Below are 128,321 nucleotides of genomic sequence, written 5' to 3' on the forward strand. Positions count from 1 at the left end.
TTGAAAATTACAGACCAATCTCCTTATGCTGCGTCACTTGTAAAGTCATGGAATCAATTATTAACCAATCCATCATCCTCCACTTAGAGACAAACAACCTACTCTCCAATAAACAATTTGGTTTCAGAAAAAAACTATCCTGTAATCTGCAACTCTTACACTGCAAAAACATATGGACGACACAACTCGACCAGGGCAAAGCAATAGATGCAATCTACACAGACTTCTGTAAAGCCTTTGATTCAGTGGTACACGACAAACTACTCCTAAAAATAAAATCCTATGGTATCTCTGGACAACTGCATAACTGGATAGTAGCATTCCTGGCAAACAGACAACAAATGGTCAAAATTGGGAGCGTCCTATCAAATTCTGTACCTGTCAATAGTGGTGTCCCCCAAGGCAGTGTTCTAGGACCAACTCTCTTCATACTCTACATAAATGACCTCTGTGATCATATTAAGAGCAATTCCGTTCTTTTCGCTGATGATGTAAAGCTGTTCAATACCACAGACAATACTGCTACCCTACAAAAAGATCTTGACTATGTATCAGAATGGTCAAACAAATGGCAACTTCAAATCTCAACAAATAAATGCTCTGTCTTACATATTGGCAAAAAAAATCAGAAAATAAAATACAAGCTGAATAGTCAAGATCTTGTTGATGACCCAAGCTCTGTAAAGGACCTTGGAATACTCACCTCTAATGATCTAAGTGCTAGAGCCCACTGCAACTACATAGCCAAAAAGGCATTAAGAGTTGTTAACCTAATCCTACGTAGCTTTTTCTCTGGTAATATCACACTACTAACCAGAGCATACAAAACATTTGCTAGACCAATACTCGAATACAGTTCATCAGTCTGGAACCCACATTACGTATCTGATATTAGCACAATTGAGAAAGTCCAGAAATATTTCACAAGAAGAGTTCTCCACTCCTCTACTCGTTGTAGAACACCTTATGCCACCAGACTTGAAATTCTAGAACTAGAAAACCTTGAATTACGCCGTCTTCGGTCTGATTTAAGCATGGTATATAAAATCATACATTGCAATGTCCTACCTGTCAATGAATACTTCAGCTTCAACCATAACAACACAAGAGCACACAATAGATACAAACTCAAAGTTAACCGCACCAAACTTGATTGCAGGAAATACGACTTCAGCAATAGAGTGGTCAATGTCTGGAATACTCTACCCGACTCTGTAGTTTCTTCCCCAAACCCCAAAAACTTTAACCTTAGACTGTCTACTATTGACCTCACCCCTTTCCTAAGAGGTCTGTAGGGGGCGTGCATAAGCGCACCAACGTGCCTACCGTCCCTGTCCTATTGTTTCTCTTATTCTTCTTTTATTTTTCTTATATGTACCCATTTCATGTATTCACAACTACGTATACACTTATACTTATTATCTTGTAAACAATTGGCAAATCAAATAAATAAATAAAATAAATAAATAAATAAATCTATACATGCTTCAGAAGGGTTGCTTTGAGCTCTGAATTAGTATGTAGCTCTAACTGGAAAGAAGCTTTTCAAAGTAACAGTCCTCAAGTTTGACTCTGGATAAAACACACACAGTAGAGAGACTAATCACTTTGCTAAATCATTTATTCCTGAGGTTTTGAAACATTTAAGTCAGTCCATTCCATCACATGTATGAAAAAAGACCACAGATTCCACAGGATGGGTTTGGATGTGTTATACAGCATTGTATAGCATGGTTAGGCTGTGCGCTATTAAAGCAATTCTCTTGTAACATTACAGATGACTAAAATGTTATATCTTCCATCGTACTGTCTATGATCCAGTTATTTAATTCTCAGTTTCTCAGTTGTAATTAAAATGAGACCAGACTTACAACTTGCCATGTTGTACTGTCATGCTTGAAGTAACTGATTTTGCTTCTCACTGCTTTTCTAAGAATCCGTTATCAGGCCCAATACTTGGAATTTGTGAACAGTGAAACTAAAAGAACCAAGAATTTTAGTCTGGACTATAGAAGTTCGGCAAAAAATATGTGCTGTTTGTTTGGATCAAGTGAAGCTAGATAATCAAAAGCATTATGGGAAACTGAAGCAAGATCTTAATTCCAGGATGAGGCATGTGAATCTCACACAGTGATCAAGTGGCCTATCATGTGTCATCCAGAGAAAAGGTGCTTCCACAACCTTGCAAAAAACATATACTACCCTTTTTTTCCTCAGGGAATGTAACCTGTTATCTAGACCAATAGTACATTTATATTATCTGATTTCAAGTTGAACTTCCTGACCATATCAGTTCTTCCCGACATTGATGTATTACTTCCACTGTTTCTCTAAAATTAATAAACAAATAAAAGGAACAGCTGCATATGCAAAGTGTTGGTACTTCATTTAGAAGCCTTACAAGATGATGTATTAATGTTATGATGCATGCTCACCCTTACCACTAATATTACTGCAAGACTATGGTTCCTAATGCTGAAAGTCATCAGAAATTTCAAGATAATATTGTTCACCTACCTTCTTGGCTCAGATTATCCACTAGGGTGAACAGGACAGTTTTGAAACTCATCTACAAATCAAATTAGAGTACGTCCAAACAGTTATCTTGTGGTCATAATATACCAAGATGGCTCTTTTTTATTTTAAAAAAGGAATACATTTTCAATGCATTTTTATATAGTCTACTTTTTTAAAAGTCTTTGTTTTTTTTCTTTGTTCTTTATTCTTGTAGAGATTTAAGTTCTGGCTGACTATTCCGGAAGTGGTTAATACAGATGCAGGAAATTAATCTTTGCTACTTTTCCAACCATCCTGGTTATTTGGGACAGGTTGCCGTATTACCATTTGAAGAATAACTATATTTGTGCTCCACAGACCACCTAGATAAACTCCAAATGTTTGTTAGTGAGAAGGCAAAATTGAAATATGCCAGAAAGCAAATGTCTCTCCTGCTAAGTGTCATTTGCTTCCCTTCCCTTCCCCCCACATTCTTGAATGATATTTTTGTTTTTATGCTTGTGCTATAATTCATTCCAAACATTCTACATTTGGCCAACATACTATTTCAGTTCTATTATGTTGCCACCTTCTTATGGAAGAGGTGATATAAAAATTGTGTTGAACGAGAATAGCGCAGTATCATAACACAGTCCATTGTTTTGATATGCTTTGTTTCTCGAAAAGAAAGTTCAGTTATACATTTGATTGTGAATGCAAGTCTTATACCACAGTCAAATGATATTGCTTATAGTATTAGGCTATTTTCTGGAACAAAGTATGGGTGGGTCACATCAATTATAATTCACATAATCTCTGAATATTGTATAAATGATTCTTTTTCCATGCTACTGATAATTTTGGAACATTTTTAATTTCCATAACCACTTTTAATTAATAATGTTAATTGTATTAGTCTATAAGGATGCAGAAGCACAGAAATTCACAAGAAGCATTTTAGCCTGACAAAACATTTGCCATAGTAGTATATTAATTTGGTAACTGAAAAATATTCAGGGGGAAATAAAGACAAATATTTGCCTGCGAAGGATGTACATGAACAAAAAAATTATTTTAAACTCTTATGCTCTGTTTATTCTGATGAATAATTTCAAATCAGCAATGATTCAAGCAGCAACAAAACCTGAAACATTCTGCATTGTTGTACATTCTGCCTAAAAAATCCCAAGGGACTCTAGAGTGACTTTATGCAAAAAGCACAAAGCTGATGCAACACAAAATGTGTTTTACTTTTTCTAGATTCCTCTATCAATTTATTTGACTCCAAATAGCCACATGGAGTTCTATGGGCTACCCATCTGTATGCCACCTCCAGGGAAACAACCAGGATCTGCTTATCTCTATTGCCATGGCAACTGAATTCCAACTCACAATCCTCTCTTCTGTATAACTCTTCTGCCAGCCTTCCCATTGCTATGCAACAAGAATGGATCAGCAGCCCATTTGGGCAATCAAGGGCTGGGATTGAGGCTAACAATGCAGGTTCAAATTAAAAATTGAGTCCATTAGAAAACAGCCGTGCCTGTGAAATTTTAGAAATGAAGGTAGAGGAGATGATCAATAGTTTTTATGCTGACAGACTTCGACTTTCATGTGGGCTTAAGGCTATTAGGCAGTGGTTTCTATTCTGTTCGTACTCCGTCTAGTTTCTCCATCTATGGATGTGGCAAAATAAATATTGCAAAAAATAAGGAGTGAATTTCACACTAAGTCATAAGGACATAGTGACTGAAGGTTAAAGAAAGCCAGTCACTGTAAATAATATATTTCATCCTTTTCCATCTGTATTTCAAAACTATAGTTTTTAAGACATTATTGTGCCCTGCCACTATTAGCACACTGTAAAGTTTTATGGAGTGCATAAAGATAAAAGCTAATTTTAGGCATTATGGAAAAGCAGCCAAAATATTAACTGGAAAGCTTTCGGAAGCCATCTACCTGTTTTTCAAAGTTCATAGCAGAACTGTTACGTGCCATGGACTTTTGAACCCATGTTGCATTTTAAAAAAAATAGTGGAAAGGCATTTAGAAAAGTAAGATGCTGTATAGATAAGCATAAAGATCAGTATATAGATATTGTATATCTATATACTGTCATATCTCCAGTTTCAAGATATAAAAATATGTAGCATTTCAGTAATTTGGATGATTAAACATGTCATTTTCAGTATTAATACATTCAGCAGAAGGCTCATCTTTCTCTACTTTAATTTTGCAGAAATGTGTTTTTCTCTATTATTTAACCTGGAAATAAGGAGAAACTTTCTGACAGAACAATCAACCAATGGAACAGCTTGCCCTCAGAAGTTGTGGGAGCGTCATCACTTGAGACTTTCAAGAAGAGATTGGGCTGCCATTTGTCAGAAATGGTGTAGGGTCTCCTGCTTGGGCAATGGGTTGGACTAGATGACCTACCAGGTCCCTTCCAACTCTGATTATCTGTTACTTGCCTTACGGGGCCACCATGTTAGGAATAACCTACAGATTATGCTCAATCAGTCTCCTGCTCAAAAAAAGGCACCTATAAATTTTACATGAAAGTTTTAATAGCTTATTAAGATATATGAAATATTAAATATAAAACAAGTATAACAACAGTACAGTTAAGCTCCAAATGACCATTGCTTCACAACAGTGTTCTAATGCAATGGAAGTGCATTTAGGAAAGTGCATGATATTCAATTGGACAAATGTTTAACTGCCACTCTAGTGCACAGATTTGACAGGTATGTAAAGGAAGGAAAGGAATACCTTGTTTGTTTATGCTTTCAGTTCTTTTTGACAAGCTCATACGCATTTTCATTTGGCATAATAAATACTTTCTGCTGACCTGAGAAACAAGATCAAAGAATATCTTCCCATTATAGAAAAGGTAACATAGCAAAGAGATAAGGAAGTATTTACAGGTCTCTACAGAAAAGGCACAAAAATCAATGCATGCTTGAGTTGTTGGCTGAAAGAGATGTTGGAATATTTGGGCAATACAAAAAATACTGTAAAGTGATTTAAGGACACTGATTTCATGCAAAATTGTAGAAGGGGAAAGTTAGATTAAATAAGCAGCACAAAGCAGCTGAGAAAATAAGTTGCTTTCCTATCTTCAGGGCCAATTTTCCACTTCTCAAAGGAGGCAAAGTGATTCTTAATCTACTTTCTGAGGTATAAATAGAGGTGATAAAATGGGATTGTATAGAGAATTTTATGAAGAGAGAAATTATCTAGTGGACTCGTTGGGATTTATATCTGCAACTAATTGCTCATGTAAAGAAGCCCAGATCCTTGGCAAATATTTGCATGGGCATAGTTTTTGACTTTTAAGATACAAGAGAAAGGCAGACTGATGATGGCTACCCTTCATATTAAACTCTCTTAAATAGGTAACTTACTCCTCAGATTTCTATAACCAACCTATCTTCATCATCACTGCTGCTTATGTCATCGTATTCCAAATTAATTGGCTTATTCATTGCTTCCAAGCTCTGCTTTTGTTTAGATGGAGTTCCAGATAAGGATTTAGTTGAAACCGACATCTCGGTGTATAGTCTGGATGTGAGCGAAACAGGACATAGACTTTGGCATGTGGGAGCCTGTTGCTCTTTTAAAGAAGGATACAAATCTCTCTCCATGAATTGTTCTGTTCTTTCTGCAATAGGAATGGGGGGCTCTAGAAGGATAACATTTTTATCCTTTGATTCTAAGTTATTACAGCCTCTTTTTGAACAAACAAAAACAGGTCTAGTACTCTGAGATCTAGCAAAGTGACACAGCTGGTTCTTTGTATCTTTGAATTCCAAATGATAAGGTTCAGTGGAAGGTTTGTTGTACTCCAAATCCACATCTGGGCGTTGTTCTTTTGGGAAGATTCTCAAGGAGCAACTACCTAGATTGCTAGGTTTTTCTGCTGATACATTATTAGACAGTGGACAGGAGTATGTAGGTACTTCTTGAATTGTAGAAATTCTTTGAAGAAATAAGCTGTCACTTGAGCATTTGTTAAATCCAGGTGTATCCTACCAGACATAAAGAAGAAATTATCAATTCATCAGTTGCTATAAACTACTATTAATAGGTATGGTCACTGAACTCCACTCTCTTGGGGAAGAACAATGAGAAGCATTAATACATTCTTGACCTGCTAGAGGACTTCAGAGCAACTGATTGGCTATTTTGGGAAGAGAATGTTGGACTAGATCAGTGATTATGGCTGTCCTCTACTAATAGCATCATTGGTAAGAATGTCTCCCTATGACATGCTTTATGTTAAGAATTTCATGCAACTTATCGTGAAATACATATTTTCACATAAAATTGGATTCCATAAGAATGGCCACAATACAATAAATCTTTTTAAGAATTAATTTACTTAATATTAATTTAATATATTTAGTCATTGACCGTCATTAATGCTACAACAGTACAATATCATACTGTTCTTTCTTGGTACTAAATTAGTACCAAGCAAAATGTATTCCACTCATTATCCAATACTGCACAACTCTATATAAAGTTTTTAGTTTTGATAGAATCTTTAATCTCATCTTTTCAAGTTCTTCCTAACAATCCTCTGCATTCTAAAGATCCTCTTCTTAATATGGCCTATTAATGAAAACATTTTATTTGATGGATTTTAAGTAGATGTTACTATTCATTTGGAGAACGATCAAGTTAATAACTCACTTGTCAGATTAGCATGAAGTTATCTGATTTAGCATGAGAAAAATGTCATGCATAAGCCACTCCTTACTTGTTTCATTTTATCCTCTTCCAAATGGAAAGCTGCTTTATCCGTTGTGTTGTAATGTGGCTGTTGCAGATTTTTGTCATTTCCTATTTGGAAAAAAATACTTTTATCAACTCGATGCTGATACTCTGACCCATTTCTCAGAGAAAGTTAAATGCATGTGGATTTTGCTTAAATCTGATTTCACTGTTAATACATTTGAGAAATTGAATAATTTATAGGCATCACTTTAATTTTAATTAGATAACTTTACCAATTTATTCCCAAGGGATAAAAATGGTTAAGATATAATTCTAATTGTGACCTCAATTATGGTCTTAAGTCAAGGACTACCTCTATGTACAAATGATACAAAAATTTTATAGATCGACATTTAACTGAAACCAGAACTTTTGCTAGAATGAATGGACCATCAATTAGAAAAAAAGCCATGGAAAATTATGTACAAAAATTGGAAGATTCTGCTCTGTCCTACACATTGGTAAAAAAAAATCATTACACCAAATATAAACTAGGCAGATATGACCTCGTTGATGATCCTCACTCTGTCAAGGACCTTTGAGTTCTCATATCAAATGACCTAAGCGCCAGAGCTCACTGTAACAGCATTGCCAAAAAGGCATTAAGAGTTGTAAATCTAAATCTTACGAAGCTTCTCCTCCGGAAATATCGAATTGCTAACTAGAGCATACAAAACTTTTGCCAGACCAATACTCAAATACAGCTCATCAGTCTGGAATCCGCACTGCATATCAGACATTAATACAATCGAGCGAGTCCAGAAGTATTTCACAAGAAGAGTACTACACTCCTCTGCTTGCAACAGAATATCCTATATCAGGGGTAGGGAAACTTGGGTCTTCTATCACTTATGGACTTCAACTCCCAGAATTCCTGAGTGAGCCATAAAAGGTTCCCCATCTTTGGCCTACTGTTTTTTCAGTTGTGGGGGAAATCAATTTTTGACTTGAATGGGACTGTTTAATATACAAATGTAGGACATTTAAGACATTCAAATCAAAAATTGATTTCCCCACAACTGAAAAACCAGTAGGCCAGGGATGGGGAACCTTTTATGGCTCACTCAGGAATTCTGGGAGTTGAAGTCCATAAGTGATAGAAGACCCAAGTTTCCCTACTCCTGCCCTATATCACCAGGCTTGAGATTTTGGACTTGGACTAACTACACCGCCTACGGTTAGACTTAAGCGTAGCACACAAAATTATCTGCTACAATGTCCTACCAGTCAATGACTACTTCAGCTTCAACCACAACAATACAAGAGCACACAACAGATACACACTCAATGTAAACCACTTCAAACTTGATTGCAAAGTACGACTTCAGCAACAGAGTGGTCAATGCCGGGAATGCACTACCTAACTCTGTTGTTACATCCTCTAACCCCCACTCCTTTAACCTCAAACTAACCACTATTGACCTCACCCCATTCCTAAGAGTAAGGGGCGTGCATAAGTGCACCATTGTGCCTACCGTCCCTGTCCTATTGTCCCCATTTATTCGTACTTATTTCCTGTATTCTTACTCATGTTTATACTTATATCTATTACCTTGTAAGCAATTGCCAATAAATATAAATAAATAAACAAACAAACTAACAAACAAACAAACTACAATAGAGGAATGGTTGGTGAAGATGACCGAACTAGCAGAGATGGCAAAACTAACTTGTTTGATTAGAGAAAAATCAATATATCAGTGACTAGAAACTGCTTATGGACTTTTTGTCAGAAAAAAGTGTGATTTATAGGTTGAAGATTATAAACAGTTTATTGAAAGAAGACAATTATGAGGTAACCTTCAGAATGTAAAATATAAATGCATTTATAACCACTGTTAAAAAGATCTGAAGTTGCTTCTTTATAATCTTTTTATTTATTTCTACTTTTTTTCTTATTTTCTCTTATTCACTATTCTACTTTATTTTGTTTCTTTTCTAATATTGCTTTGTTAAAATTTTCTTCATTAAAATTATATTTTAAAATATAAGTATATTAAAGAGGTTTGGTCCTAGAGAATGAATGAGAATCAAATTGTACAATGAATATACAAGGAAAAAATGGATTAAGAAAAAGAGGGTAAAAAAAATGGGAGGAGTTGACGGAATCAAGAAGAGACAGATGAAAAGTTATGAAGAATAAAAAGCAGAGTGTGAAGTTGTCCAGAGATGTGATGGATGGTTTATGGAACGGCACAGTGAACGGAGATGCTGAAATTATTCCACATTGCCTCTAACGCTGGGAAAGGTGGAAGGAAAGCGAAAAAAGGACAACTAGGAGCAAGGTGGATAGATTATCCATGTGGTTACTAAAATTGACAACTTGATGCCACATAATTGAGAAATGGTAAATGATTTCTATCTCATGCCTATCATATCTTTTGCTATTATTTCTTACTTTTTTTCTGTTTTTCTACAACACTGTTTTTACCAAAAGAAAATAATGCATATATCTTATGGAAAATTTGTACGGCAACAAATTAATAAAGCTTATTAAATTTGGCAATAAGGTGGCAACAAGTCCAATTCTTACATATCTCTCAGAATTATAATTATTTTTATAACTATGGAAGATAAAAATAGATTAATTCATGTTCATAATTTGTCATACTATTTGAATTCTAAGATCTGAAGAACACAGGATAGAATTCAGAAACCCAGTATACAAGCTATGTTTTGTTTTTTTATCTTACTGCAGTAGAAAAGCTGGGTCTGGTAAAATTGTATGCTTACAAATTCAAGTTAAATTCTTTACCATAGCCTATTTTAAGTTTCCAAGGAAACTGACATTAAGGAGCTAATCCAGGATGACTAAAAAGAATTTGAAGCTGGAAAAAAGTGTGCCAAGCAAGAAACTAGCCAAAACCTAAAACCAAGCTCCAAGTATAATTCAACGAAAAGCTGCAAAGGAATCCTGGAGCAGATGTAAACAACATAGAAATTGAAATTTCAAAATTAATATCTTCTTATAACAGCAGTCATATCATTATACTGACTATCTACTACCAGTCAATATAACACTTCAACATTTCAATTTGCTTTAACCTGCCTTCAAGTCAGTTTTTACTCCTGGCAACTGCCTGGGTTAATTTCCTGAAGTTTGCTTGCCAAGGTTTTAGAATTGGTTTGCCATTATCTTCTCCTTAAGAGTTGAGAGAGAATGACTGGCCCAAAATCAGTCTGCTGGGTTTATAATTAAAAGTAAAATTAGAATTTGGGGTCTCCCGGTTTCTAGTTTGTTGTTTTCATTACTATACCAAATTCTGTAGTTACAAATATCTTAACAATAAAGAATGTAGTAAAATATATTTAGGATGAACTATCAGGTTTTGCAGGATGACTGTTAAGTCCGAGAAGTCTGGGCAATGGCCTAAGGGTATCCTACAATCTGTTGGGAACTTCGAATGAGGGATTTTTCAGGACAGATGTTGGAGGAAATCCTTAAACTCCTAATAGCTTCCCTTATACTTCATTCTCTTTTACTTATAATCCTGCCTTTCATTTAATAGATTATGGCAACATAAGATTCTCTCCCATATTTTTCCCATCAACAGTAACCTTGTGAGCCAAGATGTCTGCAAGATACGCTCAAAAAAGTCAAGAGGCCACAAGGATACAACTGAAGCCGCTCATTTTTTTTTAATCTGTGCTGCATTAAAAACAGACAGAACTTTGACCATACCATTATGCCAATCAACTTGACACTTTCAACCATGCAATTCTGCCTGTGTGGTATGCTGGATCGATGGAGTATGACTACTGAAATGAAACCATTGAGTCTTCTATGCCTGCAATTTTTTTTTTTTTCAGGAATATTGATAAGCTTTGTTCCCAGGTTAAAAGTCCATCAAAAAAGATTATTAGATTGAAGAAAAAATGTGAAGATGACAAACATAAATATAGTTTCTATTTTCTGTTACCCCACAAAGACCCCACAAATGTTAAGGGGCAGCTGCCCTTGACTTCAGAATTTTTTCATTTCCCCTCCTATCTGGCTTACCTAGTGAAGTCATTGGAAAACAATGGCATTTTTCACAATGCTCCCAAATGCCAGAAGCGTTGATGCGTGAATGCCTCCTGGAAGTCCTCAAGGCCCAGCATTGCTTGCTTGACTGGTGGCGTCTGAGAAGACGATGTCTTTGTGCATGATGATCTTCATGTCTATATTAAAAAATCTAGAAATTAATATGTCTTTAGAACATCCTTCAAGCTCATATTTCATTACAAATATTTAGGACTGTTTCACTTGCCAAACTTCAGTAATCCAGAAAAAATGAAACATTTTACCTCAAGGGAAAAAAAAATTATGTTCAATGTAACCAACCGTAATGTTCAACAATCAGCTTATTAAATTTAACTGTTCTGAATTTTTGAAGTGCCAGAAAATATCCTACTTGAAACAAATGAAATTATATCTCATTAAAATGTTCCATTTTTATAGCTACTTTCAAATCTCCTGGATGATATAAAAATTGGTTGTGCTGAAAAGCAAGTTCTCATCCAAAACCAAATAGCTGTTCTGTCTTTGGAGATTTCTATATAATTTTAACCATGTCTAATATGACTTTTTTTTCCTGCTACAGACAAATTTTCAGCTACCAGTAAGTACACAAGCCTCATGATTTTATCCAACCTAAGCAAAGCTTTTTTGTAATGGTTTTTGTATCAACTTTAAACTTTGGGATGAATAAAATCATTTTCTTCAGCATTTCAATGCCACATTGATCAAATGTAAAAACAAAAGATGTCCTATTTGATGCTTTCAGTATTAAATATTGGCTCTTCCTACCCTGTCTGCATTACCATTTCTTACTAATGTGTCCATTTTGATTTTTTGCAATCAAAGAAAGAAAAAGATGTAGAGAGATCAAATAAGAATACGGGTAGTCCTCAACTTACAACAGTTCATTTAGTGACCATTCAAAGTTACAACGGCATTGAAAAAAGTGACTTATGATCATTTTTCATACTTAAAACCTTTGTAGAATCCCCATGATCACGTGATCAAAATTCAGATGCTTGGCAACTGGTTCATACTTATGACTGTTGCTGTTTCCCAAGGTCATGTGATCACCTGTTGTGACCTTCTGATGAGCAAAATCAATGGAGAAGCCAGATTCACTTAACAACCACTTAACAACAACTGTGGCAACAATGATAATAGAATGGACCAAAACTCACTTTAATCTCACTTAACAACAGAAATTTTGAGCTCAATTGTGTTTGTAAGTCGGGGACTACCTATAATACGTTGGAGGGAGCATTTTATTTTCCTGGAGAGTGAGGTCCAATCTGTAAAAAATACTGAACAGTTTTTGTAATTTTTAACAGAAGGAAAGCTTAATTACAGAAAATGCAATATATAACTAGCTGGCTATATTCTACCAAGAAAGGTTCAAGAAAAGTATGTTTAGGGAACAAAAACTCTTGACATTAGGGACTTTATAAACAAAGAGGAGACCAAGCAACAAAAGTGAAGTCAGAGGAATTTCCTAATTCTTCCATCACGGGTTGCACGTGATAAAATGTATGCCATGATGCAAAAGCTAAAACTTAATTACTTATAGCACAGGTAGGATAAGGATTTCTGTCTTGATATTACTGTGTGCAGGTGTATTGAAGACGTCTGTCCCATTGCCCCTTGACATCAATAGGTCATGAAGACTGAGATACATGACATCTGAAGTCAAAACATAATAGTTAATCCAGGAACTTAATTTAAATATTTTAAACATTAGTAGATTTACTTTTGTTAGTGTTAGTACTACTGTAGCACGATCCATTTAAGTGTCCTACTTCTTTCTAAAATAAAATTTTGAGAAATTATCCTCACAAAGTCTTTCCACCACATCATTCAGTTATGAATGTTATTCATAGTCAAATAAAAATTGTTTTTCTAAGGCTAAGGCTAGACCCCATTTCTTACCGCTTGGGGTTGATCTTCACTTTTATCCTTTTTAAGTTTCTCTTTTCTCTCCTTTTGTAAAGTTTTTCTTTTCTCTTTTCTAGTTCTGAGATGCTTTTGGAGACCTCCCGAGTACCAGTGTTTAAAACGTACTTCTGTGAATGCAAAAAATGAGTAAAATTGCATGACAAAAATCAAAATGTAAATAACAGCACACAACATACAAAAAGTGGAACAATTTGTCTCCTCTCAAAAGAATGTTGAATATAGTTGTGATTGTTTTGTTATGTGCTTGGTTACCATTTTGCATTTGGTATTTATATATTGTATTGTTTATTGTAAAAACTTTTTCCCCCTTCTTTGATTTCTGCTTTGTTCTTATGCTGTATACCACCCAGGGTCACAGTGGTTGACTTGGGCAGCCTTATACATCTTATAAATAAAGAAAACATCTCCATCTTATGAGAGCCACCGTGGTATTACAATGCTGTCCCTATAATTCCAGAAAAGACACATTTATTCTTCCAATTTTTAAATGTGTTTTCTGTTATTTTAATTACAGCACATATTATTTATAAATATCTCATTTTTGAAAAGGAATGAGAATGGTTCTCTTCTTTCCAGAAGAGCACCCAGAGGATCAAAACAATGGGAATCTGTCTTCCCGGTGCTACACAACTTCTTCTGAGGTGGCTGCAAACTGATTATGGAAGAAATGGGGTATTCAAGGGCATTTCCAATGTGGCAGGAAACTAATTTCTCTAACCATAGACAGTTCACAGAGTATTTCTGAGTTAGATAAATTCAGAGACAGCCTCACTAATCTTCCTTCTGGAAAATTGGACTTGGGTGGCTAATTAATTTAAGATGATCAGCATCCTGATGATAAATATGTAACCTTTGTGGCAACATATTCTCAAAATTCCAAGAAAGATTACCTACATTTTTCTAACCTAATGGTGCAACCTATAATCATCACACTGAATCCACAATCTTTAAATCTAATAAGGTGGTATACCAGCTTCCTCTTAACCACCATTCCCATTTTATTCTAAAGCTAAATCAACAGTATTCCTCTATCTAAGAATAGGAAAAGCATAAAGCCATTACCTTCTCTGTTTCCTGTCTTTGTGGTGAAGAGATCAGTGTTTGGGGTTTTTCAATTTTCCAGCTTTCCCTAGCAGCCTTTCCATAGCTTTTCATTTTGCAGAGGGACTGTCCACATTTTGAAATGAAGTTTTCATTCATATACAAAGAAGAATATACAGAATCTTTCATTTCCTTTTGTTCAATAGGAAGAGGGAGGCTTCTTGACAAGCAACACCAAGTCAGCTGAGGCTCCGCATTTAGAGTTGGGAAGGATAGATTCAGACTTGGGATTTGTACGTTTGCTGCATGAGATTCTATGCTTAATTGGGGCTGAGAGCAAATCTCCTTTGGTTGAGTACACAGCAAATGGCAATAAAGCATACTGGAAGAATGGCATAGACATTTCGGACTGCTACCTGAATAGGTGGGCAAATCTTCAAATCCTGGCAAAGGGTTAGTCTCCAATTGCCATTCCTTGACTTCCTTCTCACTACTTTCACACAAAACTGCCCTTTCCACCAATGAAGAGAGTGAAATTACTGAACCCTTCGCTGATTGTATTAACTTTAAGGCTGAATTTTGCCCAGTCATGTCTGATGATAAGAAAAGCCCTCCCGTATAAATTGTGGTGAAGCATACTTTCCTCCCAGGAATGTGTGATGTGCAAGCAACTATACATTCATTCTCTTTTGTTATCAAACTTTGATCATCTAAATTGTCTTTATTGTCTCCTTTACATGTATCTTTAACTTTCCTACTTGCACTTTGAAGATGACATTTTTGATCTACCATGGTTGTAATTGTTGTTGCTTCAAGAAGAGTTGGTGCAGGAGCTACCAAAGGTGTCCATGTTGTGTGCATGTCCCATTTTAGCTCTTTTCTTCTGGCTGGATGACTCAGGTCCAATTGCAAAGGGCACAAAGATACATCAATGGAATTAGTATCAAGTAGTTTATTGTTACAGGCAGGATAGGCGGAAATGGTTGAGCTGCTTGGCAATGAAACATATGGTATATTTTCTGGCTCTCTTGTAAGAAACAATGGCACACTGATATTGTTTCTGTCTTGTGAATATTTTAAAATGTACTTTGGAAGAAACTTGTTTTTCTTTAGATGAGAAATCACTTGATTTTGTACCACATGCTGAGTGTGGGTTGGTGCTGAGTCTTTACAGTTTGATAATTCTTCTGTTGCTGTTGTTATGGGTGATGCGAGTTTTTTTATTGCAAACAAATTACTGGTGTGTTCCTCTGTTACATCGGTCTTGAATTGTTCAGGAAATGATGTCGTAGATATACTTGTTGCATCTCTTAGACTTGCAATACAATCCCTATCATTAGATACTGTTACAGAATGTTGGATTCCTTCCTCACATTCCATACTGCTACCTGTTCCTACCATTACTGTCCATTTTTCCCCCTTACCTGAGTACTTTGATGATTCCGCAGTAACTATGTTAAGATTATAACAGTCTATCAGTTTCACAACCAACTCGGTTGAACTACTATTTTTAAATGTTATATTTTCCATGTTTTTCAGTTTATCCACCTTAGGCTTTTTTCTTTCTGAGGGTAAATTCTGAGATTCATATGCCAGCTCCCTGGTGTTGCACTGTGGTGCTGATAAAGCTGTGTGTCCAAGGTGGGCAGTTTCTTTCCCCCTGCATCCTCTTCTATTAACCGCAGTATCCTCATATGTTTGTACACATTCAGTAATGTGTCCATGTGAATCTTCTAAGTCATGATCAGGACGAGTAGCAAGGTTCAGCAGTGTTTGCTTAAGTTGGACTTTTAATTCACATCCTTTACTTAAAGGCAAAGCTTTATTGCTACTCTGGTTGTGCTTTGAAACATGCAAGTCTCTGCATCGATGTTCAACAGATGATGTTTCACTTGCCATGCTGCATTGTTCACAATCACCAATTGAACACAATGTTTCTCTTGATTCTGCCAATCGTCCTGAATTCTCCTGAGAAAAAGTAGGGTAGCCAACAGAGCTAGCTTTGGAGGGGCTTTCCAATGTGTCAGGATTTGCTTTTGCACTAACATCTACCAGTGATGAAATTACATTTTCAGTTATAGAGCTTCTGCCTTCTCTCGACAATGTAATTTCCTCCCCACAGGCAGTTTCCTTGGTATCTGAATAAAAGTTTGAAACATTTGTTAAATTACTTTTTTGTTTTTTGGTTGGTTGGCTGCTTTTTACTTTCTGATAAATTTTCTTAAATGTCTCATCCCCATAAACCTGCCATTTTTCCTGAGAAAACATTTTTAATTTTCTCTGACTGGATTTCTTATTCTTGCTGTTCACTCCTTCCACCCCAGCTTCAGATTTCTGTTTACCTTTTTTCTCCTCTAAAGAGGACGAAGATTCAGTCATATAATTTAATGGCACATCATCTACTGCCACCTGTCTAACAAGTGCCCGGGGGTGGCTGTTAAGAACATTTGTCATATTTGTGTCTAAATTGCTGCTATGCAACAAGCCAGAAAAATCCACATCTGGGGACACTCTAGTGAACAAAGGCAATTTTGAACTATCTGTCTGATCCTGCGTCTTCCTTGTACTCTCAATAAAAGGCAGAGAGTTACTTCTTGTAACAGGCACAGAGTCAATTGTTGTTGAGAATTGAGTGGGAACAGAGTGAAAAAACAGTGGCTTAGTTTTTTCCGCAGGACTGAAGATAGACTTGGCTGAGCGCAGAGAAATATTCTTTTTCTTGCTGATGTCCAGAGGCCGTATATCAAAATGGAATGAGTCTTTGTACATGTAAGGCATTGGCAAGTCAATGCTTCCTTGTTTGGATAGAACCGTTTTCCTGGGCCTGACACTGTCCAACTGGGTGTCATCCACAACTGCTTTATTGTGAGATATTAGTCTTGAGATATGCTCTTCCAACTTTTTTTTCTCCAGGGTTAAGGTTGCTGTTGCTTTCTCAGTTGAATCTACTTTTGAGAAACTGTAAGTCATGCATTTATTGGTGACAGCTGCATCATCTTCTGACTCTGTGCTGTGTTCAAAAAGACTGTGCAGGAAGCCAGGTGAGGGTGTCTGATGTTCCACACTATCGGAGCGTGACAGATAACCCGAGTCGGTGCTCTCACACTTTTTTAGCTTGGTGTCCTTAGATCTGCTGTTCCACAGCTTCTCTGAATACAAAGCTTGTTGTCTCTGTAGCTGACTATGTTTGCTTCCTGCTGGAGACCTTTGATCCTGGATTTTCTTTCTCTGAGGTAGATCTGTGGCATCTCTGGCGGTCTCTTTTTCAAAAGCATTCTGATTTATTTCTCCCTGACAGGAGTTACTTGTTTTTATCCTCTGACTTTCCGAAACTAGGAGCGTTTCCGATAATGAAGTAGCAAGAATATGTTTGTCACTGGACTCTGAAGCAGCAGATCTTATCCTTACACTTGGCTGGACATCATTTTTATTATAAGATTCTATGGTCTGGGAGGATGCAACTACCTCAGTCAGCTTCTCATTTTCTTCTAATAGACTACTGCTATCAGATTCTGAAGGCACCCTGGCATTATTGACATGAGTCTGAGTTCTCCTGTGTTTATACAGATTGCTCTGAGTTTTAAACGCAATGCCACATGTGGTACATGGAAAGGGCCTCTCACCTGTATGTGATCGCATATGTTTCTGAAGGACACTTGGCTTCAGACAGTCACGCCCACAATGTTTACAGAGGTACTTCCCAGAACTTTTGGCCTTCCCCGGGCTTCCAGCTGGTGCACTTGTAGAAGAACTTTGTGGCAAAAGTGAAAAATGACTAACTATGTTTATTGTACTGGGTTGCTTCTGAATGATTGCATGAAGTTGATCTGTCCCTTTTGAATGTAAAAGTGGATTGAGGATCAAAGGTAAATTACTATTGTCTATGTTGATATTTGTCTGGACTCTGGAAAGTTTATGGTTTGATTGAACAGGCTGGTAAAAAGGAATAGTTAGCGCTTTTAAATATACAGTTTGAGCAAGTGCTTGTTCTGGCTGGAGAATCATGGGACTCAGCAAGAGATCTGATGCTGTTGGAATGGCCTGAAGGCAGGAGAGCTGAACTGGTGGATCTTCTAAGGAAGCAGGTGGACAAGGAACTCTCTGACCCTCCATTTCCTTTAGAGGTTCTAACGCTGTATTTGGGCCTATCTGTGGGAAACAAAGAACACCAACATTTGACATCTGAACACATTTTTCCTCACTTTCAGAAATATGTCAGGACTACTCTGATGCCAAGTCACTATATGGGCACATGTTAACCAATATATACATTAATCCATGATGAGATTTTTTTTTAAGTATTTTATTTCAAAAGTCCTCACAGGAACACAAATTATTTTTTAATACACATTTCTACATAGCAACAGAAATTTTGGGCTCCACTGTGATCATAAGTTATATACTGTATAAGATTTTATTATTTTTATTCAAATCAAAATGGTATTGTGATATACTTTTTAGTTGCTTATAACAAAAAATGAAGATAATATCCTACATTCATTAATTTCTAAGAAATAAATAAAATGAAGAAAAATGAAAAATCCTGTGAAATTTTGGCAGTCAAATGCACGAATACTTAAATGTATGTTTTCACAAGTCTTATGTAGCATCTTGCAACATTCTAGCAACTTGTTTATTCTTTATTTTTGTAGCTGAGCCATTGCGAAACTGCACTTGAAGAATTATAAATTGACGGTGTCGGCATCATATAGAGAAAAGTTGTACAAAATGTTCTACAGATGGCACCTACCCCCTGCTAGATTAGCAAAAATGTTCCCAAACAGATCATCTGATTGTTGGAAATGCAAACAAAAGCAGGAAACATATTAGCATGTGTAGTGGACATGCCCTGTAGCAAGAAAATATTGGATAAGGACAAAAAAATGGAGAGAAGAAATAATTAAACAGCTAATTGAATTATGACCGGAAACTTTTCTATTAGGTATAATAATGGGAAAATATGATAAGAAAACAGAGTATCTAATGCTAAATCTATTAACGGCAGCAAGAATAACTTACGCACAGAATTGGAGAAATGGTAGTATGCCACCAGAGGAAAATGTGATAAAACAGATGCTAGAGTTTGCCGAGATGGATAAGTTGACCATGGAGATAAAGAAAAGAGAGGAAATGGATTATTATTTGACGTGGAATGTACTGTATGATTGGCTAAATAATCGATATAGAGATGAATAGATTAGACAACAATAGGATAATAAGGTAAAAGTTATAGTGGACAAAGATAGATTAAGGAATATAGAGAAATGTATAGATAGTTAAGATGTATGTAAAAGTATGTATACTATCACAGAAGCATTGTAACGAATGGAAATGATGTTGTATATAAAAAAATTGCTTAATGAATTTTTTTTTAAATGTATGTTTTTACAAGTCTTATGCAGCAGCTTGCAATATTCTAGCAACTGTTTATTCTTTATTTTTGTACCTGAGCCATTGTGAAACTGCGCTTTAACACTTCCCCTCCCCCCAAAAAAATGCCCTTCTATTTTGTGACATACTTATGACAAGCAACTGTGTACTGTATTTGAGGCACACTGAGAAAGAACGCCAAATGTTCAGACAGGTACCATTGGAGGGAAATGAAATTGAAGGATGGGAGCAATTAAAATTGAATCAATACATCCTCTTCTGGACTACAACTAGACATTGGCAGGATTCAGTTATGACACAAATAAAAGATCAAGATACAAATAAAATAAAAGATCATGACACAAATAAAAGATCAAGAGATGATCAGGTTTAATGAACCAATGCTCAAAGCACCTTTTGAAATAAAATGAAAAATAATAAAGGCACAACAAAATTATAATATGGTCGATATTTAAAAGTCATGAATATTACATTACAATACTTAATAACTAAGTCATTCTAAAAGCTTAATATGCAATACAATAAAGAATCCAGGCAAACTGTATTGGCTTTTAAATAGAGTGCAATGGTAGTGATTTAAATTGTGCCAGATTCCCATTCAAATCCATACGGATGAAAATTATTTACATTGCATATATTTTGGCCAGCATTTTGAATATGAATTGCAGCAAATATTTTCCTGATAATTAAGCAAGAAACAATTCTTTAAAAAAAAACCAATAAAATGAAATGTGCTTGCAATGGAATCGAGAGTTTCCCATATACTCTGAAATTATTATTGGAATGTATATTAACATCCCTTCAGATTTAAGTTTTTCTATTGACATATTGGCTCTCTCTATTTGCTCATAAGGCAGGTAGGCTATGGAGGCCTATCACTGATTGTGGAGAATACTAGGAAAAGGTGCATCCCCTGTAAAGAGAGGTGGTAGCCATAGTAACTAACCAGGAGCTATATCAGGGCAGGAAGGCCAGACAAGGCTTCCAGGAAAAGAGATATAAAGCCTCCAGGCCAGCCTGTTGCTGTGATTTGTGGACAATATCTCTATGTCTTGGACTTCCAGTAGAAAATTTGATTTTATGCACTTTTGTTTGTCACGGTCGTGAGACCCAAAGGGGCAGTACAGCTGCATCTGGTCACGGACACTCATTTAGCATTGTCCAGGGAGCACATGTAGCTTAAGAAATGCTACAGATATGAGTGTATTTATTGAATTACTGAACAGACTGGCTGGTAACATCCTGGAGTATTGATGCCAACTCTCTTAAGAGCAACAGCCTTGGTTTTGGTTTATTCCCCAGCTGAATATTGTGCCAGTGCGTGGGTTAACAGCACCCACACTCAAATAGTTGATGTCCAACTCTGCCAAATAATACCTGTTATCTCTGGCACTCAGGTGCACTGGTTACCAGTATTTAGCAATATCATACTGCCCCATATTAGAAGTTAACAAACTTTCATTAAGCTATGGTCAAGGCCTGCCCTGTTCACCAGGTCAATGCATAGTCCATTACAAGATTGAAATCCCATGGACCGGCATGGAAAATGGGCGATGGTAGAATTACCTGAGAACGCCCTTTCTATATACGCTGCAAAAGTATCCAGGAAATGGGTATGACTCCTCCTACTAACATCATAGAGCTGGGTCTGCCACTATAAAACCAATCAAGCCTTAGCTGCTCACTATCTTTTAGGCGAAGATTCTTGACAGACATAATGTGTCTCTGGAAGATAAACAAATTAGAACCACCACCACCACCCCTGACGAACTAGGGTGGGACTGGACACTCTTGCAGCATATATAGAAAGGATGTTCTCAGGTAATTCTACCAATGCCCATTCTCATACACGTTGATAAGAGTGTCCAGGAAATGGGACATACCAAAGCTTGCATGTGCCTTGGATGGTCAATGTCTGGGCAGGTCACTCCGACTGTGGAACCACCTGCTGAAGCACCCTCAGTCTGAAGGAGGCGTCTGCTGAAGCAAAGGAATCCAACCTGTAATGACGTATGAATGACGACGGCAACGCCCAGGTAGCTGCCCTGCAAATCTCCTCCAGCAAAGCCTGCGTTGATCAGGCAGCCGAAGTAGCCGCACTTCTAGTGGAGTGGGCCGTGATGTTCGTAGACACTGGCAGGGACAAAGCTTGATAGGCCTTGGTGATGCAAGATCGAATCCACCTCCCAATCGTTGAGGGAGCCACCTTGGTACCCGAGGAGGTGGGATGAAAGGACACAAACATGGCCTCTGATCATCAGAATTCTGCTGTCCTCTTGATATAAATCTTGAGGGCCCACCTTACATCCAACCTGTGCCACCTACACTCCAACTCATGTTGTGAGTTGGGGCAAAAATTAGGCAACACCACCTCCTGTGCCCGGTGAAACCAGGAATTCACCTTAGGAACAAACGTGGGATCTAATCTCAATACCACCCTGTTCTTGTGGAACACGCAAAGATCTTGCCTAATGGAAAAAGCCGCCAACTCCGACACCCTCCTGGCCGAAGTGATGGCCACCAAAAATGCCACCTTAAAAGTCATCATTTGAAGAGAAACTGACAAGGGGTTCAAAGGGAGGCCCCGTAAGGGCCTGTAGAACTGAAGGGAGATCCCACATGGGAAATCTGTGAACCGCAGGAGGGTTAGTCACCCCCCTTAGAAACCTGCATACGGAGGGATGATGAGATAAGGAATCAAAACCCTCCCAAGCCAAAACAGAGGACAGAGGTGGCAAAGAGTATTGGGGGTGAGACCCTTATCAAGGCCATCCTGGAGGAAACTTAACACCTCTGCAACGGACGCCAAGGAAGGCACAACAGCAGACTTGACCGCCCATGAGCAGAAGACCTTTCAGGTAGCATCGTAGATGCGCGAGATGGAAGGCTTCCAGGAGGCCTGAATGGTGTCAATCACCCAATCAGAAAATTTGGCCTCCTTCAAGGTCTGCCACTCAAGCGCCAAGAGGTTAGCCAGAACTACTGAGGTTCCAAGTGGATCAAGGCCCCCTGATGAAGGGAGATCCTGTCATCCAGGATCCTCCATGGCCAGGCCACAGACAGATTCACCAGATCCGCAAACCAGGGTCTCCTGGGCAAATGGGGGACCAGGAGAATCAGTTCCGCCTGTTCCTCCAACAACTTCAGGATTACAGACTGGAAGAAGGGGAAAGGCATAAAGGAGACCTGGAGGCCAATGACTCCAAAGCGCGTTGGTCCCCTCCGCTCCCTGGGTTGGAAACCTGGTGAAGAATCTGCATACCTGAGCGTTGAGGGGAGTAGCGAATAGGTCCACTGCCGGGGAGCCGAACCTGTGGGACAATGTCAGAAACAGTGAAGGGTGGAGGCTCCATTCCGAATGGTCGACCTGGAACCGACTCAGCCAGTCGGCCTGGACATTGTCGACCCCCGATATGTGATCTGCCTTTAGGGAAAGCAGATGCTTCTCTGCCCATCTCCCCAGGCATTCCACCTCCCTCATGAGAGCCCTGGACCTGGTGCCCCCGTTTGTTGACATGAGCCTTTACGGCCACATTGTCTGTTATGACTAGGAAGTGGCAACCCATCACTCTGTGTCAGAAATGCTTCAGGGCCAAAGAAATGGCCCTGAGTTCGAGCCAAATAATGGGACAAGTCCTGTCTCCCTGGGACCAGCTGCCTTGAGCTATTTCGCCCTCTAGATGGGCTCCCCAGCCCTGGAGGCTGGCATCCGTGGTGAGCAGGACCCTGTTTGGTTCCCTGAAGGGAAGGCCCCGCCCTACTGCCTGGGACTGCCACCACCTGAAGGAACGAAGAGCCTGAGGTGGAACCTGCATTCTGATTGATGAATGGCTGATGCCTGCCTTTTGGAATGGCAGCAGGAACCACTGAAGCACTCATGCATGAAGGTGGGCCCACGGGACAATGTCAATGCAGGAGATCATCTTCCCCAGGAGCTGAGACAGGAGAGACAGTAGAACAGTGCATTGTCCTCTGATCTAGATAGTAAGGGCATTGAGGCTCTCCCCACGTTCTGGGGAGAGGAAAACTTGGCAGCGGGAAGTATCTATGATCGCCCTGAGATGTTGCAGCCTGGTCGTAGGGGAGAGGTGGCTTTTCTTGAGGTTGATTGAGAAGCCATAGTCTCGCAGATACTGTACTGTGATGCGAAGATCTCGATGGGCTGAACCGATAGACTGCAACTGAATCAGGATATTGTCCATATAGCACTGGACCCTCACCGGAATAGCCCTCAGCGACACTGCCAGAGCTGCCAGCACCTTTGTGAAGACCCTGGGCGCCAATGAAAGATCAAATGGAAGGGCCCAGTACTGGAAGTGGACATTCTGGTAACAGAAACAGAGAAACTGGCGGTGATGAGGCCAAATAGGAATATGGAGGTAAGCCTCCGTGAGATCAATGGAGGAAAGGAGGTCGCCCTCTCATACACTCTCTAAAATGGAATGCAGAGTTTGCATTTTAAAGCACCTGTACGGAATAAGCCTGTTTAGCCGTTTAAGGTCGAGGATGGCCCTCCACCCCCCTCCAAAGCCTTCGGGATGACTAAGAGTCAAGAGTAAAAACCCAGTCATCGTTGTTCCATCAGAACTGGCTCAATGGCCCTAATTTCAACCAGGTGTTGAAAATAGCTGACTCCATGAGGTCCCATCGAAAGCTGTCCCTTGATGTCGGGCACTGAACAAAAGATCTTGGGGGTGGAGATATAAACCCAAGCCGCAGGCCAAACCATACTATTTCCAGTACCCAGGCGTCTGAAGTTGACTCCTCCCATCGAGAGATGAAAAAGGCCAAACGGCCTCCAATGGGGGGGCGTCAACCGCCTCTTTACTTTGAGCGACGGAATGAACGACCTCCTCCCCCTCAAAAGGGCCATTTACCCGAGGCCTGTTGTTGCCTGCCTGAAGCCTCAGGACATTGGTCTTGGCGTTGAGGGAATGATCTCTGGCCTCTAGAGAATCCCAATGCGGATTCAGAACTGAACATGGCTGGTCGATATTACTGACTGGAACGATATTCTGACCTCTTCCCTCTGTAGAGAGAACTTTTCTCTTGTCCTTGGTTTTGACCAAGTAAGGTTCCAGAGCCTCCCTGAACAGCTTATCCCCTGAGCAAGGGACCAATGCCAATTTCCATTTGCGCCTCGCACCCGACTGCCAGTTCTGAAGCCAAAGGAGCTGCCTGGCCGCCACAGAGGAAGCCATAGCCCTGGAGGTGAATTTGGCTGAGTCCAAGGTCGCATCAGCTGTAAATTCCGCAGCCACAATTATTTTGTTAAGATCCTGGTGAGCCCTGGAATCAGTGGCCGGGAGTCTTTCTTGAAGCTGATGGAGCCATCACAATGAGGACCTCGTGAAAAACAAGGCAGCCATAGATGCCCTGATAGCCCATGCTACAGCCTGGTGGGTGCGTATGAGGGTTTGTTCAGACCTCCTATCCTCTGCCTTAAGCATATCCTCAGGCTCAGTGGGTGTGCCAGATGAGAAGAGGCCACCACCAGGGCATCTACCATAGGGACAATGAGGGCATTGGCGAAGTCCAGTCCCACGTTATAAAACCGCCTATCATGCAATGAAGGCCGTGGTCCCGCCCCTGGGGAGATACCCTGTTCCCTAACCAGATCCAGGAATATGGTGGAAGAAGGGAGAATCTCAGTGTGAATCACTGGTTTTGTGAACAGAGAATCACTGTGGCCTGGAGGGGCTGTCTGAGGCTCTGGTGCCACTTCCTCAGCTGTCAATTGTGCCGTAACCAAGGCTTTGTATAAGAGAAAAGGGAAGGTTGAAAAGGGAAGGTTTGTAAACCCCAGTAAAGGAAGGCTGATCAACTTTAAATTCTTCCTCCTCAGACATATTGCAATCAACAATGTCACCTTCCTCCTCCTCAGAGTGAGAGTAGTGACTGTAATCAGAAGGGTAAGTATAATCTTCTTCTTCCTCCTCCTCCCCGCAATCAGAATGAGCTGGCCAATGGCTAGGGAAAACTCTGATAGAAGGAGCCACCCCTTGGGGCAAGCAAGACAACAAGGACTGACCCCCTTGAGGGCGAAGGAGTTGCTGAAACTCCTCAGATATACCCTGTCTAATGGCGACAGCCACCATATCCTTGATGTCATCATGGCAATGGCCTGAAGGGGGTTCTGAGGGACACATACCAGCAGTCATAGGAGTATAATTAGCTGTTGTCTTAGGCCTGTGACCTGCTTGTACCCAATGACCCAATGGAAGGGAAGGCCCTGGTCCCCAGGATGCCTGTCTGGAAGAAGGACCCTTCTTACTCAAGTCTTGAGGCATATGCTCCCCCTCCACCCTCTCAGGAGACCAATCTAAAAGGTGACTAGCACTACCCCACCCCACCCCCGCAGACATATCAGGGCAAACCAGCAGCATGCTGGGAGGACTGATGAATCTGATCTCTCATCTGCGCCAATGTCTTTTCAAACTGTTTTTCCAAAGCAGCATATCTTCTCTTCTCAGCCCTAAGCTCTGATTTGGAAGTCTTTTGGCTTTGATTTTAGCAGTCACTTCTGTTTCTAGAACGCCTTTGTCTTTTCCTTGTTTTAACAGGGGCTGGAGGATCACAAAGTTCTTATGGCCCCATGGAGGCTGCATGTGAGGCTTCCTTCTCCATTATGCCAACAGGACAGACACAGGAGGTGCTGAGAGCTTCCCCACTTTAAGTGCAGCCTGTAGCGAGGGCCAAATGAGCTCTAAGGCTTTGAGACCCGATCAGTATTCACCAAGGAGAAAATGAAAACGAAACCTTCTCTCAAATGGCTGCCCGCCACGTGTGGCAGCCCAGGAAGAGCCTCAATGCTCTCCCAGCTGAATAGGTTCTGCCAGACCTAAGATGCTTTGCGCTAGCCTGAACAGCTGCGAAGCGGTGAAATTCGAGTCAGCTGTGAAGCGGGGAGAAGAGAGACAGCACTTTCTGATCTTCAGGCTGCGTGGGAGGCTTGTTAGAACACTCCCTGTAGCTGCAGCCAGCCAACGAGGCAGCGCCGAAGCCTTGACGCTTCCAGAGAGCGGATCCCCATCCTCCTTAAGCCTTTTCTCAACCAGAGCCCTTGGAGCAGCAGAAACAACGAGGGAAAGAAACCCTTATCAAATATCAAGTAAACTCTTTTAAACCAGGCATGATATTCCCCTCTGAAAAAAAAATTGGGGCCGGCCAAAAGAGACCCACCACCGCGCGCCAAGAAATCGCTGCCCAGCTCCCTTTTCCTGCCACTCAGCGGCCTCCGCTCGCACCGCCCGCCGCTCGCCCGCCCGCCCGCCGGGCTCCGCTGCCACCGCCCGCCGCTCGCACCGCCCGCCCACCCGCCCGCCCGGAGCTCCGCTCCCACCCGCCGCTCGCACCGCCCGCCCGGGCTCCGCTCGCACCGCCCGCCGCTCGCACCGCCCGCCCGCCCAAGCTCCGCTCGCACCGCCCGGGGGATTCCCAAAAAAATCGGAATTCCAATTTTAATCGGAAGAATATCATGTCTGTTTAAACTCGTGCAAAGCTCAGACTATCTTCCAGAAACTAAGCTCTAAGTCAAGAGCTGAGTCAAAAAGATGGCGAGCAGCTAAGGCTGATTTTATAGTGGCAGACCCAGCTCTATGACGTCAGTAGGAGTCCTACCCATTTCCTGGACACTTTTCGCAGCGTGTATGACAACAGCTTTTCATCTACCCAATTTAACCCTCAGAATGCATGGAGAGAGGAATGGTCCAAGGTGGTTTTTTTGTGGCCTGACCATTGCTGATCCCTCTACCAAATCACTTGCTTTGCCCTACCTCGCTCTGCCTGGACAAGATTGAACAGAAGTAGGTGTGATACTGGAAGAAATGCCTCTGCCCTGTATTATTGAGGATGGAAAGTTTTCCCTATGTTGCAATTGTGATGTTGATAGGCAAACCATTAAATATATTGTGCAAGACTGCATTCCCTGGTTCCCTAGAAGACTTGCACAAAGCAATGCCCAAAGTGATTGCCTGGATAGCTGAATTGGACATCCAGTTATGAGGCCACTGCCATATCCCCAAAGAAATTTTGTATATACTGTAATCACATGCATTGTAATTACATGCATTGTATGTACTGTAATTACATGCATTCACTTCTCTGTCAGGTTTTCATCATATGCTAAATAAATAAATAACAAGTAGAAAATGAATTAATCAGAAAAAATAAAAAATAACATTGCTAGGAGAAGTATTGGAAACTTCAAATATGCTAAAAATGATGGTTCAGATGGTTGAAAATGAAAATTTCTTGCTAAAAGAAAAAGGCAGTTTGCCGCTTGTCAGAAATGGTGTAGGGTCTTCTGCTTGGGCAGGGGGTTGGACTAGATGACCTACAAGGTCCCTTCCAACTCTTATTATCTGCTATCTGCTCAATGTTTAAAAACATAGATCATCAAGCAATGCCAACCTAATACAAACAGCTTAAGAATCTGAGGTAAAAACAAACTTTTACCTTCCTAGGCTTAAATATTTGCAAGTAAGTAAAGCCATGAAATAAAGAGACCTGTTACTTGAGAGAAAGACTATGACAAATCCTGACAGAATATTAAAATGCAAATACATTATACAGACAACAAAAATATTGTCGTGTTATTACTGTAACATATGGCTATGAAAGTTGGAAGACGTTGGAGTGACAAAAACATTGATCCTTTGAACCATAATTCAGCAGTCGGCCAGGCGAGGGCAGTTAGCAGCGGTGGCAACCGGGGCTTGCAGCTTGCCCTCACTCATGCGGCAGAAGGCAGGCAGTGGTGGATAGGGGCGGGGGCCAGGGCCAGCGAAGGAAGGGGTGGGCGGGGGAGAATGAGGCAAGGGTTTTTGAGCATGCGCGAAAAATGTCGCACATGCGTAGTAAAAAACCCATTTTTTTTAGCGTAGGAGCGGCAGATAGGGCGGGAGCCGGGGCCAGGGAAGGGAAGGGCAGGCAGGGGAGAATGAGGCAAGGATTTTCACACATGCGTGAAAAATGTTGCGCGTGTGCAGGAAAAAAACCTGTTTTTTGGCCTGTAGGGGTGGCGGAGGGATGGAGCCAGCCAGGGGTCGATTTTACCGGTTCTTAGAACTACCATTGACATTAACAACTGGCTCTATAGAACCAGTGTGAACCGGTAGAATCCCACCCCAATCGCTTCTTCAAGTAAGATTTATCTGGCGTCAAGTCAGGGAGAGGATGTAAGGATTTCTATGAAAATTCAAGGGGACATGAACTGAAATTTGCCATTCCCTCCCAGAGATGTACCTAACATCCCCCCCCACCATCCCCACATACCATTAGCCCTCTGCAAGGCAGTCAAATTGTGTTGTTTGAACACAGCATTCAGAGGTTAGATTCATTGAGGTTTGGCAGAGTAGATGGCCATCTGCATTCTAAATGTATTGTTTCTGTTCCCTAGATGTTGGTTTTTACATTTACGTTAAACTGAATATAAAAGATCTTCTAATGTACAAGATGTGTGGATGCTAACATTATAAATATGGTATCCTAAAATCATTTTCTGATGAGCAATACTGTTCATGGGTAGCAGTTTTAGGGCAAACCTTAATGAATGACCTGCGTGGTTACTCTGGCATGTGCAAGCTTTCATGTAAGTGAAAAGTGAAAAGCATACAGTACTTGAAAATAAAAAATGTTGTATTACATTTGTATTGATAGGCTCCAGCTACGGTACTGTGCTTCTAGAAAGAAAATATTGAACTCAGTAACAATACAGATGGTGTGAAGCAGCCTCATGCTCTTAGTTGATGACAGTACTCTAGTGTTTTCCAAAACAAGCTGACTTTATTTTTCTTTGTGGTATCCGGTGTTTTGCATATTTCAGTCTGATCCTCTGACTCTAAGCTCTGAAAATTCTTCTTTGGGACAGTCATTCTCTTTCTTTGCACGCAGATGCACTTTGCACGCCCACTCAATTCTTAAATCACAATGTGCCAGTTCAGGAAGCAAGGTTGTCTTTGCAGATATAAAGCATGCTGCTACTGAAAGCTTTCCACTGAAGGTAGCACACCTTATTTATTAGTCAAATAGAAAGGCTCTTTTCTGGTGCATTCATTTTCCGCTTGTTTGGGGTTGTTTTTTGACATAAAGGGATGTGTTAAAAAGTATAGTTGAAGCAGCAAATTCTGTCCTATCACTACATTTGATCCATTAGGCTTATCTATGATATCATGATGTACAGTGATGCCCTGCCAATGAGAACTGAAAAGAGAAAACTACTGCAGTTTTCTAGTCTCAGCCAGTAAAAAGGGCATTGGTACTTACCTGACACGCCCATTCTCTTTGAGCTGTGAAGAGCATCCAGTAGTGGGAGGTGCTTCAGTCTCTGCATGTGTAGGCTGGGCTTAATTTGTGGAACGCTCCTCCTCCTCCACGGGACTCCTCCCCAGCGTTCCCCAGTTTTGGCGAAGACGAGATAAATAAACACCCTCGTCCTCAATGCTCTAACAATTTGTTGGCTGAAACAGGACCCCACCAGACGGAAAAAGGGTGGGGCTGGATGCTCTTCACAGCTCAAAGAGAACGGGCGTGTCAGGTAAGTACCAACACCCTTTCTCCCATGAGCTGTTCAGAGCATCCAGTAGTGGGACATACCAAAGCTTGGCCTGTCTTACGGGAGGGACTCCGTCTGGCCTGGAAACCCCTCCTGGTTCCTGTGGACCCATTGCAGAACTATTCTGCCAAAGGAGGCCTCAGCTGATGCAAACACATCTATTTTATAATGCCTAATGAATGGCAATGGAGAGGCCCAGGTTGCGGCTTGTCAAATTTCAGTTATTGGTGCCTGTGTGGCCCATGTTGCGGCGCTCCTTGTTGAATGAGCTGTTATGCCCCTGGGCACCTGCAGGGATTGAGTCTGATACGTTTTCGCTATCACGGCCCATAGCCAACGGCCTATTGTAGAAGATGAGACCCTGCATCCCTGAGTGTTGGGTTGAAATGACACAAATAAGGCTATCGTTTTTCTGAAAGTTGCTGTGCAGTTAATATATATTCACAATGCTTGCCTTACATCAAGCCTATGCCATTGTAGTTCCAACCCTTGGGATGGTCTGGGACAAAAATTAGGAAGTATCAACTCTTATGCCCTATGAAAAACCGAGTTAATTTTGGGAATAAACGTAGGATCAGGACGAAGGACCACCCGGTCAGAATGGAAAACACAAAGATCTTGTCTGATAGACAAAGCTGCAAGTTCCGAAATATGACAAGCAGAAGTGATCGCTACAAGGAAAACTACTTTATACGTCAGAAATTGGAGACTTGACGATTTCAAGGGTTCAAAAGGGCCCTTAGTGAGTGTGACGAGGACCCTGTTAAGGTACCAAAGATAACGGTGTACTGCTGGAGGGTGTAAATTTGTGGCTCGAAGGAAACTCCGTATGCGTGGATGATGGGAAAGAGATAGACCTTCACAAGTGAGAACTGACGCCAAGGCCGCCACCTGTCTTTTCAACATATCAGGTGATAATCCCTTGTCAAGTCCCTCTTGCAAGAACTCTAGGATTTGAGCCACAGATGGAGAGATGGGATCAATTCGAGACTTGGTACACCATTTGCAGAAACTGGACCATGTGGCATTGTAAATGCGAGTTGTTGAGGGGCGTCTGGCGGCTTGGATGGTGGCGATAACTCTGTTGGAAAACTTTTCGCTCTTCAGATGACTCCGCTCAACCTCCAGATGGTCAGGTGCAACCATTGAGGGTCCGGATGTTGAAGGGGTCCCTGGGTTAGCAAGACCCTGTCTGGAGGAATTCTCCATGGTGTTGATATGGATAGACTGTGGAGGTCTGCAAACCACGGCCATCTGGGCCAGTAAGGAGCTACTAGAAGCAGCTCCGCCCTCTCGTCTAGCAGTTTCTGGCTGACCTTGGGAAGCAGTGGAAATGGCGGGAATGCATACAGAAGTCCCGGGGGCCAACGGCAGCGGAGTGAATTGAAGTTCTCCGCTCCTTGCGAGGGGTACCTGGAAAAAAATCTCGGGAGCTGAGCGTTGAGGGGGGAAGCGAACAGGTCCACCACCGGCTGTCCAAATGTCTTGACCGCCTCTTGAAACAGGGTCAGATGGAGGCGCCACTCCGATTGATCGATCGTGGCCCTGCTTAGCCAGTCTGCCTGTGTATTCGACAGGCCCAAAATGTGCTCTGCTCTGATGGAAAGTAGGTTGCTCTCCGCCCAACGACACAAACGCTCCGCTTCCCGCATGAGATGTTTCAACTGTGTGCCCCCATTTGTTTATGTGAGCTTTGGCTATTACGTTGTCAGTCAATATTAGTATATGCTGATTGTGTACCTGTGGAAGGAAGCTGCGGAGAGCCAGGTGTACTGCTCGAAGCTCCAGCCAGTTTATGCTGCACGACTGTTCTATGGCGGACCAGCGGCTTGTGAGCGATTGGGTTGTGAGCAATTGAACGTGCGCTCCCCATCCAAACAGGCTGGCAATGGTGGTAAGTCTGTGTGGCTCTTTGAAGAGGCAGCCTGTTGATGATTGGTCTGGTCCACCAGAGGTATGAGGACCTTTGATGGTACCTTGATCTTGTATTTGGAGTTGCTTCGGCCGGAGCACTGGTACGGGAGCAGGAACCACTGGAGGGATCTAGTGTGGAGCCGGGCCCAAGGGATGATAGATATACATGAGATCATCTTGCCTAACAATTTTGATAGTTCCTCTAGGGACACCCTCTTAAGACCCCTGATCTCCTTAACTAATTGCTGAATGCTATTTAGTCTATCTGCTGACAGGTAAACTTTGCCTTCCACCGTATCTATGACTGCCCCCAGATGGGTTAACCGAGTCGATGGTGTTAAATGACTCTTTTTCCAATTTATTGAGAACCCGTGTTGTTGTAGGGATTGTAATGTGTTCTGAGTATCTCTGACTCCTTGATGATAGGAAGATGACAAAATCAAGATGTCATCAAAATAACACTGGAGTTGTATGGGATATCATGGAGATGAGCAGCTAGCGCTGCGAGAACCTTCGTGAAGGTCCTGGGGGCAGAAGCTAGTCCGAAAGGAAGGGCCACATATTCGAAATGGTGGTTATTATAACAGAATCTCAGAAATTTATAGTGGGAAGGCCAAATAGCAATATGTAGGTACGCCTCATCAGATCTATGGATGTAAGTACGTCATTCTTTCTGATGCAAAGTAAGATAGATTGTAGGGTGTGCATTTTAAACTTGCGATATACTAAGAAACGGTTGAGACGTTTCAGATCCAATATTGCTCTCCATCCCCCCGAACTTTTGGGAACAACAAAAAGATGTGAATAGAAACCTCACCCTCGTTGATTGGTAGCTACTGGTTGGATGGCTCGTATGTCCAGTAGATGATGGATAGCTGTTTCCATAAGATTACGTTTAACCGGATCTCTGGAAAAGGGGTATGACATGAAAAAGTCTGGGGGAGTGGATTGAAACTCCAGCGCAAGACCAAATCTGATCGTGTCTCTGACCCAGGAATCAGACGTTGAGGAGTCCCATTGGTCCACAAATAATTTAAGGCATCTGCCAATGGGAGCCGGGTCAGGGGAGTTATCTTGGACGCCGGAAAGACCTATCTCCTGCTCCTCGAAAGGATCTCTTGGATTGGCCACCCCTTCTGTTCCTATCCCCAAAGTCAGACCTCTCTGGCTGCTGCCCTGGTCTGAAAGATGGGGGTCTCTGGTATCTGGGTGAGAAGAATCCCTGATAAAAGGGCTAAAAGGATCCCCTCTGAAAGGACTGAGGGTTTCTAGAATCTGACTTCCAAAAAAGGGAAGGTAGAATTTTTTTTGTTTCGGGTTTCGATTAGCAGTGGGTCGAGGGAAGGGCCAAAGAGTCTGTCTACCACAATAGTAGATGAAGCCAGCTTGCATTTGTGCTTAATGTCCGCTTGCCAATGTTTTAAGCATAGTAAGCGTCACGCTGTGACATGTGAGGTAATGGCCCTGGCTGAAAACTTGACCGCATGATAAGTTGCGTCAGCTGAGAATTCAGCGGCTGATATAAGTTTTGCAATATCTTGGTGCGCTCTAATGTTGAAATTAGGGACATGCTCCCATAAGAGATGGAGCCACCTGAGAGAAGCACGGGTAAAGAAGGAAGCGGCCGTGGCTGCTCTGATGGCCCATGCGTCAGACTGATGGGCCCTGCATAGGGCAAACTCGGCTCGAAACAGCACTGCCTGAAAATGCAAATGATCTCCGACGACCAGATGGAGAGAGCTAACGTCGGGAGATCGTAAAAGTGATTTGGAGGCTAAAAGCCTGAAAAAAGCGAACTGGACTATATCCAAACCTGCTGAGTAATACTCCTGTTTCGCCAAGGAAGAACAAAAAGCACTGCCTATCCACAACAAGGCTGAGCAAAAACTGGGGAACGCTGGGGAGGAGTCCCGTGGAGGAGGAGGAGCGTTCCACAAATTAAGCCCAGCCTAGACATGCAGAGACTGAAGCACCTCCCACTACTGGATGCTCTGAACAGCTCATGGGAGAATCAAAGTGTTGTGCACTGCAATGTAACAAATCTGAACAGCCAGAAATTAACCACCACTGGAAAGGAACGTCTATGGAGATTCTCAGTCATCCAGGTCATGGTTGTCCCAAAGTTGTTTTTTCAAGAGGCAACTGGACTTTCTGGTTTTTCTTTGAAGATGTTTCACTTCTCATCCAAGAAGCTTCTTTAGCTCTGACTTCCATTCCCCACCATCCAGTGACAATGGATATGAAAGGCGTTTTTCTATGTTATTAAATGAAGTCAAAATTAGTTATCCGGACTCATTTTTATACAGCATTACATCAGGCTAATTGACTTCAAAGCAATGTAGAATCCCTATGAGGAATGAATTAAATGGCACCACTAACATTGTAAATATTTTTATTTTTTTTTCTAATGAAGCATTTTGTTTTTGCAAAAACTGTTAGCTATGGCCACTTTGATTTTTCCTCCATTCCTCTTCTGCATTAATGAGAACTCTAGGAATATCTATTCTTCTGTCGCAAAATCCGGTGTACAAGAATTGTAAGGTGCTCAGAGTAACTTGATAGTGAGATAGGCAGCATATAAATATAATAAATAAAATAAAATTCTGAAAAAAATGTAGCCATGAGAAGTTGTGAAGAGTAGATGCTGTTCCATGCAACATCTGGAAGTAAAAAAAAAAAATAAAGGCCCATTTTGAAGTACATCAGCTTTTTATTTTTAGCAAGAGAATGAGCAAGTTTACAATAATTGGCTTTATACAGTACATTGTTATTTCCCTGGCAGCAAATTATTGCTGCCATGCAAAACAACTTACAACTTTTGATGTACCTATGAATGGACAGTAATATGTTCTACAACAGCAGAAATATTAGAACTAAAGTTTCTAAGATGCTTCTTTTTAATATTATTTTTTAAAACTTAATGTCTCAGTTAATAAAGATACCTATATTTCATTTTATACATTTTAATTGTGAGTCGCCCAGAGTCACTTTGCAGAGTGAGATGGGCAGCATAAATTTCACCATTATATAAATAAGAAGCTTGGTGGTTTGTGTGGTTAGGATGCTAGGATGGAGGTTAGAAAGCCCACATTTGAGACCCAAGTGCTGCGGTGAGGTGGGGTTGAGCTCCGTTTTTTCACTCCAGCTTCTGCTGACATGAAAGGAGCCCCCAAGTGGGCAGGAAACTGTGATGTCATCAGATAATCCTTTTAACCCGGAAGTGCCTCAGTGCTTCTAACACAAATGCAATGCAATTACATAAATGATGCAAAAAGCAAAACTCTGCCCAAGAGACTGATTTATACAAACCTCACCAGATAATCAAGCATAATTACGCTAGGGCAGGGGTAGAAAGAATGGTACAAAAAATCTTGTAAAATAATCCAGTTTAAGGGAGAATGCATATTCTCCTAACTCTTAACCCTTCCTTTTAGCGCCAGATTATTGGTGGGGCTCAAAAATTACTAGTCTGTCACGTATTTGAAAGAGAAATCATATACCCATGAACAAGATGCAAACTAGATGAAATAGCACTGCATGATAAAAGGAAGAGAGAATATTATGTTAATATGCACAACATGATCCTATGAAACACTCTGCCACTGCTCTTATCCTTTCCCCCCCAAAAAGTATTAAAAGTTAGATTTGCCAATTGGCTTGGAGCCCCAAGGAGTGCACTCATCACAGGAGATGGTTGATGGGGTAAGAAGACCTCATCTTTGTACCATCCATCCCTTGGTTCCTGTTTTTTGCAAATTTTTAATTTACATGGTTTTAAAATTCTAACTGTTTTTCCATTATCTTTTTTATGATTTGCAAGTCATTTAGAGTCATCTTATTGGGGAGATGGTGGTATATAAATTTATTAGGTAACACCCTTCTCTTGAAAATGTCACTTAAAATAGCTGGCAATCTCTTGATTTCTCTTTTGAATGACTAGGACTAAAGTCATTCTGGATTAAGCATATTTTTTTTCCTGTTAGATAATTCACAACCAGTTAAGGACTTGAGTATTTTTCTTCAATTTCTGCACCTGACAATGGAAAACATCAGTGGAAAGATATTATGTCTGGGTTTCCATTTACTAACTGAAAAAAGAATAATCTTTTTTTATACATTCTGTTTATATTTCTTTAAATCAAATGTGCAACCACAACTGTATCAATGTTTCCCCTTTCCCACTGAGAAAGACATCCCACATAAACAGCCGTTTACAAAACATTCACTAATGTTTCCAAGATGGATATTGGTAGGCCTTGCTTTACACAGAGAAGGGGGCTACACTTAAACCTTGGCTTTCCAGACAGGACTGAGAAAGATTGTGGTGTATGGTTCTGAAGAGCTGTTGCCAATTCATGAAGATAATGCTGACATATATAATCTAGGGTTCGATACAGCACAAAGTTCTCATTTTCCTGCTTAGGATATTTGATTTCCCATCCTCAACTTGATAATCTCCAAATATGATTATCTATAAATCTGAAAGGTAACATATTGAGCAGGACTGGTGTGCAAAATTATTCTTAACTTCTAGATTCACAAACTATGCCATACTGACTAAACAGTACCCATTAAAATGCTACCCATTTTAAGTCAAAACAGTGTAATCTGGGGATGACAGAAATATCATCCTCTGCCCAAAAAGCATTTCCCTATAGGTAGACTACAGGGCAAGGTACCATTAAGTGCAGAATGATCTATTTGTACATTGTTTCCATTTATTCACATTACATATGCATCCACTTATTTCCCTATATTGTTTCACATTTGCATATTTGAGTTCATCAGGGCCAGAGCTTTCATTCTTACTCGGAATCTTTTCCCCTAGAACAGAGGTGTCAAACTCAAGGCCCGCGGGCCAGATCTGGTCCATGGGACTACTTAGATATGACCCACAGGGTCACCCTGGAAACAGTGAACAGTGAGACTCACCATGAAGGACAAAATGTTGATGCGGGTTTTGAACTGGGTATGACAGGGCTGGCCGGACAAGATGGAAGGGGAGGAATTCAAGCCATTTAAAAACAGACAACTAGAGCTGTCAGCATTAAGGAGGTGTTCATTATGGGGAGACAGGGTGATTGTACCGCAGCCGTTAAGGGAAAGAGTTTTGAGATTGCTGCATGAAGGGCACCCTGGGATGGTAAAAATGAAGGCCCTGGCAAGGAGTTACATCTGGTGGCCGGGGATAGACACAGATATTGAGACCTGGGTTGCCACATGCTCACCATATCAGGAGTCCCGATCTGCCCCTTCCTCAGCATCCCCCCTCAAGTGGGAAAAGCCCTCAGCACCATGGGGCCGCATACACATAGACTTTGCCGGACCCTGCCAGGGGCAAACATTTCTAATCATGGTCGATGCCTACTCTAAATGGTGGAGGTGGTCATCATGAAATACACTACAACCGAGGCAACGATCAGAGCATTGCGGAAAATATTCGCCACCCACAGGCTACCCAATGTGCTGGTTTCGGACAATGGCCCGCAATTCACAGCACAACAATTTGAAAGCTTCCTTGCCCAACTGAAGATCCAACATGCCCTACTGGAGCTGGCTCACCCGGCCGTGAAAGGGCAAGCGGAGAGAATGGTCCAAACAACCAAAGACAAATTGCTGCTAATCCAACGCATAACAGTCAGTGCAGCAACAAACAGAAGCCCAGCAGAAATGCTCATGAACAGAAAATTAAGGTCCGCCCTGGACAGGGTCCATCCAAACTACACAAGCGACACCCCTATAGACTCCACTAGACACAGTATATGCATGCAACTACACGGGAGGGGAAACCTGGGTCCCGGCGAAAATAATAGAAAGTACCCGACCCAGATCATACAGACTGGAGGTAGAAGGGGGAAAGACATGGAACAGGCACATAGACCAAATGTGGGGCCGCATATCTCAACCCCCACATGGAACCGAACAACACGAGACCCCGGGAATTAGAAACCCCACAAAGGCACATTGTTAGGAATGTAAGTCACCTAACAGTTGGGTTGGAAAATATATAAACCAGGATAGACATTTTAATACTGTCTCTTTAAGGGAATGCTAAAATTGTAATTGGGTGTGGTTCCTCAAATGGCCATAAGATGGAGCCAGAAACCTGGGTTGTTCTGTTCTGTTGTTGCTGAGAGTGTTGCTGTTTTTGGTTCCTGAATTTTTTCTCTATTGACTGTTGCTGATCATAGTTCTTCTTGGATTTGATGTAAGTCTGTTACTGAACTGTTTATGATACTGGACTTTGTTATTGGATTATCCCTGGACTCAAAACTGACTGCTTTAACCATGAATGACTTGGACCGTTTGTTGAACTTTGCTTAAAGGTTTTACTGGAAGTAAAAACCTACATTTTACTATACAGTGTATCTGTGTGCTGGTTGTGTGTTATTCTTCACCACTCTCACTACGTCTCCGTGTGTGCGCGCATTCTCCTAACGGAGAATTACCTCAACACACATAATAGTAAGGCTAACCCCAAACAAGATAGCGAAAGACTTATCTGGGGGGAGTCGTCCAGTGTAATATGTCTGAGGCTTCGAGCTCAACAGAAACTGCCATGCCTCCGGAAACTTTAGAGGTGCTTCCAAGGGCAGAGTCTGGAGCAGTGGCGGACCTGTCCGTTCAGGCTGCCGCCTCAGGAACAACTGAACTGCGCAGGCCCAGTTACACCCACAAAAGCCTTGCCTACCTGAAGGACGTCTGCTGTGTATGCGGTGATTGGTCGGTCTGAACTAAGAGGGGAGGGGTGTTAAATATGCATTACGCTGTATTTACATGTGTTACGTGATATGCAAAGTGGACTCTGATGTCAGACTCCATTCATTGGTTCAGCTGCTGGCGGGAAGATTTGAATCCCGTCAGTGGCTGAAGTATTGGACAGCACCAGCTATAAAAAAGCCGGCGCCTACCACGTTGTTGCTTTTTGATTCCAGCTTTAAAATAGTTTCCTCACACTCCTGAATCCTGCTCCTCCCTCATCTGAGCCCATTCAACAAACACAACATTTTTAAATTCCTATCCTGGCTTTGTTTTACTAGTATGTCAGTCTTGTACATCCAACCATATTTGTGTAAACAACCTTTTGGAAAACAGAGTATTTGCATGCAGTTTTCATTAATAAATTGGAAAAAAATGGTACAGCTAAGCAAAAGGCTCCCTGCTGAGCTCTGAGCATAATTTATTGGGCTAGTCTTTCTTGTGGTTTTATTTCTTCGTCGTCTTCTCCCACCATCATGATTCTTCTTTTCCAAGCAAATGGCATCAACGTGAAGCAACAACAACAACAAAAACTCCAAGAGAATTTTCATCTGATCTTGTAGCCATGGAATTGTTTCTTTTGTCATGACAAATTGACAGCATCTATTACAACTCTAACACTAGAGCTAATTTATTTAGTAACATATACTGTAACACATCATTATTTCAGGGCAACAGTATGAAAAATCCCAGAAGATTTTTTCAAAACGTCAAATTATTTGAACTTCATAATATTGGAAAAATAAAAGAATACCCTTTTATTTGAAAATAACATTTTCAAAATTGAAAAACAAATGAATATTTTTCTTCAAATATGGCTTGCATTAGGCTTCTGTCAATAGGCCTAGAACTGAGGAATTGAAGTCTGCCCTCCGCCATAAAGTTCCCAATATGAGTTTAGGATTGTTAGTTATCTCACCACCTGAGATACCAAGAAAAGTTCTCTGTGTGTGAAATTACTGTTACCTGCAGATATAAAACAATATACTCCCTCTGTATCAGAAAAATATCAGAAAAAAATCCAGGCTTTATGCATTTTAAAATTTTAATTATTAAAAATAAGTAAGGAATCATTATACAATATGCTTTTACCTATTTTTTTTGTTATTTTTATTTATTTATTTATTTATTTATTTGATTTGCCAATTGTTTACAAGATAATAAGTATAAATGTATACATAGTTGTGAATACATGAAATGGGTACATATAAGAAAAATAAAAGAATAAGAGAAACAATAGGACAGGGACGGTAGGCACGTTGGTGCGCTTTATGCACGCCCCCTACAGACCTCTTAGGAAAGGGGTGAGGTCAATAGTAGACAGTCTAAGGTTAAAGTTTTTGGGGTTTGGGAAGAAACTACAGAGTCGGGTAGAGTATTCCAGACATTGACCACTCTATTGCTGAAGTCGTATTTCCTGCAATCAAGTTTGGTGCGGTTTACTTTGAGTTTGTATCTATTGTGTGCTCTTGTGTTGTTATGGTTGAAGCTGAAGTATTCATTGACAGGTAGGACATTGCAATGTATGATTTTATATACCATGCTTAAGTCAGACCGGAAGACGGCGTAATTCAAGGTTTTCAAGTTCTAGAATTTCAAGTCTGGTGGCATAAGGTATTCTACAACGAGTAGAGGAGTGGAGAACTCTTCTTGTGAAATATTTCTGGACTTTCTCAATTGTGCTAATATCAGATACGTAGTGTGGGTTCCAGACTGATGAACTGTATTCGAGTATTGGTCTAGCAAATGTTTTGTATGCTCTGGTTAGTAGTGTGATATTACCAGAGAAAAGCTACGTAGGATTAGGTTAACAACTCTTAATGCCTTTTTGGCTATGTAGTTGCAGTGGGCTCTAGCACTTAGATCATTAGAGGTGAGTATTCCAAGGTCCTTTACAGAGCTTGAGTCATCAACAAGATCTTGACTATTCAGCTTGTATTTTATTTTCTGATTTTTTTGCCAATATGTAAGACAGAGCATTTATTTGTTGAGATTTGAAGTTGCCATTTGTTTGACCACTCTGATACATAGTCAAGATCTTTTTGTAGGGTAGCAGTATTGTCTGTGGTATTGAACAGCTTTACATCATCAGCGAAGAGAACGCAATTGCTCTTAATATGATCACAGAGGTCAGTTATGTAGAGTATGAAGAGAGTTATTATAATATTATTATATATATATATATATATTATTATATATATATATATATATATATATATATATATATATATATATATATATATATATATATATATATATATATATATATATATTATATTAAGAGAGTTATTATACAGATTGACCAAAGGCCAAAAGAATCTGGGGTGCTAGAGGAACTCATATAAAATTAGGGTATCTGAGAGTATTCAGCTTTGAAGAAAGTTAAGGAAAATTAACCACGTACACTGTGAGGAGAGCAGAAAGGCATTATTCTCTTCTGTACGTGTAACACTAGAAGCAAAACTCATCCCATGCAATCAATGGTAGGAGACTCAAAAGTAAAAATGCTCCTGATATGCATAATAACCAGAATTCTATAGTTTTTATTTTGTTTCTGATAAGGAGCCCAAATGAAACTACTACCAAATGTATTAAACAAATGCATGGAGAATGGGGTTATTCTGTTTTACCTCCAATATCATAGGCTTTTTTAAAAAGGAGGGGACAAATAAGTTTTAAGCAAGTAAAAAGGAAGTCTCCCATAAAGTTTTCTAACTGGAGAGGAAAGTTGTGAACATGAATGTTCTTTTCTATATACTATCTTGACAAGTAAGATAACTAATTATAAACACATGCTTTGGGGATAATTGCTTGGCCCAAGTTAAAAGTGCTTCCTAATTACTTCTTTATCTTTTAAAATATTTTTAACAAGAAAAATATGGATAAAGTCACCTGAGACCATTCATGTTTTTATAAAAATGAATACAATACCTACACCCAAACAACTTTTCTACCAAATTCTTCCAAATCTCATGTTCAGAAGCAGTTAAAAGTTTGACCATACATGATACGGAACACAACGATTCAAAACCTGAGTTTCCATAGCAGCTTACATATATGAGACAATATTAGGGTTTGTTTTCCTTCTTGAAAATCTAAATCAATTCAAGCTTGCTGCAAATGCCCTCTGAGATTCTTCCCAGAAGGCAGCACTGTGATTAGATTTATCATAATACTTTCAGCAACACGACAATGAAAACTTCCTACATAAAAGGACTCCCAGGCCCAGCTGCTTGGCACCAGGAATTCAAGGTCTTCTATCAATAGCAAGCTTTGTGAAACATTGAGATTATCGCAGCAGCTGCCTCAAGGTAGGGTTGTGTAAATGCCCATAGCTAAAAGGACAAACAAGTTTATATAAAATAATAATAAAGTACTCTAGAAGGAGAAAACCAAAGACAATTGACCATTTGTATAATGTTTGGAACTGTTGTATCCTGCAAAACTCTTGATCAAATATAATGAGCATAATAGCAAACCATGTACAGATTATGACTCTACTAATGCCCTTAATGGATAGGTGATAAAAGATAAATGTGTCCCTTTGTACAGTATTTCCAGACTGGATCATCTAATGACAAGACCTACTGCATTAAGGGACATTAATGTTGTTCTGGGACAGTGAATAATATCTGTCCCTGTGGACCTTTGCAAATCATCCCAAATAAGCATAAAAGCTTGAAGAGCTTGTACATTAGTGACAAGATTCCATATCTTCTGGCAATGGTCTTTCTATAGAAAGAAACCAGGTTCTGCATTTCAGTGCCATAGCATTGGGGGGGGACACAATTAGAACAATTACTGTTTTCCCAACTTGTGTTACCAAAAGATAATTACTTTTTAAATGCACTAAAAAGATTCTTGTGTATGAAAAGACATATGGTTATAATTTGGCTATTTGAAGGCATGAAGCAATTTATCCTTTTGCAGAAGCAGAGTTTTATATAAGCCAGACTACTACTATAAAAGCTACCTGCTGAGTTATAGGGTCCTCTGGTCCAGAAACTTTAGAATCATTTTCTGCCCCAGAAAATGTCAGCTCTTGACAAGCAGCATAAAAAGGCCACGTTTTGCGGAAAGGATAAACCAATAAATACATCAACCTACTGACTTGGCTCATACTTCACCCCTGCTATTATTATAATATCTTTGTGCAATTGCATAATGTAACCACATTTCTAATACTACATACAGATCAAGGCAGCACATCTCAAAAACACTATCAAGTGACTGAGAAGAATGCCAAGAAGATAATTTAAATTATCAGGGACAGAAGTCATGTTTTGTTCCAAATATGTCAATTAGATTTTCTCTCTAAACCATATTTCTCAAAAAAAATTCAAGATTAGATAAACAGATGCACTACTATACAGAACATTAGGAAACAATTCATACAAGTCTAACAGGACCCAGAATCATGCCCATATACTTGTTAGTCACAAGATTAAGACTCTCTGATGGTTACAGAATTTGAATGTCAATAATCATGGATTGCATGAAGAGAACACCTTCCTTACAAAAAAGATAAGAGTGGTTGTAGATAGCATTTCTTTTTACCATAAGAACACACAGTCCTGGGATAAAAAAAAAATTACTGGAAAGAGTTTGCATCATTACTGGCAATTGACAGAGAAAGGCTCAATTCATATTCTGTAATCTATTCATCTTGAACTAATTAAATGGACCTAACAGGAGATTGCAGGTCAATCTAAAATGGAATCCAGCAGAGACACAATCACAATTAAGTAGACATGTAGAAAGATGAAGGAAAAAAGGATATTGTGGACAAAAGAGAGAGATGCCAAAAACTAAAAACAGACCTCAGTTGGTAGGCTGACAAAATGCCTACTTTAGAAAGGAACCAAAGCATTTGGAGATGGATGCCACAAGATATTGTTTATTGACATGCACAACAACATTGGGCTTCTGGCCAAAACAATGCAAAAGAGTCCCAGTCTAAAGCACAATTAAATGTTATATACCCAAGGAATGTTTCATAGTTGAATGATAAAGAAAGTAAATTGTACTGTGATCTTTACATCAGGAAGCTAGCATTTGATAATATTACAGGATGGCCTTACTATAGCTATCCAGGTACTTCTTGATTGTTTGATACTAACAGGACTCTAAACCATCCAAATTACAGATATGGGCATATTTTATTTTATTGCACTTTGCTTTACCGTGCTTCACAAATATGGCATTTTCTTACAAGTTTCTCCACCAGCAAAAAGATTTCAACTTGTTGAAGAATAAGATGATTAGTATTTTTTTGCAATAAAGCATTGTTTTAATTAATATACATACTTTTTTTTAGTCATGCCACCGCACACTCAATAACTACAGGAAAAGGATATGCAATCAGAAACCAAAAGCATATGTGACTCACTTTATTGCAATATTTATTTTATTGCACTGGTCTGGAACCAAACCCTAAATATCTCTGAGGTACACTTGCATTCATTGTTTATGACATTTATCTCATAATCTGAAAGTGTTTAAGAAAATAATATGGAACTCTCATAGCTTCTAGTAAATCTGAACATGAAAAAAAATCTAGCAAATAGAGTAATGTTCAGAAATAAAATTCCCATTCAGTCTCATAGGAAGAGCGATTTATTTTTACATGCAGAAATTATACTCATATACAATTAAGTCTGGATAAAATCTTTTAATGATCAGAGCTGCCAAGTGAATGACTGTAGCAACTGGCTTGAATTAAATAATAAAAGCAATATAATTTATGTAATATATATGGAGTAAAAGGGAAGAATTTAATGGCTTAGTTGGTGCATAAGCGCACCAACGTGCCTACCGTCCCTGTCCTATTGTTTCTCTTATTCTTTTATTTTTCTTATATGTACCCATTTCATGTATTCACAACTATGTATACACTTATACTTATTATCTTGTAAACAATAAAAAAAAAAAAAAAAAAAAAAAAAAAAAAAAAAAAAAAAAAAAAAAAAAAAAAAAAAAAATAAAAAAAAAATAGATGGAAGAGTGGCTGGTAGTGCTGATATTCTGCTCTGTTGAGGGTTCCTTGCATTCCGGAGAATATCCAGATGCAGAGATCTGCCCACAACTGTTGAAAGCCATTATCCACTTATAGAATTCTTTATTGGCCAAGTGTGATTGGACAGACAAGAGGCAAAGGAGACATAAATACTTTTATATCAGTTCCCAGTCTTAATGAAACAGCTTGAGACTAAATAGAAATTTGATTGTTGATTATGGGAATGAAGAGATTAATTTGGTAGGGATTTTCAGTAACTACAAATTGACCTCAAAATTTAGCAGGAGGCATCCAGATGGCATCCAGCCCGTGGGCCAGGATTTTAGCAGCCCTGGCCTAGATTCTTCAGAAGTCTTTTTAAAAAATGCTCTTATATACTGAATTTACAACTTTAATTTACGATGGATTGTTTGCTAACAGCAACAAACCACAATGCAATAGCAAATAACAGCAATTGCTAAGGACGAAGAGGAGGAATGAACTCCTCCTACTTAGCAAAACTCCAAGATTATCAGAGTTGGGAGTTTGATGGCTAAATCAGAGTTTGTCCATTACATTCTAACTAGATCGTTGTATCAAATAAATTACAACTGTATTATAAAATAGATCTCTATGACTTTGACAATAAGTTGTCAATAAGATTTCCTGATAGAAAAGCTACCTAAATACAGTGCAGATTTCTTAATTTCAGCAGAAATTGCAAATAATTATAAACAGCAAATATTTCACATTTTTGGTTGCTGTAATTAAAAGAGGCATCGGTCCTACCTGAATGCTTCTTCTCGGGGAGCCAAAGGAAGAATCCAGGATGGGGTTGTCTCTAGTCTCCTAGCTCTGCAGACCGAGTTGAAAAACTGAAGACACCCCCCCTGGTAACGGTCCCCAGTTCTGAACGACGTCGAAGCAAATTCAGCTGCTCCTCGTCCTCAAACTGATAGCTCAGTTTATACTGCGAAAAAAGGGACATTTCCTCCCTATTCCGACCTGACAGAATACAGGGTGGGACTGGATTCTCCCTTTGGCTCCCCGAGAAGAAGTGTTCAAGTAGGACCAACGCCCCTTCTCCACTGAGCCAAAGGGAGAATCTAGGATGGGACATACCAAAGCTGGCTGATGGCTGTCCTACGGGGGGATCTGGATTGGTCGGAAGTCCCCACCTCTATATGAACACCCTGCAGGACTCGTCATCCAAAGGATGCCTCTGCTGAGGCAAAGGAGTCAATTTTGTAATATCTTAGAATGATCGTCACCGATAACCAGATCGCAGCTCTACAAATGTCCAGAATCGATGCCTGCGTTGCCCAAGCTGCGGTGGTCGCTGCACCGGGTTGAGTGCACAGTGATTCTCCTGGGTTCAGGAAGGCTCTGTAACTCATAGGCCTTTGCAATGCAGGCTTTGAGCCAGCGACCTACTGTGGAAAGTGTCACCCTGCGACCCAAAGTTGACAGCTGAAAGGAAACGAACAGGGCTTCTGTCCTCCTAAGAGAAGAGGTTCTTTTAATGTAAATACGGAGAGCCCTCCTAACGTCCAAGGTGTGCCATTTTCGCTCCAGTGCATGGGTAGGATCTGGACAGAAATTAGGCAAAATCAACTCCTGTGAACAATGGAATAAGGAGTTCACCTTGGGTAGAAAGGTAGGGTCCAACTGCAGAACCACCCTGTCTGCATGGAATACGCACAGATCCTTCCTGATGGATAAGGCCACTAACTCTGAGATATGCCTGGCCGAGGTAATAGCCACCAAGAATGACACCTTGCACATGAGTAGGCGAAGGCTGACTTTACGCAAGGCTTCAAATGGGGGAGAAGTCAGTGCCTGCAAATCCCTTAGGCAAATCCTAGGTGGGGTAGCGGTGGACCACTGGTGGCTTCAAATTCGTGGCTCCCCAAGGAAGGCTTTCACCCTAGGTTGTTGGGCCAGAGTAGTAGAGCCCCTGACCAAAATCACCGAGGCCAAGGCAGCCACCTGTTTCTTCAAGGTATTGGGGGAGAGACCTCTATCCAACCCATCCTACAGGAAGTCTAATACATTTGCAACAGAAACAACAGTGGGTTCCAATTGGTGACTAGCGCACCAACTGTAGAAAATCTTCCATGTTGCGTTATATATCCTCGTCATGGAAGGTCTTCTGGCCACTTGGATGGTCTGAATGACCTTTGTGGAAAACTTATCCCGTTTCAGGATCTCCCGCTCAAGCGCCAGATGGTCGACCGAAACCAGGCTGGATCTGGGTGCTCGATCAGGCCCTGGCTGAGGGAGATCTTATGCAAGGGAATTCTCCAGGGTCTGGCGACTGACAGGCCCACCAGGTCGGTGAACCAAGGACACCTGAGCCAGTAAGGGGGTACCAACAGAACTTCCGCCCTCTCTATCACTACTTTCCTGATTGCCCCCGGAATCAGGGAAAGGGGTGGAAAGGATACAATAGTGCCTGGGGCCACCTGCACCAGACAGCATTGACTCCTTCTGCTCCCTGTGCAGGAAATCGAGCAACGAACCTCGGGAGCTGTGTGTTCTCTGGTGATGCAGAGATCCAGAATCGGGCGGCTGAAGCATTCTGTCATCTCCTGGAACAGAGTGGGATGCAGTCGCCATTCCGACTGGCCGACTGTGGCCCTGCTCAACCAGTCTGCCTGCACGTTGGACACTCCCAAGATGTGTTCTGCTCATAGGGACAACTGGTGGCTCTCCTCCCACCTGCACAATTGAGTCGCCTCCTGCATTAGAGATCTGGAGCGAGTGCCCCCCTGCCGGTTTATGTGGGCCTTGGTAGCCACATAGTCCGTGAGAAGAACATGTCTCCCCACCACCTCTTGCCTTAGATCCTTGAGCGCTAAGCAGGCAGCCCTGAGCTCTAGCCAATTTATGTTGTGGGCGAGCTCCTCTCATGACCACCTCCACTGGGTGACCTGGACTCCTAAGTGGGCTCCCCAACCATACAGACTGGTGTTGGTGGTGATGGTAATCCTCTGGGGCTCCCTGTACAAGCATCCCTGATCCATGGCTTGGGACTGCCACCAATGGAGAGAACGAAGAACTGGCAAGGGGACACGAACCCTCCTTGGTGAATCGTCCCTGCATGCCCTCTGGTAGGGGAGCAGAAACCACTGAAGGGTTCAGGAATGGGAGCAGGCCAACTGGACAATCCTGATGCACGATATCATCTTGCCGAGAAGTTGAGACAGCAAGATGATAGGCGCCTCTCTGGAAGACAGGATCAGCAATGTGACCTCCCTGATACTGTTTCGACGCTCCTGTGAGAGAAAAACCTGCCCGGCCAAGGTGTCTATGATAGCCCCCAAATGCAAGAGCAGAGTCGATGGTACTAGGTGGCATTTGTCCAGGTTTATCGAGAACCCGTGCTCTCGAAGAATCCTGATTATCGACATCAGATCCTCCTCCGCTTGGGGTCAGGAAGAGGATGCTATCAGAATGTTGTCCAAATAGCATTGGATCCTTATGGGTAAGGCTCTGAGGTGAGCCACTACCACTGCCAGGAAGTTGGTAAAAGTCCAAGGGACTGATGACAGGCCAAAGGGGAGAGCCCTGTATTGAAAATGGCAACCGCCATAGCAAAACCTCAGGAACTGACAGTGGTTGGGGTGTATGGGCACATAGAGGTAGGCCTCTGTCCCTCTAGAATGGAGTGGAGGGAGTGCATCTTGAACCTTCGGTAGATTAAATGTCTGTTGAGCCCTTTCAGGTTGAGGATTGCTCGCCACCCGCCCGAGGCCTTTGGAATCACAAACAACATTGAATAGAAACCGTGTCTCTCCTGGTCTACCGGAACCGGCTGGATGGCCCGAATATCCAGCAGATGGTGGATCGCCAATTCCATGAGATCCCTCTTTGAGGGATCCCTGCAGACAGGACAGCACACAAAGGCTCTTGGGGAGGGAGGTGAGAAACTCCAGGGAGAGACCCAACCGTAAGGTTGACAGGATCCAAGCATCCGTCGTGGTCTGTTCCCACCTCTGCCAGACCAGTCCCAGATGGCCCCCTATGGGAGATGAGGCTCGGCGTCACTTGTTGCGCCTGAAGGGTCTCTTGGAGCCCCTAAAGGACCTTCTGCCTTCTTGCCTCTGACTCCCTCTGGTGGCAAAGGCCTGTCTATCGGCCTGAGACGAGGATCTTTGGAAGAAGGGCCTACTTTGACGGAGAAAGCCTGCCCCAGCTTCCCCCTGTTTAAAGGAGGGCTTCCTGTAGTAGGGATGAGACCTGTAATCAAAGCGCCTCCCCTGGGAGGGCAGGATCTTTTGTTTGTCCCTGGTTTCCGTCAAAAAGGGATCCAGAGCCTCCCCCAAAAGCCTCTCTCCCTTAAAGGGAGCCGACGCCAGCTTCCATTTGGTTCTGACGTCCATCTGCCAATTTCTTAGCCAGAGAAGCCTACGTGCTGTTATGGAAGAGGCCATGGCTCTGGAAGAAAATTTGACTGATGTGGGGGTGGCATCAGCAGTCAATTGAGCCGCAACTATAATCTTATTCAGGTCCTGATGCACCTTGAGATTCTCAGGTGGGATTCTGCCCTGTAGCTGCCTCAGCCTCCGCAAAGAGGCCCAAGTAAAAAAAAAAAGATGTGGTCGTCGATGCTCTGATGGCCCAGGCGTCGGCTTGATGAGGTCCCTCTCAGAAGCATAAAATTGGCTGCTTTCTGAAGGGGAGGCTGAGCGCTTTCTGAAGTGGATCGGCTGTTCTGCAGAAGCCTGCCCCTGAAGGACTGTTAGTGTCCAAATAAGACAGCTGGCGCAGCTGGCTGACCTCTGCCTGCAATTCCTGTCTTATTGTTTGGGAGATCCAGGCTCTCAGGAAGGATGGCATTTCTTGCATCTGGGTCTCCTCAGGCCATAAGCCAGCTGCTGTAGGTGTAAAGGTGGCTGCAGGCACAGGTCTGGCTCCGCTGGAGACTTGGCTTGCAGGTGCCGCCATCAAGTTCCCCTGAGGCGGCTCAGAAAAATTGTGAGAGGTCTCTGCCCTGATTTGGAGGTTTCCCTGCAAATCCTGAGTACTTGAGCCACCAGGAGACCAGGCAGTCATATATTGCCTATCTGCCAGTTGGTCGGGCTGCCTGTCATCTTGTGGAGGCTGAGTTTGAGAGGTGGCCCTGTTTTCAGCCATCCTGGACTCTCTCACTGCCCTGACAAACTGTTTGTCTATGGCTTTTTGTCTATGCCTGGCCTGCCTATCCTCAGCTCTAGAGGGTCTTTTAGGGGCTAGAGCCCTGGCTCTAATCCTAGCTACTGCCTCAAGACCAGCAGACCTGGGCTTAGGTGATCCCTTTACAGCCTTCTCTCTACCCTGCTGAGGAACTGACAATTCTTGATCAGCTCCCCTGGTGGCCATCTTGAGCCCACCAAAAATAACTGTCACTTAACAGGGGGAGAGAAAGGGAAACAGAAGTAAAGGGAAAAAAATTATTTAGCCTACGCTGTCTGCTACAGTCACAGTAGCTGTCCACCATTTCAGGAGGCTAGTGTGACCCAAAGTGGTGAGCTCAGCCCAGCTCCGCAATTCAAAAGCCGAGTCAGAGAAAAAAGTTGGAAAAAAACGGGTGACTCTTTGAATTGCAGCAAGCCCTGACAAGTCAGAAGCTTGCGAGCCTAGCGCTGGCTGCACCGCAATTATCAGGCAGACTTAAGCGTCTTGCAGCTGCCACGGTGCTCTAGGGACTCGATAGGGGGTCAGGATTCCTATGAACAGCTGTGCCGGGATTCCCCTCACTTCTTACTGCTTCACCCAGGAGCCTTCCCCGAGGCCCAGGAAGGCAAAAAATGGAGAGAGGGGGCACAGCCCCCCCTCCATTTTTTGCCTTCCTAGACCCCAGGGAAGCTTCTTGGGAGCAAAAACACCCCCCAGAGGCTCCTGAGGCCAGGAAGGCCCCAAAACAGAGTGTGGAGGGGTGCTGCATGCCCCTCCTATGCTCTGATTTTTTCCTTCCTGAGCCCCAGGGGAGCCTTCTGGGAGCAAAAATGACCCCCCTGGGGGGTCCTGGGGCCAAGAAGACCCAAAAAACAGGGTGGGGGTGCTGCAAAAAAGCCACACCCATCCAATCACATGACCATGCCCACCTAGCCACGCCCACCTAGCCACACCCACAGAACTGGTAGTAAAAACTAATAACTTTTGAAGAATCTATCTTACTCGATTAGAATTATGTAACTAGAAAACAGTGTTATAGTTCCTGTGGCCCTCTAAATATTGCAGCCAAAACTAACATGGCTAACAAGAACACCTGGTTTTAATTCAACAGCATGTGGAAGGCCAAAAGTTAATTACCCCTATAATAAAATAGCAGGGCTTAAGAAAGCTTTTAAAACATGTGGCTAGCATTTTTTGGGATGCTGAAGAATAAATACATTTATTTTATTGTCACAGGTCATTACCTATATTGAACATCAGTAGTTTACTTGATGCATCTTTGCACATTATATAACAAAAATTGTTATAAGAAAAAAACCCTTTGCTTTATACATAAGAAATAACAATTTCCTTAAGATACTATCATTTTAATATGAATATACTTTCCTTTTTCACCTAATGTGAATCATATAACAGAAGTACAATATGAATTATTTTGCAGAAAATTAAAATTTTATCAGTGCTGTCAGAGGGAAAGATAATATTCTGCTTTTCCAAAACAAGCTGCAGAAAAATGTGTTTTAAAGGAATTTGCTATGAAATTGGTACAAATATTTCTAATGTGCTTTGTGCCAGAAAATTGCAAGCTGGCCATGGTTTATATACCATTCAACAGACATGCCTTTTCTATTACAATATCTATATTTCAATATGTGCATGGCTGAACCAAAGAAACTAAAGATCCTGATGACACAATCCTTTTGCAGATTTTTAGGGAATTAAATTAAGTACAAGCAATTGTTTTAGCCAGAAATTACTGAAATAAAAAGCCTGCTCCTTGCAGATTCTCACTAAAATTTCTAAATTTTAAAATTAATGAAGCTTTTGCTAACCTTTAAATGACCAAATCCATAGACCAAGGAGGAGGTTTAAGTTTCTTTGAGACAGCCCAGGATGAACTACAAAAAAGAGTAATCCAGAATCATCATCTTTTTCTCCAGCTTTCTTTTTCTTAATCTATAAAATCATCAATCCACAAAAGGTTAGGAGGCATTAGGTGAGCTCTGGGTAGGGAAGAAGAGGGCTGTTTCTACCCACATTTGACGTGGGAAGAGTTTTTAATGGCTCTCGCTTGTAATTCGGTTTTCCAAGTACTATACAGTGTCTCACTACTGCAGCTCTGTGTGGGCGTAAAGAAATGAAATGACTGGGTTTCAAACCGTCCGAGAAACATTTGAAAAATAGATAAATATATATAAAAAACTCATCAGGTAAAAATGAAAAAAAAATCTCTCATTTTTAAGACATTGTAAAATTAATGATACTTCAATCTACTAAAGCCTCCTTTTGGCCATATAATAACTCAAGCACTATTTAAAATATAAAGGAGCAGGTTTGATAATACTCTTGCCATCAACCTTTTATTAATTACTTCTGAAACTACTTTGTATGATTTCAAATTGATAATGAATAAAATGCTTGAAATGCCAAGATTGCAGGGAGGGTTACCAAAATATCTCAGACTCCCTTCTAATTCACATATATGTAAAGGAGAGAGGAAGTAAAGCACGTTCAGACTTTGGAAGATTCTGTTACTATAGTCAATCTTAAAAGTAGTTTTAGGCACAGGTGCTGTCTGTTTCTTGGGCTGGTCTAACTTGTAGGGCTGGCAATGAGAAAGAAGACTTGGAAACAAGCAACTTTTACTCCCATCCTTAAGGATCCCAAAGACTCTCCCCAAAAACCCTGATGAAAAATCACTGCTAAAATATAAATTAAAGTACAACTGAAATAAGAGACTTTTCTTTGGGGACTAATGGGGAAAGCAACAAGAAAAAAGTCATGGAACTTTGCTTTTATATATGACATCTATAGCAAGACTATTATATGCTCAAAAGTTGAAAACTTCAACACTACCTACCATGAAGAAATGGATGGTGAAGATGAAACTTGATTAAATTAACCTCTTCAGTTAGAAAAAAAAATGTCTACATTTATAGCTGATTGGAAACCTCTTAGGGTCTTTTTGCATAAAATGGGGGGAAATGCACTTATGATTTGTGGTAGGCTCTGAGGGTTGAGGCGAAGAAAAAGAAATATTGCAGTACAGAAGACAAAACAATGGACCCCTAAGGACAAGAACTACAACTCAGCCACACAAGCAGACAAGAATAGCTCTGGTTATTGGTATTTCATTATTAAAAGCAACAGAAACAGATGGATGGTGACTGGACTCATCAGCTCACGAAGGGAGATGTTCGTGGACATGACCAAACAATTTTCAAAATTTAACAAGTTCACTGACAATTATCTCTTCCTGTTGATACAGGTGGGGACAAATGAAACTGCAAAGAACAGCTGCAACTATCACATTTAATAACCTTGGAAGAAAGCTCAAGACCCCAGGGCATTCTCATCCAACTATGGAAGGTAAGAAAAAAGGGAAAGAATACTAGATTGGCTACACATTGTAAACAGAGATTTGGGTTCTGGGACAACAGTTTTTTTGACCTATATAATAGACTGCTGAGACAGGATGGGCTGTATCATATATGGATTGCTATAAATGTGTTTGGCCAGTACATATGCTTATTAGGAGGGCTTTAAAATGAATCTTTCAGAGAATGGAAGCAAAAAAAAAAAAAGCCATAGGTAAAGATTTTAGATAAACACTTGTGCATTGCAGAAAATATAAGTACTGTTAAAATGAGGCCTCTTAAGCCATTCAAAGAAGAGAAAAAAATTCATGGAAAAAGGAAACATTAAAAGCACAATTGCAAATAATGGGAACTAATAAAAGAAGACAGCGTGGCAACTCAAAAAGAGTCCAACGAACTTATGAAAACTACAAAAAAAATGGGAAGAGGAGAGGTACAGACAGGTAATCCAGAAGTGTATAATCAGTGTCAAGAAAGTGAAAGTTCGAATAAATTGAAGTTAGTGAAGGATGCTGAGAAGAAGGATTTTTTTCTAACTTTTAAAAGAAAAAGAACCAGTAAATCCAGTATTCAATAAAGACAAAATATTAACAGTAGAGAATCAACATTATTCTATTTTGAGTATCAAAGAGAACTACATCCAAAGATAGATTGTTTTTCAGTTGTTTCTGGTGAGTTGTCCTTGAACATTACATAGTTCAACTTATTACAATCTTTCAAAGTTAATACAAAAGTGTTCCTTTTCTTCTATAACTTTCATTTTGGCTTCATAGGAAATGGCAATAATTGCATTCAATGTGTGGGCTTTCACAATTTTAAGTTCATGTCTCATATTGCCCCTTTCCAAACTCTAGAAAATCTGCAGTCCATCTGTTTAGAGATTGACTGAAGTTTCACCATTAATTCGAAGGTTGTTCTTCTCTTCAAGACAGCCCTACATTTGTGGCTAATACTGCAGTATCGCACCTGGCAAAGTCTTGAGAAACAGTGCATAACCTCGTCCAGCTTTCCTCCCTCTCCAGTATTTGGAGTGGAATGTGACTGAGGGGTAACCATATTGGTGTATTAACCATTAAGCAGACTAAGCACGTGCTTAGGGCACCAGACCCAAAGGGGCACTACAGTATGTACAAAGGAGGGGGGCACCAAGATTTGTCGATGCTTAGGGCACCAGTGAACCTTAAACCCGCCACTGGGTAACCATCTTCCTGACTTTTATTCGTCACGTCGTTGAAATAATATAATATAAAGGTTGTTAATGCAAATTGTGAAAGCTTTGGGATTACGCAGGCAACATTCATCAATCTGTATCAGCAAGTTAGCTGATCTGAAGTATGTTGGTTCAAAAACTGTTGTCCTATGATGCAACATTTCACCCAATTGAATGTTACACACCAACAGACTTAAGATTTTTTATAGTACACAGATATTCTGCAAAATATAATCTCTGAGAACATCAAATTAGCCCAATCCAATAGTACTACAGCTTACAAAACTGTTGCTGCTATCTCAGACTACTTTTTAAATTAAGATGAATATAGGAAAATATCACGAATTAAAATGACCATTATTTTCACAAATATAATGCTCCTCAGAGCATGGTAGAATTTTAAATTCTTTTGAAAACAGAAATTTCCGTCTCAAGAATACCAGTTCAGCAATTTTGTTTTTCTCTAAACAAAGCAAATGATGGTAGAATCATACAAAGCTCCCAATTACCTTCTGTTTCGGTCATTTATGTCTTTGGGACACAATGAAGCATTTTTAAGATAGGCTTAAATTTAGAGTTACTAATTTAAGCCTATCTTAAAATTGCTTCTATTTTGTGGACAAAGTTGCATCACAGTGTTGCTGACACAAAGCACAAAGCCATATGTACTAAACTCGGTCCGTCTGCTTGATTTGCATGTTTGCCTTAACCTTAAATAACTCAAAGTTCTCTTTCCAATACTTCTCTTTGGCTCCCTCACTCATGGAAAGTGGATTAATCACATCTGCAGCTTCTTGGAGAAATGAGGGGTGGCTTTTTTGCAGTATGAACGCCCCCCATGGTGTTTCAACCACTGATTCAGAAGGAATGGAATGAAATCACCAGGACTCTTTACTAACAGAAGTGAGAGATTTGTTTGTACTGTTATTCTGCAGCTATACAAGCAATAGATAGTCCTCAGATTATGATGACAATTGGAACCAGGACTGTCATCATGAATCAATACAGTCATAAAGCAGGTGTTTACATCCCTTAGTGAGGGCAATCCAGGCAGGTTGCTATTGTAATCCCAAAAGACAAGATGATCATTAAGCAGAAAGCAGTGAGAACCCTAGATAAGGAGCATGGGGTTGTTGGTATGATCTTGGGAGGTCCAACATGAAACAAGCACAAAGTGGAGAAGAGAGTACTGAAGTGCAGCACTGAGGGAAGAAACAGAGGTGCATGTGAGCATAGGCAAGTTGCAGGACAGAGTGTGGCACGGTGCAAGTGAAGAGAAGCCAAGGGAAGGCTTCTTTGCTCTTTGGTGCATGTGAGAAAAAGGAGGCCAAGGGAAAGAGGGCACTTTGCAGTACACAGGAAGGCTGTGGGGCAGGGGAGAGAGACATGCACTCCTCTCTGCTGGCTTCCCCACTTATTTCCTTGTTGAAAACCAGCAGGGAACGTCACAAATGGTGATCACATGATGAAGGGGCACTGCAGCTATCATGTGAGCTGGTTGCCAAGCACCCAAATCATGACAGCAGGTCCGTGGGGACACTGCAAGGGCCAGAATTTTTGAGGGCCAGTCATAAGTACCACTTATTTAGCACCATAATCACTTCAAATGGTTGCTGAACTAGTAGCTATTAAGGAAGGACCACCTGTATCAGCAAGGCCTTTAATGTAATTTACAAGGCCCTTTTCTCAAGCGCTTGGGTTACTCAAGACCTAGAATAGGCTTCCATACAAAGCTGGCATTGTGAACTTATGCAATGCATCATTCAAACATTTCATGGAATCTAGGGCACTCCAACTTCTGTTGGCACTCTTGTTTTCCTACTGAATTGCCATTTTTCTCATTTGAAGGATGGGGCAGACAGACACTGCCTTTTACTGATAGTGTTGGAGAGACTATTTGGGTGCCAGATAACTTGCAACTGAAGCCCTGTCAAAATAACAAGAGGATGGCTAAGATTCAAGAGGGTAAAAAAAAAAAAACACAGTATCGAACTCATAAATTTTGAGCCATACACATTGAATGTGGGGAGGGGGCAGGGAAGCTATCTTCTTTCTCCCATGGCAGTCTTCATTTAAAGAAATTAGCTTTTAATTTTATCGCACAAATCCATTCGTCAGCTGTCTCCCATCAAAATTTGAAGGCTTTCAGCAAAATGATTTTCTTTTGTATCCAGTTTACAATTCTCATTCTCTCAACTATTATCTGCCAGTAAGCATTTACAACTAATAGAAAAGAATATGGAATACAATAAGACTGTTTATTTTTTAACCATCTTTCCAAAATTCATAGAATTCAATGACTAACATTTCTCTTTGCTCAGTGTGATGTAATGATTAAGATAGCAATAACAATAGCATTTAGTCTTATATATACTTCATAAAGTTTACAGCCCTCTCAGAGTGGTTTACAGAGTCAGCATATTGCCCCCAACAATCTGGTCTTCATTTTACCCACCTTAGAAGGATGGAAGGCTGAGTCAACCTTGAGCTGGTTAGAATCGAACTCCTGGCAGTGAGCAGTAAGCCTGCAATACCGCACTCTGAGCACTGTGCCACCACAGCTCTTATATTGACTAGAACTGTTAAAATCTAGGTTAAAATCTAACTTTAGCCATGTAAACTAACTGACTGGCTTGAGGAAGGTTACTTTTTCTCAGTTAAATCCACCTCACCGAATTGTGAAGAAAATAATGAAAGAGACAATACCATATACCCATGATGGAAAGTGGCCCACAGAGCCATTTCTCCGGGCATGCCAGCTGTTGCCTGCTGCTCTTCTGGGTTCCAGCACATGCATGCGCATCATCCAGTGGTCTTCATGCACACCGGAGCACCAGAAACCAGAAGAGCAGCTCCCTGGCAAGCTTTGCACACTGGCCAGCTGGTCTTCGCGTGTGCATACATGTTAGAAACCAGAAGACCAGGTGGCTGGTGCCACCACTGCTATATATACTGTCTTGAGCTGCTAGAGAAAAGATGGGTTACTTTATTCACCCACAGTCATTCTCCCTATATGTAAATTGCAGCATTTTGTAAACTAATTTCAAACTTGACAGGCAAATCATTTTCACTTCACTACAATCATCCTGAATACAGGTAGTGCTCGAGTTATGACAATTGAGCCCAAAATTTATGTTGCTAAGTGAAACATTTGTTAAATAAGATTGCCTCATTTTACGACTTTTCTTGCCATAGTGGTTAAGTGAATCTGCATTCCCCTTTGATTTTGCTTGTCAGGTCACAAAAGTTGATCATATGATCCTTGGACACTTGCAATATGAACCACTTGCCAAACATCTAAATTTTGATCATACGACCATGGGGATACTGCAACGGTCGTAAGCATGAAAACCAGTCATAAATCACTTTTTTCAGTGCCATTGTAACTTTGAACAGTCACTTAATGAACTGCTGTAAGTCGAGGACTATTTTCCCCTCTGATTATTTCTTTTTCAAGAGCTTCATCCGCTCAATTTTTCCTATGTTTATGAGCAAAGATTAATTTTGCATGTCTGGCAGCTAAATAATAATTTAATAAAGCAAGTCAAGACCTTTAATATCTGGGGATTGTCTTCCATGCCATAGGCAACCATAAATTTCACTTATTACATTATCCTAAATGCACATAAAACAGCATTTGGCTCTATACTTTTTATTTCTGCAAAGAAACTCAGCATATGCCTGCTGCAATTAAGTCTTCTTGCCTGAGATCCATGGCCAACTCTTTTTGGACTTCAGTTGGACCCATAAAAGTCATTCTGTTCTCTTAAGAGTTCAAAAAGAGTTTCAAGTTTTTTAAATCTATATTTACCGTGAAGCTAGCCTACTCAAAATAGAAATGTCTGCCTAGATTTTTTTCTATTAGGTTAAAGGTTCCTTTTTTCAGCCAGCTTGAACCCTGTAATTATGACCAATAGCTTTCAGTCTTCTGAATGCCAGACGATATATGCAATTTTATGGCTTTTCATGGCCAGTCTTCACCTTGATGGGCTATAATCACACAACTGATCTTAAACAATGTGTCATTGATTTACAGCTGCAGACCTACCAACTCTACCAAGGAATATCTTCTTGAGCCACTCTGCACACCTTCTCCAATCAGCCAGATACTTTAGCCACATAACAATTCTGAAATTTAGAAAGACCTTATCCCTGACTCCATTCAATGTCTTTCCAACAGCTGTAACTGAAGTGAGATACCAAAAGATCCCTTTTAAATAGAGACTGTGTGCATGCTGTGAAGGAATAACTGAAACAATGGGACATATTATTTTGTATTGTTCTCCTCTGTACTGACTTCTCACCAGGAATTATTATTTCCATTCTTTGCTTTGCATCTTGGCCATCTTATTTTGTCTTGTTATCAGAAAAGTCTGGTTTTACTTGTTCAATCACAGCTAAGTACCATACCATTCTATAGTCTTTACAGTAGGCCAAGATATCTCATCTAAACCTTTTTAACTATTTTAGGATATTTTTCTTTCTTATTCTAATTTTGATTTTCTTGTTTTATTTCCTAGTTTATGACAAAATAAAGATTTCCAATTCTGATTCTTAAAAGGAACCCATCAATATGTCCATCGTGCAGAGTGGTCTTATTGATGTGCTCAACTGCTGGATTTAAACAGACTTACTTGGTTCTTAAAGACAACAAAAAGCTATGGAAATAAGCTCAGTTCTTTTCCAGAGATGCAAACATTACATGAGGATGTCTGTTTGTTTAGGCTAGAGTTTAATGATTCTTATAAATCAGACAAGTAGTGATACATATTTATCTACTGCATATGTGGCAAACAGGGTCTGTCATCTTGTCCCAGGGTTAGAGGTGCAGAAGCCTTCCACGCAGTTGTCAGAATCCTTCTCAAACAAAAAAATGTCAGTAAGGATCCACAGGACATAGACTTTCTTTTGTAATCTTCTGTTTTCCTACTGCTGCATCTCTCTTATCTTGATTAGGAATGATAACAGCTTTTTTTCAAATATTTTTTATTGTTTTCCATCTGATAACAGCTCTCGTTTTGGAAGCATTCAAATTTATTGTACAGGTGGTCCTCAATTTACGCCCACAATGGAGCTCAAATTTTGGTTGCAAGTCATTGTATAACCACTTTTACTACAGTGGTTAAACAAGTCACCACTAATCATGTAGTTGTTTAGTGAATCCAGCATATCCAATTGGTGGTGTTTTTTTTTATCATTTTCTGCTGAAAAATGGAAAAATGTTGCAATGTATTCAAGTGACTGTGGGACACAGCCATCAGTCATAAATGCAAGCTAGTGCCCAAGTGACCCAAGTGCAAACATGATCGGGAAAGGGAGGAATTGATGGGCAGAAGTTGTAATTTTGAGGATGGGTCATAAGTAACTTTTCTTGAGTCCATCATGAGTTTGAATGGTCGTTAAGTGACTGGTCATTAAGCAAGGACTACCTCTGCGAAAACTACTTCTAGTATAACTAGTCAGAACTTTTACAATGCTCAAAATATTCTAAAAGGGTTTATTCCACTATGCTGCAGGAGAAAAGTTGAGAGAAGCTTCTTTAAAACAAGCCGATGGTTATAACCAAGTATAAATGTCAAGGAACAAGCTGGCATATCCTTGGCATCAATTAGGCAAACATATTGAATTCATCAACTTTATAATACCAGGAAGCAATTTCTCTTTATATGTGCATATAACATGGAACTTGTATCAAAGTAATAAAACTACAGATGAAGAACTGTTGACAAGGTCTTGCTATTCTACACACTAAGGGATTTATTACTTAATTACTAAGAGATTAATTTAACATTGGATTCATTGCTTTTACTTGTTCTTGGTATATGTCACATAAAAATAGACAATAAATTCTACAATATCCTTCAAAAGCAAATGTAAATTCTATTGAACAGAGCTGTATTAATAAAAGACAAGGGCCTAGAGGCAACCCTTCTCTGTAACAGCTACAATACAACAGCTTGCCTCCAGAGACAGCTCTGGCACCCTTGGATTTGTCTTTCCATTAAACAGTTAAATTTTATTCTTTCTCAATGAGTGTTTATGGCTTGTCTTATATATAAGGTCTTGATTGGGTGGGCAAATTTGTTTCTACTGTTATATAAACTGCCAGGAGTTATTTGGAGAGGGGAAGGGAATAAATTAATAGTAAGTAAATCTAGCATCACATAACAGAGCTCCCGTTATTTGCCCCAGCTTCTGTCAATCTAGCAGTTCAAAAGCAATCATGCCGGCCACATGACCACAGAGACGTCTTCTGACAGCGCTGGCTCTTCAGCTTTGTAATGGAGATGAGCACCACCCCCTAGAGCTGGAAACGACTAGCACATATGGGCGTGGGGAAACTTTACCTTTACCTTACCTTAAGTCTGAGTAACTGTATTTACCCTATATGTATTTCAAGTTGGAGTAACTCATAACCAAGAAACCAACATTCTCACAAACATCCTGAGTAGACAAGGCTTATCGCATGGAAAAAAAATGGAGTTAGGCTACAGATCTTGAAACTGAATTCAACAGTGAGTATATTAAAATAGGCCTCCCTATAGCAGAGGAGTTCTTTTTTGGGGTCTTAATAAGGACACTGACAACATATTAAATGCTACAAAAAGGCCCATCTGTTCTTGTTCTGCAGTGTTTTAAAATGCCCAATTTGAGAATGCTTATTTAATTTGTGTTGCTTTGTAATATGAAAGATAAAAGGCTTTGGATAAGAAATTTTTTGCTTCCATGTTTCTTTCAGAAATTTCCTTATAATTTCTGAAAGAAAAGCAACAGTCAACAGATACATCATTTAAATATTGAACAGGGATAGTGAAGTGTAGATAATCACAGAACTGAAACATAAAATTCAATAATGTAACAAATTGCTCTTATGACTGTGATACTTTAGTATGGTCTCACTGACTGCAATGTATCTGTATGGTCACATGATCAAAATTCGTTCATATACAATGTCCCAGGGCATGACCTCCTGATAAGTAAAGTAAGTGAGGAAGCTAGATTCACTTAACAACCATTACTAACTTAATAACTGCAGCAATTGACTTAACAGCAGTGGCAAGAAAAGACGTTAAATGGGGCAATATTAACTGAACAACTGCCTGGCTTAGCAACAGAAATACTGGGCTCAATCGTGGTCGTAATTCCAGTACTACCTGTATGTTTTTTATTTGTGATCTGCCCGAAGTTGTTAGGGAAAGGAAAAGTTAATAAATAAATCTTAAATAAAACTGAAACTAGAACTAGAGAATGAAAATAATACTTTCAAATTTAGGAGCTCTAAAGTATTTTTTAAAAATGAAATAGCATTAAACAAAAGACAAAATTGACATCACTGTATAGTGTTAAAGTAATAACTGATGATAACTAGACTGCTGAAAACTACACAGAAAGCACCATGGAAACTTGGAAAATAGCATCAAAGAAGCTGATCCATTTTTAAATATCAGAGTTAAAAAATTCAAAGGAGTAACTAGTAAAATTAGTGAAATGTGGTTTCTATCATTTTTCTTTTTCTTTTAAGGAATCTAGGAGCAATCTGTATAGAAGAACATTCTATATATTTTCCTAATAAAGTTGAAATTGTCATCTATAATATAAAATACTACACTGATCCAGTTTGGCTATAGTTTTTATGATCTGGCATGTCAATTCCAGTTGAACTATAGTGACATGAGGTTAATTTCCTAACATTGAAGGTTAAAGTTTACCTCAAAGAGGTTTTTTAAAAAAGGAGAAATATTCTATGCAGCCAGTTTAATTTAAGGTTGTTGTATTATTTGCATAATGGTCAAAACTTGAGTTTATTCATTTTAATGTGTACCTTGAAAACCTTTGAGATTCCCGAGAAGCTTGAGTAGGTCTCCCTTCTCTTCAGTTTTTTTTACAGATTATTGCATAATAACTGAAGGTTTTTAATCATAGCATTTACAATCCATACAGAATCACAGCCACATCTTCTACTGTAACTGATAAGCATTTCTATGACACATATTCATGCTCTATTCTTTTGGGGGGGTGCGCGCGCACACATACACACATACACACGCGCATGTTATATATACATATCCTACATCAATACAGAATTTTTCTCCCTTTACATCTGGAAAACTGAAAATTACTCCCGACTCATCAACTGCAGGTTTTATAACATTTATCTAATTTTTTATCTATTCATCTTGTTCCTATCTAGGAATTTTCAAACAGTGAATATATTGCATAAAATCAAAGATGACTTTCCATTAAAAATAGAATTTTCATTTTTTAAGAGTTATCCTTGCTTAATATCAATTAGAAAAACTGAAAAGCAAAGCTCTTAAATAGCTCCATTGCTAAACACAGAACTTTTAAGCTGCAGGTTATAGTTAGATTTCATTTCACACTTAAGTCATTAGTACAACAGGTGTGCATAGGTGTGTGCCCTTCTGTCAGCAATCTTGTTATGGAGTAGATTAACAAATAATTGAATGAAATTGTAGAGGTATAAATATAATCACCTTCTTGCTATGTAAATACTACCTGCTGCAGTTATTAACTCCTTTTAGATGAACTCATTACAATTTTTGTGATTGCAATTTGCATTTTTTAAGTTTATCTGGAGAAATTTCTTCTATCAGTTACCATTTATAGTCTAGGTTTTTCACAAAATATCAAAGCTGCAGAGCATTACAATTTAATAAAAACAAGCACTGTTTTCCAACTTTATGTAATTAATTATGCTCAAGTGCAGTATTTGGTTCCAGAAGTTAGGTTTTTAAACCTGAAATCATTTATTCTAAATGGCAATATTCTTTGTTAATATTTTAAAAATTAAAAATGGGACAAACTTTATAAATGTAAATTGAGTGCCAATTGTTTGCAGAATATTGGGAAAAATACCAAATTCCTTTTCTGTTCAAGGAAATTAAATTTCAAAAAAATGCAGTTTTGGACTCACCATGCCTTTGCTTTATTAATGCCTCTTGAACATAAACTCTTAGTAAAAAATCACCCTTATAAGGACAAGGATGAAGAAAGGTTGAAATCTCAACACAGTAAGGATATAAGAATAGCCGATACAAATTTATAAATGCAGAAAATTTAATATGAACTACTGGATGCTTCCATAAGGACACCAAAAAGAAAAAAAGCATAAACAAGGAACATGATTACCTCAAATTACACTGGCTCATGACTCCTTCTATATGTTAACATGAAAAAAAAATTCAAGCATACCTTAAGCATACCAAATCACTCAGATTTGGTCAGATTCTTGCATCCTTGATTTTCTTGTAGATCCAATCCAAATGCTACGAAGTTTATAACTGTACTTCTCTCAAGTCTTTTCTCTCCTCACTTTAAATGTAACCTCAACAGATTAAGCTACTGCTGTCCCAACCCACGCTATTTATGAGTGCCGCATCCTTCTATCTTGGTTTTTATGCACTTGTGTTTTTATCAGTTGTCAAGGAAACACCAGATTTCTACTACTGCAGCTCTATGTTTAGATCAGTTATGGTAAAGACAATATTATCTTGAAATGTAGAGGTAACTCATCTAATTGCCCAATAGCCTTGAGATCACAATTTGTTGCTAACATTGAAGCATCCAGCTTTTTACAAAAAATGTTTTTGTTATTAGATGTTTAAATTTACAGAAAAGATAATTTTAACCTATATATTGTATTTATATATAAGTGTTTTTATTCCTGATAAATGAATAACTTGTAACTGCTCATATCCTCCATGGCAGCCATTTTGTGAAAATTACAAGGATATTTTGGCAATATTCCAAATATTTTTACCAGCCCCAAAAGACTTCTAAATTTGGGCTTCACTTGAAAAACCAAGCTGTCCAATCCTATCCACCACTACCACCAAACAGCATTTACTTTTTAAAGTTTTGTCATATGCCTGTCAACGTCTGCTCACATGCTAACCAAACAAAGAGAAATAGGGAAAAAAAATAACTCCCTAACTGTAGCATTATTGCAAAAATTATGGATAAAAAATTCAATGAGCCTTAAACAGAGCAATTAACCATGAGTAAACAATGACCCATTGTGCCGAGCCTTTTACTAGTAGAAAACATAGACAAGCAATAAGCTTTTAAAAAGCTAATTGCAAGAGGAACAATTGAAAGAAGTTACTTTGTTACTTCACAGATTAAACAAACAAAACATATAATCCTGGATTCTATTTCTAAAATCTCTAAAAAGGTCCAGAAACAAAATATACTCTACCTAAATTTGGAAACTGTGTATTTTTTTGTTGCATGTTACTTTTATAAGTAATATATTGAGGTAGTAGATTCAATAGATTTGGCAGTCATTTTAGCCGACTGTGCTATTTACAAGGTACAGAAGATATTGAAGATCTAACAGTCTGTACTCTTTAACAAATGTCATGAGAACTAACCTAGAACTAAAGAGAACTTTCCTGACAGTTAAGATTACACTGATTAATTGTATCAGGGGAATGGCTTGTCTCCAGAAGTTGGGGGTGGTCCAAAAGTACAGGTTTTTAAGGAGAGATTGGACAACCATTTGTCTGAAACAGCATAGGGCATGGTTGTCAAACTTGCAACGTCACAGTGTCACATGACATATTGACTTTTTTCCCTTCACTAAACCATTCACTAAACCACTAAAGCATGGCCAGTGCATGACTCATCTGGTCTGTGGGCCATGAGTTTGGCAGCCCTGATATAAGGTCTCCTGCTTGAGACCCCCGAGGTCATTTCCAACTCAGTTATTCTATTATTTACTGCAAAACTGAGGAATTATGACTGAATGCACTTTCTTACACAGCATAAAGTGTTATGTTTCCTTGTGCACTCAGCTGTATAATGAAACAAGAACTGATTCTTTTCTAGTAACTCTCCATATGTCAGCCAGCTGCATTTTGTACAACAAAGCTGTTCTATACTTTACATGCTAAATATACTTAAAGGACAATCAATATAAGCTTCTGAGGGCATAACTGTTTCAATGCAGCTACTTGGAAGAACTTATATGATTCACCCCCCCACCCCATGGGTTATTCATGTCAGTTAAACTATTATGAGTATATTCAGATATTTTTGTTTACTCAGTCAAATCCATTACAAGAAGTTGTGGTTATGATTACTAATTTACATACCTAAGAGAAGGATCACACAAACATAGCAGTAGATTATGTTTAATTTGTTGTCAACAGCTGTTTCAAAATAGTCCATGGGACAACTACACAAAGGAAATATGAAGAAGTTAGTCTAAATCAACAACTAAATCAATAACTCCTTACACTGGAAATCAATCACAATTTCTTTGATCTTCAAATAGTGACTTAACATATTTTAAATATTTTATTTCCCAATGTCCTTTGAATGAGTTCTAAATTTGCAAAAGTACAGTATTTTCCTGGAAACAGGTATCACAGAAATCAGTGGAATTCACTTTTGAGTAGACACATACAAAAATAAGCATATTTCATTTTTTAATTGATCTTATACAAATATACAGTATTCCCATAACCTTGCACACAAAACAATTTTGAAATGGCTTACAGATAAATAACAAACATAAGCTACCACCATTTTTAAAGACAAAAAATAAAAATATTAAAAATCTGTGGTAGATTTTAAAAAAACATTTTGAAGTAAATATAAAGCTTGGTTCCTTCTGTTTTTAAAGGCATGTCATATTCTGGTTTTCTTGGCTGCAATTCAAAAATTGTACACTGTTGCCTTCTTTTGTAATATTTTCCACATATTTAGAGCCTAGGATTTATTTCGTAGTGGTCTCTCATTCAACATTAATCAGGTCTCATGTCATCGGTGCCTACCCCCTTAAAAATTAGTTTCTAAAAGTGCATCCTGAATCTGTACTATCAACATTCCTAACCAAAACAACAGTAAAAAGGTAAATTATAAAATAAAATTTGTAAGAAAATCTCAACATTTTCAACTCTCGTCATTTATTCAGACCAAATGTCAAAGTCTGCATTCATACAGCAGGCTTATTATAATATACCTTTGGTTCTTAGTCCCTACACAACCCGCCTATATGCTTAGGCCCCTCCTATCTCAGTCAGGTCAGTACCATTCCAAAGTTTATCGGGGGGGTGGGGAGTGAACAAAACATCCCTTAACGGGAGCGAATATCTAAAAGCAGTTCGTACGGCTTCAGAAATATCAAATATTCTCAACTCTACCTGCACTTATCGAATAACGAAACTTAGACCAAGAAAATCACTATTCTTCCTTTCCCTCCGCCCCCCAAGGTAGAGACATCACGGCCCACTGTGAGGTGAGGAAGCGTCACGGTCCAAAATTCGCCTTCAAAGGCAGCCAAGATGGCGGCGGGCGATTGAGCACCAATACCCTCTCAGCGCCTGCGCGGAGGATCCGCCGGCGCGTGGCGCCACCGCGCCTTTAAAACTTTTATTCCCCTTATGACCGCTTTCTACCCACCACGGCGTGGAATGAACAGCCATGCCGTTGGCCGTGAGAGGTCAGAGAGCTGTGGCCCTGCTGCACTTCCTCTGCTTCCTCTGGGCGACCTTCGCCCTGACTCAAAATTTGGGGTTGCCCAAGCCGGTCCGGAAAGTGCACGACGACAGTTATGGCGGCCAATGGAAATATCTGACCTTCCTCAACCAGGTGGGCACGCGAAACGACAGGCGTTGTTGCGCTTGCCCAAATCAGTCTTAGCCCCTTCGCACGTGGCGGAGGAGGGGTTTTGGGTAGGATGAGCCAATGAGAGCGAAGCTAGGCGGGATGAGAGGGGAGTGAGCTTACCTTAAACGAAAGGGTCAGTTTAGTACACTTTGGGGTTGTAATGGAGATAGTTCCTTCATAAATGTGATTAGAGTTGGGCTACAAAATTCCCAGCCGACGGCCGTTCTGGCTGGGGATTCTGGAAAGTGCAGTCCAGAACATGTGGAAAGTTAACAGGCAGAGCAAAGAGTCTCTTAACAGATAATCAGAGTTGGAAAGGACCTTGTAGGTCATCTAGTCCAACCCCCTCCCCAAGCAGGAGACTCTACACCATTTCTGACAGATGGGAGTCCAGTCTCTTCTTGAAAGTCTCAAGTGATGGAGACTCTTAAATCAGTCTTCCCCGACCTGGTGTCCTCAGAAATAGGGAAAGGAAAACTAGTCCCAACACAAGCCTGAATTTTAGCAGCCAAATTTTGCCAGCTGTGGTTTTTAGCAATACTGAGTGATGAGTGGAATAAAAACTCAAGTTGGATTCATTTCAGTTGCACTTATAAGTAAGCATCTGGGTTTACTTGTATGTGTAATATTGTATGATTATTTAATTGATGTTTTGCAGGAACTGGTTTTTAGCAATATTGAATGATGTGATGTGGAATAAATACTCGGGTTGGATTCATTTGTATTACACTTATAAGTAAGCATTTGAGTTTACTTGTATGTATAATGTATTGATTCTTTAATTCATTGATTAAAATGTCTGGACGGTGTTTTAGGTCAATAAAATCCCACACCACTAGACTAACAAATAGTTTCTTTCCCTTATTATTATGTTCTCCTTATCCTTATGGCTCCTTATCTCTTTCTACTGCTAAAATCAGCCTGTCAGAATAACCATTGGGATCTTAGCTCAACTTGCCTGTATGTAAAAACCTGTTGCATTGCATTTCCACAAAAGTCTCTGCAGGATTTTCAAACCATGATGGGTACCTATGTCTCCCTTTGTGGCTAGATCAGTTGTAAAGCAATTATTTCTCTAATATGGATCCTCTGCTAAATGCTCAGATCGTCTTTGATCAACATAAAAACTAGGTAAACTTATGGCTTTTTTATGGTGATTCTGGGTACAAGAGACCAGAGACATATTGGAACCTGCTAGCTTGCAAGGATAAATTGTTGATCCCCTTCAATTGTTGCTGAGTTACTTTTGCCACCACATTGGAAATTCTACCAACTGCAATCCCAAAACATCAGCAAACCACTAGGTGAAGAGTAATTGATTTAAATGTAGATTCAGAGTTCTCACTTTTTAAATCTTTTCAAATACCTGATATAGTGTACTGAAGAAATCTTGATTAAGGGACTTAATAGAAGAGATAAATATAATAGAAGAGATAAAAATATCCCAAGTCATAGCTTTTAACTTTAAATTTTATTCTTGGATTATAAATAATAGAAAAAATGTATGCTTCACTTTGAATATAACTTCTTTGAATTCATAGCTTTTTCAGACATTGCTGTACTTATTGTGTGTCACAATTGATGCTGTAGCTCTGTTTGTCCCTTCCCAAGAAAAGAAAGTGTCATCTATAGTGCTGCCTATTAGAGATTTCATCTTCTCTGCATATGTATTCCCTGTTGGCTTAGTAAGTAATTATAATATCTGTTATTATTTAAATAATTCCATGCTGTACTTTAAGTGCATTAAATTGAGTCAGATTTACTTAAAGCAGAGGTGGGGGATGATGACCCCTTTATGACTTGTGGACTTCAAGTCCCAGAATTCCTGAGCACAGAATTTTGGGGAGTTGAAATCCATAAGTCATAAAAGGACCATCGTTCCACACCCATGCTTAAAGGTACATGAAATTTTAGATGGTTTTCTTAAGAACCACATGTTCCTTTCCATAATCACGGTAAACAAGTATATTGGCTTGTTTACTGATAAAATCAACAAAAGCAACATTGATTTCTCAATGGTAACCTCATCATGGTGGACATTTATTTTGTCCTCCTATATAGCACCAAATTTTTTTCCACTGTAGCATTTGCCTAAGAAAATTGGTGGCTTTGTTCCTTAAAGCAACTATCTTGGCCTGTTGAAGAACAGAAAACAAATAGTCAGTAAATGGTCAATTCTCATAATGAAGGGGCATAAACAAAGAGATGTGTGCAGAGCTCAGTGCTAGCAAAAGAAACATTGAAAAAGGCCTAGATTTGGCTTGGGAAAAACTTCTCGGGGGCTGGGGGTGACTGCTCCATTCTATGACCCTGCTTTCCTTCCTAGTTATGTGCCCCATAGTACTGAATGTGGAGTTCCCCCTCTGCTGCCCAGTATTCATGAATACACTACCACAGCACACAGGGAGATCATAAACAAACAAACACACAACATGCTACTTACACAAAAGAAAATAAACCTTCTATGGTCATTGCTGCTAAAGGGGTTAGAAAGAATTTTCTCTGCAGACTTTTATTATATATCAACTTACAATGGCTCATTTAGTGACCGTTCAAAGTTACATCATTGAAAAAAGTGACATGTCCATTTTTCACACTTACAACCGCTGTAGCTTCCCCATGGTAACATGACTTACATTTGAACGCTGGACAACTGACTCACATTTATGACAGTTGCAGTATCCCGGAGTCACATGATCCCCTTTTGCGACCTTCTGACAAGCAAAGTCAATGGGGAAACCATATTCACTTAACATCCACGTTATTAATGTAACAACTGCAGTGATTGACTTAACAAATGTGGCAAGCAAAGTCATAAAATGGGGCAAAACATTTACTTAACACATTTCTCACTTAACAACATAAATTTTGGGCTCAGTTATGGTCATAAGTTAAGGACTACTTGTATTAAACCATCTTGCTTCATTCCAAAACTCTTATAATGAAGATATTGCCATTTGAGGTATATAGAAAGGAGCTCAAGAGGATAAGTAAGATAGCTTTTACTATTCTATTTTACTTAGAAATATGAGCCAGTTTGATGTAGTGGTTAAGGTACAACACTAGACACTCAGAGACTGAGTTCTAGTCCCTCCTTAAGCACAAAATCAGGTAAGGGCCCTTGGGCCCTTGACTCTCGCTATACCCTAGGAAGGAAGCGATTGCAAACCACATATGAAAATGCTGCCAAAATTAGAGAGACTTGTTCAATGGCCAATGCCCAAGCAGTTGCCAGGAATCAGCACTGGCTAAAAGGCACTAAAAATGTATTTTTGAATAGTTTTTATAAAATATCTCTGACATCTACTAGTAAAGATATACTTGTGCATAGTTTTAAGTAAAAAAAAACAACAGCAAATAGAGTGGGATTTCCGCTCAAATAGTAGGGACCAAAATACACATTGAGCCGTGTTCATTTGTGAAGAGTCCTAAAATGGGGTTTTCAAACTTTTTTAGGGGGTTAATTAAAAAATAAATTCTTGATCAAAAGACAGAGCTCAAATGGTAAAAATGGGCAATGAAGTGAAACTTGTATACCTTATTATTTATTTATGAAACTTTATGTGTTAAACTTATTTGCATGTCACAAAATTGAAATCTCCAATTATTAGCTCTGAAATTTCCTCCTGATTTCCAATGTACAAAAATTATAATTTGAATTTTATAATTACTGTACTTTGGGAAGTTAATGTTTCAGCCAAGTAGGTCAGTGTTCTGTGCCTATGTGTTTTCTTTAAAAGATTGCTAGAAATGTCCTTTTTTTTTTCTCCTTCCTGGCCTAGTTCTGGAAAAATTGCCTCTATAGATCAGCTATTTGTATTTCAGATGAGAATTTCATTGGCAGCAATAGCAGATTTAAAATGCAAATAAAATTTGACAGCAATTTTTATTAATAGAGTAGGGAGAAAAGTTTAATTTTCTCATCCATCCTACTTACTTTATTTATTTATTTTATTGTATTATGTAAATCTATCTTTACATAACAAAATATAGTGTTAAAATTACATAATATTTAGTTTTGATTCTTTAAAGCAAAGAGGGTTGCTCTGAAATTGAGAAGGAGAGGGCTTATAAATTAAACAACTAATAATTCAGCAAATTGATATCCACCTGACTCCCCGTGAATTTACAGGTGCAGATACAATGTATGTTGCACTGCATGATCCAGAATATGTTTGAAGGCATATGTTTATCTGGAGAAAACGATAACCATCTTATGTTCATACACATACAAAGGCAAACTTTGTAAGATGGTGACTACCAGATATCTAAAAAATTTCCAACATTTGAGGTTCCCATTAATGTTCAGGTGTTTTCTCTCAGTTTGTAGCTGTTGCTTTCTGGGGCCTTTATGCAATTGACAGAGAACTAGTGTATCCTAAAGAGCTGGACGATGTTAATCCGGATTGGCTTAACCACACCATGGTAAGTATTTGAAGCTTAGGGTCTTCTTGTGGCACATGCAATTTGTTATGAATTAGATTATCAGCATTTTAAATGGCCAGTCGTATCTTGAGGACTGTCTGTATTCACATAGCCTTTTCAAAAGGAATGCTATAACTTGACAGGATCTTCTGTTTTCAGAAAAAATACCTTGAAAGTATTTTTCTTGCAATAATGCTGGAACAGAAAAGCAATAGCAATAAAACTCAGAACTATTTATTTTATTTATTTTATTTGCCAATTGTTTACAAGATAATAAGTATAAATGTATACATAGTTGTGAATACATGAAATGGGTACATATAAGAAAAATAAAAGAATAAGAGAAACAATAGGACAGGGACGGTAGGCACGTTGGTGCGCTTATGCACGCCCCCACTTGATAGTGCTTTACCGCCCTCTCTAAGCAGTTTACAGAATCAGCATATTGACCCAAACAATCTTGATCCTCATTTTGCTGACCTTGGAAAGATGGAAAGCTCAGTCAACTTTGAGCTGGTCACAATCGAACTCCAGGCTGTGAACAGAGTTTGCCTGCAATATTGCATTCTAACCCCTGTGCCACCATGACTTCTAGTGATCTGAAACCAGACTAAGAAGCAATACAACTGCTTTTCTTTCCATACATCATACTTTTATGTTCTCCTTTTGCTTTTTAGCACACTACTATCCTGCCGCTGCTTTTCATAGAGCTGGTTATATGTTCACATAAGTATCCTCCTAGATGGAAAGGAATATTGGGACTTGGCATCTTTTCAGCTGTATACCTATCATGGTAGGTGTTCATTGTTTGAGAAATGTATTTACATTTAAAACATTTTATTCATTTTGCTCAGGTGTTTCTTTTGTATTACCTGGGAGGGAAGGAGGAAGGCAAGAAAAGAGAGAGGAGAGGAGAGAGGAGCAATTGTTTTTTTCTGAACAACTGAATAATTCTTCCAGAATATTTAAAAACACTATATAAATTTGCAGGCAAAATTATAACAGTAATATATATGGTTTCACTGCCACTTATGTATCTATCATAAATCTAGTACCTCAATCTTTCATGGACTATGGAACCAGTAGCATTCAGATATTGCTGACTTCAACTCCAAGTAGCCCAAATCCATCTTTCACAACAGTAATGGAAATCTGGAAGTAGTAGTATCTGAAAGATAACAGATTCACCATTAGGAAGCAGTCATTGTCAAGCATTTTGTCTCCTAGGATTTAAATAGGAATAGTTAACCTTTCTTTCCTCTTGCTTTTGGGCCCTTTGGATCCTTTACTGTTTTAATACTTCATTATTATAACTTTGTAATCTTAGCCCAAATATTTTCAGATAACCTCAAAATAGATACAATATTTAATCTGTTTTGGCTTCTTGTATTTCATTATGATGTTTGTCTTGCTTTGTTTTAGGATAATTTGGATACATCATGTAGCAGGGATTTGGGCTTATCCAGTTTTAGGAGTGCTTGGCCTACTTGGAAAGGCAATATTTCTCTCTGTCGCTTTGGGCATAATGTTCATCTTCTATTTCCTTGGGGAGCACCTAACAAAATGGTTGTGGGGTAAATTATGCTTTTTTCCCTCTTTTTCTACATTTCCAGCGCCCTGTCTGCTTACACTTTTCCAGGATTTAATGTGTTCATGAGATAAGCATTTTTCAGTTTGTTTTTCATTAAGAAAGAATCTTGTACCAGTCATAATGATTACCAGTGCAATGCAAGGTACTGGTTATCATCTCTGTAGCCCTTCAAGATATAGGATCTGATTACTCAAGGGGCTGCCTGTCTTTTATAGTTGCTACCTGTCAGGGGTAGATCAGACTGGTGAAACTACTGGTTCGGTGATTTATGATTTGTGGTTCTGTGTCTGCTGCTCTTCAGAGCTACTGGTTCTACAGAGCCGGACAGAACTGGTAGAATCCCACCCTGCTACCTGTGCCATCTGGCAGTCAGCATGCTTTGGGCACCTTTGATTAAGTGAAGACATCTGACGGAACTCAGGAAATAGGCCTTCTCTGCCCTAGCAGTTGCCCTCTGCAATAACATCCTGTTAAAGTCTCTGCCTTAATCTTATTAGACAAGCTCTTAAGAGTTGCTCAAGACCAGTGATGGCAAGCCTTTTGGGCTCAAAGATGTGTCAAAGATGCAGAAAATGCCTATCTTGGCTCTGTTGGTATCTCTCTCTCACACACACACAAATACCCAAAGAAAAGAGAAACAATTCTCTATCACCCCTCTATCACCTAGATTAGGGGTGTCAAACTTGATTGAGGACTGCATCATGGTTATGTTTGACCTTAGGCGGCTGGCCGTGGTCAGGGTGGGCATGGCCAGCTCGACATCACTCGTGTCAGGGTGCGCCTGTGGCGGCCCAAGCACTCTGCCCGCAAAAACGGGCTCCCAAACTCCATTTTTAACTGCGACAGCCTCCTGCAACCCTCTGCCAGCGATACGGAACTCAGGAGGACCGCAGGCAGCTCTCCCAGGCTCCATTTTCGCTGGCAGAGACACTGCAAGTGTTTGCTGTTTCCAGGACAACTCCACAGGCCAGATCTAAGCACCCCGCAGGCCGCATCAGGCCCCCAGGCCTTGAGTTTGACCTACATCACTCTGAACAACACCACTCAATGGCAGTGTCAAGGCTGGCCTGAAATAATTTCTAAAGGGTCTGGAGGCTACATGAGGGTGCACACCATTCTCATGTGACCTCCGCAGCCTCTGAAAATCGAGAATGGTGCGTGCTTTCAAAAATAGTTGTTGGGCATTAGTGCATGCTGGCATGTCACCAAAACGTCAGTTTTGTCACCTTTCACAGGTGTGCCATAGGTTTGCCATCACTGTCCTAAACCTTGGACTAGAATGAGTGGCAGACCCCTTGTGATTGATTGCATGGTCGTTTCTCCAGACACTCCTTTTATACTATTGCATTTAATGTAACTTCTTTTAAATTGTGCATATTGTACACCACCAAAAGTTCATAATTGATCTGGGTGCCTTATTCATTTAATAACGTTTTTAAAAATAAAAAGGGATGGACTTTCAGCTACCTGAATATGAAGTAGTTCGGCTAACACCCCCTCTTCAATTACACAGATTTCACTTTCCTGGCTCTCTCAAAATCAACCTAAATTCAGTGTGCACTACTAGGACCTTGGAGAAGACCACATGCTTACCTAACTGTTAATGGTGCAACAGGTGGCTATCACGGAAAGAGTCCCCTTCTCTGAAGGGCTTTCTTTGGAGAGACCCCTTAGCATCCTCAGTGAATGTACTTAGAGGCCAGGCTTCCTTTTCTGGTAGGCATTTAATTTTTTAATATTTTCACTAGTTTATGTAAATATTTGTGAAATAGAAAAGAACCCTGGTTATCATGAGCAGCTGAGCCCAATGCAGTAGTCCTTGTGTAATTCAGCAATTGGAAGAAGGAAAGTTTTGGCCATAAATTTGTAGGGATTTCTTCCATATATAAAGGGAAACAAGTCGGGAGGTCTTTCTATCCATGCCACAGTGACATAAATTACTATGCTAAGTTTATTTTATTTATTTATTTGTCAATTTTGAAAGTTTGCAGAATAGCCAAATAGTTTTAACATTCTGTTTATCTTTTATTCCCCTACAGCAAGGCGTAGAAAGAAGTGCATGTAGAGAAGACCCCGAGAAAGACATCAGTTCATTAAAAGGGCAAGCTCACTCAATGGAATACAGTGCAACTTGAACCTAGAAAACATTATTGATTGTAACTGGTTCTTACTGTTTACAGGGGAAAAAATAACATTTTCTCAATCTCCTCATTTGGAGCAGAAGGGAAGAATCTTGGGTCTTCCAGATGTTGTTGATCCACAGTTCCCAGCAATGCCAGTTACTGTGGCTTCAAGAAAGGGGAATTGTTTTAATCAACAGCAGTTTGGAAGGCCACAAGCTCCCGATTCATACAGTAAAAAGCCATGGCAAAAGCTGGATCCTAAAGTGGGTCAGACAGGCAAGTACAGGTAGTCCTCGACTTACAACAGTTCACTTAGTGACCATTCAAAGTTACAACAGCACTGAAAAAAGAAGACTTCTGGCCGTTTTTCACACTTATGACCTTTGTAGCAATCCCCCCGATGATCGTGTGATCAAAATTCAGATGGGTGGCAACTGGTTCATACTTACGACCGTTGCAGTGTTCCAGGGTCGTGTGATTCCTTTTGTAACCTTTTGACAAGCCAAGTCAGTGGGGAAGCCAGATTCACTTAACTTAAGTGTTACTGATTTATCAACTGCAGAGATTCACTCGACAACTGTGGCAAGAAATGTTGTAAAATGGGGCAAAACTCATGTAACAAATGTCTCACTTAACAACAGAAATGTTGGGCTCGGTAAAGAGCTTAGAAAACTTTAGTGCCTATCTGACACCCTTTAGGATCCAGCTTCTTCCCTGGCCATTGGCTGCCTGTTTCTGCTTTTTCTTCAGGTCCTGAATGCTGGAGAAAGATTTTCTTTGCTTGCTTGCTTCCTTTCCTCTTCTATTCAGCACCGGGGTCAAGATAAATAACTTACAGGTTTTGTCACCCTCTTTCCAGGCATTCAGTAATACAGCAAATGAAGTTTTAAAAAAAGATAGAGAGCTGTTTTTGCTTAAAGGATAGAGATTGGAGAGCAGAGGGTTAAGGTTGGGGTTAGGGTTATCATTAGGATTATCATGACTATGAGATCATGTCACCACTAGTTCTTTGCTGCATTAGACTAGAGATAACCTAGTTCCTGCAACTGTTCGTCCACTTTATTTTACAGTCCCCTAATCATCTTTGTTGCTCTTCTCTGCACTCTTTCTAGAATCTTGACAACTTATTTGGGACAATGGTGACCAAACTAGACACAGTATTCCAAGCATAGACTTACCAGTGCAGTATAAAGTGATTCTAACACTTCACATGATCTTGATATCATCCCTCTGTTTATTCAGCCTAGGACTGCATTGGCTTTTTTGACACCTGCAGCACACTGCTGGCTCATACTTAAGTAGATGTCCAACAGGACATATAGATTCTTCTTTGCCTATACAAGTCTATATTCTGATATAGCCAAATATGGATGGCTATTTTGACTTGTTCTCCTAATCGGTCTTTTGCAGTACTGTTTTTGTTAGACTGGACTTTTTTTTCTCTAAGATTGTCAGGATTTTGGAGAAGTTCTACAGAGCAACCCATGTTTTATTTGTTATTAAAACTATTTAGACTTACTGTCAGAATTAATCTAGAGTGTAATTTTCAAATGTCAGGATTAGCAAACAGTCATAATATTTTCAATTTACATCTTGAAAAACAAAATGCTTATGAAAATTCCTTTGGTGCAATATATATAGAGCTTTCTATTAGTTTATTTCCAAAAGGGGTAAGAGGGAAGTGCTGTGTTAAGTACAGCCACACCACATGTTTAATGACATGTTTACTGCCTCTATTTTGTTCCATTATGTTAGTTCTTGAATACTGAAACAATTTACTTCTCCAGCATGCCATTTATTGTCATGGTGTCCATTATTGTTTTTAGCCATTTTCAGACATGATTTCCTTCATGTACAAAGCAGATGAAAACTAATTAAAAGCCCATTTCTTTAAAAAAACATGTTGGTTAAATATACTCTTTAATAACAAAAAGTGCATAAAATATTGGATATTGTTGTTCTTAACACTTAGAAACCTGACACCTTTTTCCTTAATGTCATGTTTAATCATTTTCAGACTTGGCAACTTTAAGATGCTGACTGGGAAATTCTGGGAGTTGAAGCACACACATCTTAAAGTTGCCAAGTAATTTTGATTAAAGAGCCCACAGATACTGTAGATATTGAAAGTCTACACACCACTGTTAAAATGCCAGGTTTTTGAGATGTAAAAAAAATCATACCAAGATAAATTATTTCAGAATTTATCCACCTTTAATATAACATAAAAGCTGTTCAATGTATTTATTGTTAAATTTATTTGCTACCTATCTTACTATGGGGCTACATTGTGCAACAAACTGAAATCTTTTAGGGGGATAAAAGTAACAATAAAAATGTACAATAATGTGGTTGCATAAGTGTGCATATCCTAAAACTAATGGAATGGGAATGAGAATGGGGATGGGATGGGATGGGATGGGATAGAACAGAACAGAACAGAATAGGAAAGAATAGAATAGAGAGAAGGAATAGAATAGAATAGAATAGAATAGAATAGAATAGAATAGAATAGAATAGGGAGAAGGAATAGAATAGGAATAGAATAGAAAAGAATAGGAAAGAATAGAATAGAAAAGGAAAGAATAGAGTAGAATAGCATAGCATAGCATAGAATAGCATAGAATAGAATAGGAATAGAATAGAATAGAATAGAATAGAATAGAATAGAATAGAATAGAATAGAATAGAATAGAATAGAATAGCAGAGTTATTGGAAGGGACCTTGGAGGTCTTCTAGTCCAACCCCTCCTCAGGCAGGAAACCCTATACCCGTGATAGCAAACCTATGGCACATATGCTAGAGATGGCATGCAGAACCCTCTCTGTGGGCATGCATGCCGTCGCCAGCTGTTCTTCTGGTTTCCAGTGCTCACTGGGCAGCTCCTTAGTTGTCTCTTTGATTTGTTGAAGCACTTGGATTTTTATGACAGCACTCAGTCTTTTGGTGTAGGATTATGGCCTATCTTGCCTTGGGAATCTTTGCCCGTTCTTGCAAAAGCACTCCAAATCTGTCAGTGTGCAAAGTCATCTCTTATGTACAGGCCTCTTCAGGTTTTCAATTGGATTCAGATCTTGGTTCTGGCTGGGTCATTCCAGAACTTTGATCTTCTTCTGGTGAAGCTGTTCTTTTGTTGGTTTGGAGTTATGCTTTGAGTTGTTTTTGTGTTGAACAGGGAATTTCCTTTTTATCTTCAGCATGTTAACAGAAGCCTGAAGATTTTTTTGCCGAAATTGATTGATATTTGGAACTGTTTATAATTTCCTGAGTAAAGCCTCAGTTCCAGCTGAAGAAAAGCAGCCCCAAAGTCTAATGTTGCCACCACTATGCTTCACTGTGAGCATGGGGTAATTTCAGATTTTCCTATATCCCACAGGCTTTATATAAAATGTAAACAATAGAAAATTAATAAAACTATGAAGTTTTATTAATTTTCTATTGTTTACATTGTGTTACTGCTTAATTAACATCATCTACGTTATTTTATTTGCTTAGCAGTACAGATTGCATTCTTAATCTCCACCCCTTTTTTCCGAACAGTGGTAGAATAAGTTCTCCATTTGATAATATTCTGTATCTTCTTTCTATTTAAGTTTAATATGAGTGTCTGAAAGGGACACTTTCTGTTGGATCACAGATTGAATCAGAATGAAGGAGATGATGTCCCCCATTCTCAAGAAGCCATTGTTGGAACTAACAGTATTAGACAACCTTTGTCCAGTCTAACTACCCTTTTAAGGAAGTTTGTTGGCAGGGTGGTCAGCACACAAGTAGCAGGTTCTAGTCCTTCCTTCGTTCCCCTGCTTCTCTGTATGTTTTCCAAAACTCTAGTTCTGAGATGCTGACTGTTTTTTTTAAAAGGTATGTTATGTTTATAGTTTTTCTAATTATATTTATGTTTCTATCATTTATGTTTTCATCAAAAAAAATTATTTCGTAGGAAAACAAGAGCATCCCTTGTTAGAAAACAAATGTTTTCATAAATCGCATGAATTCTGAAAAGAATATTATGACTCATTCCTGAGAATGAGTCACTCAGCAGAAGTTCCATAGTGAACAAGTTGTCCTTGAACTGCCTAGTAATGTTCTTCATTAGTATATCAGATATTTCCCCCCTTTAAGTTGAATCCTGCATGATAACTACTGCCTAAATAAACATGATGGGTTGGAAGACAATTGTGGAGAACTGCAAATGTTTTTGAATTCTTAAGGATTTATTGTTGCCACATTACCTTAGGAACAATGGTAGGAATCCAAAGCTGTGCTTAATGTGGAAGAGACCAGAGAAGCAATCCACACACTTCCTCTTCTTATAAACACCAAGGGTCTTTGAAGTTCTAATCTGGAAACTGAGGATCTCTCTGGGGTAGCAAAAGAGGCAAAAATTGCCAAAGAAAGAATAAATCTTCCCTTATTCCTCGTCTACATTAGGCAACCATCTGGTGAACATTAGCATCCTTCCATTCATGTAATGGCCAATCTGGATCCACTATAAAGGCTGCATTCACACAACATGTGAAGGAAATATTTTACAAACTATCACACCATATCTTGGCATGACTTGTGAATCCATCTGGAATGTTTGATCCGTTTTGCCAAAAATACATACATGTGTTTCAGAAATAGCACAGAAATCTCACAGCATAACATTAGAATTACCTCCATTGAATAGTTATATAAATCCCTTTTTCTGGACCAGCGGTCGCCACTGGTGGGCCTCGAGAAAATTTTGGTGGGCTGCAGAGAAATGTCACCCCCCCCCAAAGCAATTAATCCAGGCTGCTCGGAAGGCTGCGCCACCCACATGGCCCGCAGGAACCTTCCCCACCCACTCACTCCTTACCCAGCAAACTTGCCTACTAAATTGCTATTTACAAGTCATAGCAGAGAGTTCTGACAAAATGTGATCCACTGAAGAAGGAAGTGACAACCCACTCCAGTATCTTTGCCATGAAAACCCCATCGACAGTACCAAAAGGCAAAAAGATATGATGCTGGAAAATGGCTGCCCCTCAGGTCGGAAGGTGTCCAATATGCTACTGGGGAAGAGCAGAGGGCTAGTACTAGTAGCGCCAGAAAGAGTGAAGCGACTGGGCCAAAGCCGAAAGGATGCTCAGCTTTGGATGCATCTGGTGGTGAAAAGAAACTTCGATGCTGTAAAGATTTATTCTCCATAGGAACCTGGAATGTAAGATCCATGAATCAAAGCAAGCTGGATATGGTCAAACAAGAGATGACAAGACTGAACATCGACATCTTAACAATCAGTGAACTAAAATGGACAGGAATGGGTGAATTTAATTCAGATGACCATCAGGCATACTACTGCGGGCAAGAATCTCTCAGAAGAAATGGGGTACCTTCATAGTCAATAAAAGAAAAGAGTAGGAAAAGCAATACTGGTATACAATCTCCAAAATGACAGAATGACCTCAGTTCAAATCCAAGGCAAACAATTCAATATCACAGTAGTCCAAGTCTTTGCCCCAACCACTGGTGCTGAAGAGGATGAAATTGACTGGTTCTATGACGCCCTTTAGCACCTTATAGAATTAACACTAAAAAATAATGTCCTTATCATCATGGAGGATTGGAATGCTAAAGCAGGAAGCCAAAAGATAACAGGAATAACAGGCAAGTTTGGCCTTGGAGTACAAAATGAAGCAGGAAGGCCTGGAGGAACGTTGTCCATGGGGTTGTGATGGATCGGACACGACTTCACAACTAACAAGAAGAAGCTTCAAAAAGTAATTCTCAGGTATTGTAAATAATTCATTTTAGAAAAAATATTATTTACCAGGCTTATAAGCTACTCTTTGATGCTAATTCTGAGTGATATGCACACTAGGCTCTATAAAATTAAGCTAAAACATGCAGACATATTACAATGAAATGGCAGAGACACCATTACTAGAAATAACAATTTATTACATCGTAAGCACCAGGAATATAGCCCATTCAAAGGCTGACAAAGACACTGCAGGTAGTCTTTGCTTAACAAGGGTAATGGAATTTCCATCACTTAGCAAGGTGATCATAAAGTGTGATGTCAAGTGACTGCAGTGCTTATTGGCAATCCCAGCAGTCCCTGTTGCTGTTGTTAAGTGAACACCACAGGCCATTATACGAGGACCTCATGTGACTGTGAATTGCAACTTCCTGCCAGCTTCCAATAAGCAAAGTCAATGGGAAAGCCAGCAGGAACTTGCTAATCCCACCCACGGCAAGTGGCTTGCAAGCAGGGCAGTGGGCAGGTGAGTATTCCAGAGTATAGATGAGTGAGTACTAGGGATAGGTGCAGGCAGATGGATGGGTGTGCCAAGATATGGCATGAGTATAGCTAGGCATGCAGGTCAGTGCTACAACCCGGTGCAAGTGTGGGTAGGTGGGCAAGAGGTTGGCTGTTGTGGTGCAGCACAGATATGGGTGGGGAAGTGGGTGCCATGGTTTGGCACGAGTATGGACAGGGAAATGGGAGCCTGGGACCAACACTTGTCCTGCCACCTGTGGGATCCTCAGGAGAGAAAAAAAGCAGCCAAGTTCTTGAACTGTGATCACATGACCATGGGCACCCCACAACAACTGTTAATTTTGAGGACTGGTTATAGATTATAGATTTAGAGCTATTATAACTTTGAACAGCACTCAACTGTCATAACCCAAGGACTACTTGTAATAAGCTAGTGAGAACCAAATTATTCAGATTTTTTTTTTACTTGATTGCTATTGTTCACAGTTTTGTTCAGCCTATAACAAAAGCAGCACAAGAAAAACTGAGTAATAGAAAACAAATTAATTTTATTCCAACCAGAAATAGTATCTACACTTGGTTTTACTGTACTGTATGTGGGTTCAAAAATACTCCCGTCACATTTCTTCCCCAAATGAGACAGAATCACTGTGGGTTTAGGCTTTGTTACTACATTCTAAGGCCCAATGAGTTTTATAACTTTAAAAGCTATTTCAGAGCTAATTTAAGTACAGGGTATATCACTCATTGTGCTTGGGAATTAAAAGACAGTAACCAATTTCAATAGCAGACAGTTTTATGAGTAAGATATGTAAGTGCTCAGCTGGAAACCTATTTAGCAGGGATGGGATCCGACTGGCATAACTACCGGTTCTGTTGCTCTGCGTCGCGTGACTGCCATTTACAACCTGCTGAGCTACCTGGACAGCTGAGCAGCGCTGCGTGCGAGTGCGCAGCAGTTGGAAAAGCCCTTCTTTCCTGCTTTTCAACCGCAGCTGTGTCGCACAAAGCAGCTGTGGTTGAAAAAGCAGGAAATAAAGATCAGGTAAGAGCCCAGGCGGGCGGGTGGGCCAAAGCAGCAGCAGACATAGAACCGGTTCTATGTTTGCTGCTCTTCAGAGCAACTGGTTCTACAGAAGTGGACAGAACTGGTAGAATCCCACCCCTGCTATTTAGCATTATTTATGAACACTGCAAGTAATAAAACGGTCTTGCAATAGTGAAATCTGAAATACATGACTGCTGTATGTTTGAAACCATGCACAATGAATTCACATGAGGTAACTACAGTCCAGAGCAGGAGTCGCCAACGTTTTGGACCTCAGGCACCACCAAACTCATAATTTTAAATCCCAGGGACCATTAACCGGTTATGTGGACGTGGCCTAATTTGTGGGTGTGGCTTGGTCATGTGACTGGCTGGGCATGGCTTGTATGTAAATATATTTATATAAATACTGAATTTTTCATAAAAAAGAGCAACTTTTACCCAAAAGCAGGCAAAGCAGGCAGGCAGGTTGAGTTGCTCACAGAATCAGATTCATTCAGAGATCTATCTATCTGCCATCAGCTAGCTCAGTCTGTCACGTAAAATTTGCTTGCTGTGAGTCTGCACTGAATAATAGAACCTTCAGTCCTAAGGGAGGTTTGGCTGTGCTTAAAAGCAGAGCCGAAGATCTAAAAACTAGCTAGAAAGCAAGAAATGCAACCATTTCCTGCTTTCTAGTTAATCTAAATCTCCTGGCACAGCAGAAGAGCTGATGGTCGGAAAGAAAAAAAAAAAAGTAGCAATTTAACAGGCAAGTTTGCCGGGTAAAGAGTGAGTGGGCGGGGGGGTCTTGCAGGCCATGTGGGAGGCGCAGCCTTGTGTTTCTGAGCAGCCTGGATTAATTACTTTTGGGGGGTGCTCTGGGGTGACATATCTCTGCGGCTCACCAAAATTTTCTCGAGGCCCACCAGTGGTTGGCGACCGCTGCTATGAACTGTCAGGTATGTTTTTATAAAATATTTGAGGAGCACTAGATTGTCTGTGGCAAAGTTTTTCTTGGTTGCATAGCACATAACAGCTTGAATTTTAATTTGCCTTCTGTGAGGGGAACAAACATTTAAGAGGACATGGATTTTCTTTGTCTTTACAGCCTCCTAAAAATCTGTCCACAGATTTAGGAGATACTGTACTTGGAATACGGGAGTGGGCTGCAGAGGAATAGAGAAATTGTCAGAAATCACACAAACCTCTAGGAACAGAGCATTTGAGCCATTCACCCAATTACAGGTAGTCCTGGACTTGTGAGTAGTTGCTTAACAACTGGTTGAAGTTATGACTCTCAAAAGAACTTGCAACCAGTCCCAACGTTCCAATGGCTGTTGTTTCAGTTTGGTACGGTTTACTTTGAGTTTGTATCTATTGTGTGCTCTTGTATTGTTATGGTTGAAATTGAAGTATTCATTGACAGATAGGACATTGCAATGTATGATTTTATATACTATACTTAGATCAGATCGAAGACGGCGTAATTCAAGGTTTTCTAGGTCTAGAATTTCAAGTCTGGTGGCATTAAGGTATTCTGCAACGAGTAGAGGAGTGGAGAACTCTTCTTGTGAAATATTTCTGGACTTTCTCAACTGTGTTAATATCAGATACGTAATGCGGGTTCCAGACTGATGAGCTGTATTCAAGTATTGGTCTAACAAATGTTTTGTATGCTTTCGTTAGTAGTGTGATATTACCAGAGAAAAAGCTACGTAGGATTAGGTTAACAACTCTTAATGCCTTTTTGGCTATGTAGTTACAGTGGGCCACCTCTTGAATCACAAGGAGCATATCTAAAATACCGGCCAATGTGTAGCTCTTGCCTTCTGAAACTTCCTGAATATATTTGGTGACCACTGAACAAAAAAAAACACAGAATGTCAACTTGATGGGCTGCCTGGTCTGATCTTGCATATTTCTTATAAATGGAGTGTTCAGCATAAGAGTGCATAGGACAGGGGTGTTAAACTCACGCCATCATGGCAGCGTCATATGACATATTGGGACTTTCCCCCCCCTTCTCTAAACTGGGGGTGGGGGTGGGGGTGTCCAGCAAGTGATATATCTGGCCGTGGGATGGGAGTTTGGCAGCCCTGCCATAGGAGCTTCAGAAGGCAGCCCAAAGAGCCTACTGGAGGGTTTACCAACCGTGGCAACTTGAAGATGTGTGGACTTCAACTCCCAACTTCTGGCTGGGGAATTCTGGGAAATGAAGTCCACATATCTTCAAGTTGCCACGGTTGAGAAACATTGATCTACAGTGTTCTTTTCCTTACAGGCATTCCTTGGCCTATGATCAAAATTGAACCCAACATATCCAATACGGAGGTTAACTGAGTTGTGCCCCATTTTACGACCTTTTTCCCACCGTTGTTAAGCAAATCACTGCAGTTAAGTGAACCTTGTGGTTGTTAGGCAAATCCAGCTTCCCCCATCAACTTTGCTCATCAGAACCTATCTGGAAAGGTTACAAATGGTGATCACATGAACTCAGGACACTGCAACTATCATAAAAACGTGCCAGTTGCCAAACTCCTGAATTTTAGTCATGTGGGCATTCTGCAATGGTTGTAAGCCTAAGTGTGAAAACAGGTCATAAGTCACTTTTTTCAGTGCCATTGTATATTGGAATGGTCATTAAACAAATGGTTGTAAGTCAAGGACTACCTGTACTCAAGATATTGCTGAACTGAAGCCACAACTATGGGCATCCCACGGTAAGGGATGAGGGGAATTGTAGTTCAGCAATATCTGGTTGCCCGTATGTTTCCTGCCTATGACTGTTCCATGGGGGTTGTTTTTTTTTTGAAAGGCTTCTAAATAAGCTTGACCTGGCATAAACAGATGGCAGTTTCCCATAAGTGTCCCTGTCTGTCTCTCTGTTTCTGTTTCTCTCTCTCTGTGTGTGTGTGTGTGTGTGTGTGTGTGTGTCCTCTGTCTCACTGTCTCTGTCTCTCTCTATGTCTCTGTTTCTCTCTGTGTGTCTTTCTGTTTCTGTCTCTGTCTCTCTCTGTGTGTCTTTCTGTCTCTCTCTCTGTGTCTCTCTGTCCATGTCTGTCTCTCTGTTTCTGTTTCTGTCTCTATCTCTCTTTCTCTCTCTCTCTTTCTCTCTCTCTCTCTGTCTCTGTCTGTCTCTGTGTCTCTCTGTTTTTGTCTGTCTCTCTGTCTCTCTCTCTCTCTCTCTCTCTCTCTGTGTGTGTGTGTCTGTGGTGGTTCAATCAACAAATAGATATATTACTATTAATATACATATTAAGAATTGTTTCTAAGAAAAAATGGTCAGATTATTGCATGCTAATGTCAGCGTTCCAAGTAATGCACCCATTCAAAGCAGAACTCGGAGGCAGGTAGATTCCTCTAAGAACATGTTTATTGGATACATCATATCGGCACAGCCGATGAAAACCAACTCTGAAAGTTCCCCGGTTTTCCCCTAATTAAAAAAGTGAAACTTCCCCCCTCCCATGTGTCACCAGTCACATTATCCAATGAACGCAGCTGGCGGGCTCCTCTCCTCCTTCACAAGCCACCTGTCACAATGACCTTGGTTCCCACAGGAAAACTTTTTATTTTGACTGTTAGCTGGGCTATCTACTTCCTGCCTCCCTTCCCCCTCTCAGGCTTCATGGCAACTATGAGGCAGCACAAGATGGCTTCAGCCAGGATCGCTTCAGAGTTAATGCTTAATTGTCTCAGGGTATTTTATTTTTGTTTTTTAAAATATCATTATTCCAACTGAAGGGGGGGCAGCAAAAGATTTGCATACGCATTAATCTAACGCAGCTCATTTCTATAATTGAGGAACAGCTTTATGAAAACGGTGCTTTTGGTGGGTGAATCATGCAATGTGTATATTTCATTTCAGGCAGAATGAGTCATTTTTTAATTGAAATGATGTGTCATGCCCAAACCGAGATAAAAATCCATCAGTTAAGAAAGTTATTTGCCACCTACGTAGGACCTTCTGGTCTTCTGTGCATAATACGAGCACATGTGAATGCAATCTGTTTTCTCTTTACAATGGAACAATTCTAGAGCAATAATTATCACAAGGAGGCTGACTGAAGGAATATTCCGCTTGGGAAAATGAAGGTCAATTGGAATTTGACTTCAGATCTAAAAGGAATGCCTTGCCTCCCAAGAGACAAATGTTATAGTCTTCTTAAACACTTGTGGGCACCATGAATAGCAGAAATAATCTACTGGCTTCTCTTTAATCCAAGATATATTATACTCAAGCCATTTTCCCAATAATGATAATTATAACGCTACAGTGTGCCCCATTAAATAAATCTAGAGATCATGTGAAGTAGATTTGGGTAAAATACTTTCCCTTTTCCACACCTGGAATAATATATGTAGTTCTAATTGCCATGTTTGAAAAAAAAAACTTCAAGAAGCTGCACAAAAGGCAGAAGTCGGCAATCTAAATTATGATCTGGGGGCCTTGACATCTTCTTTACGAAAAATGCCTAAAATATTTGAGATTCTTTAGCTAAGGAAAGAGGTGATTAAGGCTCAACATGAAGTGTAAACAAGCTCATTCTTAATGTGGACATGAAATGTGGACATCACTCAAAATCTATGACCAGAGATTGTCCAATGAAGCTGAAAGTACTTCTTCATACAATACATAATTAAACTGTGGAATTCATGACCACAAGATGTGGCTATGATCACTTACTGGGTTAGCTTCAAAAGGGAATTGGAGAAATTCACCCAATCTATTAAGGTCTATCAGTCTTGAAAATCTAATTCCCACTGCCAAGCTGAAAATTATCCTGACATCAGCTAAATAAGATTTCATGGATTGGGTATGAAAAGATGGTTAAACATGGGAAGTTGACAGAAAAAGGGATTGCTAAGACTTCTTGGGCATGCTTAATTTCAGATGGAAAAAGACCTAAAGACTCAACATTACCTCTCTACAGTTACTTTGTCCTGGGCTTCTATATTCTCTGTTGGTCAGCAACAGCCATATTTTTATTATCTTTCCATTGATCTAACAATAGCCCATTAAGTCAAGGCTCTTTCTTTATCCTCTGTTTTCCCACCCCCACTGAAGCTTACTGCTCATTCAACCCTTATATTTCCCAGTGGACACCCTTTTGGTTTCTATCCAGGCTGAGTGAAGTTTGATGATGTCATGGGAAGAAGGAATAACTTTGAGGAATAGGAAGAAGAGCCATTACCAAGAGCAACAGTCAGATAAAAGAATTCTGAGTCCGAGATAGAACTGTAATGTGAGCAAGCACCTCAGACAAGAAACTCTAGTTTTCATGAAAATAAGGGGGAGTAGAATGCATTCAGATTTGCATGATTCAGTTACTGTAACTTTATAATAAAAGTAGCATTAGCATTCATAACTTGGATAAAAGTCCAAGTGCTTAAATGACCCTCTAAAAGGATGCAAACTACCAGCCGTCTGCAAGGAATATAAATTCTTCCATCCCCACTATCCTGTCAGAGGTGAAGAAGCTTCTTGGATCAGAAGCAAAATGTCTTCAAAAGAAAAAAATGGGAATGTCTAGTTGCCTCCTGAAAAAGCACCTTTGGGGCATTCATAATTTTGTTTTCCAAGTCTGGTCTATCTTAAAAGGTTGACAGCTCCTTTTGCTTTCCCACAGCTTTGCCATAATATGGCAATGTGTTCTTTTCCCATTTTCCCCCTCCTATATCTTTAAATTACAATGCAGCCAGCTCAAGTTTAAATGAAAACCTTGATTGCTTCTATGATGTTGAACCATCAACTCTCCCCTGTTCCAGAGACCTACAGTGGAGCATAGGAGCAAAGAAACAGCCAGTACAGTAGCATTACAGCAATGATGGTATAATAAAAATGTCTTTCACATAATAGTGTCAAAGGAGAGAATCTGGCAAGAGTATATGATGGCATCCATCTGTTCAAACATCTGGAAAAGAAATGAGGAAGATGAGGAGACACAATCCCTAAAAGGGAAGGGCGGGCACTGGAAGACCTATCCATCCAAGGGCCAGCCAAAAGGGCTTATCTGAATGGATGAGAAGAGCAAGAAGCAAGACAAACACCAATCGGGGCCTGCAGTGGCTGTTATTTGGACTCAGCATCAACCAAACTCATGTTACCAAATCTCTGTAATCCAGTCTAGAATGATTAGGAACAGCCAGAACCAGTACAAAAATCATAGCTTAAGTTATCATGCAGAATTGCTAATATAGGATACTGCATGAGTAAGACAGAGGGTGGGTGTTCTCACACAAAACCATACAATAAATCAAGGCCAGCAACCTGACTCTCTCCCACTGCACACGTTCCCAGTTTGCCCCCTTTGGAAGCCATACTGATGACATAATTGTCAACAGAACAATTTTCCATTGTTTTAGATAGGACATGAAACTCTGCCATAGCCTTACTTACTTTTTAGGCCTCCACACTACTAAAATGATCAGAATAGTCCTTGGTTCCTAAGTCCTGTAAAAAGATATGATTGTCTGTCTATCTATCTATCTATCTATCTATCTATTATCTATCCATTCATCCATCCATCTGTCAAAATCTGTAGTATTCTGATTCTAGGTGGCTTACAATGATGATGATGATGTGTGGATTGTCAACATTGCCATACCTGGTGACAGCAGAATCAACGAGAAACAACTTGAAAAAATCACCAAATATCAAGACTTGAAAATCGAACTGCAAAGACTCTGGCATAAACCAGTGCAGGTGGTTCCAGTGGTACTCAGCATACTGGGTGCTGTGCCTAAAGACCTAGGCAAGCACTTAAAAAAAATTGGCACTGACAAAATCACCATTGGTCAGCTGCAGAAGGCCACCTTACTGGGATCTGCTTGCATAATCCGCCAATACATCACACAGTCCTAAACACTTGGGAAGTGTTCGACTAGTGATTTGTGATATGAAACCCAGCATAGTTATCTCATTTGCTGTGCACACTGTCATTTTTTGTGTCAATAATAATAAAATAAAATAAACAACTGGAACACCACTTGAACACCATTGGCATTGACCATCACTCAATTGCAAAAGGCAGTTTTACTCGGAACTAAATTAGAGGCCCCTTAAGAATCTGTGCCCCACATCCCATGACCATCACTACAATCATAAAAGGCATGTTGTGTTACTCGGGAACTAAACCCCCCCCCCCCCTTAGAGGCCCCCTTAATGAATCTGTGCCTGCACATAATCCCACCCTCCGCTCATGCCACCACCCATCGCCGACATCCATAGAAAGACAATCAAGCAATACGGTCACAGCATGATGGAAAACACCCAGCCTTAGAAACCTTTTTAAATAAAGAATGTTGTGTTTTCATTCAGTGTTTGGCTTGTGAAAACATTTTGGAGTTTCTATTGTACTTGAATTTATTTATTATGGCCAGTTTCTCCTATCTTAACGTTGTGCATTGACATCCTTCACTCCACCAACTGCCCTTAGGAATGATGCGCCGTGTTTGAGGACTGAGCAAAAAATGAGAATTTCTATTTTTAAAAATTCCGCCACCATCTTGCCGTTTGACACCTTCTCCACCAATCCTGTCCTGTCTCATCCTGCTGTGAAACACATATACCAATATATTTTTCTAATGAGCTATGAGAATAACTTTGGGAGGGGAAAGGAAGAGCTGCAGCCAAGACAAAGGTCTGACAAGAGAAATTTGAATCTAAAGGAAGAATATGCCTCAAAAGAAACCTCCCCTAGTTCTTTGAGAAGTAAGGGCAGAAGAGCGGGAAAGTGTTTTCAGACTTGCAAAATTCTGTTACTATATCTTTACAATAAGAGTCGTAATAATATGATGGTTTGACTTCCTGCTATAAATAGGGACAGTGAGGAAAAATATTTAGCCCAGTATTCAGCGAAAGTGTGAAAGATATTTCTTCTTATCTACAATTTGAAAAGCATCCGTTTAAAGCAGGACCTACAATGGGGGCTTTTTAAAAAGTAAGAGGGACTCCTTCCGCAGAGGGCCATACTTTGTCTTCAAAAGAAGAGACCAACCTCCATCTGGGCATCATCTGTGTGCATAATTTGGACATCTAAATTATTTTCACCACAGATATTTCTTCAAACATCTGGTGACTACATCTGCTGAAGAAAATGCTGTATCTTGAAAGGATTGTATTGGTCAAACAAGAGTAATTGATTTGAATTTATTGCACCAGGAAAAAAAACTCACTTGTTCAAGAATGCAGGCTTAAAAACCAATTGTAGTTGGCATTATTTAAAAACATTCTAAAAAAGAAGAAAGAAGAAAACAAACTAGGCACAAAGCTGTATTTTCCAAAGAAGAGGGTTTTTTTTCAAAGCAAATTCAGCTCAATATTTTAGAACTACTTCTGAATCATCATAAGATTTGATGATTTGCAGTGATCATCTGTCCAACATTCCTCCTATAACAGACTGTCATAAATTGCAGATTACCATTATGATTCTGCTTCTACATAGCGTCATGCTATGCCAAAATTTAAAAAAAAATATTTAAAAGATGTATAAAAGATTCAATATTTAATGAATAAAAATAAAAAAAATTAAATTTTTAAATAATTAAAAAAAAGATTCAATATTTACATGCATGGTGTGTTGTGAGTTAATTTTGTGAGTTTGCTTGCAAGCAAATTTTATGTGACAGACTGAGCTAGCCGATGGCAGATAGATAGATCTCTGCATGAATCTGTGATTCTGTGAGCAACTCAATCTGCCTGCCTGCTTTGCCTGATTTTGGGTAAAAGTTGTTCTTTTTTTATAAAAAAATTCAATATTTATATAAATATTTATAATATTTACATACAAGCCATGCCCAGTCAGTCACATGACCACCAAACCACACCCACAAATTAGGCCACACCCACAGAACCAGTTAGTGGTCCCTGATGGAGCCAATGGGATATATTTCCTGCACAGGAAGAGAAAACACTAAGGTGGGGCTCAACAGAGGGTCTCTCAGCATCTTGGTCCTTCCTTCCCTCTTTTCCTTCACCTTGAAGCATGTGATCATCCTTTTCACTTTGGAGCTCCAAGCCATGTGGTCCTGTCCACCATTAAACCATCTTTCCAAACAGCCTCCATGTTTCCAGTGTCTTTTTCCCCACTTGGAACTGAACCCAGAAGGATAATTCTTCCAACAGGAGGACAGACAAGTTTGAGAATGAAAGAAAGAGAGTGATAGGATCAGAGGCGGTATTCAGCAGGTTCTGAGCAGTTCTGGAGAATTGGTAGCGGAAATTTTGAGTAGTTCAGAGCACCAGCAAATCCCACCTCTGACTGGCCCCGCCCCCATCTATTCTCTGCCTCCCAAGTCCCAGCTGATCAGCTGGGTCTTCTTTGGTTGCCCTGCACAGGAGAACGGAGCTGGAAAGCAGGTTAGTGGGGTGGGGAGGGAATGGGGCAGTATCCTTCCCCTGCCATGCCCACCAAGCCACTCCCATCAAGCCACACCACGCCCACCAAGCCATGCCCACAGAACCGGTAGTAAAAAATGTTGAATCCCACCACTAGATAGGATTCTCACAGTCTAAGCAATTTAATTATAGTTTGATTCCGGAACCCCTGACAAAAAGGATATGGTTTCCTGGATACTTGGACACCTTAGACCCAGGCACCTCCTGAGTGGTCACTTCCAAGAGATGGGCTGCCTTTGGGCATATGCAGTGGTGTCTGCTTCGCTTCAGGAGGGGATGATTCCTCGGCCTTAAAGAAGACAGTGGTATGTCTTTTTCTTAAGAGACCATTGGTGAACCCAAACATCATGGACAACTAGAGAAACAACTTGGGGATAGTATCCTCCATGTATGCTTTTCCTAGGTTTCCTTGAGATTCTTCCAAATTCCCTTGAGGAATCAAGCCAGCCAAATTAAATAAGACAGAAGGAGAGCCATGGTTCCAAAACATGGTTGGGTGAGAGGGAGGGAGGGAGGGTGGGAAGGAAAGAAGGAAGGAAAAGAAAGAGAGAGAGAGAGAGAGATTCCAGTGAAGGGTTCAATTTGGGGGAGCAGGAGGAACACCTGCCTAAATCCAAACCTACCAAAGATTCCTCAAAACATATAAATTCTCTGAATTATGTTTTTTAAAAAGCATGTAGCCAAGAAAATGAAGGGCTGTCAAAAGTTCTTCCAAAAGGTTTTTTTTTTTTTTACAAAAATTAAAACAAGCACCTCTTTTTTATTTCCAATGTCAGACTGACATATGATTCCATTTTCTTTTGCTCTAAATAAAAAAATACTTTCTTTTATAGCATTTTTAAAAGTTGTGGCTGCGGCTGCAGCTGCTTTGCATAGCTATCGGTTCTGCTGCTACTGTTGTTATTTTTAAAGGTGTGCAAGAGAACTGGAGACTCAGCCAGGCAACAAAAATCATGCAGAATTTTTAACCACAATGTGGTTTCCAGATGCCCTAAAATGGTGCTTCAGAGTATAATGAGAAACACTGTTTTGTAACTAACTTTTATAACCTCTGTTTTATAACCAACTTGTATAACTTCTGTTTTATAACTAACTTTTATAACCATCCTGGCCAGCAAAGTTACAAAACAAATTGGCTAATGCCTGGACATAGTTTGATGAACCCTATGTAATTAGGGCAAAGCTACAAATTATCACTGCAACAGTTTTTCACTACAAGTAAGAGGAAGTGGCTATGTGGAATAACAGACAGTCCTACTTTGCCCCCCAGTGGCTAGTACTCAGTGAGGCCAGCAAAAGTGATGCAATGCAAAGGAGGACCAAATCCATTTATCTTTAAGAGGAGAAATGTGGGCAGGTATCTAAAATAGAACAGATAGTTACTCTGACCAATCAAAAGTTGCCTTTGCATATTCTTTCTTGATCTGAGAGTATAAAGCTTCCAGGTAAATCTTTTTCCAGCCCTAGTAGGAAAGATACCGTTTGTGGTAAGATTCCTCAGTCATCATTTGGTGTCTTGGAGTTTCAAGGGGTTTTGCAAGCTGAGTTATTCTATTACAGTATTATTATGTTGTGACAAGAGGCATATGTGCTAAGTACTTTATGCGTTGTAATTAAGCCATAACATGGTTTGTTTAATTTTGGAGTAGCATTGTGTGAACTCAGTCATTGGAACATACAGTATTGTGTGAATCTACTAACCACATACATCAAGGGTCTTCAAACTTGGCAAGTTTAAGACTTGTGGACTTCAACTCCCAGAATTCCTGAGCTAACATGACTGGAGGAGGAATTCTGGGAGTTGAAATCCACAAATCTTAAAGCAGCCAAGTTTGAAGACCTTTGACATACATTATGGTTAACTATTATTCTGGTTCAGTATAGTGGGTAAATTAGGCTTTTTTAAAGGTTAATAAGATTAATGTAATGCACAAGAATTATTAAGCGGACTATTTGGATCTATGGGTGTTAATATTTTATTCAAGCTTATGATATATTTACATATGTATTTGTATCCCAAATTTATTAGTTTTACAAATAACTCAAGGCAACAAACATAGTCAACATATCTTTCCCCTCCTATATTCCCCACAATAACTCTGTGAGGTGAATTGGGCTGAGAAAGTGTGACTGGCCCAAAGTCACCTAGCTGTCTTTCCTAGGACTTGAACTCACCTTCTCCTGCCTTCTAGCCTGATGCCTTAACCACTAGACCGAACTGGCTCTCAAGGCCTTACTGTCTTATGAAACTTAACATTCATATGTTGGATAGTATTTGTTACGTTGTTTTTGTTTGAATAATTCAAATGGGCTGTATCTTTTTATAGTAGGCCGGAAGCCCTGGTTATTTTGGGAATGTCACCCTAAGTGTACAGAGTTAGAATAGCAGAGTAATGAATGTGTTTGCACCCTAATTGCTTTACAGTTGGAGTCACACATGCTAAGTGATAAGCTGATTTGTTTGGTGTAATTTAGCATAGTGTCAGAAGAATAATCTGGGGTCCCAACTCGAGCTGGGGCTGTGCAAGAATGAATATAAATTAGATCGAGACATCCTTGAGGAAAAAAAAATGTTTGTTCCTAAAAGCAAAACAATTTGCCTTTAGGGCCAAGCTGCAGAGAAATGGGGTACAGCAGAAGATTTTTATAGGGTGTAGCTTTTCCAAGGTGAAGTGTCTACATGCTGATTCTAGGATGACACTTAAGGAGTGTGTGTGTCAGTGGTGATATTCAAATTCTTTTACTACCGGTTCTGTGGGCGTGGCTTGGTAGGCATGGTGTGGCTTGGTGGGCATGGCTTGGTGGGCGTGGCAGGGAAAGGATACTGTAAAATCTCCATTCCCACCCCACTCCAGGGGAAGGTTACTGCAAAATCCCATTCCCTCCCCACCCCACTAACCTGCTTTCCAGCTCCGTTCTCCTTGCAGGGCAGCAAAAGAAGACCCAGCCGATCAGCTGGGACTCCGATCAGTTGGGACTTGGGAGGCAGCAAATAGGTGGGGGCGGGACCAACCAGAGGTGGTATTTACCGGTTCTCCGAATTACTCAAAATTTCCGCTACCGGTTCTCCAGAACCTGGCAGAACTGTCTGAATACCACCTCTGGTGTGTGTGTGTGTGTGTGTGTTGTTGTTGTTGTTGTTGTTGTGAATGGACAGTTATTCTGGGAGACCTAATTTAACTAACTCTGTGTTTGCAGACCTTATCCTTTGATATGTGGATTTAGTCCGGATAACTTATTTGGGGGTTTGCTAATTTTAGTTGATTAACTTAGTTTCAGTGTGATTGTCAATTATTTAGTGGAGATACTGATTCTCACATCATTGTGGATTCTGTTAATATTTTAAGGGAAGATGGAAACAGAATAAAGAATAAAACGAATTTGGATATAAAACTTCTCACACTAGCCATTTATGCTAAGTGTAATACTATTAAACCCAGATCATTGATCAACCTACTCAGTAAATTACGGCTCGGGACAATATCTGATTCCAGCATTGTATATTTCAAATCAGCACCATCATTTTCATGTATCATAAAAGCTGGGATTATCCGATACGTGTGTAGAAGCCAATCACTTGAGTTCTGCCCCAGGATATTTAAAATCCATAGGTTCTACTAATTAAAAAGACTAAAATTATGACATAATTTTCAACACAGCAATTTAGTTGCAGCTACTAAAGTTGCTCTGATCATCTTTTACTGTTTGTGCTTAAGTTCAACACCATTGTGTTGTCCTACGGTAGTAACAATTTTCTGCTGTGATCCCCATATCCATCTGAGTTGGATAGGCTTATGCCATTCTTAGCTAAACTAATGATAGTGCAGTATAACATAATTCTTCTCAATCTTCCAAGCAGTTTCTCCACCCTATTTTCTTATATCTGTTTTCCATTCAGTGGAGAGATGAATAGTTTCTACTTTTTCACATAGAACTTCCTGCACAAAAGGCAGTTTTGGCTCCAGCATAGCCCTCTATTCCATGCAAATGAGGACCTTTACAATGGAGAAACTAGCTTACAAACCAACATAAACCTGTGCATGTTCCCACTACCTAATATCCATGCAAGGTACTGACACAAATTTAGGGTAATTCACTTATTTCTAATAATCTGTAAAGCTTTTACAGTATCATTTCAATAATTTGTAATATTTCTTTGAATAGTGTTAGGGCTCTGGATTTGGCAGTATGGAGGTAAAAATAAATAGAACATATAAAATCAAGTTTCTGTAAACATAGACAAAAACTAAACATTTTTTTCTAATTTTCTAGTAATACATGCAAAAGGAACTCTGCATCAAAGTAGCTCACTGGAATCTCCATTTATCAATCCATCAAATTAGTTTTAATATGGACTCCAAACTAATACCTGAAACAGGTATTCATAAGAAAATGAAAAGGTGGGGAAGGGGTGTTTGGGAATTGCAAATTAGATTTTCCTCAATCATTTACAAACATTAGACCAGAGGTGGGATTCAATTTTTTTTTACTACCGGTTCTGTGGGCATGGGTTGGTGGGCGTGGCAGGGGAAGGATACTGTAAAATCTCCGGTCAGAGGTGGGATTTGCTGGTTCTTTGAACTACTCAAAATTTCTGTTATCGGTTCTCCAGAACCTGGCAGAACTGTCTGAATACCACCTCTGCTTTAAACCCCAAATTGGAGGGTTTTGAACAGAGGTGCACTTTAGACTCTTTACATCTTCTTTTTACTTTCTGCAACTAAACTTAATCTATATATTTTTGTTCTTCAGGTTTGGTTTTCTTCTTAATACCGTGTTTCTCCAACAATACGGCCTCCCCCAATAGGAAGTCCCAGCATGTTTTATAGGCATAAAATCAAATTAAGCACCTCCTCCCAAATTAAAGCCTATATTAAACATGCAAAATGGGGGGAATGGCGGGGGGGTTGCCGTTAGGAAGTACTTTTGTTGCATACCCGGACATGGTGCTGCCTGCATTAGCCAGTTAAAGAAATGTTGGAATGTTTCTGATTTGTTTTTCATAAGATAGCAGAAACCATATCATGAGTAATGGTCCATAATACTCAAAATATAGCAGGCACCTCCTAAACTTCGTTTTTTAGGACCAATTATGTCAGCAAACACAACCTCTAAAGGTTCTTTGGTCTTAAACCCATTGAGTCGGCTTGCTGAAGTAACCTTACTTTTCTCCTGGCTACAAGCATTACAGTTTAAATACTTGCTACAGGGTTTCAATTTTACTCCCTCTGACAATTCAACAGTTTGTTTGAGCATTTTGAAATTAATGTGCCCTAGACGTCTATGTAGTAAATGTATACATTCATCATGTGGCTTAACATCGTTATAAACTGAGTTAGCCATCTTCAACTGGTCATCATGTATCACATATAAATCATTTTTTAAAGTAGCAGTAACACTTTTACCCTCTTTATTATACAGTTATCTCCCCTAAAGGTTACTACATAACCAATATTAACTAAAGCCCTTACTGATAACAAATTAAATTTCAGTTTAGGTACATATAACATAGTTAAATGTTCGTTTATACAAGAACAATATGCACCTGATGCTTTAATCTTCCATCCATTTGCCAATGATACTTGTTGTTTGCTCGTAGACATCTTTACAAACCTTTTTCTATCTTTAGTAATGCATTGTGATGCTCCACTATCAACAACCCACAAATCATGGTTTACAGTTAAATTGCTAGACATAGCTAAACTAACATTCTTCTTAGCCTTCCGGTGATTACCAGTATTGTGTTGTTTTCCCTTCTTACAGAATCTAGCTATATGTCCCCTAGCCCCACAAGAAAAACATTTCCTAACATTATAGGCAGTTGAAGACAAATTCTCTTCTTGTGGTTGTTCCTTCCTCAGTTGGTCCCTATCCAGTCGTCTTCTTGCTTTTCTAACAACCTTCCAGTTATGTCAGTCAATGTCAGTTTATCTCTGGCAGGACTTCCAGTGAAGATACATAATCATCATAACTTTTATCCAATGAGGAAAGAATGATGTAAATTTGATGCAGCTCTGAAAATATTAGTTCTTTTTCATGTAGCTCTTGAAAAGTTCTTTTCATGAAGTTTAAATGAGCTAACATATCTCCACCTTTCAGAAGACGTGGTCTAAACAGTTTACGTGTAAGATGTATGTGTGCACCTACACTGTCACGAACATAAATCCTCTTCAAATTCTCCCAAAACCTAGCAGCAGACTCTTTCCACGAATATGGACAAGCTCCTGGTCACTCAGTGTTAGTCCAATTATACAAAGAGCTTGTTCATTGTTCTGTTTAAAGTCAGAAAGCTTCTTGGCATCATCCTCATTATTTGGATCCCAAGCATTTAATTCCGGTGGGTCTTGAACTACATTCCATAAACCTTCTCTATGCAAAAGTAGACTGCACTTCATAGACCAGGAAACATAGTTTGTTCCATCCAACTGAGTTATCAGTGATAGACTTGTTGAAGTGATTTGTGCCATCTTTACCAGGATAGTAACCCACAATTAAACAGTAAACAGATGTCTGTATACAGGACTGTGTATTCACACTAACTCTCAGTTATCTGAGCCTGGTATGTCCTGGGCCCATAACCAGTGTTGAGGTAATTCCCCATTAGGAGAATGAGCACATACAGGGAGATGTATAGAGAGTAGTGTTTTAATAATACACACACAGCACACAGATACACTGTACAGTAAATGTAGGGTTTTACTTTCAATAAAGGTTTAAGCAAAGTTCAAAATAAGCAGTCCAAAAGTCATTCACAGGTAAATCAGTCAAGTTTCATTCCAGGGATAATCCAATTAGAAAGTCCAGTGTCAAAAACAGTTCAGTATTAGACTTACATCAAATCCATGAATATCAGTCAATTAGGAAAAATGGAGGAACAGCAATACTCTCCAACAGAAGGAAACAGAGACTGACTCACACTCTCTTCTGAGACTAAGACTAAACAACCCAGGTTTCTGGCTCCATCTTATGGCCGTTTGAGAAACCACACCTAATTACAGTTTTGCATTTTCTTAAAGATACAGTTTTAAAATGTTTATCCTGATTTATATATTTCTAACCCAAATAGCTGTTAGGTGACTCATATTCCTAACAGAGGCTCAGCTCGGAAGAGGACATGGTGCAGGCCGTCGCCTTGCCTCCCTGTCCACGGATGGGTGGGCGCTATCACTGCCTTGGGCAGCCTCTCTCGGTGGCCCCTTCAGGTTCGGGCTGGAGGGACTTGGGAAGGAAGCCAAGCTTGGGTCATCCCGGCTCTTTCACTTGGCAGGCAGGCACACACCCGTGGCTTGCTTTCCTGGCTCTGCCCAGCCCGCACAGCTCTGGTGCGGCCCTGGTGGAATGAGCAAAGGGCCCAGCAGGGAGGCGCTCGCTGCCTTGGTGAGAGCTCCGCTGCCAGGCAGGAGGGCCCGCCTGTCAGCTGCGCTCGGCACCCCAGGCGAAGCTCTTCACACTCTGCCCGGCGCCAGGCAGGGATGGCGGCTGGGCGCTTCTCCCGGGGTGGGCCGATCCTGCACTGCGGCCCCGGGAGATTCACCTCCCCACATGGGGTTGGGCTCTCCTCTCGGGCAGAGGAGGCTTTGTCATACCGGTAGTAGAGCGTCGTTTTTAAAAGAATTGGCTTTGCCTTCAAAGGCAAAGGGAAGGTAGCGACAGGAGCGCCTGAAGCCGAGTGTCTCCGCCGGGCTCTGGTTGCAGGGAGGAGCCCTGGCTGGCCGCGTGTGGCTGTGCCAAACGCTGCGGCGTTGCTCTAAATGCCGCGGCACCATGGGGAGAAGGGAAAGGAATGGTGGCAGAAGGTCTCCCGATACGAAGTGCCCCACTAATGCTGAGGTCAACATCCAAGCTGTTGCCGCCCGCCTGAGGATGCAAAGGGGGGGGGAATTAAGTCACCCCCGAAAAGAAGGCCTAGCCATTTGGGGGGGGTCAAAAAAAAATAAGGCCTGGCCTTATTTTGTGAGAAACACGGTACTAGAATACAGGAGAGTATCCAGTGTGTTTGAATGAAAGATCATTCAGGATAAAGATACTAATAGCTACCTAGCTATGAGCTTTAAAGGAGGACTAGATAAAGCTATGGAGAATATGCAGCTATCAATTATGACGAGGACTATGATCATATCGGCACTGCTCTTGGATGTCATATGCAAGTGATACTGCCATATATTTGAGGAATTATCCTGCCAATCTGGGGTTACTGAGGTTAGGGTATGCTAAAACAGAAAGGCTTTTGACTGGAACCAAAGTAGACCTCTAATATAATTACTGACTATTACAAGCAAAAGCTTTATAGATAACAAAGATTGCCGTGTCCCTAAATCCATGCAAATTTGTTTTGCAGGGGAGAATCAAAAGCAGGTATGAACTATATGGTGGTTTGACATTGAAATGAGACACAGGGAACTGTCTCTGAGAAAATGCCAACCCTGAGAGAACTCAGGTAGCAGTATTTATTGAGAAAAACACAAGCAAAATATACAGTATGCATATTCAGAAAACAATGACCTCAACAGGAGATTACTTCACCAGCATGAGAACACACAATCTTGGAAAGTCCCAGATGTTACCTTGCTAGGGTGAGATCATGCAGCCACGGAAAGTCTCATGGGAAAGTTTGGAAAGTCCCATGAGAAAGCACAACTGTGTATCTTGTACCTTGAACTTTCACCCATTTTCCTATTCCTTCTAAACTGGCAGAATCAAAACAGAATGAGGCACTCTGAGCAAAGATACTCCTACCCCCACCAAGAATGCCCACATCTTCCTAGACTTACTGCTAGTTATACAAAGGCCTTACAGAAAATGATAAAATGATCAATAGGTTATATTACCACATTCCTCCTTTTTATTTATTCAAAGATAGGGGGTGTTTTAGTGGCATAGTACACAGTTCCCTCATGACCTGATCCTCACGCTCGGAAGACTGAGGTACACATTTGTAATAGATTAGGAATACATTGAATAAAACAACATAATAAGATACATATAGCAATAATAATAACAACCCCTTGCAATAAGGAGCGAAACCATGATCCATCAGGAAGCCAGGACCACAGACTGTCCCAGAATGATGCATTAAACCCATCAGCTCCAGATTGATGCTGAGCAATACGATCTTCCATGTCCTGAACAGTCTTTGTAATGTTTGGCTCATAATTATGTATAAAAATACAACAATGCGAATGAATTAAAGCACAAACTCCTCCTTGGGCAGCTAACATAATATCTAAAGCATATCGATTTTGCAAAGTAACTGTACGAATTTCAGACATTTCTACATTAATCATCTTAATATTCTTTATAGTATCATTAAACATAGCAACAGTAAAATTATTTAAAATATGAATATCCCTATAGTTCATAGCAATTCCCAAAGGTGGGATAAGACCTCGAGAAATTTGTGTCCATAGATTACCTCCCATGGTTAGACCCGAATCCAATTCCCGGCGATTTCGGATCCTAACATCAGGAGGTAATGTATCTAACTTATATATAACCGGAATGACAAACCCCAAAGTACATGTCCCTGACCAATTTGCAGGAATTTGTTGATATGCCCACAGTCCACATAAAAACCAAAACCCTTCCAGCTGTACATAACCTTGTTGACTTGCCGCTTGCATCAGCTGTTTCATGTCTAGATATTGATACTGGCCAAATGCGTCAGACTCATTTTTCCCATTTACCCAAGTTATGTTGTTCTCTGAACCATTTGTCCACTTAATAGTGTAATTGCAGACACTATGATTCCCCAAGAATTGTGAGTTTGTAATGTTTTGGAAACATAAATGTGCTGGAGACTGCAGTGCAGTCTTCACCTTGACTGTGAAGTTCATGGCATATGAAATGTTATGCTTTCGGTCTGCAAAGTAGACCGATTAAATGGAACTCCATGTAGAGTCAGTCCTTCTCCCACTCTCCCAGGAAGGTGCATACACAACCAACAATTGGTGATGTTCAAGTTTTTGGCAGTTGTGCGCAAATCTTTAATGTAATTATTATCTGTCCACAAATCATCGCCCAAATCTCCGGCACGCTGAACATGCTGTCGCTGCTCTCTCCGCACCCGAGCAGCCCAGGACAGATTAGGCAGAATCAACAGGATCAGGAACCACAGATGCGCCATCCTGCTCCTCCGAAACTTCCTTCACAGGTGCCTGCGAATGATCAGGCCGAACACACCGACCAGGAACCCAACGAATTTGACCAAGATGTTCAACTGCTGCATAACCACGTCCCCACGTTATCAGCTCAGCAGGAACCCATGCCGGATCTGGAAGGAACCGCACCAACACCCGAGGTCTCACCGCATCTGTAGAAGGAGAAGAAAAATGCCTGCTGGCCGCGCCGCAGGGGGGTTACCAGACAAATTTAAAAATTTAAAGTATACAAAGCGAGATTTAATTGATCTTGAATCGCTGGAAGCCCCAGGAGCTTCCTCCTTTTTATTTAATTTAGTCAACATGGTCTTGAGCATGGAATTATGACTTTGCAAAACTGATCAAACCGGTGCTCCGATAAGCCGCACCATTATCAGTTTTTAAAGTTTTAGGTGTTCCAGCAACTGAAAAGTCTTAATGCAATGATTGATGACATGTTTAACCATCTCACCTCTTTGAGGGGTAGCCATTAAAAATCCTGAGTAAGTATCCACAGTCACATGTATATATTTCCAGGGCGCAAATGGCGGATATTGAGTAACATCCATTTGCCAAATCATTGAAGGTTTCAACCCTCTGGGGTTAACTCCCATAGGGATATTCGTGCCCTGCTTTGAACAAGTTGGACATTGTTGAATTATGGCAGCAGCTTCTGCAGTAGTAAGTTTAAATTGCTGTGCCAATGCTTTAGCGTTTTGATGAAAATAACTATGACTATCCCATGGCTGGACAGTGAGGACTGAAGTTACAGCACTGTCAGCTTTGGCATTACCTTGTGATAAAATTCCAGGCAAATTACTATGACTACGAATATGAGCAACAAAACACACATTCACACGCTGCTCCAAACATCCTTGTAACAGCAAAAGCAATCTTAAAATATCAGGTGATATTCCAGGAGACAAATAAGAACCTGCTACAAAGGGTAACAAATTATACACATACAATGAATCCACTATTAAATTAAAATCCTGATTGTGAAAATTTTGAAAAGCCAAAACTACAGCAGCAAGTTCTGCCTGCTGGGCAGACTTCTGCTCTGAAGTCACTTTTGTATGCCAAATTCCAGATTTATCTTTCCAAACACAAGCACCAAAAACTTTCCCTCCATCAGTAAAAACTGTAGGAGCATCTGATATGCCCAATGGTATCCTTTCTTACATTTTGGGCACACTGATTTAGGACGAACACCCTGTCCCATTGATCTCTTATTATGCTGACTTTGACCTCCTCCAGGAGCCCGACATTGCGCTTTAAAATGTCCAGGCTTCCCACAATTGAAACAATTCCCCTTTTGAGCATGTCCTGTTTGTAAAGCCAGAGCTAAAGTTTCCATGTTAAAAGACTGACTCCCTACCTTTCTACATGCATTAATCAAATCATGATTTCTCGCTCCCCACTTGCTACCAGTGGATTTAAAATCTTTTTGCAATCTGTGTTAGCTTGTTCTACTGCTAACTTAAAAGCAACTCTTTCTGGGCGAATTGATTATCAATTTGTCTTTCAATAGCCAATTTCAGTCTGCTAATGAAATTTTCATAGGGTTCATTGTTCCCTTGTTTGATGTTAGTAAAGGTCTTCTCACCACCTTCGCCGTCAGGGAGAGACCCTATGGCTTGAAAAATTATTTGTGGGAGAAGAATGAACCCTTCCTCAGGCATACCATCTCTCTGTTGTTCCACTGTTGTAAAATTACCAGCTCCATAAAGCTGATCTGGGGTAACATTTGCTGTTCCCCTCTGGACTGCCAGCTGTCTCCATTTCTGATCTAACACCAAATATTGAGCTGGAGTTAAAATCATATTCAACAGAGCTTTCCAGTCAGCCGGAATCATTTTATTTCCATAACCAACTGCTTCTAACAATGCCTGAGTATATGGCGTTCTAACACCATATTCTTTTGCTGCTTGCTTAACTTCCCTCAAAATTCTGAGCTGTAAAGGCTTCCACTCCCGCTGCGGATTTAATGCAGCATCCATGACAATTTCCACTGGATTAAGTTGAACTTCTACTCCAAACTCCACCAAATCATCTCCTGATAATTCCCCTCTATTCTTTGCTTTTTGAATAGCTGCAGTAACAGCATCCACCTGAACCCTTAAAGGTAAACTCTTATCCTCTGACAAAGTATTGCTAGCGCCGGACAGTCCCCCAGATTTATCTGGAGGTGCCGTCGGCGGCAACAAACGTCACCGCATGGTAAAGCGGCAAACCTTCTTCGGGGGTGATAGGAGCGGTTGTTCATAAGTAGCTAATGCATCCATTATCACTCTCCAGGTTAACAAAATTGAAGAAGGGGCACGGGGTTCCTCGTGCAAAAATTTCCCTATCTTTTCCAGGACTCTACTTTAATACTACCTCCCTCCGGATATGACTTAATATTTTTCCAAACATACTGTAGTAAGTCCTCAATTTCTTTCTTTCCTACAGCACAACCCCTACTGCCAATTCCAAACCCAAAACTATTCCCAATGATCCCTCTCAATTCCCTGATGTGCTCTTTCTGAGCCTTCGAGAGATCTCCCCCCATACTCACGAAAGAATCTATCTTCGTCCAGCGAAGAAGATGAGGGCCAGTCGACGTCCGCGACGATGAGTATAGGATGCGGAAGCGTATAGCTTTCCAAGCTATCACGTCCGGGTCACCATTTATGGTGGTTTGACATTGAAATGAGACACAGGGAACTGTCTCTGAGAAAAATGCCAACCCTGAGAGAACTCAGGTAGCAGTATTTATTGAGAAAAACACAAGCAAAATATACAGTATGCATATTCAGAAAACAATGACCTCAACAGGAGATTACTTCACCAGCATGAGAACACACAATCTTGGAAAGTCCCAGATGTTACCTTGCTAGGGTGAGATCATGCAGCCACGGAAAGTCTCATGGGAAAGTTTGGAAAGTCCCATGAGAAAGCACAACTGTGTATCTTGTACCTTGAACTTTCACCCATTTTCCTATTCCTTCTAAACTGGCAGAATCAAAACAGAATGAGGCACTCTGAGCAAGATACTCCTACCCCCACCAAGAATGCCCACATCTTCCTAGACTTACTGCTAGTTATACAAAGGCCTTACAGAAAATGATAAAATGATCAATAGGTTATATTACCACAAACTACGTCCCTGATTCTCAACTTCCCAGGTAATTATTAAGGAATTCTGCAGGTAGGAAAACAAATGTTGCATGAAGGAGCCTCCATATTTTAGAGGAATTTTGCTTTTTGACTGGAAATACCACCTTTGCTTTAGACCCCAAACTGTAGGGTTTTGAACAGGAGTGCATTTTAGACTCTTTACATCTTCTTTTTACTTTCTGCAACTAAACTTAAGTAAAATCTATATATTTTTCTTCTTCAAGTTTGGTTTTCTTCTCTCCCTAATGATGAACTGCTAAAGTTCTTGCTGTCAACTATTAGGTGGTTATATAAATGTCTCTTGGATTCAGAGGTGGTATATTCAGCAGGTTTGGAAATTTAGAGTAGTTCTGAGAACCAGCAAATACTACCTCTAACTGACCCCACCCCCATCTATTCACTGCCTCCCGAGTCCCAGCTGGGTCTTCTTTTGTTGCCCTGCACAGGAGGATGGAGCTGGAAAGCAGGTTAGTGGGGTAGGGAGGGAATAGAGATTTTGCAGTATCCTTCCCTGCCACACCCACCAAGCCACACTCACCAAGCCACACCACGCCTACCAAGCCATGCCCACAGAACCGGTAGTAAAAAAAATTTGAATGCCACCACTGCTTGGATTGCTTGCCCAGTCATGTGCTACTAAACCACTCGTTCTGCTATGCAACGAAGAAGCAGCTCAGTAGTCCCGAAGGTGCTTTTTCAAGAGGCAAAGTGGACTTTTTGGGTTTTTCTTTGAAGACGTTTCGCTTCTCATCCAAGAAGCTTCTTTGCAACTCTGGTTTGATGTTGTGAAATGGAAGGATTTAATTTTATGAATTAATTTCATAAATCCTTCCCCTGACCACCAGCCAGACAGAACTGAAGAAGCTTCTTGGATGAGAAACGTTTTCAAAGAAAAACCAGAAAGTCCACTTGCCTCTGAAAAAGCACCTTTGAGACAACCATGACCTGGATGATTGAGAAGCTACATAGACACAAGGAGCTCAGTAGTTCTTTTATCTCCATTTGTAGGATTCAGGGAGGATTGTCTCCAAAATTCAAGAATCTCCTAAAAGACAAAGACAAATCAATGGGTATGTTACTACTGGTATCATGTGATAATTGAATCAGATTTAGGTAATTTGTTGTATTGAAGTATATTAATACATAGTCCATCTTATGAAGTAATTATTGCCTCTAATAACTTTGATTAATAGAAAGAAAATATATCGGTTATCTCTTGAGCAATAGTTATACAAATGTTAAAATTAGTGTCCTTTTTGCTTCCTTCTTTTATATTTTTTCACACTGTCTTCTTCTCATCTGCCCTCCATTTCAGTGTATTGAGCTTTTATTTTGGTATTTGATCTCTATTTCACTAAGTTCAATCATGTTCTTATACTCTTGTGGTTCTATTCATCCTAATACATAAAAAAATGTGCAGCCATCCACATAAACACTTTCTCTTAATACTAGAATACAGGAGAGTATCCAGTGTGTTTGAATGAAAGATCATTCAAGTTGGAGATACTAATAGCCACCTAGCTATAAGCTTTAAAGGAGGACTAGATAAAGCTATGGAGAATATGCAGCTATCAATTATCACGAGGACTATGATCATATCGGCACTGCTCTTGGACGTCATATGCAAGTGATACTGCCATATATTTGAGGAATTATCCTGCCAATCTGGGGTTGCTGAGGTTAGGGTATGCTAAAGCAGAAAGGCTTCTGAGTAGACCTCTAATATAATTACTATTACAAGCAAAAGCTTTTTAGATAACGAAGATTGCCGTGTCCCTAAATCCATGCAAATTTGTTTGGCAGGGGAGAAAAATGAATCAAAAGCAAGTCCCAACGATGCCCCCGATTCTCAACTTCCCAGGTAAATATTAAGGAATTCTGCAGGTAGGAAAACAAATGTTGCATGAAGGAGCATCCGTATTTTAGAGGGGTTTTGGTTTTTGACTGGAAAAATGTACCTTTGTATAGTACAGATGTTTTATGCTTCCTTTTCGTTCTTGAGCTACCAATTGTTTCTTTGCAGGTCAATTGAAAAAGACCTTTCAATAAAGTTCTTTTTCAGGCTGCTTCATATTCAGTATTCCATTTGGCCCACAATTAATCCACATCATATTATTTGGAGTGCCCATGCCTTTTTATTATTGGTCCTCCCCCACCACCATAATAAAGATTACTTAGGCCATTTCCTCACTTATTTGCCTTACTAGCACAGTGTGTTTTTAATAATACCATATTGTAAACTACTGTTCATCTACTGTTCATCAGTGTTTCTCAATCTTGGCAATTTCACAATTTATGGATTTCAACTCCCAGGATTCCCCAGCCACTATCCCCAGTACAAGTACAACCTCCCTAAAATATCTCGTGTTTCTTTTCTTTTTCTTTTTAAATCTCTCTAGGAAAATTGGGCAAATGTATCTTATCTTGAAACTGTACAATGAAATACAATTTTACTTTTTATCTCATCATTTTACCCGTAAGGCAACTAACAATCATATATAGTTAATAATTATGTCTGATCTCCTCCATACAATACATACATACATAGTTCCATCTTGATCAGTTTTCCCATTACCATCCTGCAACCAAAGTCCAGAGAAAGGCTGCCAAGTTGATGAAAAGACTAGAAACTATTTCTACAAGGAATGGTTGAAAGATCTAGATAGGTTTAGCTTGAGGAAAGATGAGAGGGGACATAATAACCTCTTCAGGTATGTCAAAGCTATCACATGATAGGAAGCCCAGATTTATTCTCATTTGTTCCAGAAGCTGAGATTCAAATCAAGGGGGGAGGGAACCCTTTAAGGATGTAGAAACAGATAAGACACTTGCAAGATCTTCTTCATAGTAAGAACCGTCACCAGTGGAACAGGTTACCCACACAGAGTAGTCCCTTCATTTTCACTGGAGATTTTCAACCACAGGCTGAATAATCATCTGACAGGCATAGCATGGTGTGCAGGGAGTTGGACTTCATGACCTCTTAGTTTCCTTCTAACTCTTTGATTCTATAAATATGTAAACTAGCTCAAAGTATGATGAAACAAAGATCAGTAAGGTAGATAGTTAATAGAACTGTGAGGAACAGCCCTTGCCAAGGTTGATCATATCGAACTGGTTAGTAAAGAAAGCATTATCAGTTTTCATGTTCACCACTGGGTTACAGGAAAATATGGGGCACAGGAGACTTCGAATTCGGCAAACCTCTCGGGAAAGGGAGATTTGGAGCAGTCTACTTGGCCAGAGAGAAAAAGACCCACTTCATCTTGGCTTTAAAAGTCATATTCAAGTCTGTCTTGGAGAAAGCTCAGCTGGAACATCAGCTTCGAAGAGAGATAGAAATCCTAAGTCACCTCAGGTAACCCAGCTGGAATGACATGGGATGAATGTTGAGTGCTTAGTTGGATGGAATTACCCTTGTCCTAATGCCTCTTTAGCTTTCCACTTTGGAATTGGATCATTGGAAAATAGGGATTTAGAAACAGTGACTTGAAATACAAATGTAGGCCACAGCATAATGTTTTAGCATACAGCCAAAATCCACTGCTCACCATTCTTTTGGAGCAAGATAGTCAATATTCCCAAACATTGAAAAGATACACATTAAGATCTGTGCAGAATAGTTTTGACATTGCCTCAAGATCTGGATGGTTTCTTTATTCTGTCACTACTCTGTTTCAGCACGAAAGTTTCCATGAGTATTCAGAACAAAGCAGTGTAGCTGCTCTGAAGTGAAGTGCCACTTAGCTGCTTTGAAGCAAAACTTCCTTTTAAAAAATGGTACTGCATGGACCTACTGAAGATTCCAAATTCGTGCAGGCTCCATTGGCCAGGGTATTCTGGCAGGTGGCAGTCCAGGAGAAGAGCCTTCTGTGCTATTACACATGCCTTTTGGATTATATAGTCCTAAAATCAAAAGTAGTTTGTCCCCTTCCTTGAGTTGGGAGTGGATTTTTTTCAGATCGTCCTCTAACTTTTGTGGCCTATCCTTGGAACAGGAGTGTCTTATCAACCTTCCTTTCCAAAGTCAGTTTTCTTAATAAGCCCTTTTGGACTACCAATCACAGTTTGTACCTTTCTTCCCCCTCCCCCCCCTCCCCGTCTTTGGTCTCCCTAGACATCCAAACATTTTAAGAATGTATAACTACTTTCATGATCGGACAAGAATTTTTCTGATGCTGGAATATGCTCCAGGGGGAGAGCTGTACAAGGAGTTACAAAAGAACCATAGATTTGATGATAATAGAACAGCCACTGTAAGTACTGCCCTGTTAGACGAATATAATCTGTCGGAACCAAGATCTAAGAAAAGAACGTGTTAAAATATATACATATTTGGATTAATTACAAGTAATCATAATATATTTGTCTGAGATAACAATAATTGCAGAACTGGATAATTGAGAGCGGGATGAGGGGTAGTGCAACCATCCCCACTCTCCTTGATCTCTCACTAGCCTTCGATACCATCGACCATTTTATGCTTTTGAGTCAGCTGTAGTGGCTGGGGCTGGGTATGTACTCATGAGAAGAAAACTCCTTGGTGTGAAAGATATATGTGTAGTATCTATATTATAGCTAATGTGCTGGAAATCCAGCTCCGAGATTACCAACTGCTATATTTTAACACATGATGTACCGAAACAGTATATTGAAGAAATATCTGACGCTCTGATGTACTGCCATGCTCGGAAAGTGATCCACAGAGATATCAAGCCTGAAAATCTCCTTTTAGGATTAAGAGGGGAGCTGAAGTTGGCGGATTTTGGATGGTCAGTGCATACTCTTTCACTGAGGTAGGTCTCTTTCTGATGTGCATTTCTTTGTAAAGAAAAAACAAATAGGAGAAATGGCCTATAAGCGAAATTCAGAAATTCATTTTAATTCATGTGAAACTGTGAAGTCTTTGCATGGTGAATTGGGGACTAGGAGAGCATTTAAAATTCTGGAGCGTAGATGAAGATCTTTTAAGATGTCAGCTCTGCGCAAGGTTAGATAAACCAAATTTTATTTAAAATATGAGTGTGTTGGCTATGACAAATCAGACAATTAATCCAAATAAGAATGTTCAAACCTGTTTCCTTCTTTATCCATGCATTTGGATTAATGTCCAAGGCCCTGTTTTGCCTTCATTTCCTCCTTCCCAATATGAGCCACAGTTGGTAGATCAAGAGATAGAGCCAACAGATCCTTGTTGCCAACAGATTCCTGTGGACAATCGTCCACTTGGTCTCTCACAATTCAAGTTCTATTTTTGGTGGCTACATGGACACATCTGTGTTGTTTTCATTGTAATAGGAAGCAGCTGTTTTCTCCAGCTGTTTTTTATTTTTTTAACAACAAACATAAAACAAACAAACATAAAGCAACAAATAAAACCATCTTTCCATTGTACAGTGTGTCGGTTGGTACATATATTTTGTGCACAATATCAGCAGTCTCTCCCTTCTACATTTAAGTTATAATTCATATTATACATATCAACTATGCATATATTATATTGTTATTAACACTTATTAGACTTTAATTATAAATTCACATCATTCTTTTCAAGCAAATCTCAAGTATTGCATGACCTAATACATAATATTATTCATTTTATTATAATCAATTATATCATTAACTTATCATATCATTATATTATATTTATATTATATTATATTTCCCTATTTTCTTATCTAGCCATTGATAAAATAAATACCAAATGTTATAATATTCTTTATCTTCTTGCTCTCTAATTGCTAATGTTATTTTACTCATTTCTGCATATTCCATTATTTTCTTAGTTACCTCCTCTTCTATCGGAATATTTTCACTTTTCAAATTTTTAGTAAATACAGTTCTAGCTGCTGTTAATAAATTTATAATCAGATATATAAATTCTCTACTATATCCTTCAGGTAAGATACCCAATAGAAATATCTCTGGTTTCAAGTCTATATGCTGTTTGGTCATTTTTTCCAGCCATGTATGAATTTTAGTCCAGTATCTCTTGCTTCCACAAACGTCCACCACATGTAATAATATGATCCAGGTATCTGATGACACTTCCAACATTTCTCCTATTTATTCTTAAACATCCTTGCTATTCTTGCCTGGGGTAGATGCCACCTGTAAAACATCTTACACAAATTCTCTCTATATGCTGTTGACATCATTATTTTACAATTTTGAGAATATAATTTCTGCCATCTTTCTAAATCTATCCCATATCCAAAATTTCTCCTGCAAGCAATCATTGTTTCTTTTACTTGTTCTTCTAATTTTACTCCAAGTAAATATCCATATAATTTTTAATCACCTTCTCATCTCTGTCAAAATTCCATTTAATTCACTAAGTTCCTTGTAAAATCCTTCTGTCCTACGATCTTTATCATATCTAGAATTATTTGCACATATGAATACCAATTCATCTCTATTTCTTGTTCCTCTAGTTCTTGCTTAGATTTGAGTTCACCCTCTCTGTGTGGAAAATAGTTGATTTATTTGTTCAAGCTGCTTGGCTCTGGTTCAGGGTGCTTTACTCTTTCTGTAGCATGCTGTATTAAAACGCTGTTAACTGGCTTGTAGGATAAAATAATTTTATTAATTAAAATGTTCTTGTCAAAATAGTTCCCCAGTCATGGTAAGGTAAGAGCAGAGTTTCCAGAGATCAAATGGCATCTATATGTGCAAAATACCTGTGCTACAGTATTGCTAACCTTTGGCCTTTTCTGTGGGCAAAAAATTGACCAGTTATCTGGATTTTTTTCCCCAGGCTTCACCGAATCTCTGATTTTACTTGGATCTTTCTCTGAATAGTGACTGAAAAGAAATCACAAATGCAGTCATTTGAACACTATTTTTTTTCTTGTTTCTCTTTTTTAAATAGGAGGACAACACTATGTGGCACCACAGATTATCTTGCTCCAGAAATGATAGAAGGAAGTCCTCATGATGAAAATGTTGATGTGTGGTGTGTTGGCATTCTTTGTTATGAGTGTCTTGCAGGATATGCACCTTTTGAAGCACCCACTCGTATGGAGACATTCAGACGGATAAAGGAGGTAGGTTCTTCCAAATCAAAGGCCTGTAAATGAGATAGTGCTTACAACAATAACTGGAAACTCATGGCTAGATTTTATGTTTATTCATGAATGTACGTTAACATTCAGAGGATTACATTGGAGAGGCCAGGAGGAACTCACATATGTCTTGTTCTATTCATAGGACAAAAATCCTAGAAAGAATTTAAGAAACTTTACAGTAAGATGTTTCACAACCAAATTGTTTAGTAACATCATCAGTACTACTGTTATCTGGTTTGGTCATGAAACGCCTGCAGGAAAGTTATCAAACTCAGAGAGCAGCAAGGGTTCCACTGTTCCGCTGAGCTAAAATATTCTCTTCTATTGGTTTACAATAAGAGTTCAAAAAATATGATCTAAAAAAGTTACACATGGCTTGATGTAATATCCCTTTTGTGGTCTTCAGAGAAGGTTGGATCAAAAATATGAATTCTCTTTTGTATTGATGAAGGCTGGTGGATTTAACAGGAAATGTGGTGATTATCTTACCCTATGAAACTTGCAAATGGGCCCTGATTGCATCCACAAATAGAGTGGCTATTGTCATGCCACCTAAAAGCCTCATATAGTGCTTGAACTGATGGTTATTACACAATAAGCAGAAAAGGCTTGTACCAGGAGAACCAGCAGCAACGGTTTGTGTCAGTCAAAAAGAGTAAAAAAAATAAAAATAGATCAGTTGGAGAACAAAGTAAATTGACATTGTGGTCCAGTTAAACTTTGTACAATATAATCGCTTTCATAACAAAATCTAACTTTTTAAAAAATTATTTTAAGGTGAATTTTAAATTTCCTCCTTGGATATCAGAGGGAGCCAAAGATCTAATTGCTAAAGTCCTTAACCGTACACCTTTTATGAGACTTCCTCTGAAAGAAATAATGGAGCATCCGTGGGTTAAGACAAAGTCAAGAAGAATTTTGCCACCTGTCTACAATGAAGTAGAAACATAAATGTTTATGGTATCTCCTAAAGGCTCTTAGCTAATTTTCTTTGCAAATCTCTCTTGTATCTCTTTAGATGACTTGCTGTTTGTCATAATAGACAGCTGTTGAATCACTATTGTAAATGTATTTCTCACATTCTTATTTAAATGACTTCTTGCTACTAATGGCAATAATATTGCACGTTTACTAGATTTGTAAAGTGAGGGTATTGGTCATTAATGTAATAAGGAAAACAAATGTATTCTTTTAAAAATAAAACATGATTCACAAGGCAATAGCAATTGGAGGAGATGGTATAGATATAAAGGGTATAATGCTGTGTTCATAATATCTTTGAATAAGAGAACCAATTGACTGTTCTCTTTGAAAATATTATGGGTAGTAGTAATTTTTGAAAAGTGAGGAGTAAACAGCAAGAAAAAACTACTAACCTTCACCAAGAAAAATACCTTTCTTTTCCTTTTTGTATAGCCTTCTGCATAAGAACAAGATCTGGCACTGTCAGATCTGTTTAGGGATTAGAGCTGATAAAAATAAAAGTGGTAAAATATCAAAGCTAATAAAAATGGTATTATAATTACTTGTTGGCTTCTCAAACTGAATTTTTATTTTTCCTGAATATTTTGAGGATGCTCAAATTACAAATACACCATATACCATTTGATTCGAAAACTACATAATCAAGCAAAAATCTCTTAAGGAACTATAGTACTACTGAGTAGTTTCTAATTGATATCTAATTATGATTATAACATTGTCATATTAAGTCTTGGTTTACCAAATGTATTAAATTAAGTCATTGTATGCCTTGCTTCATTGTTATTGTTATTTTGATGGGTAAGCCCAGACTTTATTTATATGTATCATGATTTATGGTTTAGCACAGGCTTGTCCAACCCGCGGCCCACGGGCCGCATGCGGCCCAGGTCACCTCGTAATGCGGCCCAGTGCCCACCCCAACCTTCTGGCAAGAGCCAGCGAGGAGGAGGAGGAGAGGCAGGCGCGAGGCGAGGCCAGTGCCATGCCAAGCAGCAACAGAAAAGGCGGGCACCGCCTTTGCTGCTTCTGCCCCCGCCGCCGCCGCCGCTTCTGCCCCCGCCGCCGCCTCCCCACCCCGCAAAATTTGGCCGGAAAATTAATAAAAAATAATTTTTAATAAATAATTAATAATAAATAATAAAAATAATTTATAATTTATTATATAATTTTATAATATAATTATTTTATAATAATTTATTATATGTGCGGCCCAAACCAAATTTTCATCTTCTAATGTGGCCCAGGGAAGGTGAAAGGTTGGACACCCCTGGTTTAGCATATTAACAGAATGACAGAGTTGGAAGTGACTTTGGAAGTCTTCTAATACAATCTTCTGCTCAAGCTGGAAACCCTATAGTATACCATTTAAGACAAATGGTTGTCCAAGTTCTTCTTAAATATTTCCAGTGTCGGAGCACCCACAACTTCTGAAGGCAAACCATTCCACTGATTAATAGTTCTCACTGTCAGGAAATTTCTCCTTAATTCTAGGTGTTGCTCTCCTTGATTAGTTTCTATCCATTGCTTCTTGTTCTGCCTTAGGGTCCTTTGGAGAATAGGCTGACCCACTTCTTCTTCTTGGATATTGGAACCCTACTGTCACTACAATACTTTACACTTTTATTGTGTAAATGCAACTAGTTATACCTTGTTAAATAAGGCACAGTTAAGCAAACTCTTAACATTTCAAAAATAAAAGCTAAACCTATAACTAAAGCAGCTATAAGGAGTTTGGGATATATGTAAACATGACATGGTTGAGGGGGAATGATGAACATAGCTTCTAGAATGCTTTCCCACCCTTTTACCAACAGTGGGTAAATAGGAGGCATCTATATTCTTCTATTCTTCTTTCGTTGTGTTTCTGCTTTCCCTTCTATTTATGTCTTTTGCATATGTGCACTGGGAAATATGAAGTAGGCTGAATATGTTCTATTCTGCAGCTGAGATTATTTAAAAAGAGGGGATGAGGTCCAGAATTTAGGAAATGGGAGCATTCCAAGCCTCTTCTCAATGGCATAGACTACAGAATTTTTTTCAAGAATGTGTTTTTCTGCATCCCCTGGGTTGATCAGGGCCATTTTTTAAATTTCAGCTTTCTTTCAATTGCCTTTCTTTTCACACCAATTTTGCTATTTTTAAGAGATTTATTCTGCTTTTGGACAGATAAAGTCCCAGATCCTTTGAGGCAATCCATTTCCAACATCCCGTTTGGTTGGCTGTTAAATCATCTCTTTGGAATGTGGACTCTATATCTCACAAAGCAAAAAGTTGGCAACCATGGCTTGTCATAGGTGAACTAGCTTCTGTCCCTTCTCACCTCCTTCCTCTAAACAGTGTGGTAATATATTTTATTGATCATTTTCTGTAAGTCCTTTGTACAACTAGCAATAAGTCTAGGGATATGTAGGCATTCTTGGTGGGGTAGGAGTACCTTTGCTCATGAGTGTCTCATCCTGTTTGATTCTGCAAGTTTAGAAGGAATAGGAAAATAGGTAAAAGTTCAAGGTACACAGTTGTGTTTCTCATGGGACTTTCCAGACTTTCCCATGGGACTTTCCGTGGCTGTATGATCTCATCCTAGTAAGGTAACATCTGGGACTTTCCAAGATTGTATGTTCTCATGCTGGTGAGGTAATTCTGTAGAGGTCATTGTTTTCTGAATGCATACTGTACTTTTGTTTTACTTTTTCTCAATAAATACTGCTACCTGAGTTCACTCAGGGCTGGCATTTTCTCAGACATTTTCCCTGTGTCTCATTTCGAATGTCAGACCACCACAACAGTTATCTTGAGTTAACCTGCCATTACTTTCAATTCTTCAAAATGTACCTTCCTTGAATAATCAGATCAATATTTTGTTGAGCTGTATAATTTAGGTCTTATAGAAGAAGAAGAATTAATTGCTCTGCTTTTGAAAAATTGGATGTGCAAACAAAGTTCCTCATTGATTTCCTTTAGCAGAGAGCTTTCCCCAGAGACACAATAGTTCCTTTATCAAATCAGTCTTTATCATGTATAAACATCCAATTCCTTTGTGGGGGAAAAGCCAGGCAAAGGTGATTCTATTAAAGTATATTCTCTTTACACTAAATTGACATTGAAGAATGTGTGAGTTACCTATTTTGTGAATAACACTGATACCAAATAGCTTACTCAGTTAAAGAAAATTACTATTGTCTATCCAAAGTTCAAACCCAGGCAAAGGAATTACACAAAATATCAGCAGGCATAGAACATCTTATAGTACATAAGAAATGTGACTTAACAGCAAAATTTAGATTTTGAATCCTTAAGTTTCTTCAGATGCAATTCTTCGGATGCAATTATTGTAGTCAGATTGTGTTTCTTTTAAGAAGCAAGATGAACACATGTTTCTGAACAGTGATTGTAGCAACTCCTTAGTATTGCTCACAATGCAAAAATATCTTCCTCCTAAGTGAGAAAAATATCCTGCTGTCTTTGGATATTCTGTTTCATTAGTCAGCCTTGAAATTTTTTCACATGATTCCAGGGTGCACAAGGTCTATTTTCTTTTGGATTGCTACAACTGCCTTGAGACAGCAGAGATATTCTGTAATTATAGCCCCATTTTCCCAATTTACAAGACTGAAGTGAGACTGAACTTGGGTAAGAAAAAAAGCAAGCTTAATTGAAAAGAATGCTTTTGTGGCTCAATTTTGCTATGAGAACGCTCTGAGGAATGGCGCTCTATAAACCAAGACATCCAAATCCTCTGAGCAATTCCTTGAGGAACATTCCAGAATTCCAATCATCCCTAAAGCCATTAGCCTGCTACAACAAAAATAAATGTTTCGTGTAATCTTATCTTTCAACAAAATTATGATAAAACCAGATTTCCATGGATGAATTCTCCTTTGGCCCTAGCTACACCCCGTCTGTCCAGGAAGAACATTATCTCTAACAATGTAAGATCGGTGCCTGTAACGCCAAAGATTTTGCGATGGATAAAAGGTCAGTCACCATGCAGTGTTCAGGAGTAACACCAAGGAGGGCTGCACAGCCACAGTTTATACTTGTCTGGAGGGGGGGCAGTCATCTTTTATACATTATTTTTCTTTTATTTGCTTTTTTTCCCATCTCCTTACACTTCTCTTCTTCTTTCCTCTACTTTTTACATGTTCCATACTTTGTATTAGTCTTTTCTCTTTATATTTGTGTTACTCTAATAAAATTATTGCTACATGTGTGAAAAGGTACAGTTTGAGGTCTGGATGGATTAATGCTGTCAAAATGCCTTTCTTCTGAGGATTCAATTTTCCTGCTGGGAGAGCTCCGGTGCAAGGATACAGACAACTGCTTGAAAGCTGGATCTTTTTATTTTTCAGGAAGGCGAGAGATAGCAAGAAGTCTGCGTTCCTGGGGCTAGCTAGCTTTGTATAATAAGCCCCTGATTTTTATACTTTTTTTCTCCTTTTGTGTGTGAGTGCTTGTGTTTGTATTTCTTAATGTTTTAAATCCTGTCAGGGGTTGTCTTCATTTCTGCCGGAGTGTAAACTCCGCGGGGTGGTTTGATTGAATTATCAGTTTCATTTCGTCCTAATGTTTTCTTATATTTGTTTTGTGGCAATCTCCTGTCTGTCTCCTTTGCAATATATTTTGTGTCTTTTGTCTGTTTGTTTTGCTGATTTGGAAGGGTTTTCTTTTCTTGTTTCCCTAGTTTTCTTAATTATTTGGGCTTTTGTCTAAGGGGCTTCTTTAATACCTTTTATTTGATTCCTTTTCCTATGCAAGTTTGTTTCATGGCTGGCTTGATGTTCCCTTTGGGCTTTTCCTGCTTGGGTGACACCACTGTCCTCGTGAAGTTACCTTTCCACAATCCTTCATTTTTTATTTTTTATTTAGAGGGTGGTCTCCGATTGAATGTCTGGGTATACTTGGTATTCGTGATCAATCTGGATCATCATCATGGCCCCTATCTCCCCTTTAATTTTCTCTTCTGAGAGGGGATACAAGCCTTTAGGCAGCTAAGGCAGGGTGGTATGCATCGACAGAGGCAACACATGAGGGCTCCAAAGACACAAATGGTGACTGTGGTTGTTATAAGGATTTTTGAGCCAATGGAAATCTGGTATCCATGAGAAGAGCCATGAAAAGTCCAGGAATGATTGCTCCTGTCCAATATTCTGAGATAGCTCTTTTAGGTGGTGGATGTCCCTCCCTACGAGTTCTGAGGTTTCGTCCAGATTGAAGCAACACATCCCTTGGAATGTTTTGCAGCCATAATTATGCTTCAAGAGAAGGAAGTCTATTGCAGCCCTATTCTCCAAGGTGGCTTCTCTGACCTCCCTCAGTTCTCTATTAAGGACATCCAGGGCATGGGAAGTCGAATTCAAGCTTTTTTGCCAGGGTACATGCTAGTCTATTCAAATTTTTAGGATTTCGCACTGCCAATCCAGGTACCCCTACCAGGGATATTGCCAATGAGATGTATTCTGTTTTTGTGGGAAGGGAGACTTTGGAATCACAGTCTGAGTCTAGGGTTTGGAGGGCTCTCCTGTGTCGCCTCTGTAAGGATGGCATAAGCATGGTTAACCTTCCCAAAGTGCAGGGGCCATTTGTGGCATTTGCAGGAAGGTATGAGTAGGCTTTTAAGCCACAAAGGAAAAACCATCCTGGTGGGAGCTTCAGGTAACTATATGAAAATGAGATGGTTTCTGTATAGTTGCATTTTAATTCTGTGTTGCTAAGACTGGTGCATTCTGTGACCCTAGGTGAGCTGCACCCAGTGACATTAAAGCATTTTTCAGAGGTGGTTACTGCAGCAATGTGTAAGGCGTACATGGTGTGGTCCTTGGTTTTTGTATAGTGGCCCCAGCTAAAAATGCTTTTGTAGGAGTCAGGAAGGTTTCTAAATGTGGTGTAGTTAATGATGTTATGTGGCCTAGTTGCTACTCCCATTAGGCATGTGGTTAAGATGTCCTTGACTGATTTCCCTCCTGCTAAGCAAAAGTTAGTGGTGTTGAGTATTTCTCTTGCTAAATATTCCCATATGTTTCCTTTCTCTGGGATAAGCTTTGGTTCCAGGAACACAGTTGCTTGTGTTACAAATGTTACAATTGTTACAGATAATAATACATAGTATATATTGCATTTCGTGTTCCCCATTGCTAGATTCCTTTCCTTCCCTTCCTCCCCCCCTCTTTTTTTTTAAATAGCAATGTAAAAAATGTAAAAGGTCAAGTATCAAAAATTATGAGAAAGGTATGGTTAAAGTCCTTTTTAAAAAAAAAAAAATACCATGAAAAAAGGTTTTAAAAAAAGAGAAAAAAAATGGAGAAGGTGAGAGAAAAAAATAAAAAAAATAGTTTATAACTCAGCACCTGGGAGTCCAGTTTTGTGTAATGCAACGTTTGCACTTGGTTCCTCACAATGGTGTGGTTCACGGTGTTGAAGAATGCTGCAAGCGTCCATTGATCTTGTCCCGATCTTTCTTGAGTTTGATGGGTGGGATTGATTGTGGTGGAGTTTGGCTATGGTCTATGACTGCTGGCTTTTCATGTGTCCAATGTATCCAAGAGTCTCGTTCTGCAACCTTTATGGTGGTGTGTGTAGTCAGTAAGACTTGGTAGGGTCCTTTCCACCTGGGTTGTAGAGGGGAGGTTCTGGTGAAGAACTTGATCCACACCCAATCTCCTGGCTCATGGATGCAGGGCTTCTTCCAGGGGTAAGGTCTGTGTCAGTGCACTCTGGGTCCAGAGGGTCTGTAGTCTCTTTTGCAGGGCTGTAAGATAAGAAGAGAGAACCCTATCCCCACTATCTAAGCAAAAGGGAGTGAGGATCTAGGCCTTGTAGGGTATGGGGGGGGGGTGACCAAAAAGGATCTCAAAGGGGGAAATACCTATATCTTGTCTTGGTCTGGTTCTGATATAAAAGAGGGCCATTGGGAGCACTTGTGGCCAGGAGAGGTGTGTCTCCTTTAAGTAGTCCCACTTCTGATGTATCCCAGCCCCATAAGGAGGGTGGCAGGCTTTTTAAATTCTCATGAAGCCCCTGTGTTGCTGGTTATCAGCATGATTGTCTTGTGTGTGCCTTTTCCTGGGATTTCCAATTGCAGCCCCTGTTTGCCACATGTTATGGTAGCTCCCATTTTACATAGGAGATCCCTTCTTAGTAGAGACAGTGGGGACTGGGGGCAAATAGTAAATGCATGGTCTACTGTGAAAGGTCCTAGTTCTACTGGTACGTTGTGGGTAAATTTTACAGGGATTATTTCTCCCCCCCTCCCCCTCCCACTCCCATTATGCTATCCTGAGCCCCTTCAGCCACTGAAGCTTTATATGGTGGTTCAGTAATGAGGAGGTGGCTCCAGTATCAACTAAGCAATTGTATTTCTTTCCTCCTATAAGAATGGTGACAATGGGTTCCCCTTCTGGGCCGTTTTTTAAAGGGATAGCTAGTCCATTAAAGGTAGCCATGAATTCAGTGCTTTCATTGTCATGTTCTAGTCAAGAAGGGGGTAAATCTTGTTCTCTCCTTTGCTCCCATTGATGTCTATTGTTAGTGTTGATTGGAGGAAAGGGAGCGCTGGGTGGTGTCTGATGACTGAAACTTTGTTGCTCAGTGTAATGGACTGGATTATTGCCTGGCCTCATGTGTTTAGGTGGTGGATGATACCGCTTGCGGGGGGGGGGGGTGTTGCCTGCATTGCCTGCTGAAATGCCCTTCCTGTCCGTACCTATAGCAATGCTGGCATCTGCCTTGCGACCACCCTGCTTTATCGCAATGCCAGCATTTCTTTGAATTATAGGGAGTTCTAACAGACGGTTGTCTGGTATTATGTTGCATTACAGCAAACATTTTCAGGTCTTCCTGTCTTTCTATTAGTCTCTTTCTATCTTTCTCTTCCTCTTTCAGCTTATCTTTTTGATCATAGACAAACTTAGCGATCCTGTGCAACTCTGCTATGTCTAAGGGTTGGCCAGTTAGAGACGAAGCGGTGGAAATGTTCTTTGATATCCATAGTAGACTGGTCCACGAAGGCTGAAGCTAAAATCCTTTGGTCCTTCAGGCAGCTAAGGTCTAGGTGGGCATATGTAGTAGCTGCTTCTGACAGGCGGACCCAAAAGGCATCAGGGTTTTTCCCTTTGTGTTGTTTTTTTGTTTTGAAATTCGGACCAGTTTAAAGGTTTTTGGTTTTTTTCCTATTTCCTCTAGAGCTTCTAGTAAGTTATCTTTTGCTCTAGTGTATTCGTCCCAATGATTGGTATCATTATAGTCCCAGTCAGGGCGATGTACTGGCCATGCGATGCGGGCTGGGGCTGCCTGTCCAGGGATAGTTGGTAGTTTGGCTATTGGGTCTGTTTTTTCAAATAGTTTTAATAGTTTGTCTTTTGTTAGAAAGACTTGTAACAGCTGAGTCATGTCACCCCAGGATGGATTATGGCTGTCTATGATAGATGTCAGGGTTTTAATAACTGTTTGAGGATCAGCCCTGAAAGCTGGGGTATCCTTTTTTCCAGATGACTAGGTCAGAGGCAGAGAAGGGAGTGTGGGTAAAAACATATTCTAGTTGTCCCCTATTTCTGCCTGGCACTGGCTTGCTTAAAAATCCGTGCCTCAGTATTCCCTTCCCTGAAATGGGTTTCAGGCTTTTTCTTATTATTTTTTCTCAGTCAGGTCTTTGGTCCTAACAATTTCAGCCCAGCAGTACCAATAGGGTATTTGGCTGGGCTTAATGCATGTTCTAAGTGCTTTCAGGGTTTTATAATCTAAAGTACCGCTATCAGGCCAAATTTGTCTACCCGTGTCATCTCGCAATAAAGCCCACTTTTTGCAAATCCTTTTCACTTCTTTTTTATTCATTCCAGTTAGGACAGGCACTTGCCTTTCATCCCAAACCTCAAGTAATTTATCCAAGGGGGTCTCTTCCATTGCCCTCGAGCTACAACTTCCCATATTCCCTACCTGATGTGGGGATTACTTTGGTTTAGCCGGGCTACCGCCGTCAGTTTTCAGACAAAAAAGGTCTGGAAAGGACTCCGGTTTCCCTACACACGGAGTACGGGCCCCTTTCTCTTAGGGAAACTCCGCCGTCAGTTTTGAAGACCCCCCCTAAAAAACGGGGATCTTGGAGGACCGTCTGCCCCCTAGCAGCACCGGTACGGGCCCCTCCTCACACTCCGCCGTCAGTTTTCAGATCTCCCTTAAAGGTGGGGATCTGGAAGGACCTGCTCTGCTTTGTAAGGCAAACTATTTCCAATTTTGTTTGCCAGCAGCTGGTACGGGCCCCTTCTAAATGCACAGGGCTTTACTTGCGGGATGCACTGGGACTATTTATTCTGCTTTCTATTTATTTCCCAACACCAGTTCCTTTCTCAGCCCACTCGGTTTTTCTTACGTCTTTCAGAAGGACTCACACTCCGTGATCACCCCTTGCGTTCCCAAATCCAGCCGGTCACGGCTCGTGTTTGAGCTAGCAGCTGGCTGGGGTGTGGCTGGCAATCACAGAGGAGGTGAGGTCCCGCTGTTTCCGCAGAGAAAACCCACAATCACACACCTGGTACACTCACGCTTCCACTCCCCTCCCTAGTAAGATTATAAATTTGAAGCGGTACTCACCTGCTTTCAAGCAGCTGTTGAGCAGAAAAGCCCAAGGACTCCCTTTACTACCCTTATGCCTTCCGGGCTGGGTCCATGGATGTTGTCCCTGGACAAAGAAGGTCCATGCCGGCTGGGTTTGGATCCACGGGCCCGGTCCGGTGGCAGGGTTGGCTGGAAAACCTTCATGGTCGCCAATTGTTGAAAGGCTGTCAAAATGCCTTTCTTCTGAGGATTCAATTTTCCTGCTGGGAGAGCTCCGGTGCAAGGATACAGACAATTGCTTGAAAGCTGGATCTTTTTATTTTTCAGGAAGGCGAGAGATAGCAAGAAGTCTGCGTTCCTGGGGCTAGCTAGCTTTGTATAATAAGCCCCTGATTTTTATACTTTTTTTTCTCCTTTTGTGTGTGAGTGCTTGTGTTTTTATTTAATGTTTTAAATCCTGTCAGGGGTTGTCTTCATTTCCGCCGGAGGGTAAACTCCGCGGGGTGGTTTGATTGGATTATCAGTTTCATTTCGTCCTAATGTTTTCTTATATTTGTTTTGTGGCAATCTCCTGTCTGTCTCTTTTGCAATATATTTTGTGTCTTTTGTCTGTTTGTTTTGCTGATTTGGAAGGGTTTTCTTTTCTTGTTTCCCTAGTTGTCTTAATTATTTGGGCTTTTGTCTAAGGGGCTTCTTTAATACCTTTTATTTGATTCCTTTTCCTATGCAAGTTTGTTTTATGGCTAGCTTGATGTTCCCTTTGGGCTTTTCCTGCTTGGGTGACACCACTGTCCTCGTGAAGTTTCCTTTCCACAATGCCATACCTTGTTTTGCTCTGAGATATAGTTTAAAAAGCAGTTAAGTGGCGAATATTTTCAACTTCTTACAGAAAATGCAACTTCAGCGGCAGGAACTTTCTGAAACACTAACTAGGCCAAGGCAACCCTGATTAAGCGGACTAAAGAAATCATAGAACCTGATTTGAGGAGCTATTTGCAACTTCACAATGGTAGAGAATTACAAATATTTTGCCTGTTGCACCATGGGTGGTGAATTACATAAGGAAATGGTATATTGCAAGCTTGGTTTTGGTCCATTAAGAATAGATTTCCCCAGTTTAGTGTTTTCAGATAGGCCAGGTTACAATTATGGAAAACTTTCATAAAAATTTTCTCTCGTGAAAGTTTGCCCTCCTCATGTATAAGAACTACTTCTTCCCTAGTGAGATTCCATTAAAAATAATAGTAAAAACATGGTTCCAGGAGAAAGCATATCGAGAATGTCAGCCTTTGATAGTAGGGCAGCATGGAAATGTTAGAACGGTAATAAATAAATGCCCTTCCATTACCATCGTGGATTGATCATTTCAGTTTCAGAAGAAAAATTCCTGAAGGTAAATCTCTAAGAGAAAAGAACAGGGTACTAACAGAAGCTATGGAGCTTTGGATTTCTTTAAGAGGCTAAACAAACACCTCTCATTGGTTGATTTGATTTTCTTGAACATTTATTTGTTACATGGGGGTATAAAATGTGTGAATCAATGCATGTATAAAAATGATCAAAAATATATTAAAAAGCAGTGCAAAAAATTAAATATTATTAAAATGAAAATATATCAACCTCAGGCATGGAGAGAGTATATCCACCTCAGTAATGCAGTCATCTGAATGTATATCCAGTTCTCTGGGACTCACAGGCCTGATGATATAACCATGTCCTGAGGATTTCCAGAACATTAACAGAGATGGAGCTCACATAACTTTGGGTGGGGGAAGAATGTTCCAGAAGGTGGGTGTCTGAGTTTTGAAGCAACACTGGGACTTACCAAAATACATCTAGCAGATATAAGAGATAATATCATTTTTTACAGTGCTAATGAAGCCTAAAATTCCTGGCCAGCACCTTGAATTGGACCTGGAAGCGAACCAGCAAACAATGTAGCTGAAATTGCAGAAGGTTGAAGTAAAACCTTGTGTCCTTTCCAATGCCACAATTCTGACTGAGATTGTTAAAGGAGTTACAGCCAACCCAGTTGGGATGCACCTAATCTGGAAAACGTGAAGAGCTTTCCTGGAATTTTAGCTGTTATTATTAGCATTTTTAACACGGCAATCTAGGCCTCTTTTCTAACTTCATGTTTTTTTCTTCTTCTTAGCCATTTCTTTTTAATATGACTTGTTTTTTTCAGCACTAAACAATACACACAGCATTCTGAAAGTCCTTGAATATACTTGCAAGTTTTAAGAACCATGCAAACCCAGCTGGAAAAGAGTAATGTAACTCATGAATTTGCCACTTGTGGAATGCTATCTAGAACCTTTTTTTTTAATTGTTCAAGCTTCAAATATAATCAGTGTCTTTTTATTATTTGAACATTTGCTTTCTGATCATCACATATACCAAATGTACTTATCATTTGTTTCTGTATCCTATGAGGAGTCTTGACTGCTCCCCCCCAATAAATGCTTTTTGCTTTGCCCAAATTAATTGGCAATTCATATTTTCAGGTGAGCAATGCAACCCCTTTGCAAAGGTAAAAGTATCTCTCTCAAATTCAAGGACCATATTCATACAAGCCAAACAAAGTATGTGAGTTTCGAAGCAACAGATGCACCCAAGTTGGGAAAAGCTAAAGAGTTTTACAGATTTGCTCTAGGTTGAATCTTCAGGAGAAAATTTTAAAAACAAAGCCAAACTCCATCCAATTTGCAAGGTTAAAAAAAAAAAAGCCTCCTTGGGATTCCAAACTATTTATTTGCCTTTAATTCATGTATATCACAGCAGTATTGTGTCTGGTTGATTGACTAAATGGCATTTTGTGGGGTCTCTGAGCTTGGTTTTCTTGCAGAGATTTCATTAACAAATTAGGCAACATTATCATCCCTAAGCTACAAATAGTCTCTTCTATCAATACAGGTAGTTGTCAACTTTTGATCCAAAATTTATGTTGCTAAATGAGACAGTTACATTAGTTTTCTTCCTTTTGGGGCCTTTCTTGCTAGTTACGTGAATCACTGCAGTTAATTAGTAACAAGATTAGGTGAAACTTGTTTTCCCATTGATGTTGTCAGAAAGTTGCAAAAGTGATCAGGACACTGCAATCATCATAAATATGAACCATTACCAAGTGTGTCCAAATTTTGATGACCATGGAGATGCAGCAACCGTCCCAAATGTGAAAAACAATCATATTACTTTTTTCAGTTCCATTGTAACTCCAGTCACTAAACAAATGGTTGTAAGTTGAGGACTACCTGTATGGCATTTTTGTTTCTAGCTGCTGAAACAGTCTTCTTCCACCATTGTTTAACCTGCACTTGAGATGCAGTATACACTGCTCAAAAAAATAAAGGGAACACAAAAATAAGACATCCTAGATCTCAATGAATGAAATATTCTTATTAAATAAGTTGTTCATTACATAGTTGAATGTGCTGACAACAAAAGCACACAAAAATTATCAATGGAAATCAAATTTAGCAACCCGTGGAGGTCTGGATTTGGAGTTACACTCAAAATTAAAGTGGAAAAAAACACTACAGGCTGATCCAACTTTGATGTAATGTCCTTAAAACAAGTCAAAATGAGGCTCAGTAGTATGTGTGGCCTCCGCGTGCCTGTATGACCTCCCTACAATGCCTGGGCATGCTCCTGATGAGGTGGCGGATGGTCTCCTGAGAGATCTCTTCCCACACCAGGACTAAAGCATCCCCCAACTCCTGGATAGTCTGTGGTGCAACGTGGCGTTGGTGGATGGAGCGAGACATAATGTCCCAGATGTGCTCAATTGGATTCAGGCCTGGGGAACGGGCAAGCCAGTCCATAGCATCAATGCCTTCGTCTTGCAGAAATTGCTGACACACTCTGTCAGCCTTCAAGATCTTCTACTATTGCTTTGCATCTTTTGGCTGCCATAAGTAACGGGAGGGAGGGGGTAAAGTCTGGGAAACGAGCTGGAGGTGTTACATTCTAGTGTTGTAAGAATGAGGAGGGGGGGAATATAAATTCCTGTTTAGGTTTCTATTTCTCGCTTAGCTTTCTTTCCTCTGCGCAGCTGCAAACCTTTATCAAAATATGCCAAGGTCAACGGACAGAGGCCTCATCACCACCTGAAGATGTCCACATGATCATATTCACAACCTTTAATTGGAAGAATCACTTGAACTATTGGAGGTGGGAACATTTCCATCACTTTGTATATGTGATTTGCGCGCCTAATTTCTCAGATTCAGAATTCTATGTTTGCTACCACTTCATTTTCAGTAAAAGATATCTTTTCTCTAATCTATGGAGTCTATTTCTTTCTTGAATTTTGAATGGAGCACCACCTGACACACTCCAGCCCCATGAGGCCTAGCATTGTCTTGCATTATGAGGAACCCAGGGCCAACCGCACCAGCATATGGTCTCACAAAGGGTCTGAGGCACCTAATGGCAGGCTACCTCTGGCGATCACATGGAGGGCTGTGCGGCCCCCTAAAGAAATGCCACCCCACACCATTACTGACCCACTGCCAAACCGGTCATGCTGGAGGATGTTGCAGGCAACAGAATGTTCTCCATGGCGTCTCCAGACCCTATCACGTCTGTCACATGTGCTCAGTGTGAACCTGCTTTCATCTGTGAAGAGCACAGGGCGCCAGTGGTGAATTTGCCAATCTTGGTGTTCTCTGGCAAATGCCAAACATCCTGCACAGTGTTGGGCTGTAAGCACAACCCCCACCTGTGGATGTTGGGCCCCCATAGCACCCTCATGAAGTCTGTTTCTGACCTTTTGAGCAGCCACATGCACATTTGTGGCCCGCTGGAGGTCATTTTGCAGAGCTCTGGCAGTGCTCCTCCTCCTTGCACAAAGGCAGAGGTAGCGGTCCTGATGCTGGGTTGTTGCCCTCCTATGGCATCCTCCACATCTCCTGATGTACTGGCCTGTCTCCTGGTAGTGCCTCCATGCTCTGGACACTACGCTGACAGACACAGCAAACCTTGCCACAGCTTACATTGATGTGCCATCCTGGATGAGCTGCACTACCTGAGCCACTTGTGTGGGTTGTAGACTCCGTCTCATGCTACCACTAGAGTGAAAGCACCACCAGCATTCAAAAGTGACCAAACCATCAGCCAGAAAGCATAGGAACTGAGAAGTGGTCTGTGGTCACCACCTGCAGAACCACTCCTTTATTGGGGATGTCTTGCTAACTGCCTATGCTTTCCACCTGTTGTCTATTCCATTTGCACAACAGTATGTGAAATTGATTGTCAATCAGTGTTGCTACCTAAGTGGACAGTTTGATTTCACAGAAGTGTGATTGACTTGGAGTTATATTGTGTTGTTTAAGTGTT

General features: G+C 40.0%; 3 protein-coding genes across 7 annotated transcripts; 2 read left to right on the plus strand and 1 right to left on the minus strand.

Moving 5' to 3' along the window:
- Nucleotides 1-5,041: 5,041 nt before the first annotated feature.
- ZNF831 (zinc finger protein 831) lies at nt 5,042-64,229 on the minus strand. 3 transcript variants are annotated; one of them, XM_087959224.1, is made up of 6 exons: nt 63,847-64,229; nt 14,294-18,421; nt 13,205-13,338; nt 11,279-11,439; nt 7,262-7,344; nt 5,042-6,527 (listed from the first exon to the last, which is right to left on the minus strand). In XM_087959224.1, the coding sequence occupies exons 1-6, from the start codon at nt 63,853-63,855 to the stop codon at nt 5,907-5,909; spliced, it is 5,136 nt and encodes a 1,711-aa protein (XP_087815350.1). In that variant the 5' UTR covers nt 63,856-64,229; the 3' UTR covers nt 5,042-5,906. The 3 variants fall into 3 exon arrangements, with proteins under 3 accessions (XP_087815350.1, XP_087815351.1, XP_026520870.2); XM_087959225.1 differs by lacking the exon at nt 63,847-64,229 and having other exon boundaries at nt 7,195-7,344; nt 14,294-18,857; XM_026665085.2 differs by lacking the exon at nt 63,847-64,229 and having other exon boundaries at nt 14,294-18,645.
- A 2,678-nt stretch (nt 64,230-66,907) lies between these two features.
- Nucleotides 66,908-77,810, plus strand: LOC113410330 (androgen-induced gene 1 protein-like). Of its 3 annotated transcripts, XR_015748427.1 has the most exons (7): nt 66,908-67,251; nt 68,811-68,954; nt 71,593-71,694; nt 72,372-72,487; nt 73,117-73,268; nt 74,799-75,001; nt 75,325-77,809. XR_015748427.1 is itself a non-coding variant. In XM_087959242.1 (6 exons), exons 1-6 carry the CDS (start codon nt 67,084-67,086, stop codon nt 75,348-75,350), a joined length of 708 nt encoding a protein of 235 aa, XP_087815368.1. In that variant the 5' UTR covers nt 66,908-67,083; the 3' UTR covers nt 75,351-77,809. The 3 variants fall into 3 exon arrangements, 1 of the variants encoding a protein (XP_087815368.1); XR_015748428.1 differs by lacking the exon at nt 68,811-68,954 and having other exon boundaries at nt 75,325-77,810; XM_087959242.1 differs by lacking the exon at nt 74,799-75,001.
- Nucleotides 77,811-93,523: 15,713 nt separating this feature from the next.
- On the plus strand, nt 93,524-114,076 carry LOC113410492 (aurora kinase B-B-like). The gene is made up of 8 exons (XM_026665087.2): nt 93,524-93,576; nt 106,393-106,454; nt 107,188-107,245; nt 108,551-108,742; nt 109,502-109,640; nt 110,032-110,180; nt 112,256-112,430; nt 113,229-114,076. The coding sequence occupies exons 2-8, from the start codon at nt 106,451-106,453 to the stop codon at nt 113,400-113,402; spliced, it is 891 nt and encodes a 296-aa protein (XP_026520872.2). The 5' UTR covers nt 93,524-93,576; nt 106,393-106,450; the 3' UTR covers nt 113,403-114,076.
- Nucleotides 114,077-128,321: the final 14,245 nt, after the last annotated feature.

This window comes from Notechis scutatus, chromosome 3, assembly GCF_049901735.1.
Source record: "Notechis scutatus isolate UNSWTSFEM ecotype Mainland chromosome 3, rNotScu1.2, whole genome shotgun sequence".
In the NCBI taxonomy this organism is placed as follows: domain Eukaryota; kingdom Metazoa; phylum Chordata; class Lepidosauria; order Squamata; family Elapidae; genus Notechis; species Notechis scutatus.

Excerpts from the sequence above, each read along its gene's own strand:
- LOC113410492 (XM_026665087.2), top strand. Across the intron at positions 107,246-108,550 it reads CCCGATTCTCAACTTCCCAG|GAAAATATGGGGCACAGGAG; the intron begins GTAAATATTAAG and ends ACTGGGTTACAG. Across the intron at positions 110,181-112,255 it reads GTGCATACTCTTTCACTGAG|GAGGACAACACTATGTGGCA; the intron begins GTAGGTCTCTTT and ends TTTTTTAAATAG.
- LOC113410330 (XM_087959242.1), top strand. The coding sequence starts at position 67,084 with ATGCCGTTGGCCGTGAGAGGTCAGAGAGCTGTGGCCCTGCTGCACTTC. Across the intron at positions 72,488-73,116 it reads TCAGCTGTATACCTATCATG|GATAATTTGGATACATCATG; the intron begins GTAGGTGTTCAT and ends GCTTTGTTTTAG. Across the intron at positions 73,269-75,324 it reads CCTAACAAAATGGTTGTGGG|CAAGGCGTAGAAAGAAGTGC; the intron begins GTAAATTATGCT and ends ATTCCCCTACAG.
- ZNF831 (XM_026665085.2), bottom strand. The coding sequence starts at position 18,454 with ATGTCAAATGTTGGTGTTCTTTGTTTCCCACAGATAGGCCCAAATACA. Across the intron at positions 11,440-13,204 it reads GTGAAGATCAACCCCAAGCG|ACATGAAGATCATCATGCAC; the intron begins GTAAGAAATGGG and ends TTTTTAATATAG. Across the intron at positions 7,345-11,278 it reads TTTTCCAATGACTTCACTAG|GAAATGACAAAAATCTGCAA; the intron begins GTAAGCCAGATA and ends TTTTCCAAATAG.